We start from the raw sequence: 102,450 nt of genomic DNA on the forward strand, positions 1-102,450 counted from the left end.
CATGGCTCAAATAGCCTTCTTTTCTGATTATTCTCATTGCACTGTTTTAGGTGGGTTCCACTGATGAACTTCTGCCGCCATGTTGAGGCAGGACTACCCCACATACATTTTCAATCTTGAATTAGTTTGCTGGGTCTTCTGTGCTTTGTTTCTTCCTTGCTTTCTCTCTCTCTTTTCCTGCTGAGTCATTTCCTGTTTCCTGTTATCACTCTCTACATCTTTTTCCCTCTCTGCCTCTAAGCTATCCCTCCTTCTTGTTTCCCAAATCTTTATTTTAGTCTCATCTACACTTGAAATACACAGCAACTAATTTTTAAAGGTAGCCGTTGTGACAAACCCAGACCTACTGGGATCTGCCACACTTTCACTAAGCTGCCACCAACCATTCCCTATAAGAAGTCACACAGACCAGGGATGGATTTTCAACAAATAAAAGAATAAGGTTTATTTAAAACAACACACAGGGAAAATAAAATGATCAGGTGAATAAGATATAGTAACGTGGCTTAGTCTCATTCATACATGCACACAGTTTGGTTCACACAGAACACTTAACTTGAAGCACAGACCCTGAACCTATCAGTTCTGGCTAACCATACAGACACCTGAACCTATCAGGTTGGTACTGACTGACACACAGTAGTACCCTGTCTGACACACAGACTCCCACACCAGCTTCTTCTTCCCAGCTGCTGCTTCGTCTCCTGCTCTCCACACACGCTTCACATATATATACAGTACAGCCCCTCCTCCTGATGTCCCGCCTTCCACTCCCCATAGGATGGAACTTTCCCTCCAAACCCATGACAGACAGGTAACATCAGTGCTGTATGTAACACCTCCCCTCTTTATAAGTTGTTTTGTAGGGGGAAAGCTAAGGTGCTTTTTCCCAAAAAACAACCTGGATAAAACACACAACAACAGTTATACATACAATATCATACTTACTTATACTTACATTCTAAGTTAACCATATCAATTAGGCATTTAAACATTTACCATATACATTACAACAAGTTACCTTTATTCATACAACCAAATTCAAAAAACCCAGGTACATTTAACTTTTTGTCATAAAAATATATACATAGTCCATGTTTCTTTCGCCGTCTTCATTCTTCAGGTCTTCTTGACAAGGCGTCAGCAACACAGTTCACTGACCCTCTGACCACCTTCACTTCAAAGTCATAGTCTTGCAGATTTAAAGCCCACCTCATAAGTTTGCTATTGTGGGTTTTCATTGTCTTTAACCATTGCAGTGGTGAATGGTCAGTGCACAGAGTAAAATGTCTTCCCCAGATGTAAGGCTTGGCCTTCTGGATCGCGTAGACTATGGCCAGACACTCCTTCTCCACGGTTGCCAAATGTCTCTCACCTTTCTGGAGTTTCCTACTCAGGTAGGACACTGGATGCTGGTCACCATTCTCATCCTCCTGGCAAAGAACTGCTCCTACCCCGCTGTTAGACGCATCGGTGTAGATGATGAACTCCCGGTCGAAGTCAGGAGCACGCAGCACTGGATACTGGACGAGCGCCTCCTTCAACCTCTGGAACGCCGCCTCACAGTCGCTGGTCCACGGGATGCGGTCATCAGTCTTCTTCCTCGTCAGATCGGTCAGCGGAGCCGCAATCTCGCTAAACCTCGGGATGAACTTTCTGTAGTAGCCCACCAACCCAAGAAATGATTTGACTTTTTTCTTGGTGTTGGGTCTAGGCCAATCACGAACTGCTTCTATTTTGGCCTCTAGGGGTTTTATCACTCCTCCCCCTACTATGTGACCCAAATATTTTGTTTCTGGGATACCCAGCTGACACTTGCTCTCTTTGCAGGGCCTAGGCCACAGCACTTCCTCCCCTGGGTCAAAGTGCCTCTCCCTGGCTTGCTGGTCATCCCAAGCTTTCTTTCTGACCTTTTGAGCTTGCAGGGTCTCTGCTGCTAGCTCTAGGTTTCTCTTTAGGTCATTCATCAAGGTGTCTATGTATGTCACAACGTCTTGTAGGTCATCCTGGGTGATCTGCTCCCAATCTTGCTTGATCAAATCAAGGGGCCCTTTCACCCTTCTCCCAAATAATAGTTCAAATGGACTGAACCCGGTACTGGCTTGTGGCACTGATCGATAAGCAAACAAAAGGGATTGCAGCTTCTGGTCCCAATTGTTTGGATTCTCTGCCAAGTAAGCCCTAATCATGCGCATTAGAGTCCCATTGAACTTCTCAGTTAACCCATTACTTTCAGGGTGATAGGCAGTGGTTTCCTTGTGCTTAATTCCACAGATTTGCCATAAGCGTTTCATGAGCTTCGATGTGAACGATGCACCCAAATCTGTGATTATTTCTGAGGCAAATCCCATCCTGGACATATCCCCCACCAAGGCATCTGCCACTGTGTTAGTTTCAATGTCAGTCAAGGGAATGGCTTCAGGGTACCTCGTGGCATGGTCCACAATGGTGAGAATGAACCTGTTCCCCCTCTTTGTGGCCTTGGGCAAAGGTCCCACAATATCCACCCCTATGCATTTGAACGGAGTGTCAATCACAGGCAAAGGGCACAACTTTGCTTTGGTCCTGTCGCGGCTATTCCCCTGCCTTTGACACACATCACATTGTTTACAGAACTCCCTGATCTGCTTCCCTATGTCAGGCCAGTAAAAATTCTGTGTGATTCTCTGCTGTGTTTTGTTCACCCCTAAGTGCGCAGCAAACATGTCAGAGTGCCCCCTTTGTAAGATCATGGGGCGATACTTTTCAGGTACCACTAGCTGACTTCGGATCCCATCTCCCCCTTTTGAGATATTCCTCAGGGTCTCTCTATACAAAATCCCCTTTTTCTCTAGAAATCTCACTGGGGTTTCAGGTGTTAGCTGGGCGTCAGTCACCTGTTCAAAACACTTTTGGAGAGTGGCGTCTGCGTTTTGCTCTTGGCCAAATCGGCTGTCTGTGGTTAAGGTTTCCACCACAGCTTCTGAACTCCCCCCACCTGCTTCCGTCTCTGGCTCATCATTACCCCCCTGAACTGTCCCCGCGGTGGCTTGTGAACGTGTAATCACTAGCACCCGTTTCATATGTTCAGCCAGGTCATTTCCCACGAGCACGGCTGCTGGCAGAGTCGATGAAGTCGCTAGCCGCCAAACTCCCCTCCAGCCTTGAAAGTTCACAGGTACCTCCGCTACTGGCAGTGAGATCACCTGCCCCTCAATCCCTGCCACCTTCATGCTCTCATTTGGGATTACATACTCCCTAGGAATAATATCTGGATGGCACAGGGTCACCTGAGAACAAGTGTCCCGCAGCCCCCGATACTGATGGCCAAGTATTCCTACGTCCACCCCTGCTGTTTCAAACAACTGAGAATCTGTTCTCACCAGTAGGCAGCGCCTGACCTCTACAAGAGGACCATTTTCCTCAGCCTGATCAGCAGATGTACTTGTTCCAGATTGAGTAGCCATGGCAACAGGCTCCCTCAGTGACAATGAGCTTTGCTCTTTCTGGACACAGAACACAGCTTTTGGCTTGGTTCCACTCGAATCCTGAGGCACAATTCCTTTTAGCTGCTTTAATTTCTCACACTCTGAGATTAGATGGCCCTTTCCCTGACAGAAGTAACATTTTCTGCTATATTTTGAGTCTTTCTCATCCTGTTTTGGTTTTCCCTCCAAAATCTGAGGTCTTGGTTTCATGTCTGAGGGCTTCCCTTCACCATGGGCCCCTCCCCCTTGCTGGTTTTTCCCTGGTCCCTGAGAGTACTTGCTGTAGGTTTCTTTAGGTTTCCCCATCGCTTTCCCCTCACCCAAGGGCTTTCTTATTTGGGAAATAAAATCGGCGATCTCGGCTGCTTCTGCCACAGATTTCGGTTTCATTTCCCTCACCTGGAATTTCAGTTCCCCATGCAGGACTGAATAGAACTATTCCAGCGCTATCAAGTCTTTGAGCTGCTGAAAGGTCTCTGTCCCCTCCTGAGATAGCCATTTCTCTAGCAGCCTCACCAATTGGGCCCCCACTTGGGTAAAAGTCTGCTCTGGTTTCTTGGTGATTGACCTGAATCTTTGCCTCAGCTGTTCCGCATTTATCCCATGTCTTGCAAACACCAGTTTTTTAAACTCTGCAAAATCTTTCATCAGTTCCTGTGGCATCTCTGAATAAACTTCAGCAAGGCTGCCACTGATTAAAGATCGCATGATGGTCATCTTCTCAGTTTCCCTTACTGAGAAGTCCACAAACGCTCTTTCCACTAGGGAAAAGAACACCTCAGGACAATCTCCCTTGTGGTACACAGGGAATTTCTTCAGGTCAGCTTTAGACAATTGGCCTCCCTCAGAATCCCTATTGTTATTATTGTTCTGATTCATCAGTTCCAATTTCCTTAACTCAAACGCCATTTTCTCTCTCTCCAATCTTGCTTCTCTTTCCATTCTCTCAATCTCAAATTGCCTTCTTTCTCTCTCTAATCTTTCCTCCATTTCCCTCACCCTCAGTTCATGCTGTTGGGCTAGGAGTATTTTCCTGAGTTCTGGGTTCTGCTCTCCCGTGCTGTCACCCTGCACTGAGCCAAATTCATCCTCAGAACCTTGGTCAACCTGGGGGTCTTTCACTTCACCCATTTCTGCCATTTGGCTTCGAGTCAAGGGCATAATCCCCCCCCCAGAACAGGCTGCTTTCAAAAGTCAAGCCTCAAAATAAAGCGACCACTTTTTTTTTCTTTTGCCTCAGAACCAGCTTTCTCTATAGATTGCTGCTGTCCTTCAGCACTAACTTGCAACAGTTGCGAGCTAGAGTCTACCCCCCTCTGCTGGGCCTTGCAGCAGGCAGGCTAAATCACTGTTACTTTACAGTTTTGCCTCAGCTTTTTTCCCGCCAAAAACAGGTTGCCTCAGAGCTCCCTAATCTAGCCCCCAATCTGAGGTTACACGTTCTTCTACTAGCTTACCCCCCCGTGAGGTAAGCCTAGAAGATTACCTACGCGCTCTCAGATTGTCCCTGACTAGACCCCCCTTGCTCTGGGCACACTTGCCAAGGCTTTGCTGGACCACTGGACAACTGGACCAGTCGTATCCCACACGCTGGACACCAATCAATGTGACAAACCCAGACCTACTGGGATCTGCCACACTTTCACTAAGCTGCCACCAACCATTCCCTATAAGAAGTCACACAGACCAGGGATGGATTTTCAACAAATAAAAGAATAAGGTTTATTTAAAACAACACACAGGGAAAATAAAATGATCAGGTGAATAAGATATAGTAACGTGGCTTAGTCTCATTCATACATGCACACAGTTTGGTTCACACAGAACACTTAACTTGAAGCACAGACCCTGAACCTATCAGTTCTGGCTAACCATACAGACACCTGAACCTATCAGGTTGGTACTGACTGACACACAGTAGTACCCTGTCTGACACACAGACTCCCACACCAGCTTCTTCTTCCCAGCTGCTGCTTCGTCTCCTGCTCTCCACACACGCTTCACATATATATACAGTACAGCCCCTCCTCCTGATGTCCCGCCTTCCACTCCCCATAGGATGGAACTTTCCCTCCAAACCCATGACAGACAGGTAACATCAGTGCTGTATGTAACAGCCGTGTTCTGAATTTAATGAAGACTACAGAGCCCATGGTCTTGCTTCCACTCCCCAGCTCCTACGTGGCATGAGATGTGGGCACATGGTGCTTTGATCTGTGTTTCCTATCCCACAGTGGTTCATTTCTCTTCCACAAGTGACAAACTTGGTTGCCTCACCTGTAGCCTGAAGAATGCACTTATAAAATTTAATTCTGCCATTAGATTTCTTCTCCATTTTGGCCAGTACAAGAGCAGGCAGGCATGCTTCTTGTCATGCAAACAGGTGACGAGTTGCATAATGCAGACACTCCACATAGAGTCCACAAAGCTTGTAAATGTTATTTTGTTTTGTACTGTATTGCTTTGTTTTGCTTTGCTCCCTGGGGGTTCTGGGAATGACAGACTTTTGCAGCCTGTGGTCCAGAAAAGTTACATTTTAAAGCTGAGATTTTAAAATAGGGCATCCTTTCCAGATGTGGCTGCATTGCAGCCCCCAATGTTCCTCACCATTGGCTGTGTTGAATTGGGATGATGGGAGTTGCCCTGCAATGATACCTAGAAGGCCTCACTGTGCCCATCCGTAACTTTAAGGTAATCAACAGCACCTTGTATTATGCCTGGGAGCAGATAGGTAGTTACGTAGTGCAACTGTTGCAGGATAGTTGTGGCTATGATCCCATGAGCAAATGCTCACTAATGTTTGTTCATTGATGAACATTGTTCGTTCGTTTATCCATTCAGTCGTTCGTTTAATTTTTACCCCACCTTTCTTCCCTAGTGGTGACCCAAAGTGATATAAAAATATTTAAAATCCACAATTAACTAAAACATACTAATTAAAATTGAAACTACAATATATAAATGTATAATGGTGTTCTGTCAAGTCAATTCTGACTTATGATGACCTTTTTCAGGGTTTTCTAGGTAGAGAATACCCAGAAGTGGTTTACCATTCCCTTCTACGGGGGGGGGGGTGCCCCGGGACTGCGCAGCTTGCCCATGATCACACAGGCTCTACTTGCAAGAGGCATGGCGAGGAATCAAACTCCCAACCTTCGGCTCCACAGCCAGATGCCTAAACCACTGAGCTATCCAGCCAGCTCAAACAAAATTTTTTTTAGCATTATCTAAAAACTATATCAGATTTTAAAAGATCTCCTCACCTCAGTAGCCTGCTGACTTCCTAAAGGCCTCTCTAAAGACGTAACTTTTCATTTGCCAGGAAAAGGAAAGCAGGAAAGAGCTGGTCCACCTCCCATAGTCTCAGAGCAACCACACACAAAAAGGTTCTCACTCAAGTCCAAGGTGTGCTTATGAAAGTGGTGGGACCTGCTCTCGTGTTCTAGCACAGTTGACCTCGATTAAAAACTCTTCAGTGTTGACATGTTGATATGGCCATCTCTGGCCTTGTCAGGAAGGTAGGCAGTCATAACCCTAGCTGCGTGGTGTGTGTAGTTTCTTTGCACAATTGCTACTTGAACTTCAAACATGTATGCTTGTATTCTTGCACACAGAAATCTTTGTGCAAGGGAGAAGGAGAAGGCATGAAGAATATATTGCTTGCTTTCTAACACACATGCCCACATACACAAAAGAGGGAGAGGGGGCTTGAGCCTGCAGATTCAGAGTGGTGGATGTTATCTATGTGTGGGTCTCTGGTGCCCTCTAATGTCTGAAATGACTGCCAGCTTTTGCAACAGCATCACATCTGAGCAGGTTCCAGTGCTTTTAAAAACTGTGGGACCTGTACTACTTGGCACAGCTTCTTTTTCACTGTTTGGGAGTGAAGAAGTTGCACACAAATTTTCCCTCTCCGCATATCTACCAGTAGAAGATGAGCCCTCTTCAGACATTGTTATGACCATCTTAGCAAGGGCAGGCTGGATAGCTCAGTGGTTTAGGTATCTGGCTATGGAGCCAGAGGTTGGGAGTTCTGCCAGTTAGCTCTGCTGCTCACAGGTCGCTTCAACTGTCAAGAGAGCTGGTCTCCAGCTCAGCCAGATGGTTTGGTTGGGAAACTACAAAGATAACTGCTGTTCTAGGGCAACAAAGTCTATCAGATTCACCTCAGTGTGAGTTCTGATACTGGAACAAGTAAAGTTGATGGAACTTTGCTAACATGTCCTGTTGGCTGTGATTCTTTTCAGCTTATAGGTCTCAAAGATGTGGGCAGAGTATGGAATGGTGAGAGTTACCACCTCCTTAGTTGATCCTTGACTCTCCTGGCTAATCAAATCTGCCAAGGTGTGCTTGATGCCATGGTTAAGGGATAAATGCTTCCTTACTGGAAGGGGTTGTCCCTTCCTGTCTAAAGGAAATCATAATAAAACTTTTGTTAAAGAAACCTGCCCTTGTCTAGCAATTCTGATTAGCTACTTATCGGTCAGTCTCCAGTTTACCATGTCTGTTGTGGCACTGATTATCTCGATCCATTTTAATCAGGCTTTTGGTAAGGGTATGAATTTGAGAGTGTGTTGTTTCTCTTGGTAGAGGATTTAACATGAACACTGGATAAAAGGAGTATAACCTGATTGGTCCTCTGGACCTCTCAGTGGCTTTGTATCCTATTAGAGTGCCTGACTGGATTGGGTATTGGAGGCATGGTATTGCAGTGTTTCCAGTCTTTCCTGTCAGGATGTATTCAAGAGATGGTGCTGAGGAACCGATGTGACATCATGTACTTTGTGTGGAGTTCCACAGGGCTCAACCTTATCCCCCATAATATTTAACACCTACATGAAGCACCTGAGAAATGTCATTCAAAGCTTTGTGGACTGGGATTCAACCTGTTCTAGAAGTGGTTGCACTCTCCCATGAGGTTTGGGAGTACTCCTTGACTTTGTTCTTTCTCTGGATTCTTAGGTTGCAGTGGTGATTAATAATGTGTTCACACAACTCTACTTAGTGTACAAACTACAACTTTTCCTAAGTCAACTGAGCTTGGGGGGGAAACCTCTCACATTTGAATCAGATTTTGCATGTTTTAAATCAATTTTTTTAAAAGGTGACTACACAACAAACATGGAACTGCGTACAGTATTTTTTTTTCCAAAAGGAATTGTGTTTTTTGGTCAGAAAGTGAGGTATTTTACTGAGCAGCAAGAGGGTCATTTATTTTAACTTGGTTGCAAAATCAATTTAGTTTGAATCATTTTGCCATACATACACGCCTCTGTTGATGTAAATTGTGTCTGTAGGTTTCCCACTGTGGGGCTTTGTGTCAATGTCCTTGTCAATTTCTCTTGCCTCCCCTCTTGCCAGCACTGTTTGCATTGCTCCTTTACTCTCTCTTGGGTACCCTCACTCAGAAGTTTTAAAGGAGAGAAGACTACTGTCACTTTAAAATTTTACTGAAAGAGGACCCTCCATCTGGATTCCACAGGCTGCAGGAAACCTCTCCCCCCCAATCTGTAATACTGACATATTGATATTACAGTTTGAAATAAATAAGACAAATAAAACAAATATTAAAAGTAACGTCTCAGTTGTCATCGCGAGTGGCCATCGCAAGGGTGGCCACAAGACAATGCCTCAGTTGCAACAATTTAAAAAACCCATGTAGCCCCCTCAACTGATATACAACACAACTTAGAAACAGATTAAACATTTTCCCAAGAGGACACATACACCAGCCGGAATACCAAGTGACTGCCATGTGACTGTAACCTTTTTTCAAAACCTCCGATCCATCTCCCAATTTATTTTCTTATTTTAGCCATGATCTCTGTTATAGTGCTGTGCACAGTACTAAAGGTAATGTGACCTCAGGACTGAAATGCCTGCTCCGATAGGCATTTGCTTAGTGGACCCAATTTAAGGTGCTAGTTTTAGCCTTCAAGGCCCTAAATGGCTTGTGGCTGGCTATCCAAGGGGCAGTAACAGCCTGTCTTGTTCTGAACACATCTCGATGTTAAGATCCTTTAGAGATGTTCTGTAGAGAACAGCTTGACAGGCATGCAGGACAGGGTTTTCTCCTGCATGGCCTTCAGATTGTGGAATGCAGTGCACTCCGTGTTGTGATCAGTTCTGATCTCACTTCTTTTAAAAAGAATGTGAACAGTTCTTTTAAAACTGGTTACCAATGTTGTTTCACCTATTGTTATGATTTCTACTGACTGTTGATTTCAGTGTTTGGTTCAGTTGTATTTCAATTTATTTGATTTTAATGATTTGTTTTTGCTTGTTTTTAGTGTGTTTTATGCTGAACATAAGCTGATATGGCAAAATGGGGAGGAAAGGTAATGTTCTTATTTTTTATACATATCTCTGGCATGATGTTAGCAGAGGATAACAGCCTGTTTTGCATGTTGCACTGTAAACAGAAACAGTCTGGGAATGTGATCCCTTCTTGCTTCTTCCCAGTTTGCTTTACCCACCTCGTTTCTAATATTTAAAGCTGTATGAAAGGCCAAACTATATGCTATATATTAATACCTGTAACTCATTCACTCCTAATGGCTGACCCTTATTTTTCTGATAAGAGCTTTGGAAAAAAAATCATTGTGAAAGGAAAGAGGAATGCTTGGGTCTTCATCCGGCTGGGTGCCACAGATGTGGCAGTAGTGCAAAACAAACATAGATGTTCCAAGCATCATGGCCATCTGTGCAAGCCAGACTCCTTTGTTTAAAGCAGGTTTCAGAATGGAGGTTGCAAACTCAGGTCAGAGGTGGTAGGTTTCAGATGTTACATCTGGTGGCTGGATTAGAGTGCCTCTTCTAACCATGTCTGACAGACGGTTGCCAAATTCTCTAGAGGGCACTCTTGGGCTATATCAGAGTGTAAGGATTTGTCACATGCACATTCCTGAAATCGGTGGAAATTGTGCTGTTAGACAGCTGTCATTTATTTCATAGATAAACCTGATTGCAGTCATTAAAAAAATACTTACAGTATTTAGAAGTTGATTCTGCCAAAAGGAATAGGACATGTTTCTGAAAAATTCTTATTGCACATGCATTGTTTCATATCTGCACCTTCAGATGAAATATTTATTTATTTATTTATTTATTTATTTATTTATTTATTTATTTATTTATTTATTTATTTATTTATTTATTATTTATTTTGTTGTTGTTTAGTTGTTAAGTCGTGTGTGACTCTTCGTGACCCCATGGACCAGAGCTCGCCTGACCCTTCTGTCTTCCACTGCCTCCCGGAGTTTGGTCAAAATTTATTTATTTTGGTAAAGATAAAGGTTCCCCTTGACATTTAGTCCAGATGTCCAACTCTAGGGCACGGTGCTCATCCTTGTTTTTAAGCCATAGAGCCAGCATTTGTCCATAGATAGTTTCCGTGGTTACATTGTATGGATCGCCATTACCTTCCCACCGAGGTGGTACCTATTTATCTACTTGTGTTTTCATGCTTTCAAACTGCTAAGTTGGCAGGAGCTGGGACAAACGACAGGAGCTCACTCCGTTGCATGGATTCGATCTTACGACTGCTGGTCTTCTGACCTTTAACCCGCAGCGCCACCATGTCCCTTACTTGTTTAGAATATTTCAACTCCGCCTTTATCCTTTAAAAGGATCCAAGATGGCTTGAGTAAAGCTCTAATAATTCATTTCGGTGTATAAATATTGAAATGAAACTGTCATAGCCCCTTTCTGGAATCCTTGCAATGACAGGAATGCAAAAGCCAGCTGTCATTTCATTAGTATCTATTATATTATGAAGACATTGGAAATGGCCTTGGTTTTCTAAAGCACCTTGTGGTTTGAGAGAGGAATGTTGTCAATTTCCTTCATGACGTTACATTTTGCAAGCACCATGTTTTTGTGAGATGGAGGACTTGAGCCTGCTTGAGGCTACAAGTTGGAGTGTTCCCTGGTCCCTAAACTATTTGCCAGGCAGTCACTCTCCCCAGCCAGGCTGGCCATTGCTTCTCCTTAACCTGACCTGGATGGACAGACTATAAGGGCTGACTGGTCAGGCTAGGGCTCTCATTGAACGACAGAAGCACTCAATGCGAATCTGATGCCTGGCTTAGATGATTATTTAGAGGATGCAAGGCTTCCACCATTGACACTAGCATGATATTAGGGGACTAATGTTCATCTTGTGTCTACTGTGAATCTCTGAGCAGAACAAACACACCAGCATTGTGAATAATATGCCTGTGTTTGGTGGCAAGAGCGTATGTTTCAAATTTGCACAAGGTCTTGCACTCTTTGGGACAGATGTTCCTTTTGCCTGAGAAGTCATTCTGATACCTGTGGTAGGGAACAAGTTGCTGTTGCCTCATTGCTGGTGACTGCCCTTTTCATTTTACAGCTCTGCTCATTGTTGATAATTTGTACACAGTCCCTCTTAGGTATGAACCAGGAAGTTCGGGATTCCTGCTCCATTTGCATAACTCAGTAGCAAATACAGCCAAGAGCTCAACTAAACTGAATGTTCCCATCAATCTCTTATTAGTCTGTAAGTAAACTCTTCTTCAATAATGATGTAGTGATTAGTGTGAGGGCTTAATTCACAAGGTGTTTGTGAAGATGCAGGGGGGAGGATGATAGCCATGCCTGCTGACTTCAACTCATTGGAGTAGAGGCAACATTATAAATAAATAAATAAATAAATAACTTCCTCTACACAGTCATAGGTGAGGACCCCTGCCATTTGAGCGAATAACATCTGACAAGCATAGCAGCCTTTTCCTCTGCTATATTTTTGGCAGTGATGGGAGGTTTTCAGTTTTGTTTGGAGAAAGGCAGGGTAAAATGTTTTAAACAAAATAAAAAAATAAATTAATACATAATTTAAAAAGGAGAATGGCCCCTTCTGGAAGAGTCTTGTAACTTTTGAAGAGAGAAAACTCTTGCCAGAGAGGGATCAGAATTGCAAGGTTAAAAATCACTCTCCTCTAATTTTCCAAACCTCCTGCTGGGCCCTATCATTTTGCATAGCCCCAATCCTCTTGTAATCACTTATTTCCAAGTGAGCAGAGATTTGGTTTGCATGGGATTACTTTACTCCTTAGGGTAGTAAAAGTGTCAAAACAGTTTCGGGTGCCTAAATACTGCCATAATCAAAGGTGAGTCAAACAGTGACTCAGCAGGCATGTTCCAGCTCCAATTAAAACACAGTTATTGTGCCTTAAACATTAATGATTGTAGGTTCCCCTTGAGGTTCATATTCATTTCTGTTTCTCCAGAAAAAGCAGGTGAGGGCAAGCAGCTTTTCCAGAGCAACATGAATGTAGAAGTTCTTTCCAAACTAGAGCAAGAAAGAGTGAAGTTGAAGGAAGAGCCATTGAAAAAGGACCATAAGGAGAGAGCAGTAAACAGGAGCTCGGCGCAATGGGTGATCCAAGTGACTTATCTGATTACAACGGTCGACCTGAGCTGCCTGTTCATGCAGATTGGGATTGTTCCCGTGAGTATGGACTATGAACTTTTAACCATTCAACTGGATAGTCAGTAGTTCCTTGAAAATGTTGCACGCTGGCCCATGCAGCTAGGGGGGGATCAGTTTAAATGTATCACTTTTGCATGCATCTGGTCCCCTGAAATAAAGGGTATTTTTGTTCTGCAGCAATGTGGCCCTCTGGAATAAATACTTCTAATGATGAGGGTGAGATGGCAACCATAGAGAAAAACAATTTAAGCTGTTGTCTTAGGAGGTCAGGAGACAGCATCTTTTCTGGTTGCTTACATGGTCTGGTAAAATCCTGCAAAAGTGTGTACACCAATTTCGCATATACATGAAGAAAGGGTGTTGGAGGTAGACATGGACTTTTAGAGCTCACAGCCATGGGCATGTCTGTGTTTAGACAGGTTGTCTGTTTTTGCCTCTCAAATAGAGCCATTGGACCTTGGGTTTTCTCTGCAGCTGGCACAGCCTTACAAAACCTGTCACTCTTAAGGGCTGCCTTCAGAACAAGAGATCAGTTGGGTGGTCACTCTGGGAAGCCCTGTCAACCCCTCTTTTGCTGCTGCATTAGTGGGTTCAACGTGGTGCTTCACTAAGGTGGCACCAGTTCTCCAGGGCTTCTTTGCTCTGGGTCCAGATAATAGAAATGTCATCAGTGTATTTTTATTATTATTATTTTTATTTATTTTATTTATATGCCGCCTATCTAATCTCATTGAGTCCACTCTAGGTGGCTTATAGCAAGCACAATACAATATATTAAAACAATTTTAAATAGGGGAAAAACTTTAGACAAGATGGGACGAACACTAAGAAAGGGGAAAAAGAGGGAAGATTAGGAGTTGGCTGAGGGGAAGGCCTGCCGAAACATCAGTGTATCTCAAATAGATGAGTGGTTTTTGGGTACAACAATTAAGAAAGCATTGTTCCAGGTCAGCTATGAGTATATTTACATATTATGGTGCCATATGAATAATCACAGAATTTCCATTATTCTGGAAATAGGTTTTGTTGTCAATAGTGAAATAGCCCTGGAGAAATTTCACTGGGATTTCAGTGAAATTTCATCCTAACATAAAGCTCAGCATGGATCAATTCACAGAACAAGTGCACATTCTAGACACTATTGCAAAGCTGCAACATGGACATCTTTGTACCACACTGTATTGAAAATTCACTGGTTGATATACATACTTGCCTGCCTCCAACTTCCATCCTGAGTACATTACAAAAGCTGTTGTTTGCAGCGAAGCCTTCAGATATAATTTCATTTGTTCAGCCAAAGATTCCTCTTCCACTCCAGGGGGCCACCTCAAATAATAACGCAGTGTTTCCCAACCTTTTTTGAGTCATGACCCCCTTTTTGTAAAAGCCAAGTAGCCTGAAACACCCTCCCACATTTGCATAAAATTGCATTTTTATGGGTTAAAGAGAACACATTAAAAATAGATATTTTTTTCAGAATGTAATTTTAACCTAATATTTAATGCAATGGCTTCAAAATGTGTGGCCAACCTCATGTCATTCTCAACATTCAGTCTGATTCTTGCCTTTGTTTTGAGATGCACATGAGGGAGAAAGAGAAGGCGGATATTAGTCCACGATATCCAGGAGCAACTGCCCACTCCGTGACTGAATTGGCACATACTGTATGTTTTGTCAATTAGTGATCATGCCAATGGCCTTGGTTATATCATAGATCCTCACTTTCCTCTATGAATTTTCCCAAGCAGAATCCTTTTGAATATTGCAGTGTAATCATATTGAAATAATTAAGTGTTGAAAACTGTTGTGGTGAAATTTCCTATAAAAATAATTGCAACTAAAGATAACCATGACAACCCCCCAGATAACACTTTGTGACTCCCTTGGGACCCGCGACCCACAATTTGGGAACCCATGTCTTAAGATAACGAAGCAGCTGAGATGGGCCCCTCTGAAAGTCCTGAATGTGCAAACTTAAAATATCATATGTTGTTTACAGTAATATTGTAGGATTTACTATTTTATCAAAATGTAACATGCAACTCCTCTCTTTGATTTTTTTTTCCCCATCCTACTTTAGTATTTGGCAACAAACCTGGGATTGGATGCAGTTGGATTTGGCTACTTGCAAACCGTCTTTGGTGTTCTTCAACTACTGGGAGGTCCGATTTTTGGGAGGTAAATATAAAAGCTATTCTTGTGAACCTTGTGGAATAGCAGGGTTGCTTGGAGTTAATAATGCCACTTAATTTTTAGTTCAGGAAAATAATTTAAACAAACATCTGGATTTCCTTGCTCAACAGCAGGGGAATGAAAGACACTTTACTACTGTATAATATTATACTAACCAATTGGACTGCATAATCCCTGTGTTGTTTTTTCTCAAACATTTTGATTGCCTCTGGATCTTGGCAAATGTAGGAACCATGAATAAGGCTGTGAATAAAAACAGCAATTTCAACAGGAAGAGGTAAGGAAGGAGGATCATAGTGAGGCCACTGCCTTTAACCCTCCCTTTTGTATTTTTTAATAAAGTACCAAATTTACATTAAAATTTCCCCCTTTCATAAGGGGGAAGGCCATGGATTAATATGATACTGGGGATAGCACATTAATACAGCTTCTCTTACCTCAGTCTCCTCCAGTGTTTTAGAAAACAGCTTCCATAACCTTCAACCAGCATAACTATCTGGGAAATATGGATATTGTAGTCCAACACACTTGGAAGACTTCAATTTGGGGGATGCCGGGTTAGCCTGAGAAGCCTTATAACTGTAAGCAAGGATGAAAACAGAGATTGGTTCGCTCTTGCAAATGTTCTCTTGAGACAGGTTTCTGTATGCAGTGGAGAGGGCAACTTGTGCTCCACTCAATGTAGTTGGGCTCATATTTGCATCAGCTGGCATAGCCAATAGTGGTGTGGAATGAAATTTGTAGTTCAGCAGCATTGAAGAATCACATATCAGCCAGCTTGCCACTATGCACTTCATTCCTTGGCTAGTGAAGTGTTTGCTATGCCTAAGCTGAATAGTTCAGTGAGTCTGTGACTCCACACACTCCACACACATATGCACATACTGTGAATATGCACCCAAAAAGTCTGGTTCCCTTGGGTGAGTTCATTTTAGCCAACCAGACAGAAGTCTGCAGAGAGAGGGGAGGAAATTGCCAATCAGTCTTTTTTTGTAACTTGTTAAGGCTACTTCTGCTGTAGCCATCCAGCTAGAGCAGAAACTGCCTTAAAAAGCTGAAAACGGGCTGGTTGACAATTTCCTCTTCTCTCTCCCCCCCCCCCTTGTATTTTGTAGTCTCTTGTTCTATTGCAGCTTTGTTCAAGTGCTGGCACTAAGCCTTTAAAAAGTGATTTGGAGACAATTGGTGCTTGTTTGAGGGGAACTGACACCCTTGCAAGTGCCCGTTGGCTTCCTCTATCCCCACTCTGTCAAACACCATCACCTTGCACATAGTTTTCTGCACTGGCACAAGCAGTTGCACCACCTCAACTTATACAAATATTTTCAATTACCAAAAAAGTAGAAGCTCCATCAGTGGTGGAAAAAAGTACCTTGTGAAGTCAATGGAAAATAATACAAATCTGACCAATCCTAGTCCTGGAGCGTTTCCTGTATAATTTGGCAATGTCATTACCCCCTGAACCTGGCTACAGAGCCAGAGGTTGGGAGTTGGATTCCCCACTATGCCTCTCAGAAGAATAGCCATCCTGTGTAGCTTTAGGCAGGTTGGGCAGTTCCAGGACACAGAAGGGACTGGTATACCACTGCTGATTACTCTGTACCTCACATTGGAATAGACTTGATGGCATGTAAGGACTGCTGGATAGCTCAGTGGTTTAGGTATGTGGCTGTGAATTCGGAAGTTGGGAGTCCAGTTCCCCACTATGCCTCCTTGATAGGGGCTGGACTTGATGATCCCTGGGGTCCCTTCCAGTTCTGCAGTTCTAATATGATGTTGATGTTGTTGATGATGACTAATTTAAAAGTAAAAAAAAAATTAAAAGGAAGAACTTTGTGTCTTTTTCTTGAGATAGAACTTCATTTGCAAAATAAACTTGTGTTTGGCATGTTGAGATGCCATCTTATGGTCCAAAGGGATTGTGATCACACATATTTACAATATTCCTGGTATCTGCTTTTGATTGATGTTCCTCAGTCCTTCTGGCTTTCTGACCAACACTAGGATTTTCCAGCGGTGGTGTTCTACTTTTAACACCACACAAACAGTTCAATCTCTGAACATTCTCTATTTTTCTATCAGGTTCGCTGACAGGTTTGGAACGAGGGCAGCTTTGATTCTCTCATACATGTCTGAATCGTTGTGCTTCTTGCTCCTGTCTGTGTCCACCAGCATCCCACTGCTTTTTCTTTCCAGAGTTCCATCCATCTTCATGCACGGACTACCAGGTATGGTTACTTGAGTAGGTAAATGCTGTAGGTTTACCCTAGTGCTAAAGGTCCTATAGTCAAATGGAAAAAAATTGGTTTAGTGAAGAACTGTCACTGTGCACTTCTATTCACCAGCAGCTGATTCAATTAACAAGAGGATGTTTGGGAAAGCAAAACACCAAAGTCTTTCTCTTTAGAAGGGACTCAGTTTTCAAAAAAAGAGGTGTATTTGGCATATAAGAATGCCACATATTGTAAAAGGGATTGGGATCTCATGCTTTCATAATATTCCTGACAATATGCCACCAACTGGTGTTCAAAGGTACTGATGCTGTGCATGATAGGTAAAGGTTCCCCTTGACAATTTGTCCAGTCATGTCCAACTCTAGGGGTGGTGCTCATCTCCGACCCATAGAGCCAGCGTTTGTCCGAAGACAATCTTTTGTGGTCACGTGGCCAGTGCGACTAGACACGGAACACCATTACCTTCCCACCATGGTGGTACCTATTTATCTACTCGCATTTTGCATGCTTTCGAACTGCTAGGTTGGCGGGAGCTGGGACAAGCGATAGGGGCTCACTCTGTCACGTGGATTCGATCTTACGACTGCAGGTCTTCTGACTATGCAGCATAGAGGCTTCTCTGGTTTAACCTGCAGCACCACCACATCCCTTGTGATCCCCTGTGCATGATAGGGATTAAGAAAAGAATGGTGTTACAGCAATATGAAATCCATCAACAAGCCTGGAGGTTAAATTATCAAGACCAACCTTCCCCAACTGAACTGCCTTCTAAATGCTTTGGATTACATTCCCTATCAACTATACAGAACCAGCATGATCAATGGGCATGGATAATAGGTATTGTAGTCCAAAGCATCTAGGAGGCATCTAGGCTGGCTGAAGCCATTTCCCCCACAAATCTTATTTTTATTTGGAGAGCTCTGCTAAATTCTTCTGAACTTTAGTATTACTGCTGTCTTGCACAGAATTCAAATTGCAGATCCCACAATTCTATATTATGTACCAATGGCAGTTACAGTGGTATTAAGTTGCTGTAACTGCAGAGCATAGATACACTCTTACGTATATGTGGCCAAAGGGAATGAATCAAAATCTGTGGTCTTTAGTGCCACGTACCCAAAAGCTTTGAATACATATTTGAACCACTAATTCTCATTGTTCAGGAGGCAACACTAGATCTGTCCACTCTGTAGTGCCAACCTACTATTTTCGCTTGGCTTCCCAGGTGCTCAAATGGTCATAACAGATTTAACAACCCCTGCCGAGCGTGGCGATGCTTTAGGAAAACTTGGGCTTTGTTTTGGAGCAGGCATAATCGTTGGATCTTCCCTTGGTGGTACCTTGGCCACAACATTTGGGTGAGTGGTTGTCATGCCATGTTATGGTCTTGCACTGTTCTCATGCGCGCCTTGCTAGTGAACGTGTTTCTTTCCCAAGCTGCTGGTAAATCATCTTTAATGAGTTGGCCGAAGGGAATTGAGTTCCCTCTGCCAGCTGTGTACCCCAAGATGAGAAGGATCAATGTCTATCTGAGGCCAGGCAATCTAGAAAACCCCAGTTTCTGTAATATGCCATGGGATCCTAAAGAAAGTAGCTGTTGCTAGGTGGGACTTGTGAAGAAACAGGCTCTTGGGAGGGTCAAGGACATGATAGGAGATCAAGTCTCAGCAGGCACAGAAATGCCCAGTAAATGTTGTAATGACAAACTGACAATAAATGCACCGTCTCTGGCAGCTTCTTTTCACATACCTCAAAGCAGCAGGAATTTAAATGAAGGTTAACAGAAAGAGCCAAAGTCCAATGGTGATTTTACCCACCCATATCCTGCAGCTAAGTACTAAAGGCAGTTCTGGAAGTTGCCCTTTGTAACATGTTTTTGTCATTACACGGCAAAAGTCAGCCTGTTCTACCTTTAGGAAGTTTTGCCTTATGTCAGTTTCAGAATGTTTATGGATGAGGAAAAAAAAGTATTTGTGCTACCATGAGGTTAATAGTGTACCAAAAGGTAGGGTTTTTAAATATATATATATATTTAAAATAGAGATGTTACTTGATGAAGGTTATTTATACAACCTTATATTATTTTGTTCATTAAAAGAAGTTGATAAAAACTCCAAACTGACCTACCACAAATTTTAAAAAAAGCACTGGTGTTGTGTGGGGTGGGGGAAGCAAGGAAGCAAAGGACAAAAGCACACAATAAAAGCAGGTTGTTTTTGAGCAAGTTGCTTTGCCCTCAATCTTGGAAAAATAAAGAGGGCTTCAAAATATAACAAAAGTAGCCTTAAAATTGCCTCATCATCTTGGCTCATAATTCTAAGGAAACAGGCATATGGGGTGACCTTTCAGTTCATTGGAAGCTTGCCCACTGCCTTTAAGAGGAGGTGTGGGTTGGCCTACAGGAGAATGACTGCAGTTCATTGCTCTTTTGCTTGGCAATAAAGATTTACAATCAAACTTTGTTTGTTCACTCATCCATGGGCAGACAAATATATCTCCCATTGAGCCTTAGGCATACTTACTTCAGAGTATCTTCCATTAAACCTACTTCTGAGTAAGCATGTCTAGAATCGAGCTGTTAGCTGTGAAGAGGGTAGAGCAAGTAATTATCTGTATGTCTAAAATTTCTTTTCAAATTTCAATCTGTTGACCAGAGGTTGGCACTGAAACTCTTTTGGTGAATGAAGCATCCAGCATCACTGTTTTGTTAAGACTGTCCTAACTAGAGAAATGGCAAGAATCGATTGCCATCTGCTGGCTGCAGTTTTGTTGCACTGTATAACATATGTTCTTGTTCTTCGTAATGCAACAGCAGGCTATTAAGGTAAACGTAAAGGAGGGTAATAAAGAGCTCTAGAATAATAAAGAGCTTGGAAATGTTTAGGAAGGAGACATGATACTGCAAAACTTTGTGTGATTTAACAGTCAGATATTTAAAAGTATCGGTTTGAATTCATTGAACTAGTTTACACTTTTGAGAGCTGCTTCATATACCATTGGTTTAATTAATACACAGCAATTATAGCAATAAAAAAATATTGATGACAGTTGCTGTTGCTTTATCACTTTTTTGCCTAGAAGGACTCCAAAGCAATATATGGTGAAACTCAATAAAATCAAAACAACCTAAAAAGAAAACAGCAGTTTAAAAACACAAAAACAAAGCACCCCCTTTCACATTTTAAAAGCCAAAGGCCTTTTAACGCAATGCATCAGAAAATTAAGATAGAAATAGGGCCAGCCTGATTAAACTAGATGATTCAGATGCAGGGTGTGACTGCACACCGAGGGAAATCTGAATTCACTTGCTGTGAAATCGCACCAGGGAATGAAAGTCTGTGCAGTTTGAGTGGTCACTAGATATGGGCATGAACCAGAAAACCAATGGTTCATGATGGTTTGTGGTTTGAAGTTACCCACAAACCAAGACCCAACTTTAACCGCTTCCTTCCCAATGCCCCCATTATCTCCTTACCTGGTCCTGCTGCTGCCTCTGCCACTGAACGTCGCCATCATCTGGGAAGCGAAGCCTGCCTGATGTCTCTGAGGATGGCGGCAGCGTAGAAGGCAGCAGGACCAGGTTAGAGAGGCAACAGGGGCAGTGGGAAGGGGGCAGGCATCCATTTTGCTGAAGCAAAGTGAAGCACTGAGGTGGGGGAAAGTTCAGTGCTTCATTCTGCTCTGGCAAAACAGGATCTTTGAACTGAATTGCAAACCAAACCACAAACCAGCTCAATTGTCAGTTTTTCTGTTTCGTGGTTCGGTTCGTGCCCATCTCTAGTGGTCACACAGAAATCAAACTGTTTGCAGCTCTAACAGTCCTGCAAGGTGGCACTCTTCAATGAACTGCATTAATGGGCATCAAGACAAGCTAATGTGTGATATTAAACTTTTTAAAAGGATTGGTAAATAAGAACAGTTTTTAAGGGCATGTGGAGAGACTTTACATAATTTGTGTTAATAAAAGGGAAAAATATCTACTTTTGCAAGAAACTTGGGAATTTTGGAGAGAATAAAGGGCTCTGGAATATTTATTAAAAATCTGGAAGTATCCATATTTGTCCTGATGTAGAAGTGCACTATACAGTATTTTAGTTAAAGAAATCTGATTAACAATGATGGTTATGACAGATAGTTATTGTCTATTTGTTAATTATTACCTTTTTAAAGTTATATGCATGGTTTTAGTTGTGTGATTTTTGCTGTATATTTTTGTTATAAAAACTAAATTAAATTAAATTAAATTAAAAAGACAGGCCTTCTCCCTCCAGCTTCCAGCAGGAGACTCACATTGTTCAGCTGTAAAATAAAATAAAATAAAATAATAGAAGCTTTTCCCAGAAGGAGAAGCTTTTTAAAAAAAAAAAAAAGATTCTTGGAAAGATGCTTTGCTGGGAAAATGTGTGCTGGTGCTGTTCTCTCTCTCCCCCTCTCCCTAACGTGCACTCATGAAGTAAAGGCAAGAGGGGAAGGTGCTTTGTGTATTTGCTCATGAATACCTTTGTCATCCCTTTTTGCATCAGTTGAAAGCTATCACATATTTTGAACTAAAGTGAAAGAAATAGAGTGTTTAAAAAGCAAAAGGGTCTCTGGGGGGAAAGATACAGATTAGCTGGGCAGAAGTCTGAGTTGTTTCTCATTTCCCATTGTATGTGATGAATGGGGGGGGGATGCAAATCAGCCCACCCCAGACTTGTAGGGGTTCCTGTATTTTTGTGTTAATGTGGTGTCCTCCATAGTTAACCTTGTTTTTTAAAAGCAGAAGGCAAAACAATAGGTGTTTATTCTAACAAGAGCTTGCCTCAAACTACGCAGCTTACTTGTGAGTTGTAAAGGGCTATCATGAGAAAAACACAGCTTTAGGGATGTACATGGTGAAAAATTTGGTATTTCTTTTGTTTTGGATATTTTCCTAGGTATTTCTTCCATTTTCAAAGTTTTTTGTACCTGTCCTTAAAAAAAAACAAACATGAATGGAAAGCATCTTTCATGATCTCTAAAGACAACAATCTGGCCACCGTTGTTTTAACTATATTTATGCTAGCTGTGCTTTTTGATCATTTTCAAAGGGGAACCCCACACAGAGTACATTACCAATAGTGTGGCTGAGAGACAGTTAAAGCATAGATCATTATGGACACTGGTAGGCAACCCAATGTCTCCACCTGTTAACGTACTGCTGAGGAAACTGGTGTCATTGCCCTTCGATTTGTCTGCCAGCAGTGCTCTGTAGAAATAACTTGCAAGGATTTGGGGGTGAGGGAGTGGGACTTTTTTGTAATTCTGTGTAAATTTGCCCCAGAGGACATGATTAGTTCCCAGAATAAGCACAGACATTTCTCACTCCTTCGTGTTTCTGTGTGTGCTAAAATGGACATGTAGGTTAAGCTGTGGGAGCTCTCAGGCCCTCCTCCATTGATTGCAGGATTGATAGTCCTGGTTGGCGCTCATCTCCCATTTTAACAGCCTCTCAGTCAAAACATACTCTGGGTTTACATGGTCTTTTGTTTTTCTTCCCATGTGCCTATTTTTAGAGCTAACCAGGGTGCAATGAGGAACTGAAGGAGGTTGTCTGAGAACTGGGAGAAAAATGCTAAAGTATGTAATGCTTTCTAGTAAAACAAATTAACATGGCCTCCTAATAGCCTCCAGATCGGCTTTATTTCGTCGTAGAATCACAGGATCCTGGAACTGTAGAGCTGGAACAGATTCCAAAGGCCACTGAGTCCAATCCCCTGCAAAGCAGGGGATCGACAGCTAAATTATCCTTTACATAAGGATGCCTTATTTGTGTTTTAAAACCTCCAGTGAAGGGAATTCCGATCCCTCCCTCCATTCCATTGTCAGACAAGAAGTTCCTTCTGGTGTTTAGGTGAAATCTTTCTCATAATCTCATCCATTACTTTGGGTCCTCTTTTCCAGGATCACAAAAAACAAGCTTGCTCCATCTTCCACATTATATTTGGAAGCCTTCAGATATTTGATATTGTCTTTCATATTGTCTCTCAATCCTTTCTTCTCTAAGCTAAACATATACGACTCCCTCAACTGTTCCTCACTGGGTCCTTAGCACCCGCTTTTGGACAAATACTAGCTTGTCAATATTATTTTTAAACAGTGGTGCTCAGAACGGGACACAGCATCCTTGATGAGGTTTGATCCCCACAAAATATGGATGTACTATGGTTTCATGTACTAGAGATGGGGGTATGTGTATTCATATATAAATACAAATATCCCCACACAGCTGGAACATCCAATCACACGTCTGGTAGCAGCGGTGGCCCTGCTCATCCTTCCAATTGCTCCTGAGCACTGTTCTCTTCCCAGTCGTCTAGCCACTCATGGAAGAGGGATGGAGGACGAGACTCCCTGCAATTGGCTAGCCAAGCGGTGCTCCAGAGCGACTGGAAGAAAGAGAGGAGCTGCCACCACTGCCAGATGTGTGAGCGAATGGTCTGGCCCCAGAGGCCAGACCCTCATTAACTTCAGCTGCATAGGGATATTTGTATATGTATACCCCAACCTCTAATCTGTGCTCAGTATTTCTCTTGATGCATCCTGGTATTGCATTTGCACTTTTTTGTCACCATGTTGACTCATGTTTAACTTGTGGTCCAATAAAACCTTTAGATCTTTTTTTTTTATTATTTTGAATGTACTATTTGCTGAGCTAGCTCTCATTCATCCAGTATTTGTGCATTTGGTTTTTCTGGCTTGAGTGTAGAAATTTTCTCCTTGTTTTGGCCCAGTACTTTGATCTGCTAAAGTCATCTTGAATTCTGGTTCCATCTTCTAAAGTATTAGCTACCTCTCCAACTGTGGTGTATTCGTTATACCTTGCAGCATATTTCTAGGGCATTTCACCTGTAATTTTAGTACTTACATAAGAACATAAGAGCATAGGAAGAGCCCTGCTGGATCAGGCCAATCTAGTCCAGCTTTCTGTAGCTCACAGTGGCCCCACCAGATGCCTCTGGGAGCACACAAGACAACAAGATACCTGTCTCCTGATACCCCTCCCCCGCATCTGGCATTTTGAGGTACCTTCCTTTTAAGCCTGGAGATTATACATCCCCATCATGGCTTGTAACTTGCGATAGACTTTTCCTCCAGAAATCTGTCCAATTCCCTTTTCAAGGCATCTAGGCCAGATGCTATCACCACATCCTGTGACAAGGAGTCCCACAGACTAAAAAAATATTTTCTTTTATCTGTTCTCACTCTTGCAATACTCAATTTGAGTGGATGTCCCCTGGTTCTAGTATTGTGTGAGAGGGAAAAGAGCTTCCCTTTATCCACTTTATCCACCACATGCATAATATCTCAGTCATGCCCCCCCAGGCACCTTTTCTCTAGACTAAAGAGCCCCAAACACTGTAGCCTTTTCTCATAAGGGAGGTGCCCCAGCCTCCTTAGCTTCTGTCCAGTCACCACACAGATTTATACCCACTCAGAGTGGAAATAAAAATATCCTTTCAGTGTCATATCACATCACCTCCTAGACAGCTGATGGCTGCATAGAAGAGAGGAACTTTTAAAGAGAAGTGTACTATGACTTTTACAATGGGCAGTGCTCAAGTTTAATGTACACTAGATGGTGCTCATGTGTTGGAGAAAGTTAAAGGAACTATACCTTGTTCGTCAAGGCATGATGTACAGATTTTTCACAAGAAGATATTCTCAAGTCTGCTTTAGTACTTACTAGAATTGCCTGATTTCAGATCACTAGCAAAGCTTTGGAGAATTACTCTGTTTTCTCAGGTCTCCATGGGGGAGAAAAATAACAAAGAGTTCTATGTTAGGAGAAAGTGTGATTGTTAAAGCTTGGGCACTCTTTTTCGCCTATTCCAGTTGGCCCCTGGGCTCATTGGCTCCATACAAAGGTGTTTGTGTGGGTGTTGTGCATGTGCAATATTGGTGCACCAAAAACTAAGAGTGAAGGGAAGGAACTGGAAGAGTTAGTAGGTGCGAATATTTGGGCCTCTTGTTCCATCTGGCACGAGATAAGAAATGAAGCACAACTCTCTTTCAGTGGGGATCAGAATAGTGTCGGAGAAGAGGAGAGAGTGCTGCAGGCTGTATTGGAGATCTGTGTTGGTCCCATTTGTTCTCAAGGGTAGAGATCCCTATGCCTGAGTCATTGCCTTCAAGAAATGCCTTCAAGAAATGCCTTCAAGAAATGCCTTCAAGAAATGAAGCACAAGTCACGAATCCTCTGGTGGCACAAGCCTGGGCAACAGCAGTGCATGTATGAAGAAAAATGTCCCATTGGCAAAGGAGGATCTAAAAAACTCTGTGTTTTTTAAAAAAAAATCAGGAAAAGGCTGCATGGTCTCCAAAACAACAAATGCTGGATCAGGTGCAGTTAACTTTGGATGATAATTCATCTTCTTCAGGCTGTGCACCAAATGTTGGCGTGTAGTTATATATTAGGTGCTTTTATTAAAGTCCCAAAGTCTCACGGCCATTGTTGGGGCCAGGTTCAGCTTCTTAGATGGAAATAGATGCCGTCTGCAAGAGGCCATGGGCGGAGAGAAGAGTGTGGCTTCAAACTCCCCCTCCTCCGGCAGTAGCTTGCAATTTATCAGCCAACTCTTTAAACAAAAGGCTGCCAAACCTTTTATATATGCTATAGGCAAAGCTGCATGAAATGCATGCTCTAGGAATGGTGACAAGTACTGTATAGCTGCTGGGTGTATTTTACCACCTGCCTGCCTCGCAAATTTTGGCCGCGCTCATCCTGTGATACCACCGATTCCCACCCTGTGGCTATGCCAGGATTCACTCTTGGTCTCAGGCGTTGGCACTGAAATCTTGGGGAATGGTACACTGCTGGCTTGCCAAGCCTCATATGCACAAACACACAAGCATGCACACAGTCAGTATGTGTGGTATTTTACCATAGTAATGTTAGCATACAAAAATGACATCTGTGCAAGCATTTTTTTTAGGTTTTATTTCAGAGTTCAGTTATAGATGGGGACTGGAAGAGCAGTCATAATCTATGTTGAGGGCTGTCTGAGGTGGATAAATTATAGCATCTTAGAGGCAGGATATCATGCATGGAAGTCGGTTAAATGGATCAGTAAGCTTTTGATGTGTCGCGTTGCAATTGCTTTTGTGAATTTTAAAAATTTATCCAGAAGAAGAAGAATTTCTATTTTTGAGCTGCATTTTTTCCAGGATATTCAACACTGGGGTGCAACAATAAATAACGAGGTATGGCCTCATAAATAGCACAGAAACACAACAGGCTGTCTTTGCATAAAAGCAAATTGCCTTTTCACACAAGTTCCCCAACAGCTTTGGCTGCATTCAAATTGGTAGCTTACAAATAAATATGCTTATCGATGTCTTTCTTCCTGGATTGCCTCCCCCTGCAAAATATTATCACACTGCAATCATGTACATTTTTAATCAGAAGTAAATCTTGATTTAACTTAATCTTAATTTCAGAGAGTCTACATGTAGAAAGAAAATGTAAGACGTCAGCCTGTATCGTTACAGAATAGAAACGGAGAACATTTGGACTTCCTGGTGTTTTAGACAGAGCATGTTCGGACAGGCATTTGCACCTCCATTTAGCGCATTGCTTGGGTGGATTGGTCCGTGCTTTTTTTCCAACAGTGATGAATGCTCCAGTTGGCTCCAATTCACCCCCAGGCACCCAACTGCACCTTTTTGAGCCCGTCATGGGCATCTACTTTTTTGGTGTGGGTTGGGGCTCTCTAGTTTAATCTGTTGCCAGCACATGTGGTCACCAGGAGTGGACTGAAATCAAATCTGCCAAGGCTCCTTCTGGTCTGAATTTCTGGTGTTGTGAAGTATGTAATAAATGAGCTACTTCAAGATAACAGCAAACTGAACTTTTAAGAAAGCAGGGTTTTCTCTCTTTTTCCCCTCATCTTTTTTGTTGCATGAAAAAGAGAGGCAGAAAAGACTAGCATGGCTGGAAGGCAAGGTCCGATCGGAGAGGTGTGTGTGGATCCATAGCAGAGTGTTTAGAGTACCTCTGATTCTTACACTGGCAAAGAGATCCTGTTGGGGAGGTCTCTTGTTCAGATGCACATGCACACAGGCTCTTTCCTTTTTAATCCTTTCTCTTGCACTCTCCAAACAACCCCCGTCTCTTCTTGTCAGTATATGCATGTACATGTGGTACAATGCAAGGTGCAATACAAGGGAGTTCCCTTTCTTTTGTCTCCACTGATGAGATTGGGGGGGGGAAGCAGTGGAAGATTGTAACCCTGTGGAATTTGTCAGGAGGAGGAGTCTTTTGCACACCCCGTCTACGCATGTCTTTTCTCCTTTCTCTCTGCCTCCCCCTCCCTCCAAAGTTGGTGTGGCTGAATGGGAGCACAAAGGGAACAGGTGGTATTCGGTCTGCTTTTGACTGGATGCTCTTACTCCCCTTTGCATCACCATGTGCCATGTGTAGCTTTCCCCTCTCTCCTTATGCCATTTGGATGTGAGGATTGCACTAAACCACATCTCACTCCTCCCCTCAGTCTCAACCAGGCCTATTTAGACCGCTCCCCTGCCTGCACCAAAAGAGCCAGTCTGGATATGCCCTTAAACACCCAGAAACCCCAGCAAGTAACGCCAATTGTTAATAGATCGTGGAACTTGTCATCCCGAAAGGCCAAAATGCTCCCTTTTCTGCTATAGAAGTAGTTGGAATCTATTGAACTAGTCCTTTATTCCTTCTCATGGGTGGGGTGGGGAATCTCTGTATCTTTTAGAAAGGCATTTTGGTGCGGAGTTCTGTGCATGCCCTAATCCTCATGTGGTGCTTTTACATCCAGAGGTTGTCCCACTGGATCAGGCATGGTAGTGGGCAGATCCGGACAAGTAAAATATGCAAAATAGTCAAGACCTTGCAGTTGAAAGAGCTCCATGAATACAGTGGGGTTCCTGCAGAACAAACCACTGGACTGGCCTAGCGGCCTTCTCTCCTCCTCCTGACAAATTCCACAGGGTTACAAGAAGGCCTCATTTGTCCTGATAGCTGCATAATTTCTTGTAAAGTCCCACGGGCCTGTCTGTTGTTTGGGGAATGGAGACACGTACTCATGCCTTACTCTTCTAAAATGATTTTATTCTTTGCTATGATGACATAGGGAAGGAATGTAACTGGGAGACTCTGCCCACTTTACATTTTCTTCAAGATGCCATCAGTTTAGTCTGATATTCATGGTTGGAGGACTGACGTATTAGTGTTTTCAATACGGAGCAACAAATGGAAATTTTCAGTCTGGTTCTGGAACTGATGTCCTTGGCTCTAAATTCTATAGTGGATCTCAAGGCGAGCAGTCTCTGGTGCCCAGTGCTAAGAACACACTAAAATGGAAGATGAAAGATGTGGAAAGCAGCTCAAGAAAGAAAACAAGAATAAGGGGTCCCAATGTTTCATTCTCCAACATGGCTGCCTATACAATGTGTATACCCAGCTGTGGATTGAATAAGTGGCAGCATCAGCATAGGTAAGGGGTTGGCAATTTGCAGCCTCTAGCCTAATTTCAACAGCCCTCTGTCAGTGATCTTCTCAGACTTCCCTCCCTCTGCTGGCAGCTTCCTGGGTAGAACAAGAAAACTGGGGGTGGGGGGGCTGGCCCTGCTCAGCTCTGACTTCAGCTCTATCTGCTGCTGGCATGCAGCCCCCCAACACATAAGCCACCAAGTAATGCAGCCTTTGTTCAGCACAAAAATGCTTGACCACTGTGACATACAGTGCATAAAAGGGAAGTACATGGGTTGTGAGGCTTCCTCTAAGAATGCGCTTTGTGTGAGAGAAGGGTATAATTGTGTGACTTCACTTATATATTTAAGTGTCCTTCATTTGTTCTAGGTAGCTTCTCCTCTGAGAGGACCTAATAAAGGGTGTGTCCAGACCGGCCCTTTTGGTGCAGACTGGGTTTGGCTAAGTAGGCTCAGTTGAGTTCCTGGTGGGGGGGGGGAGTGATGCGCCATTTAGTGTGAACCTTAAGCCCAAATGGCATAAAAAGAGACGGGCAAGCTTTGTGGCAATGTGTGTGGAAGAAAAAGCAGCTGATCAAAAGCAGACAGACCCCCATCTGCTGTTTGTGCTCCTATTTGGCTATATACTGAGTTTGGAGAGGGGGAGGGAGGCAGAGAAAAGGAGGAGGGGTTACACAGAGAAGGGGGTTGTGCAATCTGCCACTGTCCTCCTTCCACTCTCATCAGTGGAGACAAAAGAAAAGGATCCCCCTCATTTTGTGTTGCACACACACATACATACACACACACATGAGATGGGGATTGCTTGGAGGGTGCAAGGGAAAGGATTAAACAGGAGAGGGTGTGGGGGGGTGGACGTGAATCCAAACAAGAGACCTCCCCAACAGGGTCTCTTTGTCCATATAAACATAAAAGAGACTCTTAACACTCAGCTGTGCATCCACACACCCCTCCGTTCACACTGTGTCTTCCAGCTGCACTCACTTTTTCTTCCTCTCTTTTGCATGCAACAGACACCTCCTCCCTAAACAAAAGATATTTGGGGGGTGGGGTGGGGGGAGAGAGAGAGAGAGAGAAAAGAAGAAATCCAAAATGCTTCACAAATACACAAACCCAAAATGCCTTTCTTTGTTTTCTTAAGAATTCAGTTTGCAGATATCCTGAAGCAGCTCAATTCGACAGCTGCAAGGCCCAATTTAAGTCTTCTCCCAGCAACTGCACATGCTGGGAATGGACTAAACTAGAGCACACCAACCCACACCAAAAAAGTTAAAAAAAAAAACCTGACAGGGGCCCAAAAAGGTTTGGCTAGGGGTGCCCTGGAGGCAAAGTGGAACAAATTAGTCTGTTGGTCATGTGGATGTCAGGAAAAAAAAAGAGCAGACCAATCTGCCCCAGCAATGCACTAAACAGGGGGACAAATCCAAATCAAACAGCTGTACTCACATACAGTGAGACACTTTATTCTCTAGTAGCTAAACAATCCTCTGTCCTCATACCAACTCAGCTAATCAGTACCACAGGTTTCACGATCAGAAACACAGTGCAATATAGATTATGAATCAGGTCACATTATAACACACCCTTTTAAAAAAAATGACAGAAGACACACATTTCTCCATGATTCCGTGATCTAGCTGTAACAGCACTGGGGAATTTTGATGCAATGTCTTGCTCTTCATCAGGTTGGTGGAATGGAACATCCATGGGTGTTTAAAGGGGTAAAGAGTGGACTGGGGATAGAGCAGGGCAAAGGCCTTGATTTCTTTGCTCTATTTCTAGACAATTTCTCCATTCTAACTGGAGAAATCTTCATCCTCTTTCTCTGTGCTGCAGTAGAAATGCTGGCATTCTGACCCAGAGTGATTATGCTGATCAGCCAAGCATTTTGCATTGGTGACGCTGGGCACAAAAGCACCCTTTGTTCCTGATGACAACGCATTTTAGAGGGTGAAGTTCCCATGCCTGACGGCCAAGTTGTACATAATTTGTACCAACATTTCAGCAGATTGCATGTTCGGAACTGCAATCTTCTCCAGATAATTTAATCCAGAAATGCAAGCGTGCTGTCATTCTCATAATTCTCCAGCTCCCGTGTAAGGCTCAATTACTCCTGAAATGAAATATTCTTCTCATTCCCTATAGGCAAGGTTCTCTCTAAGCTGTGTAGCTGTGCAGCGTCCCCTTCCACACAGCATTCCTACTCTTCCACACACCCACAGTGAGTGTTTCCACCTCCTTTGGCTCTGGTCAAAGCAGAACACTGAGGGGGGGGCAGAGTTGTGCCCAGGGAGATCAAGTTGTGTGTGTGAGGGGCAGAGCCCTGCCTAGTGGGGCTGAAAATTAGAGAGAACATTGTTACTTCCAAGTAGGTTTTTTTTTTTTAATTCCCATGATGGTCCATTGGATTGCAAATTTTAAAACTCTTTTTCAGTGGGGATCAGAATAGTGTCGGAGAAGAGGAGAGAGTGCTGCAGGCGCTATTGGAGATCTGTGTTGGTCCCATTTGTTCTCAAGGGTAGAGATCCCTAGGCCTGAGTTCTCGCCTGTCACACACGTGCAGCATAGGCCAGACCTTGGACATGTTAGCTCTTCCCATTACAGCTCCAGCAAGGTTGGCCAGAAGATTCTGGGAGATACCGTCTCAACATTTCCAAACTCTGGCATAGACGACAATTTCAACATATAGTCCCCACTAGGGATATGCACTTTCTTTGGAGAAAAGTTACAAAATAGAGAGATTCGGGTAGTTGTGAACTCTCTTTTTTTTTTTTTTTTGCCAGTGACAAACCAAAGATAATTTCAGTTGCCTCCGAGGTGGGCTGGACACCCCCAGAGACCATGCAAGTTTCTTCTGCTTTTATTGGGGTTAAAACAGTAGCACAGGGATAATGTGAAACAGGAGAAGGAGATTGACAGGTGAACCCCCAATGAGGCCCTAAGAGCTCTTCCAGGCAGTCCAACTGCTGTGACCTTAAGAAGGGCTTAGTGTAGGGTAACTAGAGTCCGTAAGCCCTTCTGAAGCTGCTTGGACAACCATTTTACCTGTAGGGTTGTTGCTGTAATGTTTTAGGTTAGTTGTTGTGTTCTGGAATACTCCTATATTAAAAAGCGGGGGTTATACATTTGCATTACATTATTAGGATCACAATCTAGATAGCTTTATGTGTTCTTTCTTGTAAAGGCTTTGGCCGGAGAGGTTGCAATACCATTCCTCCTCCATGGCATCCTTTTCTACTTTTTCATTTCTTCTTTTCTCCTTGTTGGTGTACTACAAAGAAAGGTCAGTGTCTGCTTAATGTGTTGGCAGAAGTAAGAAGAGCAAGGTGTTCCTCCATTCAGACCACTCTTTATGTACATGTAAGACATTTGCTGTATTTTATTCTCATTAGGAATAAAATCCTTTTGGTATGGTTGTTGTGGGTTTTTCAGGCTGTGTGGCCATGTTCCTGGAGGTTTTTCTTCCAGATGTTTCACCAGTCTCTGTGGCCGGCATCTTCAGAGGACTGGAGTAGGAACTCTGTCTGTGTTCTGATGTAGTGTGTGGGATAGTTGAGTATTTGTAGCTGTGGGGTCAGTTTTTTTCCAGGAAATCGGGTGTTTTCTATGATCGGGGTGTTTTGTTATGGGTGTTTGTTGTGATGGGAGGGAGATTATTTGTCACTGTAACTGATGTTTGTCTTTTGTGTGCAGTGTATGCCCAGGTATCTTGCCTGGGCCTAATTCTGGAAACTAGGTTAGTGGTTGGGACCAACATTCGCTCTAAGCTGGGCAGCTGAGCCAGTGTTGCTGCCCCTTTGATTCCAGTCACAGCCAGAAGCCTGCACACTTGGAGTGGGGTCCCCACCCAGGGCTCCGGAAAATTAGAGGGAACATGGATTGGGACCATTCCCTGCACAGCATGTCCATCTCTGGATTCTCTGCCAAGCATTGTTGCCACTTTGCACTTAGAAAAGGGTAGCTTTTTTTTTCTTGGTTCAAAACATGACTTCAAACGTGACTCTCCTCTACACTTCCAAAAGTACATGACTTCTGTTTAAACTCCACACTGAACCTTCTATTTAAACTTCACACATTCCTAAACTGGAGGGTTCTGCATAGCACTTCTTCTCCCAGATCTCAGCCTTTTGTTTTCCCTTTTAGTTACTGTATTTCATACTATATGTCTGAAGAAGTGGGCATGTCCATGAAAGCTCGCAGTAAAATACAACGTAACAGTCTGTAAGGCACCATGGGATTTTGTCTTTTTATATATATAATGTCTCCTAGAAGCACAACATGGCGTGAAAATATATAATTCCCCCCCCCCTTGGGGTTTTGCCTGATTTTTTTCCCCCATTCCCACCCCTTTCCCCCCAGTTCTGATCTGGAACTGTTCCTCCATGAGCCTGAGAACAAATCAGTTCACACCACTTTTAGACTATCTCAGAGCAGGGTAGTCTTGGACTGTAAAATGAATATTCAAATACAGATCAGCCTGGGAGGTATTCACACACCCCTCAGTCCTGCCTTGAGAGATACTACTGGCCCTGGAGTTTACACTCATACAAGCCTCCCAAACTCACCTCTCTCTATTGCCAAACCTATGTGCAAGAAATGGCTGACGTCTGCTGTACAGCACAAAAAGATTCTTCACGTATGAACCAGAGGGCTGCAGGTTTTGCATTCCCAGGAGCTATCTGTCTTGCATGAAATGACCAGTGCATGAGAATGGGGTGCCTCTTGAAAAAGATTGGACAAAGTACAACCCTGGAATAGTATGCTGTTTTTGTGAAGATTCGCAGTCATCCGGGTGTGGTTATCTGGAAGCTGAGCCATGGCAATTGAACTTCTTTCTTGTTAGGTTGAAACGTTTTGCTACTCATCCAAGTAGCTTCTTCTGCTACTTGGATGAGTAGCAAAATGTTTCAGCCTAACAAGAAGGAAGTCCAGTTGCCATGACTCAACTTCCAGCTGTTTTTGTGATTAACTTCACTTTCTCAGCACACAAACACCCTTTTTCCCCCCGGTGCATGAATATGAACAAAAGTCTGCTTGCCTTTTAGATAGGCTGCAGGTACACACAGCCATGTGGCATTTCACACCCAAAACATCAACTGTTCAAAACTGGAAGGGAGCTCATAGCTCCATCTGCTGTCATGTTGTGCTTCTAGGAGGCCTTTTTAGTGGTCCGGGAAGCCTCAGAGGATTCTAGGTAGAGAAAATGGGCCACTGGAGCTGAAATTGCTCAAACCGGCTCCTGAAAAAGAAGATCACTGCCTAGAATAAGAGCATTGTTCAGTGACTCCATCAGCCATTTGGTTTCACAGGACCTGGATGGGGTGGGGGTAAAAGAACTGATGCAAACACTTGGGGTGCTAAGGCCACCCGAAGCTGCCTGTCGTAATTGGTCTGGCTTGACCCTATTTGTTTATCTTGCTTTGTAGAGCTTACTGTATGTGCTCAGAACACTTCAAACAGCAGATCTTAGGTTCTCTTCTCAGTTTCAATCTGCCTGCAAAACCTTTCATCCCAGGGTCCCACCTTTCTTTGCCAGAGAGTGCTGTTTGCTTAGGTTTTGACAGAGCACACAGACCTCACCCTGCAATGTCCCTCCAGGAATGTGCTGCCCAAGGACTAATGCTTGCTCTTCTTTCCTGCTGCAAACAACTTCCTGAAAGGCACGCCTGTTCTTAATCTGTTAGACTGTTGAGAGACCAAGCAGCAAAGATTTCCAAGGGCACCTTAGAGCTAACAGACTTTTTTGAATATAGGGTGATTTTTTTTCCTTATGTGTTCTAACGCCGATACTAATAGATGCATCTCCATTAGTGGACTCTGGCTTGCAAAAGCTTGTGCTTCTGTTTTGGCAAGACATCATTCTCTCTCGTCAGTCTTAAATAACGATCAGGGTGAATATTTATGATTTTATTGTGAAGAACAGGTAACTTATCGATATACCAATCAATAAACTTCAGCACAACTCAGCACAGAGCATTTTAAGAATAAGTAATTTAACTCTCCTTTAAAATGTAGGATGAAATTAAACACTCAAAATAGTGGAAAATGTGGAATTTTCTTTAGATGGGATCAGATGGCTGCAAAGACATGTGTCTGATTGCACTGGAAAGGTTCACTTTAATGGAAGCAATCATCCTTCAAATTACCCTTCCCTCTGCTGGTGAATCAGTCCAGACCCCAAAAGTAGAAACCCTAAAGCTGGACCAAAAAGTTCACGGGTGACATGGATTTAGGGTCAGCCTGGAACACATTTCCCCATGTGTCATGGGATCACCAGGAAACAAATCACATTGGACTACTCCAAAAGTGGTCCAAACTGTGATCTATTTTCCCCTGTGATCATACCCTTCTTCCACCTGATCCTAACAGATGTCTTGCTCCCAAAACTGCCTCTGGAAGATATCCCAGTCCTCCAGAGCCAGTTGTAAATGAATGAGCATTAGACTGAGTCATATATATTTAAGTGTAGATAATATTCAATGCTTTAGAAAGGAACCCTTAGGTTTAGGATTGTGGGATCATGTGCTTCTGTATCCACAATTCAAAACTCTAGGAAATGGCCCAATATTGTTGCACAATATCATGCACATGTTACCAGAAGGAAAAAGGATGCCAAATTTTACATAGCTAAGGGCAGCCTGAATGTTGATGCCATCCATGTCAGCAGTCAAGATGGTCTACAGGATATCCTCTTGTGCTCACTACCATTCACAAAGAGACACCAAGCAACAGGAAGTCCAGAAGCTGACTCCTTTTTTCATCAGTTAACCACTTCTTATCCAAATACAAAGCAATTTCATAGCTGTTTTTAGACAAGCAGCAATAATATGTTAGAGGTGCTAATGTGAGAGAACAGACATAATAGGGACTAATAGCTTTTTGCCTCTTTAACTTTTTTAGTAGAGAGTGGCATCTGTTGTGTCCATGTACTTTGTTTTACTGTTCTTTTTACTATCTTATCTGTATTCTTTGAGAAGTTAATCTGAGCCCTAAGCTTTATATTTCAGATTTCATAATAGTACAATTTTTGCATCAAAACACCACATTTATCCTGTCTAATTTTCCACTGATCCTGCCCAACATGCCCTTTTCTTTTAACCTTCTGCCCGACCACACAGCAATTTGTGCTGGCATTTTTAAACCAATAGAGTTTTTATAAAATCAGATCTCTACGACACCAATTGTTGTTTCCATGGCTCTGTGCAGGTTCCAATTTCACCCCAATTCCCTTCTGTAAATTTTCCACCCATTACCCTACCTCTCTCTGAGCATGAGTATGCTAAAGGCATGTGTAGCATCCAGACATCCAATCCTTCCTTTCAAGTAGAGGCCCAGCAAGGATTCTGAAGGGCTGTCTCCAGCTTCACCACAGACTGCAAAACTAAGTTCCAGGCTTCCTTTTACATGAGCTGAATGGTAACACCTTGCAGCCTGTGGAATAGGAAAAGATAATGGGAGGAATTATTTGCTCTGTGGCAAAGGTTTTCTCTTTTCTGGACAAAATCTGCTTTGGGTGAAACTCTGTTGTGTTGGAACCTTGGAGAATAGGGTCCATGGCAAACCTTCTTTGGGAAGATCTGTAGTTTAGTGGTAGAACATCTGCTCTGCCTGCCAGTCACACATTCAGTCCCCAGCATCTCCAGATAAAGATAAGGAATATCTTACATTGGAAACTCTGGAGAGTTACTTCCAGTCAACGTTGTACATTTTTACAGGTTTTCATTTTCTTCTGTTCTTATTTACCTCATTTCCTTCTCCTGCTGTGCTTTTCATATAGCATTTCCTCCTTCTTCGGCAGCTTTATTTTAGGTTAGGAAATGCTGGGATATTTTATTCGTTTTGGATAAAACTGCAATTTTGTTTAAAAGCTGACGTTTTCAGATATGAAAATAAAATGTCTCATAGGAGAAGTTTCAGTAGACGAGCTTGTGTTCCGTCAAATGTAAAAACATTTTTGAAAAAAGATTTTTACAGGAAGGAAGATTGGCTGTGTGACAGTTTGGGTGTGAAGAACTCAGTGTGCCTGTGCAATTAAATGTAAGGAAACTCATCGAAACATTCTTACTCATTTAATGAGTTACAAATTTTCATACCACCCCCTCTTAAAATGAAGCAGTATAGGTTAGGCTGGGCTGCCTGAACAACTCAATTTGTAGACGTTGGGAGTTCCATTTTTGCACTGTGCCTCTTGGGAAAAGAACCAGCCTGTGCAGCCTTGGGCAAGTAGCACAGTCCCAGGGCACCCCTGGAAGAAGTCAATGTTAAAGTACTTCTGAGTACTCTCTAACTCAGAAACCCTGAAAAGAGTCACCATAAATCAGAATTGACATGACAGCACATATTTATTAATTTTAACACGGGCAACTTGACATTGTTGCTATTTTTAGTTGTTATTTCCACAATCCCTTATCATCAGCTATGATGGCATTAAGTTTGGCAGTTTCCCTTCATGCCTTTACAAGGCTAATGGATTTCCCAGGAGAGGTCTAGGTCTATGTTGAGCAATAAAATTCTTGTTAGGCTGGAAACCATCTGTTACAATTCTGATCAAGTATTGAGCAATGTGTGCCAAATAAAACCTCTTCCTCTTTAAGGTGATCCAAGGTCCTTGGTTGTTCCTTGAGCTCCAACTGTAGGGGAGATGCAGGATATAAATCAGACAAACCAGCGAACATGTACAGAATTCCACTTCACTCGATTTCATCTTGGAGTGGATGATCGGTTTTGATAAAAAGGAGGTGTGGCCAGAGCTCTATTTCATGCTCAGCCACATCTCCTTCCGGCTCTTAAATCTTTCATCTTTTAACATATACAGTACTTCAAAACAAAGCTAAAACCCTTATAAACCAGTGATCCCTTGTCTAAATCTAATGATCTCCATCTCTGTGCCTTTGTTATTTGTGTTTTGAAACATTAGCACTAATTAATAATGCATTTAAACTTTGTTCTCTAGCAGCTGACTCTTGTAGATATGCAAATGATCCCGACTTTGGACATTTCAGAATACAAAGGATTTGCTGTTTGCAGTGTCCTTATGTCATCGTTTAGGGATGCAAATGTCAGCCGCATGGAAGGGCATGAAGGAAAACCTTTCACATCACTGCTTCTTTCAGGAATATTCGCTCAGTTCTTAACCACCGGCTCTTTGATGTTATATGCATATGCCTTAGCTGCCAAGTAACAGAGAGTTCCTCAGTACTGGGAAAGGAAAACAAAATCTGGATGAATGTTTCATCCAGACGATGTGTTCTGGCAGCCACTAAATTGTCATTCCGTTGGCTACAGCGGAAAACAGCTGTCCCATTTCCCAAGAAATCTCCATGTCAGGGTTCATTCCAGCACAGGAAATGATGCTGTGGATTTCATCAGCAGTGATTGCTGTGATGCAGTTGCTAGCATGCTGAACCCAACAATAATGAGCTGCAGAGGAAGGACAACATAACATCATCTCTCTTCCGATAGACTAGTGGTAAGCTTAGATATTCTACATAGACAGTTGGCCCAAAGCCCCAAAGATACACTGTTACGTATTAAAAAAGAATCATTGTCAGCCTATAAAAATGCATAAGTACAGTACAGTATTTGCTTCTCTTTCACAATATCCAAAATGAGCTGCCTGAGGCAGTTGCCTCCCTCTGCCTAATGGGAGGGCGACCCATAAATGCAAAGGCAAGCTTGGGGCATTTTACTATAGGTCCAACCATAAACTCAAAGGCCAGGCAGAGATGGCATCCCCTCTTTCCTCCCTGTAGAAGAGATACATGGCATTTGAGATGGAACTGGCAGCTGAGTCTTACAGTGGTCAAGGCTGACTGAGATGTGCTGGAAGCTGTAGTTCAGAAAGATTACATTTCCTTTCTCTGGTTATGAGACTATGTCATCAACCACTTCTAGGGCAGTGGAGTAGTTTTAGGGGGCCCAGGGCAGGCTGTGGGGAATGTGCAGCTCTGTCATTTAACAATGAGGACCTACTATTCTTGGCAGCAAATCACTAGCAACTGGTGCCTGAGGTGGTCACACACTCACTTTGCCTAATGACAAAGCCAACCTTTTGGACATTCTTAAAATCCACAGTTTCTTTGTTAGCTGCTCCTGAATAAGAGCAGGCCTCATACAATCTTCCCCCTTCTCTGTAACCTGACATGCTGCATATGCCCCCACGGTGCCCTTTAAAAACTGAACAAGCTGTAGTTAACCATATGAATTGAGTGCTGCAAGGTAAACACACCTCCTTCTCAAGGATTCTTTTCATCAAATGGATGCCAAATGGCTATAAGATGTCTAGCAATTCACACGTCAGTAATGAAAGGCTGCTGGTTTCTTTCTAATTTCCTTCCTGCTCTTTATCTTTTGGAACCAGGTCAAGCAAAGCTGCTGGTATGGCATAAGGCTTTCATTCATTCTGAACTTTTATCTCAGATGGAGTGGAATGAGGCTGTAATTGACAAGTTGCTGTGTAGCTGACAGACTGACTGCAGCTAGGAAGCTGGGCAAGTCCAGGCTTGCAGCTCTGTCTTTTGCTTTTTAACTCTGTGTTGTGTTCTATCTTATTTACTTGGCAAGAACAGACAGCGGTAGGTGTTTTGACTGGTGTAGCATCCCATATCATAAATGCCAGTGTGAGAACATTCCTTGTCATAAGTTGGTTCTGTTTTTCTAAGCCTGGGTGGATGGACAATCTCACCTAGTAGAAGGTGGGCAGATCCAGGGAGTACTCTGGATTTTATTGGGTCCCAAGTCATTTGTCTCCTTCCAGTCACTTTAATTTTTGTCCCAGAATGCTTCTGGAGAGAAGGTTCTTAATGCTGACTAACAAAAGACATTGTACAACAGTTTCATCTTTTCCACTTTGGTGGATTTTTTGTGGAGAAATATTTTTAAAATGCAAGAAACAGGAAAATGCATGAAGCTTACAAATGGAAAATGATTGTCTGAATCAGTGGTTCCCAACCTTGGGTAACCCAGATGTTCTTGGACTGCAACTCCCAGAAACCTCAGTCAGCACAACTAGTGGTGAAGGCTTCAGGGAATTGCAGTCCAAGAACACCTGGGTTACCCAAAGTAACCACTGGTCTAAATCAGTGGTTCTTAACCTTTGTTACTCGAATGTTTTTGAACTGCAACTCCCAGAAACCCCAGTCAGCACAGCTGGTGGTGAAGGCTTCTGGGAGTTGCAGTCCAAAACTCCTGAGTAACCCAAGGTTAAGAACCACTGGTCTAAATGACCACATGCTTGAAAATTTTGTGAATGGAGCAGATTTATTACATGACAAAGACTGAACGAGATGCGCCCCTAAGCACTGGCATTGTGCCACTTCAAATTCTCCACTCTTTCACTGCACCCTTTGTACAGTTGGCCTGAGTGAGTGTGCCTAATATTCATATACAAAATATTTATTTTTATCACATTAGAAATACCAATGTACATACTGTAGGGTAAACTTTTAAGAATAGACTCTTAGGATTTTATTTTATTTTTGGATGGGGGGAAGCAGCAGATTAACATAACGACTGCTCTGAAAAATATTTACCAATAGTAACCGTCGCACTGGCCACGTGACCACGGAAGATTGTCTTCGGACAAAATGCTGGCTCTATGGCTTGGAAATGGGGATGAGCACCGCCCCCTAGAGTCAAACATGACTGGACAACAATTGTCAAGGGGAACCTTTACCTTTACCTTTAACCTGCTTTACCACGATATATATGGGAATGGCTTTGCATCTGTATCATCTGGCCAGGAAAGAGGATACTTTTTCTGCTGACCTGATTTTCCTTGACAACTGGGACAGACCCTGATGATCATCTATGAAATAGTAGCTTAGCACCTTTTGGGCCTGCCCTAGCTGACATAAAGTGCTCCAAGGCAATGACCAATTGCAGCAATAATCCTAGGTGTTGAGGTAAGCTTCTTAATTTGCTCCACTTACACATGCATCTGGAAATCATGGCTAAACATGCAGACCCATTCCTGCACAATCATTTGCCTTGTCTTCTTGAGATTTATTGAACATAAAGTAATTGTAATATCTATAGAAGCAGCAAACTGCATGGAGGAGTTACAAAGCTAGCAAGAAAAATAACCTTTTTAACATATATAGTGTGTCTAATCAAGTAAATTTAACAAGCCTTTGATAATGACTTCAGCTTGTTTGAAACAAGATGATTAATATTTCCAGCTTTGATGAATATTGTTTTATTTGAAGATTGATCAAGGAACCATATAAAAATGCCAAAGATGGATGGCAAATGTATTTTTGCATGTCTTGGCACATCTGAGTTATTCTCACATTCCAGTGAATCACTTGATTGCCAAGTACCTGCTAATTCTCAGGTGACAGGAGCCATCATCAGTAAACAGTACTGTGTTTTTGTTGATATGGGGTCATGTAAAAATTGTGTGTGCAGTAATTGGCTTGAAATGGGGTTTTCCCCCCACAAAGAAGTGTTTCCCAGATGTTGCTGGGAATAAATAAATAAGCAACTGAAGTCTATGTTAATTTATCTTTTGAATGCCAGTTTCTCTTACTTCTGAGGGAATCAGGGAGGTCTGGAAATCGGACATTCTCCAATGTGGAGCACTCCAATTTCTGGTGCTTCATGTGGCTACTGGTGTAACTCATGCAGTGCATATGGCTCCCTTCCCACATTCACCAAGAGGTTCTCCTTGAAGGAAGTGTCCCTATCTTGTATGGTATATTGTCTCTGTTTCTCACTTTCCTAGCAGTCTTTTCTTAATAAAAACAGTGCAGAATTCTGTATTTTTTGGCTTTATGGGGACACCTGGTTGGCCACAGTGGGTTCTCACTGCAGATTACAACGGGTTTGTTAATTACATTTCTATTCTACCTAGGCTGAGTCAACCTTGAGCTGGCTACCTGAGCCCAGGTTTTGAGCAGAGACTTGATTGCAGTATTGCAGTTGACCCACTGTGCCACAAGACTCAGATATTAAGCTGAGAGATTTTAGTAGCCCAACTTTTTTCTGTAAGTTTTGACAGATGCAGCCTGAGGTGGGAAACCCATGACTCTCTAAAATTGTTGGATGCCAGTTTCCATCAGCTCATGCTAGTGTCACCTGGCCAGTGGTGAGGGATGGTGGGCAAAGTAGGTAATTGACAGTGGGAAGGCTACGAGTTCCCTGATCCTAGTTTAACCATTTCTCTATTCATGGATAGCATCCACTAATGTGGTCACCATAATCAGCACATGAGGCTTTGACTCCATCATATATAGTTGGATGAGTTCTGAGTTTGCAACCATTGGCACCTTTGTAAGAACTTAAGCCTCTCTTTCAAGTCTTACATAGCTGGGTACACATGTCTGAAAGGATGTCTTGACAATATCTGGATCTCCTGTGAATGCAAGCTTTATGTAACTTCGTTTTGAAGTGCACATGAATCATTAAAATCCTATTTATACTTTTTTAGTTTCCCACTTTGACGTTATTTTTTGGGGGGGATGAAACAAGCAAAGAATGAGAGGCTTTCTTCGGGAGTGGGGGAAGGAAACTTGTTCCTTGAAAATGGAAAAGGCCAACCAGAACTGAAATTTCCCAAGAGGGAGGCCGGACGTTCAGCTCTTCAGTGATGGGAGTTTCCTACTGGAAACAAAACTAATCGGTCCCAGGCCACTAATAGTTTAAAAATTAAACTAGCTTTTTGGAGTAGACCTAGTAAGTCCTAGCCAACTGCTCCAAAATTGGTTAATTGAGGGAAGAGCGAGGAAAGTTCCAGTCAGGAAGAGAGAAAGAAGATAGTCAGGAGCACCTGGAGAATTTTCTATTTAGAGTTTGTGCTGAGAATAGAAAGCTAGACAAACTAGCCTTCTTTAGCCATTTCTTAGTGAAATACTCAGCTCAAATCACTTCTTTCAATAAGTTATTTATTTATTTATTTATTTATTTATTTATTTATTTATTTATTTATTGGAGTTCTATCCCGCTCATCTAGACCAAAGGTTCTTCTGCTTTCAGTGTTGGCTAATGAATGCTCCTAAGTAGTGTTGGCTAATGTTTGTTCTGTCATAAATATTTATGTCATGAGTATTTTATCATAAATATTTATGACATTTACCCTTGAAAAACACAGTGCAGTCATTTATTGTTAAACAACCTTTAAAAAAAAAAAAGATGTACCCTGAAACATTTGCAGATGTCCCATTCAGCAATAGGTTTCAGTTTATACAGGGATTATAGTACAGATGTAGCCATCAATTCTGGATTTGCGTTGGTTTTGAGATCACAAGGGAAGCTGCATTAGATTGTTTTGTCTCCAGTGGATGATACTCAGTAAATAGCTGTGCAAAGTGATTTTTTCAATATAAATGTTTATGGTGCGTTGTCGCAGATTCCTTGTTTTATACACAATAAGCATGGTTTTTACGTGCTTGATTATGGGTTTGTGTTCCATGCAAACCAACCTCTACTTACTTCATGTCCAGCTTTCTGTGTCATGCCTAGCTTTGCAGAAACATTCTTATGACTCAACCCAAACAAATGTACATTTTGAGAGGCCCTCTGTGACATTGGTTTGCATTATGAGGCAGGATACCAACAAAATGATACATAAACAGGACATCATTTAGCAGACAGCATCCTTAAACACAAAATAATCCAACAGATTACAAGGGGGAGGTGAAGGCAAGAAACACCACCGTATTGTGAGATGAATTGCTGATGTAATGGTTGGCTAAGACAAACTAGAACAAGAATGCAAGTTCAGATGTTTCAGCAGAAATTAGGAAGTTACTTGCACAAGATAATTACTTCTAGTCTCCAGACTTACCATTTTAATAGTTTGTTTTTGCAAATGAACTCTTTTCTTTCAAAGCAAATAAAATAGTTACTTGTAGTTACTTTAGAACACTGAAATGCTACAAGACACTCTCTCCAGGAGAACAATATATCTTGCAGCACAAGCTGGCACTTAGTAGCATTCCAAAGTTATAAAGTAACTATAAGTAACTATTTTATTATAGTTGTTTCCTCAAGACCCACAGCAGATCAAGAGGAAGCACAGCAAAGTATAAACCAGCACTTGAACCAAGTAATATGTCTCTTCTGCTATTCAATCTTCATAACTACAAAAGTAACTAAAACATTAGTGCTACACCACAAAATAACTGAACCTATTCTTCATCAAATTATTGTTGTAATGCAATCTAGCTATTGGGGAAGGGAACTAATGAGAAGAAATATTTACAAGTAGTTACTGTATTTGTAACACTTGATGTCCAAGCTCTACTATATTTAAGGATACAAATAAGCTATTCTGCCCTAGTCTTTTTAAAGCTTACTTTACAAAGGTATTTGGAAGAAAAGTGATCTTTTTCACAAATAAGCATTTTCAGTTGTCAAGGGCTATCAGGATAGGTGAGATCAGGGTGACAGCTACCTCCATTTGACTCCACTGACTTTGAAAGAAACAGTTCATTATAGCAGAACACTATAACACTGAGTTGTTTTGATCATTACCTTTGGAGCTATTAATTTATTAAATGTTAAGTATATTACCAGTAAAAAAGGAGGCTTGGTCATGTCTGTGTTTTCTGTTTCACTCCTTGTTTGCAGTAACTTTTCAGAATTAATATATTCTAAATTTTGTAAAAGGAAGTTTTCTTTTGAATTACACCTCACTAATTGTATCCACAATTTCAGATTGCTTCCCAAACCAATTAAAGCCTTTCATTTTCTGTTGAGACCGCCAGCGCTCTGGCATAATTTTGTGGGCTGGGTACTATCAATAGAAAGATAGTTTTCCAGTGATGTTGGTGCTTCTTGATGATGGTGCCACAGGGCTTTTCGGGTATGTGGAGCGGGAAACCAGCCTCATATAGCTTGCATCCATCTTCCTTCCAAGTGAGGCTTAGGTAAATTTAAGCAATGTTTAAGAGTAAATTAAACTGAGCCAAAGCATTTTACTTCATTTCAGAAAGGCTGGATGCCCACAAGCTTGGTTCTATGCTGGGAGGAAAGGTGTGTGGCCTTCACCATTCATGACAGCCAGTCTTAGTCCTCCTAGTGTGCATCCAGGCTCCAGCAAACCTCAGCCTTCAAACAAGGTGTTTTGAACAAAAACATCAATGATAAGAAGATAAGGGTTGTTTGGAGGAGCATCCTTTGTTCCGGTAGAAAGGTGTGTAACTTTTACCATGCCTTACAACCACTCTAGATCTCCAGTGATTCATCCTACTCCCATAATAAGAAATTTGGCCCCAGAGCTTTCTGACCAGGAAGACAGGAGAGAAAAATGAGTAAATTTATACATAATAAAATGCCCTGCACTGCAAGGAAAGACTCTTATGCATACTCACATTAGAATAAACCCTATTACAGAAAGTAGGACTTTATTCTGAATAAAGCAAAGCTTTCTTCAGGGAATAAAGTACATTAGTTTGTAGAAGGAAGGAGGAAAGGAACGAACATAATCCAGAGACAACCAGCAAAGTTTAAGGATGCTCAGGTCATATAGAATACAATGCTTACTAGCTGTGAGTCACATAAAGAAAGCCTTATTGTGGATCCCACCACCCTGAGAGGCTGTAGGTATGTGTGACTGGGTTTTCTCAGTAGCAACACATGACCGTGGAACTGCCTTGCAAGGGATTTGAGGCTGGCTCCCTCTCCGTTGAGCATCCGACTAACAGATAAAACTGGATTGTTCCAAAGGGCCTAGGGTTGTTTGGGATATTTTTGCTAATGGTTCTTTGGACGATGGGTTGAATCTGTTTAAATGTTTTTAGACTGTGTTTAAAATGTTTGTAATAGTTTAGAATGGTTTTAATCTGTCTTCAATTGTGATTTTGCTTGTAAATGAGTTAGGGAGCCTTCTTGGGCAGAAAATGGTTTAAATAAATAAATAGTTGGAGAGGGAAATAAAAGGGAAAGCTAAGATTATGGTGGGGATAAAAACAAGGGCATGCTTGGTTTTTAAAGGTAAAGGTTCCCCTTGACATTTAATCCAGTCGTGTCCGACTCGAGTGCACAGTGCTCATCCTCATCTCCAAGCTATAGAGCCAGCGTTTGTCCATAGACAGTTTCCGTGGTCATGTGGCATGGGACAATAAATAAATAAATAAAATTAAAATGGAACACCATTACCTTCCTACCAAGGTGGTACCTATTTATCTACTCTCATTTACATGCTTTCAAACTGCTAGGTTTGCGGGTGCTGGGACAAGCGACAGGAGCTTGGTTTTTACAGAAGACTGAAATGAAACAATTTTTCAACATGGAAACAATTAGTCGCTTTCTAAAAGAAAGAAAGAAACCAATGTTTTAAGGTAAAATAAAGTCAACGTGCAAATACAGAAGTACAGAACATGGTTATTCCGTGCTACAGCAGATGTTTGATCATTGTTCCTAAATCTGGGTCAACATGGATATATATCCACCTATTTTAATTGCATCTGGACACGTTACTCCAACTCTGGCATGCTTCCAGGACCCCAAATAGTTGTCACTTTCTCTGTGTCTCATGCACATGCAGACACATGAGGAGTGTCTCACAGGGCCACGTTCATGTTCTGAGATAGCAGGTAGACTGCTCAGTATTCAGTGAGAGAAAGAGTCTCTGTTATGTGCATAATTAGTTGTGCTGCACTTACAGGTTTCCCATCTTTACCCACATAATCTCAGGAACAATTATCACAAGACGGCAAACACAGGCATCACTCATCATGGTGGGTTTTCCTGCACAGTTGACAGAGAATGGAATCTGACAGTGGTATGAGGCCTAGGCCACATGACTTGGGGAGGTTTGAAAAGCTGTCAATATTAACTTTCCCTGAACATACAGAGCCATGCAAGTGTCAACATGAGACTATTTTTATCTTTTGTATCTGGGTGGATGGAATGTTACAAGATTCAATGCATACAGGAACTCCTCAGCAAACTCTTAAACATCCAAAAGAAGTTATGTACATTTCCTTTTTTTGTTTTGCTTTGCCATGGGAAATTGGAGCCAGCTGTAACTATGTTTGCATGAAGGTATTGTATCAACACAACCGTTGGCCATGCTAATTGAGAATTCTAGGAGGCATAGTCAAAAAGCATGACTTTACCAAACTAAGGTTATAGATGGGAGCAGAGCAGAGCATCCCCAGGAGCAGAGGTCATCAACTGCATACCCTGTGTTTCCCTTTCCTAATTACAAGTATACAGTATTGTAGACATGGTAGGATCTGGCACTGCAGCGAGATATTACTTCCATCATTTTTTCTTATTTAGATGTAATGCATACCTGAGGCCATTAGAAATGGACAATTGGTGCTTAGCATAATTTCTGTACAATGCTCTGAAGTTGCACTGCAATACTCACTTGTACAGGCACAAGTCTTATTGAGCTCTGTGTGGCTTACTTTTGAAAACACAGGATTCCACAGGAAGTAAGAAGGTTCTTAAAGTTGATCTATTAAGTTTACTATCTCTCAAATCATCTCTTAAATTGCACACCACATCACCTGCTGAAATTCCCTCTTCCACACAACTGTTGGATTTAGGAGAGGTCACTGCATATCATGCAAAACCCAAACAATATATATTTTATATACCTTTTTCATGTGGCCACCTTAGGTTGGCAATTAATATTGCATGGTTCAAACGCTGCTTTGCGCTGGGGCTTGTTCTGCTGCTACCTGATGGTCTGTTGTGAGTGTCGTCATAACAAAGTGAATGGGAAGTGAGTATGGCTTGCAAAGCTGGCCCTACTATGAAGTAAGGCAACCATAGGATCATAGACTGTAAAGGGCCGAATGAACATAGGAGTTGAGCATTTCTGCCCGTTCTTTGCCTTCTGTTATCATTTTGCCATCCACACTGATTAACTGTGCCACTCTTTCTTTTCTATGTATTTTGCTACACATGTACCTTTTTGTTGTTGTTTTTAGCTTCCCTTGCTAATCTCTGCTCATTTCTAGCTTTTGCTTCCCTGAAGTCATCCCTGCAATTCTTTTCCCCAGAGTTCCTCTTACTGCCACTTCTTCCACCAACTCATCTCTGTGGCTTAGAATCAAGTCGAGGACAACTGCTCCTCTAGTTTCTTCCTCCATTTTTTTTTTTTTTTTTGGTAGGAGAAAACTATCAGCCATGCAAGTCAGGAATTCCTTGTAAGGGCCATATTTTGGCACAATTTGCCTCCTAACAGATATCAAAAATAACTTTCCTAGCTCTGTCCATTCACACCCTGCTTTGGTGTGCATTTAACTATTCTAACTGTCCAACTGAGAGCTTGATATTACTGACAATAAGAAATGCTGTTGTATCGTGTTCTGCTTTTTTAAAAAATGGTGTAAAATAATGTGTCTCCATGACGAAAACAGAAGCACAGATTACTTTGCCAATTAAGTATGCTTTCTGGTTGGAAAGCAAGTTAAAATATTCTTCCATCAGAGGGTCACTTATTTTAGCATGCTGCTTCAATCATTCCTGCATATCGAAACATCTCTGTCACTGCACATTGTATCTTTGGATAAACAGCAGAGGCAGTGGGGGAGGCAGTGGCAACAATAAGTTGCATGGGGGGAGAGGAAGGAGTAAGAGATGGGTGCAGGAAACCTGAGAGGATGGGGAGGGCATGGCCAGTCTGGTGCAGGGTTGGAGGAATGAAGAGCTGTCTTTGGGGGGGGAGGAGCAGAGGCACAAATCCTCATGAATCCACATGATTTATATCTAGGATCATCCCCAAAACAATCTCAATCATCGGCACCATCTCTGCCCACAGACTGGACAGTGGTTTGGTAATGGTCCCATGTTAAAATCATGTGGATCCATGAGGATCCATGCTGGATCAGTGTTTTTGCAAAACATTGCAATGCCAGGCACCCTTCATTTCTGTGGTGCATTCTGTGGATACAAATGGGAACAGCTGGAACATTCTTAAAGGGGCAGAAGGAGCCAAACTTTCTAAAGGGACAAGCAATTTTGGTAGTAGGCTCCCTCTCTCTCTCCCTGACCTACACCAAAGTGGCAGGGGCAAGTGGTCAGCATGAGAGCAGGGCGGACGGGCGTAGGACAAAGCCTCAAGTGCAATTAATCTAAAAGCCAGGGTAGCCCCCTCAACTGAGGTCCAACTCACCTTAGAAACAGATTAAAAGTTTTCCCACAAGGATGCACACACTGACCCAAAAACCATGTGACTACCATCTGATTTTTAAATCAATTTCATTTTGAATGGAGCTTATTGCGAAGCAAATGTAAATATAAACAAGTCCTGAGCCACGCATCTGAGGACAGAAACGGTACTGTGCAGAAACTAGTTAGTAGACATTTTGCCTCCCAAGATACTCTGTCACTAATCTCAAAGTAACTCTCGTAGAAAAAAAAAAGAACTACGAAGAGAGAGTTGCGATGGAGATGGCTGAAATGGTATACATCTAGAAATTCCAGTGTTCACTTAAAGACTGAAATAGACCAATTAATGAGCAAGATTAATGAGCAAGTTTTCCTTGCAAACCTATTTCCTTGACAAAACTCTGGCCTCAGAATTAGAAGATAATTCAGAAAAGACTTAGCATCCTCCTGAAGCGAAATTCTTTGCAATTCAAAGACAGCCATATACTTACCTGATAAAAAAATCAATTACTCTTATCTATGTCTTAATCAAAGTTTTGAAGCTCTTTACCTGTATTAGTAATGCTACTGTCATGTCAAAAGTTCATTTTCTCTGCCTCTGTCCCTCTTCACTTGGTCCCTGCTCCCACATCCATGTACTGTATATTGTGTGTATATAAACCTGTCGATAAATATTGCACTCTATATGTTTGAGGAAGTAGGTTGTAATCCATGAAAGCTCACCCTCAAATAAATCTGTTAGGTCAGTGCCTTTTGCTTTTGATCACACATAGGAGGGAAATCATGGAAGCAGCCACAGCTATTTTATGAGGTTCCGATTATGTACCAGTCAGATACCTGATCATATGCCCAGTCACACTCCTTATGAATTAGCCACGGCTGCTTCTGTGCACAGTAAAAACCAACAGAACGCTGGTTTTGTTTTGAAGGTGCCATGATACCTCTGTATTTTAATTAGTGTGTGTGTGTGTGTGTGTGTGTGTGTGTGTGTGTGTGTGTGTGTGTGTGTGTGTGTGTGTGTGAGACTAACACAGGTACCTTTCTGAAAACTGCTGCAGGTGGGACCAGCTCACTTGATAAACCTAACAAACCTATTGTATGTTTAGCCATTGTAGACATCTTGCCTGCTGATCAATCTACCAACCTTCTGCTTAGCATGTCGCCCTTAGCCTTTTGTTAACACTGAGCATAATATTGTCATATAAGGCATATGTACCTGAGTTGGAGGGAAAGCTTTTTGAGGTGCCAGGCTGGCCGATATTTATTTTTTAAAGGATATTTTCAAAAGCGTTTTGGTGAGTTTGGTCCCCATCTCTTCATCCACAACATGCTCCCTCCATTTCCTGGACAAGTCCCTCTTTTGAAGCGCAGCTCCCACAAGCCCCAGGCTCCCTGGGATTTGCAGTCTTAAAAGGTATCTTTTCCAAGCTCTCGTTGTATGGATGTTGTTGCCATATTGTTTCTCTTCCTAAGTGCAGTCTAGGCATAATGAACAATTCAAGGCGATCCCAGGCTATGGTGCCAACAAAAGCAAACACATGACACCTGTAAGAAGCCTTTATAATCCCAGCAAGAGTGCTAGGATGCACATTACAAGAGTTTTCTAGGAGGGAGGCATGTTAGTGTTGCAGGAAAAAAACAACAAAATTTCTTGCAGCATCATAATGACTATCAAATGTTGTTGTTAACACTTTTGAGAATTTTTTAGTGAACACACTCTTCCTTACCAACATGTATCCCATAGTAATATTTGTTTAAGACACTACAAGACTCTTAGTAGTTTTGCATAAATAAAGTGCATGTCTGCATGTTTGTTAGCAGTGGCCTCCAGCATCCTCAACACCACTGCAGAGGACACACACAGCTTTTTTTTAGTGCATGTAGCATGATGCTGCTCTGAGCAACGGCTTTCTAAAATTGAGTTGACCCCACATTTATCTTCTGTAATGTGTGCACATTTTCATCTGTGGTTTAACTTCACCCAGGCATCTGGGCCAATGTAGTCTCACAGAGAGGCTAAGCTCCTGGTCTGCATTTCCCAAGGCTCCACACGTTTGTCAACAATCAATAGTGAAAAACAGTCCAGTGATAAACTAGGTTGGACTGGAAGGCCTTTTTAGTGCCCCATTCTGTGTTTCTGTGTTGCAGGCTAGAGCCTCTGTTTCCATTTATGCAGGAGATTGCATGCCCGTTATTATCTCAGATTACTACTTCAGTTAAATCCTAGGAATAACATGCATAATACACATTTTAACATTAAAATCTAGAATTGTAACCAGTGCCCTTTATTTCCATTCCATTTTCAGTCATGCAAAGAGAAGTAAGTACAGCCCAGATGCTGAGATAAGCTATCTTGCTTAGATCTGAAACTGTTGGGAGTAAATATACATTTTGTGGTTTGAGATAACAAGAGAGTATTTTGGAGGTTGACATGTCATCCCAGAAGATTGCAATTTGTTGAAATGTCTGCTGTTTGCTTGAGGCTCTTTTTTGAAGGTTGATCTCATTATGGGATTAAAAAACAGACATTCACTCTGGTCTGTTCCAGTTGCTATCTCCAGCAGTATTTGTACGGATTTTTTTTCCCCTCTGAAGTCCTTTGGTTGCATACAACACCAAGTTTGAGTGTCTTGTTTTGGAGTTTTAGTAGTAAATAGCACAGCACAGCATCTTGACGACATTCAAGCAAATTCCTTCATCTGGCTTAGAAAAAATGTTTGAGTCCCCTATAAAGAGAGCATGGCTTAATTATTCTATGACATTAGTTTGTTCTGTGACAGTAGAGGCATAACGATAATTGGCAAATTAGTTCCTCTTGTTTAAACCACCATAAAAGAAGGCTTTAAAGACTGCACAAGGAGGTTGTTTGTAATCTCATACTTTTAAAAAACAACCTGCCTTTAAATTCCATACTGATTCTCTCTGGAGTAAACAACTATGAGACAGAGACTGGAAACATTCCTTGTTTGGTAATTATTTATTATCTACTAGTGGCCAAGCTGTCTGGGGCATTCTAAATGTTGCAGTTTAAAAGAAAATGGTAACATACTACATTCTGTTACCTCTACAGGGTTTTGCTCCGCTAACAAGATTATATTTCTTTTTCCATATCTGTTACCACAAGATTCTTCTAGCAATCTGATGCCCCCTTAGCATCACAAACCATGGGTGTCCAGAGGGGGAAGTGTATAAGGAAGGGTGCTTCCTCCCCCCATCAAATTCCAAACTTGTTCCAAATAATTCTAAATATATTGTGCTAAAAGCAAGATTCAGCACTCTGTAGGCCAACTCAGAACACTGGAGTGCCCCAAACAAAAAATTATAACTATGAGTGCTAGACATCAGGTCAAAACTAAATTTAACACAGGTGTAGCAGAAAGTCTGCACTCGCCCTGTAACAAATTTGGGGACATTTGGGCAAAGGGTTTTCGAGTTCTGATTTTTTAAAAAATGACACTGTTTTACCCTTATACAGAACCAAGTGACCTTGAGCTCTGGCCGATATGTATATTTAAAGTCCCATTTTAAAAATCCAGGAAATTCAATTTTTCAGAAATCCCTCTGGTTTATGAAAGTGGGATATTTTGCTTCTGTACCCACAATTCAAAAACTCAGGAAATGCCTCTATTTTGCTGCACAATCCTGTGCTCATATGGCCAGCAGGAAAAAGGATGCCAAGCTTTACATAGTAAAGGGCAACCTGGGTGCTGACAACACCGATGGCAGCAGTTAAGATAGTCTTCTGCTCACTACCATTCACACTTGTTGAAAAACAGCCCCAACAATTGCTTTGTGTTTTGGTGAGTCTTTGTTAACTGATGAAAAAAGGAGACAGCTTCTCAAATTTTCCCTTGTGTGGTGTCACTTTGTGTTCTAGAACAATACACATAACTTACAGTCTCTTGGACTTATCCAGAGAAAACTTTATATTATATTCATAACTTAGTTTCTGTAATACTTGAGCTTATTTCTCTCTTGTTTTTTTCCCCTCATTTACAGTATTTATTTTCCTTGCTATGTTGCATTATCTGGGTGTCTTGTGTGTGCTTTGATGGTGTTCATCTTTATTCCTGCTCAAACAAAGCCCCAGGAGAAAGGAAACACTGCTCAAGAGGGTGAGTGCCCATTCTTTCTAACTTTTCAGAATAATCAAAGAATTTAAGATGAAAAACTTAATTAAGAAGAATCAGGGTTTATTGGTCAAAGATGAGCAATCTTTCCTGTTGAGGTGTCCCAGGGTTGCTTTCCTCTTCAGCCCAACAGTGTACAAGTTTGGTGGAGTCAGATTTGTTCCCAGTTAAGTGCAAGTAAGGTTGCAGTGTTTTTTGCACTGTGAGTCCCAAAAAGCTACTTTTTTGGACCACAGCTCCCAGAAACCCCCAACATTCTGGGAGTTTAAGGTCTCAGAAAGTTACAGTACTTTTCTAGGCTCTGGTATCATTGTGTAATTTCTTGATCAGGAGGTAGCATGGCTTTGTTTGCATGTCTGAAAGCTTAGGCACAGAAGCACTGAAAGGTTTCTGTGACCTCAAGGGACAGTGCTCTAAGATGAGGATATGCATTTGTATCTTTAATGTGTCCTCTGATCCTCAGTTAGTGTCCAGGTGTCATTTGAGAGCTCTGTGGCCACCCCTTTACTGGCTCCAGCACATCACAACCTCCACCACAGTTCCTCCTTCCTGTCATCAGGATGATGTGGCTAGTGGCACTGCCAGAGCTCACAGGACTCAAGCCCTGGGATTTTCTGAATACCAAGGACTATGATGTCATCTACTGCATCTTCCCCAAGCTTCCCTGTCTCCTCTTATCTTAATAGAAACCTTCAGAGTACTTGGGTGAGAAACAGATTTTCCAAGAGCAATGGTATAATGTTGCCAGCTCTCCCTCTTTTAAGGCAAAGTGAGTGTTTTTTGCTCTTGAGTAGGCGAGTGAGAACTTTGAAAAAAGAATCACCTACTCCCCATTTGTTGACATGCATTTTCAGGATCTCCTTCTGGAAGGGACTGGCTATGGCGGCTGTTAGGATGAGCACCTGCTTTACCACTACACCACTGGGTGTGACCTAGCATGGAAGGATGCAGCGCAGTGGCCTTCCGTGACCTGGATTTGCGTTGGTCATATCTCAGGCACTGTGCTTTTCCCTTCAGCTTTCCTGAAAAGTTTACAGTCTGATATGGATCTGCTTCCAACTAAAGATTCATTATTAAGCATGGCTCATTTTGCATGCCATCTATGGGTTTTGCTTACAGATGTCTTTGAACACAGTAGAGGAGACTTATATGAGAGTGAGTTCTTGCTGAGTTACATACAGAGGCAGAAAGAATGCATCCTAGTTTTGCCTGCTAATTCTCAGTGCTTGTTTTTCCCACCTCCCTTCTCTTGCAAGAATTCACACCCTCTTGAGCTCAGAATGTTTGGAAGCTAAAGCTTCAAGCATTCATACATGGGGGCGGGTGGGGATTGAAGTATATAATGTTGTTCGCTTGTTTAAAACATTGTATCCTGTCTTTGCATTTCAGTAATGTTCAAGGCAGCGTTAAACATCAAAAATAAAACATTTAAACAGCCAGCGAGTGTTTGCAATTATGTGACATTCCATTAGGGAACAACTTTTTATATGTGAGGCCTTTAATTAATTACCCCTAGAAGGTTAAATGACAAAACTGAGGCTATTATACTTTGGACATATCATGAGCAGGTGGAACTCACTAGCACAATGCTGGGAAAGGTGGAAAGGAGTAGGAAAAGAATAGAACCTCAAATGAGTTTGATTGACTCAGTAAAAGAAGACATCACCTTGGGTTGCAAGAGGTGAGTGGAGAGAGGCGCCTTGTACTGGTTGGTCTCAGATGTCTGTTGGCTGTGCGCTGGCTAAGATTAGTAAGAAAAAGGTATAGAGAAAGATGAGATCAGGGAGGAGCTGAGTTATGCCAGATCCAAATTTCCATTACAAGAACATAATTACTATGCCAACACAAAGTTAAACAAAAGTGGGGGTGGCCCTATATAATTCCCAGCATGCCTAAACTAGGAAGGATTTAGATTTAGCACAACCCTAGGAATAAGCTTTATTGAGTGCACCAGGGCCAAACTACATATTACACTAACTACACGGCATTCAGCAATGCTTCTTATTTCCTTCTTTCCCTTTGAATTAACTATTGGCACTGAGGGATCTGGGGAAAAGATTCAATAGACAAGAAGAGAGGCTTATCCATTCCTTATCTAGCCAACATCAATCAAAATTAAACCTTCCTCTTAGCAAGTGATGGGGGAAAAAATCTCCATTGTCTGAACAGACCTTAATAGGATGCTCTGTTAAGCAAATATCTGCACTATACTGTATAGGCACTAGATTGTCTAATATGGAGGGAATATGTGGCCCTCTCGGTGTTATTGGAGTATAATTCCCATCGAGTCTTAGCTGATATAGCTAATGGTAGGTGAGATAGGAACTGCAGCCTAACAATACTTGTTGTGCTACATGTTTCACATCCATGTTGTTCATGAACTTCTGCAATGTTTTTACTGTAGATTCTGTATCATGTAGAAAGAGTAGAGTTGACTTTGGTCTAGTCGACCGAAGAGTTGACTTCGGTCTAGATGGGTGGGGTATAAATTTAATCATATAAATAAAAGTTGTCCATTTCATAGTGGAAATAAAGAGCAGAAAGCAGTCCTAAAGAACAATAGTTGTACTTGAAGAAAATTTGCCTTCATTGGTTTCAAGTCCCCCACCCTCACCCCAGATCTCCAGAATTTGACTTGATTTGTATTTCTTTAGGTGTGTCCCAGTCCAGCAGTGTATTTAACCTCAAAGAAATCATTCACCTAATGAAGCTTCCAGGAGTAATGGATGTTTTTTTAATCAAGGTGTTTTCTGGACTTCCTACAGGTGAGTACTGTGTCAATTTGTTTGTTTACCCCACCTTTAAACAATAAGACCATGAATTTGAGAGGACTGTTTTTCATAGGTTGCTGGAAATGAGATTCTGCCTCAGAAAAAATGATTTATTCAGCTGCAAACCGTGTGAAGTGTAATGTTCCATACCTATGAGAGTAGCAGAGCAGCCCTTCTGCAGGCTGGAAGAAGAATTGCTTTGGGTCACATTGAGCCTACAGGAGAGGGGCTCCTCTCTTCTGCTCTAATACAGTTTCTGAGCTCGCTCAGTGGTCATCACCATGCAATCACTTGGCAATATTGGGGGCTGTCAAAATCATTAGTCAGTTTTTTGCTTGCCCCCACCATAATGGGAATCTGAGCCATCTTATATCTGGTCTTCCTCTTTTCTATACATATACACAGGGAGTGACTTCTAAAAGAATATCACAAATGCATTTACGAGGGACCATGTCCCATTGAATTCAGTGCAACTTAACCTTTGCATAAAGATACACAGAATGATCTGCCAAGTGTTACCTTTCTCCAGAACGTGCTTTTCCTCTGTGCGCTTTCCAGTGCAGTGCTGAGCCACCCTGCTAAGTTTGGAAGAAGTTAGAACTCAATATGAGGTTGCAGGCTGACATGCTTTTAGCTGACCTCTATGGATTTGTACTTGAGTGCTAGAGGGATAACCTTGAAATAAAAGTTGTTGCACATTTTCATTTCCTTGCTCCAAACATATAATTATTTTTAGTAATGAATACATATGCAAGGCACAATTTAGGGAGTTCCTTTATTTGTACTATAAGCATGGTTGTAATATACACATAGACATAGTCCTCACAGCCATGGTATTGTAGTCTAAACAAACACATTTTGGGAAGCATAAATCTGCTAGACAAGGCAGCTTGCAGTTCTGTATGCATTGCCCTGTGAAGAAACTCCATCAAACAAAATGGATTTTTTTTTTCAAAATAAATAGGGCACTGCTCATGAGGTATGTGGACATCATCTGTGCCATATTTTTAGAACACTAGCTGCTTAAATCTATAGGTTATCTGAGCACGAGCATACAACCTTGCTATCTGAACCTTTTTCGACTTTGGAATTCTAAGAGTTTTATTCCAATAAACAAATAAATACAGTGATGCCTCGCAAGACAAATGCCTCGTGCAATGAAAAATTTGCAAGACGAAAGTGTTTTGCAATTTTTTGGTGACTCACAAGACAAGTTTTCCATGCTTCACAAGACGAATTTTTTTCCAATGTGTTCCTATGGAAAAATTTGCAAGATGAAATTTTTGCAATACGAAATGACTCACAGAACGAATTATTTTCATCTTGCAAGGCATCACTGTAAACGAAAAATTGCTAAACTCTGATCTAGAATACTGCTCTCTCTTGAGAGATGAATGGGCAAGGCTTCCATGTTTTCCTCCTATTTTGCTCACCAATCTATCAGAGAAAGGCACACTCATATATTCCCACCGTGGTAAGAGAGCACAATTTCACAAAACATGCCAGAATTAGTGAACTGGGTAGAAAATAAATCCATGGCTTCACATTCCTGTTGGAGTAGACAGAAATACTGCATGGAAGACAAACAAAAGAAAGAACAGTAGATCAGGTCAGCTCAGGAAAAGTGTTCATGATGGTACCATCAAGTGATCACATGTTTACATGGTGAATCAAAGTGCTTCTGTTCACAAAGTGTACACTTTGAACCCAGTTGCTATGTGAAAGCCAACATGATGTGGCAGTAGCTAAAGTGTCAAACTGAGATGCCAGGTCTTAGTCCCCATTTAGCCATGAAAGTCACTGGATCATATTTGCATCATACATTATCTCACAGCCTCACTAATCTCAGAAGATGGCTGTAAGGATGAAGTGGAAGAGCCATCTATGCAGCCTTGAACACAGTGGAGGAAAGACAGGATATAAATGTAAATATGTAGATCTAGTCTTACCTACATTGGATATCCAAATATCCTCAATATGGTTGTCTCTAGTCAGCTACATTACGAGTTAGTAAGACTCCCCTCCCCCCGAAAAGGCTCTTCTCCATTAATTGGGGGGGGTAGAAGTTCTTAGCTGACCTTTATAACAAATTTGTTTTTGTTTTTCTTAAACTTAGGTGTGTTCCTGATGATGTTTTCCATCATATCTATTGATTTCTTTGGTCTGGAAGCAGCACAGTCTGGATATCTGATGTCTTATTTTGGGATCCTTCAAATGGTAAGGAGATGTGCAGTGAGAAATTGCATAATCTCTGTTCCCAATGCTTCTTTATGGGAAACATTGACGTAAGATGATGACTACATTGACAAATAATGTGGGAAGTGATGTAAGATTAGAGTGGTGTGATTCACAATATTTTCCATTGACTGTGTGCTGTAAAAGTAAATGCAAATCAGTCTGGAGTCCCGCCTCCCCATCTGTATTTTTTTCCTACAACACTGGGGCTTCTACTTTTTTGGAATTGAATGCCTTAGCACCTGTGCAGGCTGTTGTGATTGCCTGAGCCAATCTGGAGAGGTTTATACCTGCCATTCTATCTGGGTCCAGCAGGAGTGAAAGAGGCAGGGTAGCAAGGAAACTGGTTGCCTTTTGAATCCTGTGTTCAACCCCTAGATCCTAACCAAGGTTTTCCTGAAACTAATAACAGTGAGGAAACAGTACAGTATCTTAATGAGGGTGGATATTGAGCCTGTTCATACTCTTAGCAGTCTTGATGAGGATTGTTGTTTCCTCATTGCTAACAGCACCCTAACATAGTTGGTGGCTTAGCAGCTCCATAGTGCGGGTAAATGGGTAGAGCACATAAGATTTCCATGGGCCACATAAAGGTGATCTGACAGTAAGCATCTAGTAGGCTGTGACTTGCCCACATGCCAATGGAAATATGGTGTCCTATCTTGCTTGGGACCTCTCTCTCTCTCTCTCTACTCCATCCCTCTGCTGAATGGGCAGCCAACCTAGAACTTGACTTCAGGAATATAATGAGGTGACCTGAAAGATCCAAGTTGTGTTGATATATCATCATTTTTATGCCAAATCATATAGGTATTGACTGTGAGGGTGCAATTATCATGGTTAATAATAAAACTTCAAACAACTTCGGAAACCTGGATTTTCAATGAAGTGGGTCCAGACTCCCCTGCCAGTTATTTGCCACTACTAAGAAATATATGAATGTCTGGTAAACTCTGTTTTCACAACTGATTATGTGTTCAAGATAGCAGAGATGGGCTGGCTAGTCTTGCTCTTTCCATCATTTTCCTCCCAATTTGATTGCACTGCTGTCCATCCACTGGAAGGTCTGAAGAGATGCTCTACATAGGGTCCCTGTGCACTTGAACAAAGTTTGTAATTATGTAGGTGCCTTCCCATGTAGAGCATTACATTATTTCCATGCATGTACCCACCTATTCTCTTGCAAGCAGAGGGCAATGTACTTAATTCTCCCTCCTGCTCCCTTATCCTCACAAGAATCCTCTGAGGTAGGTGAAACTGGGAGAAATGACTGGCCCAAAGTCTCTAGCTGAGATTTATAGCTTGATGGAGACAAGAAACACACAAGTCTCAGTCCTCCACTAGGCTCCCCCATGTGTGGACAGTGGAACTAGAAAAAAATGTAGGAATGGAAGTTCAGATGATACCTCCTGTCCTATTTCCCCCCCTTGTCTATTCTGATCATTATCAGTGTGGAGAGAATGCCTAACAAGAACTACCCTAAGTCTTAATTTGATCACCTCTCTGGCTGTCTCAAACAGCTGGGTTCCCTAGCACAGCGTTCTCCATTGTCCCAGGCACAGAGAGGTGTCTGTGCAAAGGGAAGGGTCTTTAACGTTCATTCCCAATGTGAGATTTTGTTAGAAAGAGGCCAAAGAACTGTTGTTACTGGTTTGGCATGCCGAGGAGCTTGTGTTTCCCCAACAGATCCCTCCCTTATCATATAACAAACAGCTTTTGAAGCTAAGAGGCATTATAAACACACCGTGTGATATATTGTATGCACTTGCTAAAATAAAAAAAGGCAAAAACAAATCCTTCCAGGTGCATACAGACCCTTGGGCATCTCTGAAATATAACCCTTGGGATCTTAGTCCATGCATGCCAGAAACATCTTCCAATCCTTTTTTATAAAGGCCAGAATGTTAAACTGTCTTATGCTGAAGCTTTTAATTCTACTATCTTTAAACGTGTTTGGGCCCTGCACACTACAAGAAGTCGTGTGATTTGGGAGGTTGTTCTTCAGGCGAAGTCTTAAATGTGAAGCAGTTCAAAGATATCTGATGCAGACTGAGATAATTGTAATTTATTGGTTCTGTTGAAATAACTTTTGTTAATTAACATAACATGTGACATTCTAAGATTATTATTATTATCATTATTACAGTTGGCTTGGGATCACACAGACCTATTTTGCTTTTATTATATTGTCCTCAGGTTTATCATATAGAAGGGTTATGGAAGCTAAAGAGTTGGTAAATTTCATCTGTGTATAATTGGATGAATGCTAATTAACAGCAGTGTGTTTACAATCACCTCACCCTTTCACTGTACAAATTCTTATTACAAGAACTGTGTAGTTTTCAGCAAGCTGACCCTACCGTGTATATGCTTTCCATTATGCTGTCTGACATATGGCTCACTGCTTTGCTTAGATTTAAAGGCATTCTAGGAGATAATTTGATTCCCCAACCCCACTGCACCACCCCCAAATGTACAAACCTATGAACTGTTTTCTTTTCAAATTCTAGGAAGGAAAGGTGGCTAATTTTATCTCTGGGATGAAAAAGGCATATCTTCCGTATCCTGTTTGCTTTCAGTCTCTCTCTTTCTGTGTACATTCAGAACAGAATAGCTTGGTTCTATGAAAACTCAAACAGACACCCACCCATTGCATTTCAGAAAGAATGAAGCATCTGCTGTGGTTGGAAGAGAACACCACTTGTTTGCTTGTGTGCTCATAGTCTACATTCCACATGAAGAACAAAACTGGGAGGGAAACAGATCTGGGGAAGGGATTTTATTCTCCCATGGAAGACAGGTCCCCATTTCAGAACCCATTGCCTCTTTATCAGAGGTTCTTTTCTTCTCTCCCCCCCCCAAAAGTAATCTTCAGCTGCTTCTGCTTATTGCTCTTCGGTTCATTTCATTTCCCATCTCAGCTATCTTGTGTTCTCACAACTCATGCTGTTTATATTTTGTGCCCAAAAGCCACTTACTTGCTGGACTAAAATACTGGTATTATTCTCAAAAATGTATGGTTTCCCTGTGCACCATTTTCATACTTGGGTGAGGCTCACTATTTCCTAATCAAAGAAGTAACAATAGAAGAAAAAAGGAACTGTGGAGTAATTATACTTATCAAGATACTTTACAAATCCCATTTATACACGTTTTGTGGAACTGATGTGGCTTTACTGGTTGATGTGGTTGGTGTGATTTGCTCAGAACTTGAAAACCACATTAAGACATTTCTGATGAAGTCTATGGCTACATGCACTTTTCCCTCCAGCATACTACTTTGTTTCCTGTTCTTTTATACATATTGTTGCATTTCCTAAATACAATTCTGTTAAGTGGGGGGGGGGGGCTAGCTGTTGTTTTTAAATGATGCGAGGAATTTTTGCAACATTGGCAAAAATCCTCTTGCATAATGTGAGAAAATTCAAAGTTCCAGTCCATTCCTCACTAGTAAGTAAAGAGGCCTCACTTTCGTTGTTGTGGGTTTTTCGGGTTCTTTGGCCATGTTCTGAAGGTTGTTCTTCCTGACGTTTCGCCAGTCTCTGTGGCCGGCGTCTTCAGAGGACTGGAGTAGGAACTCTGTCCACAACAACCATCAGATCCCGGCCGTGAAAGCCTTCGAGAATACAGCCCTCACTTTGATTAGTGGGGGGCGTGTATGCATTAAGTCAGCATATGAGAATCATAATACTAGTAGCTCTTTATTTATCTGCATGAATAAGCTCAGTGAGGTACGTATCTGACTATGGATCCAGAGTCTGGGAGTTCAATTCCTCACTGTGCCTCTCAGGAAAGCCAGCCTGTGCAGCCTTGGGCAAGCTGCACAATCCCAGGGTGCTCCCAAAAGAAGGGAATGGTAAACCACTTCTGAGTATTCTCTCCCAGGAACACCCTGGAAAGGGTTGCTGACACCAATTATTAAATGTGCTACTTGCCCAGGATTATACCTGGATCAGGGCTTTTTTTTTTTTTTTTTTTTTTAGCAACGGTGGAGTCTTACTTTAACTTATGTGGATTTTTCTAGATAACTCCTTCACCTTTATTCTCAGGCACATTTGTGTTCTTTTAGCACAGTTGGCAAGACTTGTGTGACCTGACCATAAAATAAAACAGCCAGATATTTATTTATTTGATTTGTTGTTGTTGTTTAGTCGTTAAGTTGTGTCCGACTGTTCGTGACCCCATGGATCAGAGCACACCAGGCCCTCCTGTCTTCCACTGCCTCCCAGAGTTGGGTCAAATTCATGTTAGTAGCTTCGATGACACTGTCCATCCATCTCGTCCTCTGTCGTCCCCTTCTCCTCTTGCCTTCACACTTTCTCAACATCAGGGACTTTTCCAGGGAGTCTTCTCTTCTCATGAGATGGCCAAAGTATTGGAGCCTCAGCTTGATTTATACACCATCCATTTAGTGCAAGTACTAGGTGAGAAGCGACATCTGCCCACATGAATAAGATGAAAGGATTTTTTATTGTTATTTATGTAAATCAGAGGTTGACAGAACACAGTCTCTGCCTCTAAAAGGACCTTTTAAAAAAGTGCTTACTGCTAAAGCCATAATGACATTCAGAATGCAGAGCCTAGGCAAAGCTGGCATTGCTCAAGTCTTAATATTAAATGGCTGCAGCATGGGCAGTCCAGTGGAAGGAATCCAGCAGCTGAATCTCATGAGGAAATTGTTCAGCCATCATAGTGTGTAATTATTTGTGGCTGTGCCAGCTGGCAGGCTGGAGGAAACTCCTAATAGCAAAGCGTATAAACTGGGGTAGTGTGTTTCTAACACCAAGTGGAGATTATGCTCCCAGGAAAATGGATCAGCCTTATAAGGTACGTATGTCTTTAAAAATGACAACGAATCATATAATACTGTATGGGTGTTGTAGGTTTTTCGGGCTGTTTGGCCGTGTTCTGAAGGTTGTTCTTCCTAACATTTCGCCAGTCTCTCTGGCCGGCATCTTCAGAGGACAGGAGCCTGTCTGTGCTCTGGTGACTGTTCTGACTCCTGTCCTCTGAAGATGCCGGCCAGAGAGACTGGCGAAATGTTAGGAAGAACAACCTTCAGAACACGGCCAAAGAGCCCGAAAAACCATTGGATCCCGGCCATGAAAGGCTTCGAGAATACAATCATATAATAGCCTAGGGACTAACAAGTTTTCTATTGCATACCCACTTTGCTCAGGTTAAAAGTTCTTGGTTCACATCCTTACCGTAGAGATGTCTCTTTTTTTCCCTCTCCCCTCCCCATTCTTTCTTTGCCAGACTGATCTATCTCTCCACATCCAGATACTAATTCAGACGGTCCAAGTATCAGAGAACCGAAAGTCCCCTGTCACTGCTCTCTCTTCTTCTCCTGCACCAACCTCTCCTTGCGCCCATTGTTTGTCCTTTTCTTTTTCTACTCCAATACCGAGCTCAGTACTCATGTGATAGAAATGTAACATCTTTGGACTACAACTCTCATTAAAAACACCTAGTCATCATGTTCGGTCAAGATATAACCTACATTTAGAAATCTTTTTTGTAAGCTGCTATAAGATTCTTTTGTGTCAAGATATGGTAAACAGCATAAACCCAAGTCATTCAGATGTATGCTATATTTATCGTATATTTCTCTCTTGAGATGATACTGTTGACTAGTAAATCTGTTTGGTCAAATAATCTGATCTTGGAAGCTTTCTGCCAAACAGTTTCACAACCAGGTAGAGTCTGACTGGTGGAAATCCAAGTCTTCTAGGCAACTCCTCTTAAAGGTGAATATTAATATGAGGAATGGATACTGAGAATTTGTCCATACTACAAAGTCATATTGGATTTATGCAGGCCCATAGCATAATGGCACAGCTTCCGTAATTCAGCACAGCTCATGTTTGACGCCTGCCCTGAGGCCCTCTCCTTTCCTTTTTTGGTTCTCAAAGAAATTAGGCAACTACCTTTTAAATTTCTTATAAGCTCCCCAAGCAATGTTTTTTTGCAGAGAATATTGCCATAGGAGCATTCATCAGTGCAGCATTCTGTTAAGCACACACACACACACACACACACACACACACACACACACACACACCGCAAATCCTGGTCCTTTTACGAGATTACTAGATTAAGTGTCATGTTTTTCTTAAGGACATAGGGACGTGGTGGCGCTGTGGGCTAAACCGCAGAAGCCTGTGCTGCAGGGTCAGAAGACCAAGCAGTCGTAAGATCGAATCCACGCGACGGAGTGAGCTCCCGTCGCCTGTCCCAGCTCCCGCCAACCTAGCGGTTCGAAAGCATGCAAATGCGAGTAGATAAATAGGTACCATCTCGGTGGGAAGGTAAACAGCGTTCCGTGTCTAAATCACACTGGCCATGTGACCACGGAAAGATTGTCTTCGGACAAACGCTGGCTCTATGTCTTGAAGAGCGGGATGAGCGCCGCCCCCTAGAGTCGGACACGACTGGACAAAAATTGTCAAGGGGAACCTTTACCTTTACCTTACCTTTTTCCTTAAGGAATTGTAGGAATCAACATTCAGTATGTTGAGCATTCTTTGTTATGGATTGCAAAGGCTACCTACTGTATAGTCCAGTGCTTCAGGAGGGATAAGTCAATTAAACAATATAAGTCTATATAAGTCTATAAATTAGATATGCTCTATATTTTCTGAATGCACATTTGTTAATGTAAAAAAAAACCTATTGCACATCTGCCTCATCTTTTTATTAAAAAAAGATCTTAGATATTTTCCAGGCAAGAACAACAAGACTTCTTCACATAGCAGATATCCATTGCTGATGCAGTTACTGTGTGGACCATCCACATTAGATACTTGAGGGGATTTTTTGATCAAAAGAAAGTAATTTAATCTTATTTTTATTTAATTCTTTCAAGATCATTTACTCTTTCTATTGCATCACATCAACCAAGGAGTGATGATCTAGTTTTGTGTGTGTGTGTGTGTGTGTGTGTGTGTGTGTGTGTGTGTGTGTGTGTGTGTGTGTGTGTGTGTGTGTGTGTGTAAAAACAGAAACAGTACACACATCTCACAGCAGCCAACAATTTTTAAATATTTTTTTATTATTCTTTGGAAACCATGAGCTAGTCTATTACTCTGTGTTGAAAGGCATTATCTATCTTTTCTGAAAACTGTGAAAGGGGGAGGAATCTGCAGTTCCCTTCCTCTTTTGCACCTGGATGCAATTAAATCCACCATTAGGTGAAATTAAAGCTGTCATTTTGGTCCTGGGGCTTAATTAAATATGAGTCACTCCTCTGTTTTCTTGCCATACAGCCTTTGCTTCCAGCAAAGCACTTGGAGGAAACAAGCTGTTACTGGATGTTTCTGGGAGCAAGAGCGAGGCCTCATGTATGGTTTCATTCAGTCCCTCTGTTTTGTTCATCTGTCTTTCGAATTGAATTGTACATATTGGAGGAGCAAACACACTCACAATTTTGTGTCAGTTGCACAACTTCCATGCATTTCAGTTATTCCTGAACATTAACATGTTCCTTGCCTGGCAAAAAAATCATATCAATTTTTTTAAGAATTTAAAGATGTATATAAAAAGCTGTATATATTTATACATGTCATTTACTGACATTACTTAAAAAGCTTCAGATGGCCATTAAAATCTGTCCTTTGTCCTTTAAAATGGGAGAGGTTAGATTTAGTAGCTGATTACTAATATTTATTTAGGACAAAGCAGCACTAAAGGCAGTTTCTGGCATGGTAAACATTCCACTGCTATCTAAAATTGCAGGGGGGGGGGTGAGTAGTGAACACCCGTAAGTTCCAGCCAGTGTGGCCTATGGTAAGGGTCTGTCAGAGTTGTTGTCTAAAACAATGGTTCCCAACTCTGGGTAACCTAAGTGTTCTTGGATGCAGTTCCCAGAAGCCCCAGCCAGCACAGCTGGTGATGAAGGATTTTGGAAACTGCAGTCCAAGAGCACCTGGGTTACCCGAGGTTGAGAACCACTGCTCTAAAACAGTGGTTGAAGAACTGAAAGCCAAGGCAAAAGTCAGCCATCCATAAGATTTATTTAGTCCTCCATTTCCTGTATTAAGCAGTGGAGTAGGCTACTGATAGTGGGATAGTCAAGTCCCCCTCCACCTCCATCATTTGATCAAATATGATGAATAAGTAAAATAATTGACTTCTTGTATATATTGATATTTGCAAGTACATGAATGCAGGGGATGTGAAATTAATTTTGCTCCATTTTCTAGCTGCAGAACATCCTAGAAATCATCACTGAAATTGACCTGAAGAACTCTCTTGTTGTTCTTCTTTCCAAAGTTCTTGATAGGATTGCATTTGGATCTCACTTGGACAGGAGGCCTTACTATACACATGGTTGTATGTGGACAAGTCGACAGTATTTCATTCATTTTTAGAACCAAGCACAATCTTGAAAATGCTGCTCCCAAAGCCACATGTTAATCCTAATGGTGATTGTCCTTGGTTGGTAATGGTTGTCCTTGGCCTAAATCCAAGTGCTACTCCTAGCTACGAGAGCCCCATTGAATCAGCGGGAGTTGTATATGTGTTCAGCAGTTGGTTCAATATGTCTGTTCTACTTTGGGGAAGCAACTGGATTTAGCCCCTTGATTGTAACCATCTTTGGTGGTATGCAATAGCCGATTGAGCCAAACATTTATGGCCAAACAAAGAGCTAAATGGACATTCATCTCCATAGTCCCTTGGAGTTTGACATAGCAATACTAATTCATTTACATCCTACTGTAAAGGCCTCTCAAGAGAACAAGTGCCAGTCCATCCCGGAGTTCTGGTTTCTATGTCATGTTTTAGGGAGTAACACTGCTTATTGATGATGTCAGTATAACTAAAAGTGAAGCTTTTAAAAAAAAGGATTTTTCAAATTCTGGTAAAATCTTAACCATACAGGCTGTTGCATGCCTTCACATGTTGGGAGGTGTGTTTGTGTAAAAAACTGATAGAAGATGATTACCTATTAATAATCACATTAAAAGTACCTCCCAAGTTTGGCTTCCATCCGCAAAGAAGATTAAAGTTTATCTCCACTGTGTGTTTTTCTACTTTCAGATCCAAAAGTATCAACCTGATATATGGCACACTAGCCATTGATTATGGCACATGAAAGGAAGAAAGGCAAATGTCACTGTTTGAATGTATTTGTTGGGAGTTTCCAATTAGATATTTCCACTGCAGTTCAAAAGCTTATCTGTCTTTGAAAGAAGACAAAGACAAGGTTGTTTCACCTGCAAGCCTGTGTACATAGCCATGGGCGGCTCTTGTTGTGTCACTTACAGACCATTTCCTTCCTCTTTTGTTTATTGATGCCAGAATAAATTCCAGCTAAGGTAAAGAGAGCCTTCTATTCACAACGACTTCAAAGGAGGTCTTATTACAAAGGCAAGCCCAACATGAGGGAGGAAAGACCCTGGCTGCCTGTTGGGTGTTGGCTAAAAACCAAGTTAGTAGGGAACCAAAGGATTTTTCAGCATGGAAGCCTAAGAAGTGGAAAGAGGACTGCATGCCCGATCAAAGATATTCCTACCAGGAGGACAGTGCTGAAGCCAAACTCTTCCCAGTTTAGGGATAGTAGAAAGTACTTAGGATGACATTTGTCTTGGCCTACATTTGTGTCAGCATAGTGGTTGGACAGCCTGTGCAGTGTACAGGATAGTGTCTCAGACTAGGACCCAGGACATGTAGGTTGAAATCCCTGCTCTACCATGAAAATTAATGGGGGGAGGAAGGGAATTTGTAAAACCACTCCTTAAATATCTCACTTACCTTGAAAACTCTAGTAGGGCTGCCATATGTCAGGTGGAACTTGATGACACGTAACAACAGTGGCTGGAAGAGTTCTGGATCTTGTGTAACTTGGCTAGGAAATGGCTTTGACTTGGTCTGCAGGAGAGGTTTCAATCTGTCATAAGTTGGTGCTTCTCTTGTCTTGCCAAACCTTTTGGCTCTTCTGCTGGTGTGAGGACATTTTTCCCTACAGAAGACATTTCTGTCTTTTTCTAACTCCCTATTGCTTATACCAATAATTGCTTATGATCAAACTCCGGGAGGCAGTGAAAGACAGGAGGGCCTGCCGTGCTCTGGTCCATGGGGTCACAAACAGTCGGACACGACTTAACGAATAAACAACAAAATTTGCATATACATCTTCTAGTTAGGATTTAGTAAGGAGCCTTGTGCCACAGTGGTTAAACTGCAGTACTGCTGCTGACATTCCTCTGGGTTCACCCATTGCACAATAAACAGGATAGTATGATTGAGTGGCTAAAGAGGGAGTCCCCAAACTGGGTATCATCACATGATGATATCCAGCCCACAGCTACATGTGATACAGTTTTAAAACCACACCTCCAATGCAGCCCACATTTTTAAACTCACCCCTGATTGATTGATTGATTGATTGATTGATTGATTGATTGATTGATTGATTGATTGATTGATTGATTGATTGATTGATTGATTGATTGATTGATTGATTGATTGATTGACTGATTGATTGACTGATTGATTGACTGGATTTATACCCCATACCTTTTGGCAACCAGGCCAGTCTGGGCAGCTAACAACAAGACAAACACAATATCAAAACACGATAAAAATAAGATATTACAAACATTCAAAAGATACAGTAACTAGTAGGATAAATTAAAACAGATGGCTATGAAGAAGATAAAAAGGACAATGAAAGGATGGGAGGAAAAGGATGATAAAATCAAAAACTTAATGCTCAGGGAAAGCCTGATGGAAGAGCCAATTCTTCAATGCTCGTTTAAACCCATCCAGCAAGGGTACCAGGTGGATTTCCATGGGCAGATTGTTCCATAGGTGGGGGCAACTGCCGAGAAGGCTCTGTTTCTTGTTCTTTCCCTCTGGGTCTTCTTTGGGGTCAAGGCCCTCAACCACCCTGCCTGTGAAGAACAGGTATTATGGACAGATTTGGCTGGAAGCAGGCATTCTGCTAGGTACTGATGTGCTAAACCATTTAGAGCTTTGAATGTTATCATCATAACCTTGAAGTCAATGCAGAAATGAAAGGCAGCCAGAATGGGGGAGATGTGCTGAAATTTCTTTACCCCAGTTATTAATCTGCCCACCAAATTCTGGACCAGTTGTAGCCTCCACATCAAACTCAGGGGTAGCCCCACATAGAGAGCAGTGCAGTAGTCTATTCTTGAGATTACTAGTGCATGAATCAAAGTTGTGAGTGCCCCCATGTCTACATAGGGATGCAGCTGAGCAATCCCCTGAAGATGGAAATGGGCTGCCCAGACCACAGATGTCACCTGGGTTTTCATGGTGAGATCTGGGTCCAGACAGATGCCCAAGCTGCGAACCTCATTCTTTGTGGGAAGAGTCACTCCCACAAAGGAAAGGGAGTTTCCCAACCTACTGGTGCCAAGGCCGCCCGTGCGCAAGATTTCCTTCTTGTTGTCTGGATTCAACCTCAGTCCATTTGCCCTCATCCACCCCAGAATGGTCCCCAAACAGCGTTCAAGGGACTGAGCAGTGTCCAATGCAGTTGGAGAAAAGGAGAAGTAGAGCTGGGTGTCATCAGGATACTGATGACAAGGAGCCCCACAACTCTGGATGAACTCACTCAGTGTTCTCATATAGATATTAAATAGCATTGGAGAGATTATAGACCCCTGCAGAAACCCACAATTGAAGATCCATGGGGTGGAAGTCATCTCACCAAGCTACACTCTCTGGGGATGGTCCCCCAAGAAGGAATGGAGCCATGCCAAAGCAAGGCCACTGATTCCCAACTTGGAGAGCCACCCCAGGAGGATATTGTGGTTGATAGTATCAAAGGCTGCTGAGATATCAAGGAGGACCAACAAGGACATATTGCCCCTGTCGGCCTCCCTCAGGAGGTCATCCATACAGGGTGACCAATGCTGTTTCAGTACCATGCTGCGGCCTGAAGCCCGACTGGAATGGATCAAGGGCATCAGTTTCCTCCAGGAGGGCCTGGAGCTGATTGGCCACCACTCTCTCAACCACTTTACTCAAGAAAGAAACATTGGCAATGGGCCTATAATTCCCAGTTTCATCTGCCACCAAATCAGGTTTATTTCTAATGGGCCTAATGAGTGTCTCCTTGAGTGCAGGGGGATCCATGTCCTCCTGGAGAGACCCATTAATTATTGCCGTAGCCCAGGGGTCTCAAACTCAATTTACCTGGGGGCCACTAGAGGCAGAGTCTAGGTGAGGCTGGGCCGCATCAGATTTTCTGCCGAGCAGAGCAAGAGCCCGAGGAAGTTTCCTTAGCCCGGCTGGGGCTCCGAGGAGGAGGAGGGGCACGTGTGCCCTCGTCACCAGCCATGACAGCAGAGGCTGTGTGAGCACTTTGGGGTAGCCCATTTGGATATTATCGGCTTGACTGCTTTGATGAGCCAAGCCAGGCAAGGGTCTAAGGAGGAGGTGGTGGCACAACAGCATGCAAGCACCCTGTCCACCTCATTGGACATCAGAGGTTGAAAGCAAGTTAACCTCTCTGGACAATACGATGCACTGGACATCTCAGCTTGATCTACTGTCTGCAAAAAAGGATCAAGGTCCCAGTGGATGGCCTCCACTTTAGATTTTAAAAATGCCGCAAATTGATCACAGGAAATACTAGTGGGAGGCCTATCACTGTGTCCAACTCTGGATAGATCGCGTACTATACGGAAAACCCGCCTGTTGATTGTAAGCTTCGCTTATCCAGTCAGTGAAGGATGTATTCTCGAAGGCTTTCATGGCCCGAATTTGATGGTTGTTGTCGGTGTTCCGGGTTATTTGGCCGTGTTCTTAAGGCTTTTCTTCCTAACATTTTGCCAGTCTCTGTGGCTGGCATCTTCAGAGGACAGGAGTCAGAACTCTGTGCTCTGGTGCAGTTTTGTGGAATAGTTGAGTATTTATAGCTTTTTGTCCTTTTTAGGAGATTGGGTGATTATGGTGATCAGTGTGTTTTTTGTTATGGGTGTATTGTTCTGATAAGGGGTCAAAGCAGCTTTTACCCTAGCTAGGTAAAGGTTAGATGTGATTCTGGCAGCTTGTAGATTAATTTCCATCGGGGCCTGTGACGTTTGCCCTGTGGCCCTTGTTTGTTTCACCAAACACAGAGCTCACGAATCCCAACACACCCTTTAACACGCTGCCACCAGTTGATCTCTTTATCAACCTATATTTCCTATGAAAGACTAAGGTCCATTCAGTACTGAACTTTTAAACAGAAACAGGTTTATTGATTGCAAGTTGTTTTAGGAATAGTTCTTAAGCACATTCTTAATACCACATGACAAGGGGGCCGATATCAAGTCAGTCACCATTGGAGCACACTCTCTCTGCTTGGCAGTGAAAACCAGATCAAGCATATGGCCGCCCATGTGGGTAGGATCGCTGACTTGCTGGGTCAAGTCCAAGGAAGCCATGGTTTCCAGGAACTCTTGAGCTGGACCGGAAACCTCAGCCTCCGCGTGAATGTTGAAGTCCCCCAGAAGCAATCATCTGCAGAAACAAAATCCACCAGCTCAGGCAGTGACTGTGGTGTGCCAGTACAATCCAAGAGCCACCCCTGGCCCCAAAGGACACGTGGACAGCCTCTAGACCCAGACATGCCACCACAGAGAGCCTAGCAGAAATAAGAAGTAAGCCTGGAACACCCAACTGCCATGATTTTTCGGACTCTCATTTATATAATTGTTCTGCACTATTTACAAGACATTGGTGCATGGCCTAAGGAAGTGGACGTGATCTATGAAAGCTCACTGATTGTTTGATTGTTTAGTGGTCTAATAAAGGTATAATCTGCTCCTATGTTTGTATTATGTAAAGATCACACAGCTCTCCCCCCCCCCCCCGATTTTCATTTAGTCAGTTAGGACTCAAAATTGGGATGTGGGCTAGTGAAAAATAGGAGAAGACATGGGGCATAATTGCCACCCTGTTTTGCTTTTTAGATTATGCTGTAATTGAAGGGTTGCATAGGCAAGGTAACCTGGGGAGAGATCAAGAGAAAATATCTGTTTTGAGAGGGAATGGGGGAAAGTAGAAAGACAGACATATTGTAAGTAAAATGGTGGATCCAAGAGCCATAACCAGCCATTTTAGTGTCTGATGCTTTGCCAAGTTTTAGTTGAGCTTGGCTCATGTAAGATTAGCATATGTGGGCAAAGGATGGCAGAATGGGCAGGAACACCAGCCTAGGAATATGCAATTGCCATATTTGTTCTGTGCTAGTGAGTCTACTGCTGCTGTAGTTCCTTCCATCCTCAAAGGAGTGGTTGGAAACAATCTACACACTTGAGACAGGTTCACATCCTTCCAGCAGCAAATGTTTACACCCTCTACATTCTTGTCCCCTGGATCAAAGCTCCAGCTGCCCCAACCTTATTATTCCTATGGTGAGTCCCATAGACCAGATTAGTGATAGGTTCCCTCCCAATCTGAAAAGGTAGAGAAGAACCATTGACATGTCTTTTGTCAGTGTTACAGTGTTCATGCTGCAAAAATACTGTGTGAGAGAGCTTGTCTCATACGTCCTTCAAAGTTTCACAAGTAAAATTTATCAACTAGCTTCTTTCTTTGGAAGCTTAGATATGGCACTTATTGAAATAGCAAAATCAAGCACTGACGTGAAATGACCTGCGGTTGAGGAACTGGTGGGGTTTACCCTTGTTCAGAGTGATGCATCAAGAAGTCTGGACTTGAAAGCTCTGCCCATCTATTGGCATTTATTGCATTTTTATCCTACTTTTTCTTCAGAGAGTTCAGGGCAGAGGATGTGATTTTATATCACCTCAACAACTTTATCAGGTAGATTAGACTGACAGATGATGACTCTGTTTTCCAATGAGCTTCATGTCTGACTCAGGACTCTGAAGGTGTCCTGCTCTTTCCAATCCCAGAACTGACACGTGAATTACTCTTTTCCACTGACTCTAGGCATGAGCTCATTGAATGGCTTTCAACAAGTGAAGGGAAAAATGAGGCCATACATCTGGAATGCAACTTCTGTGAGTCCTAACCAACACAGACACTGGTGAGGAATGCTGGGTGCTGCAGGGCAACACCCAGAGAACTGCACATTGCCTACACCTGGTTTAGACAAACCACTACCTTTCAGGTTTCACCCTACCCCTACTTTTCCAAGTTGTTACAAGGCTTACTGAGAGCTATCTCTTGCGGATATGCCCAAGCAACACTAGTGTTTTCTGTGCAGGAAGCATGCTGTGGAGGGCAGATAAGCATCTCCAAACACCTGAAGCTGCCTCCTGTAGAGCCTCTTGGTCACAGTTACACATGTGTCTGTTGTAGAGGTCAGTAGCCATCATAATTGTACCTATCTGTCATTACAGCCCTGTTCATACTCAAGACTTGTTTCACTTTTTCCACAAAAGAGTTTTAATTATCCTTCAAACTTCTTTGTGCAGAGAAACTGTTGCAGGACACACACAAAAACCAAACACATACACTAGACCTGCCCCAGCTGATGTCCTCTGACAATGTTGGGCTGCAAACCTCTCTCCCCATGCTGGCCCCCATTCCACCCAACATAGCCAAGGTGGCTGGGATAAGGGCAATGGTTATCTGACATGTCTGAAAGTGAATGCATTTAGGGATGACTCAGAATATGTGTGTGTGTACATATGTATAATGATGCGTGCTCCTGAAAGAGAGAGGGGATTTTGTGAGTTGGTAGTGTGGGACAATGTGTGGATGTTGTGTATGGGACAAAAGAGTTCCAGGAGGATGATTTTGAATAACAGGGAGAAGTGTGGGTTCAAAAGAATTAGTTTGGGGGCTAAGACTCTACTTCTGCCAGTTGAAAAGGCTGCTTGCCTTTTATCCCAACTAGTTTGGCTTTCTGTGAAATTAGTATTTTGTGGTTGGTCATGGCAGTCTTTTTGTGATCGTACTTGTTTCAGAATTCCAAATGTGCCCAGTAGGGCTGTAGACCTGGACTCATGCTTACAAAAGTGACGACAATAGAAGAGCCTATCATCATTCATTTCAGAAGTTATGCATGTGCTGTTGCTGAGTGAAAATGGGAGGAAATGGCTTACTTTGTGGCCAGATTCCCCTGGCTTAAAAATATGCCTTTATGCAGCATCTTTGTCATCCCCCTTTGGTTACATTCACCCAATAGGTTTTCATATTACTGTGTCAGGATATTAATCTCTCAGTGCAGTAAATACAGGATATATTCAACATGAAATGACTACGGGTTACTAACTAGAAGGGGAAAAAGCCAGTGCTATAACAAGAAATCAGCTCCCAAGGATACTTTTAAGGTATGGATCACTGAGGTCTGAAAAGACCTTGCACTGTTGTTCTCCTTTTATGGGTTATATAAGAGAACCTGGGCAACATAGAATGTGTAATTCTATCAATGAAATGTACTGCTGCTGAGTCAGTCATTCTGAGCTCATAAAATGCCCGGAGTCTGGTTCTCTCTCCACCCTTTAATATAATAGCTGGTGAATGAGCAGGGCTGATTCATGTGAGGTGACGCTTCTTTCCAGCTGTATCTGACCTTCTTCACAGGTCTTTGAGGTGGCAAGGAAAGTCACAAAATGCTAGTGACTGCTGGGTGGTGGTTGATAGGTTCAAATATGATACTATGGATCTGCCCTTCATGGAAAGGAACCACGAATTACTTCTAACGTGTTAATGATGGTTCCCAGAGCCTGAGGTTGCAATAGAACATGTACAACCTGATTCTGGATTGCCATTAGTCAGCACCGTCCCATAGGAAGGCATAGAATTATGCTGAGATGGCCACGGGCCAATGTTAGGGTGTTATTCTGTTGTTCTTAGTAGCACTCTCACCTGATTATCTCCCTTCGTTTCCCTAGCTACTGTTGGGAAGAGAACCTATAATCAGTGTTATAGTTCAACTCCCAGTTCCTTTTGAACTCCTGTCAGGATAGGAACTTGCTCAAGTCATTTTGCTTAATGACATTCTTTTTATGCATCACAGCAAAAAAAAAAAAAAAAGGTGAGGGGGAAGTGTTACTACTTCCCCTCCTAAGGAAGACTCTGTATTAATTGATCATTACTGTGTCACTGTGTTGTATTTTGATTTGATTCCTGGTCTTTCAACAGGAGTCCATTCAACAAGTCAAATGTCGGGCTACTGTGAGATCTGAATAGGCCCTCTGAAATTATTTTGTGTCAGTTTGGGTTGCACATCTGGTGATAAGTGCTGTTATAAAGCTTTGTAAACAAGCCTCTTCTGCAGACCCCAGGGTGGAACAGCCGCATACAGCTGTGGAAAAAACAGAAACAAGACCTTCCATTGTCATTTTTTCTGTTAAAAACATAATATGGTAACAATAATAAGGTGGAATAATCTTACTCATGAAAATATTTTGCTTCCTTGCTACAACCAGCATTGATAAAGGTCATAAAAGTGAGCTTATTTGGTAATATATGATCATGGTAACGTCAAATTCACATAAGTTGTAATATGTGACCAATTGTATTTATCACAGTTGTGATGCAATTGTGTGAATTTATCTGTCAATGCAGCCACAAAACCTATGTTCTTCCCAAACATGAGAGAAGGATCTTTGAATCCTTGTTGGTTCTCTTCCCTTGATCTTCCCCACTCCATGCACATTATGATTAGGGCTTGCTCGCCCACATATCCTATATTTCCATGTTAGATATACCATGAAACCCATAAAATATTAGGTGACATATTAGTTACCATATGTAGCAGTTCGGCTTGTGATCCGCATAGGGAAACACTTCACTCCCTGAGTTCAGGGAACGTCCCCATTCAATCATGAGCCCCACTCAATATGAAACATAAACATTAGCTGGTAGTGCATCAGATGATTCACTTGAGGCTTCCACCACTAAACCACATCCATTAGAACTGCTGGATAGCTCCGAGGTTTAAGTATCGGGCTAAAGAGCCAGAGGTTGCGAGTATGATGCCCCACTGTGCTTCCTTGACAAAGGCTAGACTTGATGATCCACAGTGTCACTATGCAGCTCTAAGATGCTGATGATGGAGGAGATGGTCTTCTCAGAAGGTAGTATGAGACTGGCAGAAGGATAGGAGCCGTTTTCTCAGCATTGGGCAGGGACATGTCTTCTGAGGGGTGAGAAAAACGTAGTTTGTGTGTATGTTCTGTGCCATCAATTTGGAAGTGACTTATAGTGACCCAAATAGGGCTTTCAAAGTTAGTGAAATATTTAAGGAGTGGTTTTGCCATTTCCACTCCTCCAGTGAGTTTCCATGGTTGTTTAAAATTAGCCATATTTTTATTGTTATTGTCAGCTACTTAGCAGGGGCTTGCCTGCATAATATCAGGAACACAGGGAATCAGATCATTCCCTTCCTTTGCCAGTTCAGAAGTTTTCCCCCCTCTCCTACCACCAGTAACTTCTGTTACGTATTCATTCACTTTTTATCCCATCTTTCTGTCAATGAACTCATGATGGCACTCATCTCTCTTTTTCTCATGATATCCTCATAGTAAATGTAGTCAGGCTGTGATAACTGGGTGAGCTCACAGCTCCGTGAGGATTTGAACGTGGAACTCTTAAGTTCTAGTGCAACAGCTTAAGCCCCTCAACCTGCTGGCCTACATATAAAACAGGTGTTTTTGTCACAGGAGCCATATTTGCCTTTCCTCCTTTGAAGCAGGGGCTCCTATTGCCTCTCAGTGCACTTTCATCAGGTCTTCCTCTTGTGAAACAGGAAATGCCTTCTATAAAGAGCAGCCCTTAAATCTGCTCTGTCTGTCTTTTGTTCGCTTGCTCTACAGCTAGCTCATGTAAAAGGGATCTTGCTGATTCCTAGGCACCTGATCTTAGGAAAGCCATACGAATAAAAGTTTACATTTCCTTCTCATTATTCCAATTTCTTTGTCTCCTTTCAGCTTTAAAAAAAATCAATTGACTTCCCAGTATCTTGAAACAAAAATGGCAAATCAGCTATCCACAGAAAATCTGTTTGCTGCCAGTGATGATACATTATCAACTTGTAATGACTTTGCAATTGGCATGAGGGCACATCTGAAGGTTATATGGATGGTGTGGAAAGTTAAGTAATCTGACTGTTGTTAAATAAATGTATAGTTGGTATATTGTACCATCATAGCCAGATCCAAATCAGATGTGGAGTTGTGGAAACCCTCCATGAAATGGAGCGCTGTTCACACTCCAGACTGTGTGCCCAGCTTGACCCCATCAGGAATTTCATTTCTGATCTGAGGAGACAGCAGTGAAAAGTAGGCCCGTGTTATCATGCTATCTCTGCCTTGCAGCCTCTTCTTCCCTGTCAAGTATGCTGCCTGAAACTGATCCACCCATAAGCAAAGCCTTTAAGTCTAGGCATGGATTGGGAAACTATGTTGTTAGAGTTCCACCCACCCAGTCCACAGTCCATATTCCTCATTGGCTAGCCAGCTGGACTGACTAAGGGCCCCAAGGCTATTTCCCACATTATGCTTTCCTGATGCAGAGATAATTCTGTAAAGGAGAACGCATGCTACTTGAAGTGTCTCCTTACTGAAATTACATCAATCATATTAAAGCTGTGTAGGAAAGTTGACAAAGGGTGACGGGGTCATCAGGCACTCTTTCCCTCTTTTCCTTATCCATCTGTAGCCATCCAGTTGGTGGATACATAAAGAATTCAGTATGGGAATGTTGTTGATTGCCACTTGGAATCGACTTTCCTGCTGCTCAGTCACTTTTTCAGTCTCTTTAATTGTATTTGGATCTTTATTTATCCAATTTTCCTTTTGGTTATAGTAGTCTGGTTTCTTATTAGTGTATAATTGATGAAAGAAGAGAATAGATTTGTTCTAGGTACATAACTGTGCACCTTCCTTTAACTGTGATACTGTTTGTTTTATTTGCTTCCCTATGTTGACTAGCATCCATTGTGGAAAATGTAAGCTTGTTATTAAATTGCTTGAAAACTTGAAAAATGCAATTTTTGAATGAGGAAAAGGACATGGAGGAAGACGAAGAGTAGGAGGAAAGTAAGAAGAAGAAAATTGATAGAAATTAACTCCTGTGCAGTAAAGAGAGAAAGCACAGCCCATTGTCAATTTATACCTATATATTGTATGTGTTATTTGTTTTTGTAATGTGCCGTCAACTAGGAAGCAACATATACCAACCTTCATAGGGCTTTCAAGGTATTTGAAATAGTTAAAGAGTGGTTTTACCAATTCCGCACCACCAGTGAGTTTCAGTGGCTGAATGGAAATCCAAACCCAGGCTTCCTGAGTCCTACTCTCTCTACTATACCACATTGGGTGTCGCATACTGTGTGTACATGTTATAAAGCTATCTGAAAAAGAGACTCTGAATTGGGGCACTTCTACAAGCAGTTTTGCTGCTGTCCACTAGTTCACCTTTTAAAAAAATATATTAGACTAGTTGTTTAATAAAAGCAAGATTGTATAAGGACTCCTACGTTCTTTGTGGATCATTTACAAAGCTTGATTAGTAGGGACTTCTACCCTTTGAACTAATTTAGTGTCAGTGTGGAATGGAGTTTATTAGAAAGCATATCAAGAGATGCTGGGAACCTGCTCTTAAGGTGGCAGTGGAGAGAATAAAATTAAACTAAAAGCTCTATAATTACTTGTAAAATAAGGCAACACGCCCCGGGAAGAACCTCCCAAGGATCTATGTATTTAAGTACTATTTTAAGGGATTAAATTGAGCTTGTCCTTTGCATTTATTCATTTTGAACTCTTCTGCCCTTTCAGAAATTTCCTACCATTTCCTTCAAAGAGCTCCCAGGTGGTCTCCATCCCAGACAGTGTTTAGGGCCATATCCAATTAGCTGCAGAAATGAAATATTTTCTGTGCCCATCCTACGCAAAGGGGCAGGGGCCCAGATAGCTCTTTGTCACTGGGTTTTTCCTCTTTTGCATTGCTGGACACTGTCAATGACTCAGAATTTCTGAGCCAGAAAGGCCCCTTATGTCTTCTAGAGTGTACGGAGGCAATTTTGCCATATTTTGAAAAGTTCCGACATTCTTGACCCCCCAACACTCTCGCAGGTTAATTTTTTGAAAAGAAAAGAAAAACCCTACAAAGGGACTTTTCAGATTAAAAAAAAACATTTTGTACCTGGGAGGTAGAGGTTGTAAGAGTAGTTGTAGGCCTCCAACGTCCAAGGATACACATACATGGTCCCCAAGCTTCTAGAGGTGGCCCACCCTAAGTGGGTGCAGAAGAGAATGGAACAATCTTGCAGATTTCCTGTAAAGGAAAACACACATCAAAGAGAAACAGAAAAGAGCAAGAAAGAATTGCAAAGGAGATCAACACCTTGGGGTGGGGGAAAACACATCCACCAACTCATCTTCTAAACACACACAGTGCTCATCAAAGAAAGAAAGAAAGAAAGAAAGAAAGAAAGAAAGAAAGAAAGAAAGAAAGAAAGAAAGAAAGAAAGAAAGAAAGAAAGAAAGAAAGAAAGAAAGAAAGAAAGAAAGAAAGAAAGAAAGAAAGAAAGAAAGAAAGAAAGAAAGAAAGAAAGAAAGAAAGAAAGAAAGGCTGGCAAGCTGGCAAGCTGGCAAGCTGGCAAGCTGGGAGGGATGTGAGGTTGTCCTGTGCAAACAAGGGGATCTGCAGAAAGATAGGCATGGAAACCAGTGGAGAGATTGGAGTGTGCAGAAGGAGTGAGTCTTGTAGATCACTGGTTTCCAGTCTTGGATTCCCAGGTGTTCTTGGACTACAACCCCCAGAAGCTTGACCACTAGCTGTCCTAACCAGGTTTTCATGCAGTTGTAGTCGAAGAACATCTGGGGACCCAAGGTTGGGAATCACTGTTGTAAATAACAAGTAGCACAATTTTTTAAGTATAGCAAGTAGGAAAAATGAGAAAGTCGGGTGAAGACCTAAACTACACTTCATGGCAATACTGTTTATGATACTATTTTTAGCTTCAGATATTGTGTCTTTAATTGTGTAAACTGCCTTAGGTCCTTCTTAAGGAGAAAGGTGGGCTGAAATAGTTTAAATTGATAAATAAATAATGAGAGGTTAACTTCTTATGGGCAACAGCAGCATGCAGGGTACTGAAAATCAGGTGTTTGGACTCCCCAAAGTAAACAGTGAAGGAAAGAGCTTCATGACCTGTATTCTGGAAGCCAATGCAAAATATATATATAATTTTGACAGCTTTTTCATTTTAGTGAAATCAAATTCAGCTGAGGACAATTTAGGGAAAGGTGTAATGGTGGTGGTGGTTGTGCCACTTCTGCTGCCACAAAGCAGCATGGGACAATTTAAAGAAATGGAAAGAGGACCACTTAACCCTGTCCTTCTCTGCTGAATCTGATCACCATATCTTTTTTCAAGGCATGGGATTCCCAACTTATATTTATCCTCACAAAGAAAGAACACTTCATGATATAACAGAAATGAGGGGGGGAGACAATAAGGAACAGCGATAGAGCAGGCAGAAGAATAGAGAGTCACCTGCCTCTGCCTTTTCTCCCCTCTAGATTGTCCCCTCCCGAAACACTTGAAAATGAAGACCCATCAGAGTTTCATTACCTGCCTTTATGTGTGAAACATAATCTTAGGCTACCCAGCTCCTTATACTGTTAGCCCAGTGTTAGGTATACAGGGGTGGCCAAAAGGAAAGGTCATTATAAGCAAACATTGCTCTGAAAGTTGGTTACTCTCAGAATCAGTGCCGGGTTTCCTGAGTCTTGTAACTGTGCAGAAACGAGTCTTCAGTGTGAATCTGTGTTTAACCTTGAATCATCTGAGGATATTGACTGTGTCTTTGTCCCCAATTCTTTTCCTAGGTTGTTCAGGGCCTAGTCATTGGAAGATTAACAAGTCGCTATGCAGAGCGGACCCTACTAATATTGAGTGTCATAGTCCTGAGTGGAGTGGGCATTGGCATGGTAAGTCTCTGGGCATACATGTACATCATCTGATTAGGCAGTGCTTGAATAATGTACATTCACTGATGCAGAGTTCAACATTTGGAACACATTGTGTCTGAGGTAATACCAGGTGGTGTGAAAGCTCTGTCTGTTCCATCATACTGGTGCTGTTTTTTTCACACAAACAGTGATCATCATGTGATGTTAAAGGCAGCAAGGGAATAAACATGTGTCAGTGACCCATACTCTTCCAAAACCAAATAAATTAGTTAGTTGATTGATTAATTGCACATTGCACAAACTGCATGTGGATCTATTTTCTCCCATGCACGGTGTTGTTACAACCTCTACCAAGCACAACTTTTACCAAGCTATTGGGATTATCGGGATCACCTGCTTTCTTCCATACGACAAATGAGACCAACAAGGAGAGAGTGATCCCATTCATCTCTCCCAACAGGCAAATATCTGCTTCCTCCAAAAATGCATATAATGTTTTCTTTTCCTAATCTTGCTAGAATGCATTGGTTTAGGCAAGACTTCAAAAGCGGCAATGAAGACAACATTTGAAGACTGGAATATGCCTCAGAGGTTTCTGCTTCTCTTTCCATCCCTTGTCTCATCTCTCCTGTGCAGCTTCCCTCTTTAATTCCTAGATCCAAAAAACTTCAGCAAGTTACATCCATCTTGGTAACTGTGGCTTACTATCCACTTCCACACTATGGTTATTTCATATTTTTGAGCCTGGTTCTATCTGTAGCTGGCATAGTTCAGACTTTGCAGTGAACAATGTGGATGCTGCCCAGTTTGGAAATAGATGAGAGAAACTGCGTAAGCAAAAAGAAGAAGTACACAAGATCACATTGTATTGTCAGTCCTCCAGACTGCCCATGCTGAGTTTTTTAATATTTTATTTCATTTAATTGGAATGAGTCATCCAGACAAAACAGCTTTCTATTTACATATGCAGCTTATGGTCTGAGTTGGAGTGGCTCACCCCAACATTTTTATGGTGACCCATCACTCACCACTTGACTATGGGCTGCCTGTGCCCTGTTCTCTCTTTGCTTTGGATATCACAGCAATTTACAGCCACAGGGCTCCAGACAGGTTCTCAAACAGCAGTCTGGGGCCTCCATTTGAGTGATGTGCGAAATAGTTGCATTTGTGTAGAGAATATCAATACACAGCCTTCCACTTAATTAATTTTTTCAGCTTTTGGATACCAAGGTCAGAACCAACCTTACAAGGCCTTAACTAATGGCTGTGAATTCCATCATATGGTAGTGGTTCAGACTAATCACTTTCCCATCAACATCTCACTGCTCCCACCTATGAGTTATAAATTTTATAATGTACAGTCATGTGAAAAAGAAAGTACACCCTCTTAAATTTCTATGGTTTTATGTATCAGGATATAATAAAAAAAATCATCTGATTCTTAGCAGGTCTGAAAAATAGGTAAATACAACCTCAAATAAACAATACATGTCAGTCTTATGATTTATTTTACAAAATTTAGGCCAAAATGGAGAAGCTATGTGTGAAATACCAAGTAAACTAAGTACAACTTCCTTAGGAATTAAGAGGGTAAGTAGCAGCCAGGTGCTTATGACCAAATGACCTTGATCAATTGATCATCAGCAAGTGTGACCACCTCTATAAAAGCTAAAGTTTTAGCTGTTTGCTGGTTTAGAGCATTCAGGTGTGTCAAAGGGCAAACAGTGCCAACACATCAGCAATGATCATAGAGAAGCAATTGTTGCTGCCCATCTATCTGGGAAGGGTTATAAGGCCATTTCCAAAAAATTTAAAGCCCATCATTCTAAAGTGAGGAAGATTATTCACAAGTGGAAAACATTCAAGACAGTTGCCAAACTTCCCAGGAGTAGATGTCCAAGAAAATTCAACCAAAGGTCAGATCATACAATGCTCAGAGAAATTGCAGAAAATCCAAGAGTTACATCTCAGAATCTACAGGCCTTAGCATGTTAAACGTTAATGTTCATGACAGTACAATTAGAAAAAGACTGAACAAATATGATTTGTTTAGAAGCATTGACAGGAGAAAGTCTTTCCTCTCTAAAAAGAACATGGCAGCACAGGTTAAGTTTGCCATGTTGCATCTGGACAAACCACAAGACTTCTGGAACAATGTACTTTGGACAGATGAGACAAAAGTGAAGATGTTTGGCCATAATGCACAGTGCCACATTTGGAAAAACCAAACACAGTGTATCAGCACAAACTATCAAGCACGGTGGTGGAGGGGTGATGCTTTAGGTTTGTTCTGCAGCCACAGGACCAGAGCACTTTGCAGTCATTCAGTCAACCATGAACAACTCTGTATACCAAAGTATTCTGGAGTTAAATGGGAGGCTATCTGTTCAACAACTAAAGCCTGGCCGAAACCGGGTCATGCAACAGGACAATTATTCCAAGCACACCCGTAAATCTACATCAGAAATACTGAAAAAGAAAAGAAACAAGGTGATACAATGACCTAGTCAAAGTCCAGACCACAACCAGTGCTGTGGTGGGACCTTAAGAATGCTGTGCATAAACAAATGTAATTGTAAAGAAGAGTGAGCCAAAATTCTTCCACAACAATGTGAGAGACTGATAAAGTCATACAGAAAATGGTTACTTCAAGTTATTGCTGCTAAAGGTGGTTCTACAAGCTATTGAATCATAAGGTATACTTCATTTTTCACTCATTTATTTTTGTAAAATAAATAATATGTTGTATGCTGTTGTTCCTCTGAGGTTGTAGTTACCTAATTTTCAGATCTGTTAAGGACCAGAGGATTTTTATTATGTCCTGAAACTTAGAACCATAGAATTCAAAGAGGGCATACTTTCTTTTTCAAATGACTGTAGCTCTGCTTCTGACAACAATAATGGTAGCAATTAAAAATAATAATTATAAAATGAATTGTCTACGTATTTTGCTGTGTAAAATAAATCTAATTTCAAAAAGTGTGCCACTGAGGCTCACAATGAATTTTCAAATAATCTGCTATGGGAGAGAGGAAAATTTGGAGAGAACTGCTCTGGAATATCCCAGTCACATGTGCCTTAAGGAGAAAGACCTAGAAATGGCTTCCTTTGACAGCTACTGACAGAGAAATGCAGCTGTCTTGTTTGCAACAGAAGTATATTTAAGTTACTTAAAAGCTTTTAAGTTCAAGTTGCTGACAAGAACATTGCTTGGTTGATTTTCATACTGGAGCTCTTTTGTAAGAACCCTGTATTGATGCAACTCGACCTGAACATCAGGAACATACCTGTCTGTATTCAGTGTATGGTTTATCGATGTGCTGACATAGAAGTTTTTTTATGAGTTCTGCAGTGCTTTTATGAAGCAGATATTTAACAAACATCTCAAGTTACAGGTTTTTCTCTCTCTCCTTTAATCACTTCCTCTCAGTGGATTCCAAAATATGCAGAGCTGAAACTAACAGAGAGGCCAGCTGTACTGAAAAGAAGCCCAGCTCAGAGCCTGTCTACATTTCTCAAAAAATCCACAATATGTAGGGTTTTAATCTGAGTTGACTCAAGTTATGTGGGGTTTTTTAGTTATTTCCTGCATTCCTGCTGAGTAACTGAAATTTCCCCCTTTAAAACTGGCTGTAATGTTCAAAATGGCTTAAGTTGATTAAGTAAAAAAGTGTAATAATATAAATGGTCCTCTGGTGGCCATTTATTTTAACTCGCTTCCTTAGAAAAATATTGCAACTCAGAGGAAAAGAAATACTCACTTCGGAATTCATTGTGTGAACATGAAACTCAGCATGGTTTTTAACACAGGTTAAATCCCAGGTTTTTTGCCTGCATGACCAAACCCAAATATTTCGGTAACAGCAGATTAAAGTGAAAATAGAAATCAGTACTGAATAGGAGACCCGAGTCTCAAAGCTAAATCAAAACAAGTGTGTGACATTTCTGAAAAGGTCCATTCCAGTTCCAATGGCCTAGTCAGTCAAGAAGAAATGATGCTCAGTTGGAGTCTACATGCAGAAGAAGATCCCTGCCTTCTCCAGTGTGTAAAAAACAATCAGGTAGCCAGTGATGAGTAGGACCTTCTGGCTGAATGTTAAACTAGACATTACAGCTTTCCTCTGATTAACTTGCTTTTTTCCCCTCCCGAAATGGAATTTCGGAAGTGAGAATGGAAGTGAAAGCTGGTCTATAAAAAAGACTGACAGCAGAAGAATTGACACCTTTGATTTGTGGTGCTGGAGGAAACTCTTGAGAGTCCCCTGGACTGCAAAGAGAACAAACCTATCCATTTTGAAAGAAATCAACCCTGAGTGCTCACTGGAAGGACAGATCCTGAAGCTGAGGCTCCAATACTTCGGCCATCTCATGAGAAGAGAAGACTCCCATCTCTATTTTTAAGTGTTCCTAGCACTCTAGCCATCAAAAGGCATGTTATACCTATTGTTTTTCATTAACAAGTGGGGGTTTTTCTGATGTAAGAAGTAGTTCTAGAACAGCAGCCAAAGAAGTTGTGGATAAACATACAGTAGAAAGCTTTTAGTTGGGAAATTATCTCATCTAAACCCTTGTTTAGATAAGTCCCCTGGACTGCAAGGAGAACAAAACTATTAATTCTAAAGGAAATCAACCCTGAGTGCTCACTGGAAGGACAGATCCTGAAGCTGAGGCTCCAGTACTTTGGCCATCTCATGAGAAGAGAAGACTCCTTGGAAAAGACGCTGATGTTAGGAAAGTGTGAAGGCAAGAGGAAAAGGGGACGACAGAGGATGAGATGGTTGGACAGTGTCCGTGAAGCAACCAACATGAATTTGACCTAACTCCAGGAGGCAGTGGAGGAAGTGAGGAAAATCGGGTGCTGTTGGAAACAACCAAGGTGACCGTTAGTCATGTTTGTGGAATTCTGAGAGTCCAAAAAAAGAATTTGTCCCAACACTGCTCAATACTGTGTGCTTTGACCAGCAGTTGCTCTCCAGGGTCTCAGGTGGAAGTCTTTCCCATCACTAACTACCTGGTCCTTTTCACTGGAAAAGTCAGAGAATGAACCTGGGACCTCCTGCCTGGAAAGTGTGTGCTGTGCTACTGAGTAATCATCCCTACAATCCTGGGGAATGAATACCTTACAATGCCTCCTCAAATTCAGAGCCTGTGCCCTTTCCACTTTTGTTTCAGTGATAGACATTTGGAAGGAAGTCCTCAAGCGTCTGTAGCATAAGAAAAGGAACATTTGCACATTCATTTGCATTTGGGAGACACCTTTAATCTAGGTGATTAAAGTTCAATCAATTCACTTGCAAGTGAGCAAGTCAAACAGGTTCCACAAAGCCCAGTGTTCTGCACTTCATAATTTCTTGGCTGTTCATATATCTTGAAAATCACGATTAAGGTTTAATTATTTATACCAATGTACTGTTGGCTGATACTCTGCGAGCTGTATTGGATGCCTGATGAAGACCGGAATGAATCATTACAGCTTTCTCTACTCTTACAATGATCCTGTGATGATCAAAAGAGATGCAAAACATAGGATGCCTCCAAATAAGTACTCCTACAATTACCCTGCCTCATTTATGAAATTTGAACAAGGGTTTTGTCATCGTTTAGTTGTTTATTCGTGTCCGACTCTTTGTGACCCCATGGACCAAAGCACGCCAGGCCCTCCTATCTTCCACTGCCTCCCGGAGTTGAGTCAAATTCATGTTGGTCGCTTCGATGACACTGCCCAACCATCTCATCCTCTGTCATCCCCTTCTCCTCTTTCCTTCACACTTTCCCAACATAAGGGTCTTTTGCAGGGAGTCTTCTCTTCTCATGAGATGGCCAAAGTGTTGGAGCCTCAGCTTCAGGATCTGTCCTTCTAGTGAGCACTCAGGGTTGATTTCCTTCAGAATGGATAGGTTTGATCTCCTTCCAGTCCAGGGAACTCATCTAAACAAGGGTTTAGATGAGATAATTTCCCAACTAAAAGCTTTCTACTGTATGTTTATCCACAACTTCTTTGGTTGTTGTTCTAGAGCTACTTCTTACATCAGAAAAAAACCCAATTGTTAATGAAAAACAATAAGTATAACATGCCTTTTGATGGCTAGAGTGCTAGGAACACTTAAATAGAGATGGGCATGAAGCACTGGTTTGGTGGTTTGGCCGAACCATTTCCTAGCCCAAAAGTTATTCTGCAGTTCATCTCACTGTCCCCTCTGGCAGGCACCCACTAGGAGCCAGCTTCACAACTTCCCTACCCCACCTCCTGCAGGTTTTGTCTCTAAGTGAGCACCTGCTGGAGGGGGCATGGCGCTGTTGGGTTGGTAAACGAACTGGGATGGACCCATCTCTTGTCTATTTCTTTCCCAAAATGTGTACAAAAAATAGTGCTCAGGAATATGCTTTTGAAAGGGAGGAGCCCATCCCAGATGATAAAAATTGTGAAACCAACAGTCCCTCTCTGTCCATCAAAGGGTCTCTCTGGTGTACAAAGTCCTGTGGAGCATCTTACTGGGGATTGGAAGGCTGCACAGAAGGCTTTAAGTTGACAAGTCAGATACATTTTTTGGTCTTATCACTGCCCATCACTGATCTAAATAATTTTCTTTGATTGCTACAGTTTATCTACTCTAGGGGTGTCTAATATTTTAAAATACAGATAGCCACCTCATTTTATGAGATAGATTCTATGAGACGGAGGAATCCAAGTAGTGGCTGTAGCATAATAACATTACTATTTGTGTGTGATGTGCTGTCAAGTTGCATCTGATTTATAGTCACCCTGATAGGGTTTTCAAGGTAAGTGAGGTATTTAATAAGGGACCAGTGCCACCATCCCCACTGACATAAGATAGTTTGGTGGCCAGTGCTTCTTCAAACAGTGATTTGGAATGCTCTTCCCAGTGAAATGAAGTTAGTGACATTATTAGTTTGTTTTGAATCCACCCACAATGGTCAGGACTCACTAAATCTTTTGGGGACAAAATGGTATTCCAAGTTGCTTCTGCCTATAGCTGGAATGCCCTTATCCCTAAAAAATAAAATCCAGTAAAACACTTTCCTAAGAAAAGGAATCTTCTAAACTACTTGGCCAAATCAGAGGCTCTTTGTTCCACCTCCTGATGGATGCCTTTTATTTAACCAGGCTCCATCTCCAGAGCAACTCCTCCAAGCTGCATGAAAAAAAAATTATTGCTTCTCACCAGCCTAAGTGATCTATGCTACTAGGAGGGGCACTCCTCTGTATTCCTAAGCCTTGGTCTGGTCTGCCTTTGTCACAGCTGTGAGAGCTAAAGCTCTCTCGTGTAATTTGTTTTTCTCTCTTTATGGAAGTTGGCAAAGCCATACTGCTGCTTTCTTCTCTCACCTTGGCCCTCCAGCCCCGCAGTTGTGACACTCTCAAACTGACATTCTTAGCACTCAGAAAAGTCAGAAGCATAGAAAGCTGCTTTTTACCACCGAGTCAGACCATTGGTCAGTCTACTCCAGTATGGTCCACACTGACTGGCAACAACTGTCCAGGGTTTTAGGCAGGAACATTACCTTGAGATTGCTGTGTTATACTTGGTGGCCTTGTATCTAGGTTAGTAATCAGCCTCCACCCTACGTATGAAATCAGATGTGTTTAGGGTAATATAGTTTTTATAAGCCAATCCGTAGTCTTGGGAATTGCTCAGTTCTGGACAGTCTTCTTTTTCTCCATCTCCCAGGCCCTGATGACCAACGTGTTCCATTACTGCATCATTGTGGCCCCCATGGTCTTCTCCTTGAGCACTCTCGGCATCATCACTGACATCATCCTGACAAAGTCTGTCCCAGCATCTGACACCGGTAAGACTTTCTCTTGCACAGGATGTTCTCCTTCCTCTTCCTTGCGCCCTGGAAACCTGCTGGATTGCACCATTTGGTTACAGTCCATTGCTTGTAAAAGCTGCAAGCTAGCAACCGTGGGTGTAAGTTGGCCCTTCACTCTGCCAGGGAACTCTTTTGTTGCTAGCCAACTCTTAAAGAGTCCAGCAGGAAGAATGCCAAGTTCTAAAGTCTCTGCACATCTCACATAATTTGTTTTAGAACAAAGGGCAACCGATCCTGGAGTTGCAGCTCTGCCAAGCCCATGAACACTGGCTAAGACCAGCAGGGCTGGGATTTCAGGAATGCCTGAATGGAAGCCAGTGACCCATAGAACATACCAAGCCAGTTGCAAAGGGAAAAGTCAAAGCTGGCAGCGCTTCCAGAGATTCATATCCTTGTTAATAATTTGTGTAAATATCCTCCCCTCACCCTTAGGAACTAGGGGTTAGAGGGCCTCATCCGCACCTTGAGACCACCACCAGGCCCACAGCCCCATAGCATTAGCACACGAGGCCTATTTGTGTGAACCATCACTGCCACATCAGGACTTGGTACAGGACTAGGAAGAAAACAGGCCTATTTGTGGCTGCCACAAAGCCCTCATTCTTATTAGCTGTGCCAGCAGAGCTAGCAGTGGTTCCACCACACTTCCAACAAGCAATGTGTAGAGCCAGCCTCACAAGGTTGAAGTCCTGGGACCAACTGAGTATCAAGGACTATGACACCACTAGCCATTCCCCTCAGACTTCCCTGCAACCCCTGAGTGTAGCTGCATTGTTCCTACTACCTAGTTGAGGGAGAGAAGGAGGTTTTGCAGGGGCAGTATATTGTTTTAAGTTACCTATTGAAATGCACAATATTTAAAAGTGGTTTGGTCATGATGCAGCAATTAAGAGTTATTAACTTTTTAAAAGACCTGTTCCTTATTTTTAGACTCTTTCTGCTCCTGGCATTTTTAGACTTTTCTCATTGGACACAGCTGGTGACTGTCACAGTGAGCACCCACACTGCCAAAAATTATCCCTGCACCACTGCTTTCACCCTACTTGCATAGGAGCCACTGCAAACCATAAATCTGACTAATGGGCAATGTGTGACTCTCTAGACTCTAGCTGTTGTTTTTTTTCTGGCAGTTGTAGGTAGGTTGCAAGAGAGATGATTGCGTGTGATGTGTGTGCACTCATTCCAGTTCCACCTCTGAGGAAGAGCTTTTGTAGATTTTAGGCTATATCCACAACTTGCAAAGCCTCCTTAATCAGAGGGTGCAGAGGGATAAAAGAAAACAAAACCTTTCTCAAACCATTTCCACTTCGATTTCAGAAAGGTCATCTGGAGTTGATGGAGTTTGTAGCCCAACAAGCCTGGAGGGCATCAGGTTGTGTCAGAATGTCAGATTAGGAGTGGTGAAATATAGGTTCACATCCCCACTCAGTCAAGAACCTCATCATTTAACTGTGGTCCAGTCACTACATCTCAGTCCAAACTACTCCATGGAATTATTGTGAAGATAAAACAAATGGCAATCATGTGCTCAGCCTTGAGCAGCTTGAAGAAAATATGGGATACACAAATAATAACATTTTTGCCTTTCTGCGGTAGCCTAAATTTCCATCTGCACATTGGTATATCCCAAGATAACTGAGGGATAGATAGCTCAGTGCTTTAGATATCTTGGCTGTGGAATGAAAGGTTGGGAGTTCAATTCCCCACTGTGCCTCCCTGTCATGGGCTGGATTTAATGACCCATAAGGTCTCCAGTTCTAAGATTTTCATTTTCCTGCAATTATTCCACAAGGACAAAGTTCCTGCAAACTCTATTTCTAAAACCACAGCTAAAATGCAGTGGTACTATTCCAATCCAAGTTAGCCTTTGACCATCGTCGCCTCTCTCAGTTCTCAGCATATTCGCTCCTATGTTTGGAAGTGAAGAAATTGAAGAGAAGGGTTTGGAGCAGCAGCAGCAGCTGAAAATGACACATGATTCTTCTGAAAAGGGCTATTGTAAGGGATGTTGGGCTGCTCCTTGGGCTCCGAGTTGAAAACTAGTTCAATGCCATTGGGCACTGCTTTTGCATAAATTGTTAAGTAGTAATTCAGAATGTCAGTATTTGCAAGACAGCAACAAAATACGAGGAGAATGGGGCAAAATGCATCAGAAATGTTGTGCTAGGATGCCAAGGGAATAAAATGCTGTACAGCATAAAGGGGTGGAGTATGTATGTATGTATGTATGTATGTATGTGTGTGTGTGTGTGTGTGTGTGTGTGTGTGTGTGTGTGTGTGTGCGTGCGCGCGCGCGCGTGCGTGCGTGCGTGCGTGCGTGCGTGCATTCAAGGTGTTGTGTGTACCAAACCTTACAACAGAGGGGTGTCTAGTAAAGCAGAAGTTATAGTAATAATCAGAAACACATTTGGAATCTGTGCTACAATTGACAAGGGAACCTGAGGGTCTGAACACTCTTTAATTGATGCCTGTAGCCATTTCAAAATGAAGAGAATTTACATATACCAGGGAAGGAAACACTAGGCTTTCAGCTGTGAAAATAGGTTGTTGTTACTGTAAAGGAAGAAAGGAACTGGGCTTCAAGGAAAGGACAACAGGGACAGGATGTGCTTATGGAGGAAAAAAAGGCCTAAAGTGTCTGTTCTGTTTTTATTACACCCATTTCTAGCAATGAAGGCAGTGCAGGTGACTCTTAAAGTAACACGGTTATTAATATGTGTCAACACCCATCTTTGGGCATGGGTGGAGCTGCACATTAGCTGACCCACCCATCAATTTATTGCAACACGCCTCCCTTATTTACAACCATCCTCATTCATATATTGTCACTGGAAATCTTTTCATTTGTGGCTTTTCCGCCATTTATCCCAGTGAAGTCTTCAAACTTATCAGGTTTGATGCTGTAATAGCAGCAGCAGCAGTAATTAAATGTATCCTCTGCATTTTCTCCATTGTCCCTAGCGGAAGGGCAACACATCAGGAGGGTCCTGGCAGGAGGAAAGTGGTCTAACCTGTGGCCTGAATCAGATTATTACGGAAAACATGGTTTCATTGCTGAAGAGATGTGGTAGTCTCTGTTTTCAATTGGAGACTACATGAAGCCACAGTTCTCTATTATGTTCAGAATTGGACTAGAATATTTAACTTTTTGGACGAGAAATTGCCAGAATCTCCCAGCCAGCATAGCTATGTTGGCTGTGGGATTACGGAAGCTGCAGTGCCGAAAAAGTCATTTTTTCCCAGCTGCAGCCCAGAGTTAAGGAACCATGATTCATTGTAATGGAAGTTAGTAAGACAAACCAGAAACTTAGACTACAGTCTGATGGGTACACGAAAGAAAGATATATGGGGTGAAAGCACCACCATTGGGCACCCTCCAATCAGGGATAAGCATTCCAATCTGTCACTGGTATCAGTGGGACAGGATTAAGTGTGTGCTTAAGCTTCCTGCTGAAATCAGTAAATTTACAAATGCTTATTTGGGTCTGAGCAACTCCCACCTCTTGTAATGCTGGAAAGGTTCCAAGTCCTGCATTTGAAAACTGCCTTTCCTGCATTATTCCAATTGTAAAAAGACTCTGAGTGTTCTGATAGTGTAAAATCAGAGATAAATTCCAAATGCCACAGTATTTGCTATGCAAAAGGAAGAGTTCTGATGTCAGGGATTATCAGTTTCCGAACCACCATGGCATAATCCCATGACATTGTGTCCCCTTCACAAGATTTAGGACTGCTGTGGAATCAGAGCTTGGAAATTTTAGTTTGATAGAGGGGAAAAATAGGAGGCTTGAATTTAAATCCTTGCTTGTCTATGGAAATTCTTGAGTCTGACAAGGGAGAAACCACTCGTTAAATATCTCACTTTGAAAACCCATTTAGATTGCTATAAATTGATTCCAACTTGGTGACACATAATACACACACAGCTGGGCCACAACATGTAATCTAAAAAGATACCTTTTCCAAGCATTGTTAAGCCCTCAATAGTAGAAATGCTTTGGACAGAAATTTGTTTCATTGAAATAAGTCCTAACATTAACATTTGTTTTCTCCACCTTTTCTCCCAGGTACCATGCTGGGAATAAGTTCTTCAGTTGCTCCACTGACACGGACAATAGGACCAACCATAGGAGGATTTTTATATAGAAGATTTGGGATCTCATCCTTTGGCTATTTACAGCTTATGGTCAATGCACTTCTGCTTCTGTATCTCTTGAAAAAGAAGATCCCTCAGAAAGAAGAGAAAGTTCAGTAAATAATTTCATAAAGTGTTGATGAGAAGGAAGATTAGTGACATGTCATGCAACTGTCTTACAACTTTTATTACCACATTTGACAGCAAATACACTTATTTAAACTAAGACTTTTAACACACTGCCATATATTGTTGGATAAGAACAAAACAGCCTTACTTGACCAGACCATAGGCCTAGCTAGTCCCATTTTTTGTTCCCATAGTGATTGGTCAGGAGCCTATGGAAAGCCAGCTAGCCAGACATGAGGACAGTAGCACCCCTCCTACTTGCATGCCTCAGCATCGGATACTGCGAAGCATGTGGCATCTCAAAGTGGAGCAAATATATATCCATTAAGAAGGCCTCCAACATGCTTTGGACCTGGATATGGGACATACAGACTGGTGTACACACAGAGAGACAGACAGACAGACAGACAGACAGACACACACACACACACACACACACATCCAACAGAACTTTATAGACCTCCAAGGAAAAATTGGAAGCCTGTGTCACAGCTGGCATTTATCCCAAAAGGAGTAGGACCCAGAGGAATATTTTGCACCTTGTACAATTTATTCTCTTCTTCTGGATAACTTTTAACTTTTGTGCCTCATGCAAGACAGATAAAACTCCTGCAAGTTCTCTGTTTTTAAAAAAAAATAAAATAAAGAAAACATTACTGCGTGACTATCCACTGGATATATCTATAGTTCCCAAATTTGGGGTTCCAGATGTTCTTAGACTACAATCCCAGAAGCCCTAATCAGCACAGCCAGTCGTTCAAGACCACCTAGAGTTCCAACTTTGGGAACAACTCTGATAGATGGACAAGAGAGAAGATCTGCCAAGGTCACATCTATAACTAAAGGCATAGGCTTGAAAAACTGAAAATCCAAGAGCACTCTTGAATATTCAGTGTTTCTCAACAAGGACAGCCAGTCAAAATATATTATCTTTTAAATGGCAAAAAGATCACATTCCACAAAATTTGCATGACTTTCTCAACCATGTATAGAGTAAAAAGTTATGTCAGGAACATACCACTCTGCACAAGCCAAAGAACAGCTACCTCATCTTTCAAATCTTCTTCTTTCTGCCTCATACTTTCCCCTCTCTTTTCTTCACCAGCTCCCTTCACCCCACCCTTCCAAAAAGGCTGACCTAGTCTGTAACCATCAATAATGCAGTAAGTGAAACCATAGAATATTAAGTGGAGTGTATGGAAACAGTGTGAAATGGGAACTGGTAACTAAACTTGTAAAGCAAAAAACTTTAGAAGTGAATAAGCCCCTAATGACACGAACAAGCATTCTACCCCCACAATCCTAACTTGAATAAATTGTTTTAAAGGATCTTTCTGGTAAGCGTTATTAACCACCTTACAACAATGGTGCTAACTGAAAAAGTGGAGGGTGTGTCATTGTTTTTCAAAATACGCAATAGTATTGTAGCATTATACCATAGAGGTGTAGCATTCTAAATCTCTTTCATTTCAGTGATACTTTAATGTAATTTTAAAATACTGTATTTAAATGTATATCCAGACAATACTTTAGTACTACTTTAAAAGATAAATCTTTTAAAAATTAACAGGTGATAAAAATGGTGCCCACATCAACAGTTAAATGGAACGGAATACAAATGGAAGATGGATTCATGGGGATCTCTGCTAAAATATGACTGAATGAGCTGATTCTTGCCTGGAAGCAGACCCATTCTCCACTATGAGGCTGGATCTCCAGTTACTAGAAATGCACACAGTCCAAGAGTCGTTGCTGCACAGACTTGTGCCAAAGCACTGCAACATTGGTGAATATTTTTTTCTGGACCTTTTCTAATTACAGTGGGGTCTCTACTTAAGAACTTAATCCGTATTGGAAGATGGTTCTCAAGTTGAAAAGTTCTTATGTTGAATCTGCATTTCCCATAGGAATGCATTGAAAACCATTTGATCCGTATCTGCTCTTGTCTGACCATAGAAACTACAGTGGAACCTCTACTTAAGAACTTAATCCATTTTGGAATGGTGTTCTTAAGTTGAAATGTTCTTAAGTTGAAGCAAAATTTCCCATAGGAATGGACTGAAAACCAATTAATCCGTTCTGGCTGTTTTTTTGTTATGTAGAGGTGCGTTCGTACATTGAAGCATTAGTTCCCATAGGAACTAAGCAAAGCTGGTTAATACGTACTCTACCACTAGGGGGAGAAATTTTTTTTAACCTAAAATGACCTAAGGTTAAAAAAAGAGCAGGAAAGTTTTTTTTTTCCTGTTCTTATCTTGGATTTCTGTTCTCAAGTAGAAGCAAAATTTAGCAAATGGAGCTGTTCTTAAGTTGGATTGTTCTTAAGTAGGGACGTTCTTAAGTAGAGACCCCACTGTATGTCCAACATCAAACTCATCTTCTCTCCCCACTTCCAAGCAGCTCTACATAGAGTAAATATGTCAATAACAGTTGAAGTTGGATCGAATCACACATTTACAAAGGGTTGTCGAAGCATTCCATCCCATTATTGAATTTAACCTCTCTCGGCTTCCTTCAGAACTCCAGAAATGAAGATATGTAGGTCCTTAAATGTCACATGTGTTTCTGCCAGAGGAGTCTCAAAGGGTGCAAATCAGCTGATCTGTATTGTATTTTTAAAAGCTCTGTTTGGAATACTGTTCTGGATTTATTATTATTATTATTATTACACAGGCTAAGGTTCAGAATGGAGGAACTCCAGCTAGGACAAGTGCAAGGAAGAACAATAACTGTTCTCAGCTCAACAAAGGTACTGAATAGGGCTGCTGACTTTCCCAGCAGATGCCACCTGCTGAAGCAATAGACTGAAAAGACCATTTCATCATCTCCACAGTACTGGAGAACCTCAGAGTTGTTGGTCTGTTTAGCCCAGAAAGGGGTGCATGTGTTAAAACAAGCTGGGGGGGGGAGAAATGGATTTATTGACCTACAAATATATTTGAGGAAAACAGAAAGAACTCAAGGTAAAAGGAACCACACTGAAGAAAACTGGACTTCTGCTGTTCAAGTACTGACAGAACACCTACTCCAACGAAGCTTAGAGGAAACAGGGGGGCAGGGGAGCTGTTTTCACTCCAGAATGCTTTAAAATCATGCTGCAAGGTAGGCAATGATTGATGTCCAGGGGAACAGACCTCCACTTTGTATGTGCAGGAGGAATGGGGCCTCAACCACCTTTCAATCTATGCTTGCAAGCTCAACATTAAATCCTGAACATTATGGCAAGCAGCAAAGAGACGCTGCTTTTTAGGGAGCGAAGGCAAGCAACATGCTTTGTACTTACAAAAGGGTCTTCTGACCATAGTAAGGCACAGAAGACAGGAATAACTCCACAGCTTTTGTTGTGCAGCAGTTAGGAACCAGCTTTGGTGTGATGTAACTACCTCAGCAACACACTCTTCTGCATTTTTCCTACCTCATTCAGCATCATTTGTCATTAGTGCTGCTGAGGGCTAGGCAGAGGACCCTGTGGAATGTCCATGTATGGGGTGATGGGGAAGGCAAGAAATGTGTGCGTGCATGGTTACCACCAAAACCGTTTTGATTCCATAGATGTGATCCATGAAGTCCCTGGTACATACCAGTCACAAACTCACTAGGTGGACATAGACAAGCCCTTTCCTCCAGTGCAGCCTGAATTTGGAGGGAGATCAATCTGAACTGTATCACAGCAACCAGACAGGGCTGGCTGTAAGCATTAATAAGCAGTCTTGGAAAGTGCCATGTTTTAGGAAGTGTTCACTCCCTAATAAAAGGCTACATTCTAAACCTTGATTTACACTTGCACTAAGCAAAATAGCATTATGTCACCTTGGCTTGTTATATAACAAGGACCTAGCTGTGTTCTTGGGTAGACACTGGATTCTGTGATCCGGCACATGTTCAGGAATGCAATCAGTAGCTCATTAATTGCTGCTACACCTTAAGCTGTTTTGCTCATGCATAAATCAGCAGTCAGATTCTGACCAAAATGTCTGCTGAAGAATGTTCTGCTCTGTTCTCAAGGCCAGTGGATCCCATGGGAAGTGCGCATACATGCTTTAGCCCTGGCTACTCCTCAGTTATTGCCTTTCCCCCTTGTATATTCTCTTGGCTTGCAATTTGATGAATGGCTCAAGAACTTTTTTTTCCAGGATTGACAATGAAAACTATGCAGGTCAGTGAGATGGCATCCCCTTTCACAGCAGAATGTCAATTTCTGAGCTCAATAATCAGAGATCTTTCTATGCAGGTATCTTAATGGCATACTCTGCCCTCATCTCCCCACCATCATCCTAGCTCCAGTTCACAGGTTTTAAAATATACTTTTTGGGGGCTGATCATGTTTGCTAGAAGATTCCGAGAGTTTTAACTCACCCACCCACCCACCCCCAACTTACTCTTCCGATTTTTGGTACAGACTGTGTGTCAGATGAAACAAGCAGTTGGGTTTTTTGTTTATGCAATTGCTCTTGCCCTGAATAGCCTTTTGATGCTCACAGACATGGCGGTCCTATCAGGGTGGATAATAACAAATTGTTTAAAATACAATTTAAAACCAATTTAAACAAAATTAAATCATGAGTTAAATCAAGTAGATTTAAATCAAACCCACACTGTGTCCTATAGCACTATCCGAAGAAACATGCTATCAATTTACTCCTGATCTGGCCTAGTTAGGCTGCTTGTCACGACAGACAACAGAGCCACATCAGATGCCTGTTTATTGTCTCCTTCACAAGGTAAAGCCCACTGCTTTTCTTCCGAGATGTAGGCTATCAAGCTTTTTAGCAAAATTGGTAGTGGCTGAAATCCTGTTGTGTAGTTACACAAATGGTGTAACTTTTGGAAGCAAATTACTATTAAGAAATCTCTATGCTACACATTACCTGTTGCACACTGAGTCACACAACTCAATACACAACACAATACACCTAGGGAGATTCCTTAACTCACACCAATTCACATCTAGATGTTATGCTATTTACATAACAGCACAAAAGGATTTCAGCCAATATGTATTAAGTGGAGTATACTATTGTTATGAGAGAAGTAGATTAGACTGTTTCTACTTCTACCGATAAAGAAAAGTTTCACATCTCACACACACAGTAATTACAAAAAGCATTTAATCTGGAATGGACATATTTAAATGCTAGGATTGAATTTAAGACACACGTGTTTAAGGATATTTATCAAAATAAATAAAAATATAGATATTAAAAATAATTTAAGGTGGGTTTGCATCAGCTGGTGCTGCATCTTCTTTGCATCTCATAAATAGAAAAAAATCAGCAAAGGTGAGACACACGTGGGCATCCTTTGCCTCAAGTCCTTTTAATAATCTTTGGCTTATAAATGCCTCTCAGGGAAACGTGGCCTCTCTGCACAGCAACCCCATCAGACCTGGAAGAAACCAGGTACGTTTAGCATCCTTCTGTTTTCCTTCATTGGTACCCTGTCATGGTTTGGTCCACAACAACTGGTTTTGTTTTTCGTCCGGAGGTACGGTCTACTGAAACCAAGAGAAAAGCAATCAGTTAGTTATGCAGAATAGATTGACTAAGGCAGAAGCATTGCCAAAGAAATATCAAAACACATTCTGACACATACACATTGCTACCTTTTCTCTCTCAGTCTGAATAAAGAAAAATGTCACGCCTACTCAGTAGTACATCTTATTAAGCGCAATGCAGTCAGCTTCCAAATAAGCATAGATTTGTGAAAGTGTATATCTCAAAATGTGGTATTCCAGTGCTATTTAGCCTTCAGTTGCACTTAATTCAGTGAGGCTCACTATTAATTACTACCACACATCCTGTAGGAGTACGAAGTTGCACTGCATCTAGTGGGGCTGGATGCTAAGTAAACAAGCACAGAATTGGGCTCTGCAATGCAATAATCCCACCATACACCCAAGTCAACCAAACATTTATTTGAACAATAGTATTAGAAATATAAAATCCCGAAGTTTATGGAAGACACTTTCTGCCACGAGACTGCAGTGCATCCCTCCCAAATACTTCGATAACAGTTTCCACTTCCATTAGCAGCAGCTGAGCTGCTAAAAAAACATTTTAAACAAAAAACAAAGTGCATTCAAGTAGGTCAAAACCCCACCTAACGAACATATAGTATTTCTTCCCCCCCCCCCCCAATGTGGACACAACTCACATTTTAAATTCCATGAAATTGATGACAAAGGAAATATGCCTAAACTAAGGGCTTGTCTACTGGGCAGTTTCCTTCTCCAGAGCAACAACCTCATCCCAAATGAGCACGGTTTATCGGTTTATCGAAAGCATCAACCAATGAATGGAACCACAGCAGTAAACCTCTGTGCTGTCTGCCATGACTTTTTTACAGGTTATCTACTTAAAGACGTTGTCTTTAACTAAGCAGTGTGAATGGCAGGGTCCCACTCATTCACTGATCCTGGCCATTCCATCTGCACTATCAGAGCAGGTACGTATCCTCAACAGTTCCAAGCCAGAATACTCCTCTGCTTAAACAGCGCAAAGGGCACACAGTAAGCTCTTTCATCCTAAAGGCCTTTAAAAGGTGTAGCCTGACATGACACAGGGCAGTTTTTTGAAGGCAGTCTTCTCTGCCCTTTTGCTTGAGCCTCTGCTTTTAAATAAATCTTTAACAAGCTGGCCAGAGCAAATATGAAGATCTCAGAGCCCTGGGTAAGGGTAGAGGGCTTCCAGAGCCAATCTGTTTCAAGAAAATCAGAACAGGCATTCTTACAGACCACCATGTAGCGCCCTTGCAGTTTGAAAACCCTATATCCAGTGCATGTGCAGAAATCATACCCTAGGCTTCTGTAAGAAATCGTACCCCATTATGAAAATGTTCAGTGGGACATTAACTGTCACCTTAAGTAATAAATCTGCTTCAGGACATTAGAAAAAAGCTGGAAAAACAAAAAGGGAGGGTTTCCCCCCCTTTTTTCGCCTTCCTTTATTACTTTTATATTTTGACTACTAAGGCAATCCAATACATTGTATGCATGCTTTTTATGTGAATTTTTTCTGGGGAGGGGCAGCCTTCACAGGACTCTCTAGAGAAAGGTCTGGATCCTTCAGAGGTTGTATAGAGAATTCCACTGCATGACTTGCTCTCTCTCTTAAAGTGAGGGATAGTGGAACTCCCTCAGATTGCACACAGTTTCTCCGAAACTGGAATCAGCGGATATCAAGCAGAATCGGAGGTGCGGTTTTCCTTCGAGCAAATATGGACCCCGGGAGAGAAGGGGGAAGACCTCCCCAAGGGTTGGCGAATGGCTGCATCGGACCAAAACGAGAGAAAGAGAGGGGGGGGGATAGAAGGGAGCTAAAGGGCCTGCGTTCAAAACACTGGAGGGAAAAGCCCCGAGGAGAAGATCAGAAACAGTAAAGCCCCCTCACCTTTGGCAGGGGCCTTGAGGGGGTCTCTCGGCCGTCCGAGGGGGCGGCTCAGGGCGCCCGGGCCAGGCGGCGGTCGCGGGTGCCGGCGGCGGCCTGCTCGGCGGCCTCCTGGCGGCTCTTGAAGTCCTGGATGGCGCGCTTGTTCTGGAAGTCGATGAGGGCCAGGGTGATGGAGGCGTTCCAGCAGCTCTCGCCCGGGCACCGAAAGTCGATCTCCTTGCCGTCCGTCGTCACGATGGTGAAGTAGACGTACTTGCCGGTGCGCTCCACGCAGTCCACCTTCTGGATGGAGCCGAAGGGCAGCTCCTTGGCCCGGGCCCCGATCCCCCCGCCGCCCACGCCCCCGCCGCCGCCGCCCGCCTCGGGCGAGAAGAGGCTCAGGCAGTCCTTGCTCAGCACCACCTGCTTCTTCTTCCACAGCTGGAAGAGGCTGTCGCTCCGCTTCTCCAGCTCGCCCCGCCGGATCACCTCCGAGGCCGGCGCCGCCGCCGCCGCCACCCCAGCCGCCGCGCTCGGGCCCTTCATCTTGCCGCCCCTGCCCGCCGCCGCCGGGGGTCCCGCGGGGCGCTCGAGCCGGGCCGCCGGGGAGGAGGAGGAGGAGAGGAAGGGGGACGGCGCCAGCGAGACCCGCGCTGCTCAGCCCTCGCCCGCTCCGCGAAAACCTCGCCGCCGCTGCTGCTACTCGCGCTGCTGCTGCTGCTGGTGCTGCTGCTGCTGCTGCTGGTGCTCGCGCGAGGCAGTGGGGCAGGGACGAGCCGGAGGGCCCCCATTTATGGTCCGGGCGCCGCCCGAGCCCCTCCCCGCGCGTCCCACCTCGGCCAACTCCACCCCGGGCTGGCGGCGGCGCTTCTTCCTGCCGCCCACTCGCTCCCTTCCTTCCTTCCTCGGGCGCAGCGCCCGGACGCCCGCCTGCCCGCCCTGCCCTCCTCCGCTCCTCCCCACCGCCTGCCGAGTCCGAGCCGACCGCGGAGGCGGACGCGGCCCGAGCGGCCGTCCCGCGGGTGCGCGAGAAATTCTCGGCGTGTTCCTGGCCAGAGCCGGCGGGCTCGGCCGCATCTCCTTTCTGTTTTGGGGGGAGGCCTGCCTTCGGCTTCTCTTATGCCTTTGTCCCCGTGTTACTTAAACTCTGCGAAGAGAAGGAAACACCGGGGGGGGGGGAGAGAGGAAAGCTTCCAAAATAATAATAATAATTAAAAAAATCTTTTTAAAATGGGGGGGGGGAATCCCGAGAGAAAGTGGGGTGCAAAGCACCATCATTCCTACGAGCTGTTGCATCCAAAGTCAGCATAGCCTGCTTGAGGTCCAGCTTCCGGTTGGAGAGGTCCAAAGGGAGAGGGTGCCACCGAATGGTGCAAGAATCGTCTCTGGCCACCGCTTGTTTCATATATTTTGTACTTAGAAGAAAAGAAGCCCCTTTGTTTCTACTAGGCGGAGCTTTCTTTGATCACTTTGAAGAAAACAGGCTTTTCTGTTATTATACTCACTCTGGAAGTGCAATTTGTCCCCCAATGCTTTTAGGTGTGTGTAGAATTGTTAGCTTTCATTAACTACCTTAAATATTAACCTACTCTACTGGGATAACTGAAATGACCTTGACTGTAGATTGAAACAACTATGTTTCTACCTGTGGTTCCCAATCTTGGGTCCCCAGATGTTGTTGGACTACAACACCCAGAAATTCTGGCCAGATTCTCCCAGAAAACTGCTAGTGGTGCAGGCTTCTGGGAGTTTTAGTCCAAGCACATCTGGGGATCCAAGGCTGTGAACCACTGTATCTAGACTCAAGTATTCATGCAGGAGTCAGTCGGATAAGGAATTACAAGAACTAGGAGCCAATTTTAGTCCAGATTTGATGGTTTATTCTGTCCTGTTTATGATTTTATTCTTAAATTCATAAACTGATACTCCCCTGCCCATTTGTTTGATTTTAAAAATCTATTTTCACCAGTTGTGATGCAAAAACAAACAAACCACCAAGCCAGAAAAGAAGTGGAATGAGGAGATACAAATGAAACTTGTTTAGTGTTTCTTCTGTTCCTCCGACTCCGGAAAGTCATTTTAAAAA

General features: G+C 42.3%; 2 protein-coding genes across 3 annotated transcripts; one reads left to right on the top strand and one right to left on the bottom strand.

The window, feature by feature from the left end:
* The first annotated feature begins 9,752 nt into the window (after window positions 1-9,752).
* Window positions 9,753-94,326, top strand: SLC67A1 (solute carrier family 67 member 1). The gene is made up of 12 exons (XM_020788731.3): window positions 9,753-9,805; window positions 11,872-11,988; window positions 12,719-12,939; window positions 15,002-15,099; window positions 17,197-17,342; window positions 18,574-18,706; window positions 52,899-53,014; window positions 55,684-55,794; window positions 57,917-58,017; window positions 80,814-80,915; window positions 88,589-88,709; window positions 92,801-94,326. The coding sequence occupies exons 3-12, from the start codon at window positions 12,757-12,759 to the stop codon at window positions 92,986-92,988; spliced, it is 1,299 nt and encodes a 432-aa protein (XP_020644390.2). The 5' UTR covers window positions 9,753-9,805; window positions 11,872-11,988; window positions 12,719-12,756; the 3' UTR covers window positions 92,989-94,326.
* A 3,761-nt stretch (window positions 94,327-98,087) lies between these two features.
* Window positions 98,088-101,050, bottom strand: LOC110076557 (pleckstrin homology-like domain family A member 2). Of its 2 annotated transcripts, none has more exons than XM_020788801.3 (2): window positions 100,386-101,050; window positions 98,088-98,491 (listed from the first exon to the last, which is right to left on the bottom strand). In XM_020788801.3, exon 1 carries the CDS (start codon window positions 100,908-100,910, stop codon window positions 100,434-100,436), a length of 477 nt encoding a protein of 158 aa, XP_020644460.3. In that variant the 5' UTR covers window positions 100,911-101,050; the 3' UTR covers window positions 98,088-98,491; window positions 100,386-100,433. The 2 variants fall into 2 exon arrangements, with proteins under 2 accessions (XP_020644460.3, XP_072841773.2); XM_072985672.2 differs by having other exon boundaries at window positions 98,351-98,488.
* Window positions 101,051-102,450: the final 1,400 nt, after the last annotated feature.

The sequence above is a fragment of the Pogona vitticeps genome, chromosome 1 (genome assembly GCF_051106095.1).
Source record: "Pogona vitticeps strain Pit_001003342236 chromosome 1, PviZW2.1, whole genome shotgun sequence".
NCBI classification, from domain to species: domain Eukaryota; kingdom Metazoa; phylum Chordata; class Lepidosauria; order Squamata; family Agamidae; genus Pogona; species Pogona vitticeps.

Coding starts and splice junctions, on each gene's coding strand:
- SLC67A1 (XM_020788731.3), top strand. CDS start 12,757: ATGAATGTAGAAGTTCTTTCCAAACTAGAGCAAGAAAGAGTGAAGTTG. Junction 18,707..52,898: donor ACCTTGGCCACAACATTTGG/GTGAGTGGTTGT, acceptor CCTCATTTACAG/TATTTATTTTCCTTGCTATG. Junction 88,710..92,800: donor TGTCCCAGCATCTGACACCG/GTAAGACTTTCT, acceptor CTTTTCTCCCAG/GTACCATGCTGGGAATAAGT.
- LOC110076557 (XM_020788801.3), bottom strand. CDS start 100,910: ATGAAGGGCCCGAGCGCGGCGGCTGGGGTGGCGGCGGCGGCGGCGCCG.